Source organism: Ailuropoda melanoleuca, chromosome 18, assembly GCF_002007445.2.
Source record: "Ailuropoda melanoleuca isolate Jingjing chromosome 18, ASM200744v2, whole genome shotgun sequence".
Lineage (NCBI taxonomy): Eukaryota > Metazoa > Chordata > Mammalia > Carnivora > Ursidae > Ailuropoda > Ailuropoda melanoleuca.
The window spans coordinates 23,715,145-23,859,323 of NC_048235.1; the positions used below are offsets into that span (position 1 = coordinate 23,715,145).

General features: G+C 43.9%; 1 protein-coding gene and 1 long non-coding RNA gene across 6 annotated transcripts; one reads left to right on the plus strand and one right to left on the minus strand.

Annotated features, from left to right (window-relative positions):
- Positions 1–57,580: 57,580 nt before the first annotated feature.
- On the plus strand, positions 57,581–77,795 carry LOC117797069. Of its 4 annotated transcripts, none has more exons than XR_004621891.1 (4): positions 57,581–58,089; positions 67,172–67,601; positions 72,747–72,883; positions 75,085–77,795. It is a non-coding gene; the product is annotated as an uncharacterized LOC117797069 (long non-coding RNA). The 4 variants fall into 4 exon arrangements; XR_004621892.1 differs by having other exon boundaries at positions 67,172–67,578; XR_004621893.1 differs by lacking the exon at positions 72,747–72,883 and having other exon boundaries at positions 57,587–58,089.
- A 1,980-nt stretch (positions 77,796–79,775) lies between these two features.
- On the minus strand, positions 79,776–90,920 carry PPP1R3B (protein phosphatase 1 regulatory subunit 3B). Of its 2 annotated transcripts, none has more exons than XM_019809836.2 (2): positions 90,680–90,920; positions 79,776–84,593 (listed from the first exon to the last, which is right to left on the minus strand). In XM_019809836.2, the coding sequence occupies exons 1-2, from the start codon at positions 90,814–90,816 to the stop codon at positions 83,711–83,713; spliced, it is 1,020 nt and encodes a 339-aa protein (XP_019665395.1). In that variant the 5' UTR covers positions 90,817–90,920; the 3' UTR covers positions 79,776–83,710. The 2 variants fall into 2 exon arrangements, with proteins under 2 accessions (XP_019665395.1, XP_011235458.1); XM_011237156.3 differs by lacking the exon at positions 90,680–90,920 and adding an exon at positions 89,876–90,031.
- Positions 90,921–144,179: the final 53,259 nt, after the last annotated feature.

Here is a 144,179-nt window from a genome sequence, read left to right on the forward strand (position 1 = left end):
CTAACACTTCTCCGTGGCCTTCAATATGTTCTACTTCATCAAGAATGTTGGCAATTCCTCTCCAACAGCTTGTCTTGCTGTGTGAATGATTCTCCGAACTTCTCCATCAATCCCTGGGAAGCCTTTAAAATTATCCTCGGCTTCACTTGATAAGTTTAGACGGCATATACAGTCTCTGGTTTTAATTCATCCATTGCAGCTTTGATGAAAGTTACTGCGTCAGCAATAATGAACGATTTCCAGCCCTGCATTATGTCCAGATTAGGGTCTGCACCAATTGATGGTCGAATGCAATCAAATACGAGGCAGGTGTATGTGGCTTTCACAAAGCAACTGATGTCGTGGCCACAGTATATGGAGGTTAAAATGCAACTTCAACATTTTCATTTTCATAGCAAGCAGATTCAGGATGGCCAGGTACTGGCACTGTTATTAATAGGACTTTAAATTCCAACCCTTCCTCTTCCAAGTCTTTTTTTCTCTTTCAGGATGAAGCACTGGTGGAACCATTCCAGAAAAAAGATGGCTCTCACCCATGCTTTCTGATTATGTTGCCAGAACATGGGCAGATAATTTTTGTTTTCGTTTTTGAGAGTGCATGGGTTCTTTGCTCTGTACCCTCTGCCTGGGTGTATCATATGCCTTGCGTAAGTGTTGTTACATAGTACAGAGTTGACTTCTTCTGTTTTATGCCCTGGTACCCCTCTTGCACTTTTACGAAGGTATGTTCTATTGGGCGCCTTCTTCCAGAAGAGCCTGATTTCATTGCAGTTGAAGACTTGCTTTGGGCCGTGTTCTTTCTCTTTTTTGGGGGGGAGGGGCAGACGGAGAAGGAGAGAGAGAATCTTAAGCAGGTTCCACACCCAGTGTGGAGCCTGATGTGGATCAGTCTCATGATCCTGAGATCATGACCTAAGCCAAAATCAAGAGTTGGACGCTTAACTGACTGAGCCATCCATGCGCCCCAAGTATCCTTTCTCTTTAATCAACTTCTTCAACTGTGCCAAAAATGTAGCAGCGGCGTCTTCATTGGTAGTCACAGCCTCTCCAGTAATTTTTATATTTTTTAGTCCAAACCTGTTCTTGAATCTGTAATAACCATCTGTTACTTGCAGTAAATGGCTCGACGTCACTTGTTTTAAGAGAACTCGCATCATTGGAGGGGCCGAGCTCCTGCCGTTCTCTCTGCAGAGGTCCTTGCGGGTGGCGGTGGTGGTGAGGGCTGTAGGGATCCTCACAGGCAAAGGCTGCTGGGGTCCTTCAGGTTTCCTTTTTTGCCCGTGGGAGAAGTTTCTAGCTGAGGGGCTGTGGGCACCGGTGTCTGACGTGCAGATACGGGCTGATCTGTGAAACCAGGGTTTGAGTCTGTGGGGCTCCTCTCAGTGACTCAGGTGGGGTGATGGGGAGGGAGCTACAGCAGCACAGGCCCTGGGATGACAGGGTGCAGGGGCGGCTTGGGCCCAAGGGGTGGCGTGCGGTCGCAGCCCAGCCTGGGGATGGTGGGTCAGACTCTTAACTCTGGTCCCAGGGAGCAGTCTCAGAATAGCAGCAGCAGCAGCGGTAGCACATTCCTGATGGAGGCCCACCAAGGCCACATGTCAGGACCTGGGGGAAGGTTGCAGAAGAGTGGGAGCTCGGCGACTACAACGATGTCAGAGCCCTGAGCTGGGACCTGTGGGGGCAGGTCTCAGAGTAGTGGCAGCATGGCCCCAGGGATGGCAGTGAAAGTGTGACGTGGGACTTTGAGGGCAGGGCTCAGAGCAGCAACAGAGATCCCAGTAATGGTGGGAGAAAGTTGCGACCCTGGGGGTGGGGGACGGGAACAGAGCAGTAGCAGCTCTGGTCCTGTATATGGCAGGGTGCTGTGGCATCCCAATCTCTGAGAGTGGGCCGTAGCCTCCTCTGGGGCCTCTGGGGGCAGGTTTGCCTGCAGCCACAGCCAGCCCCGAGGAGGAGATGCAGCAGCTGGGATCCGCCTTGGTCAAGACTGTGGGGTCCTCGTTAGCAAAGGCTGCAGACATCCACAGCGGCGAGGCTTGCTGGGGTTCCCCTCTCCTTCCGCGGGCGGTGAAATCTCTGCAGGAACTCTCCCAGCACCCAGCTGTTCTGGACGGGGAGACGAGGTGCCACAGCTACAATGCGTCCTGTGCTTTTCCAGGCGGCTTCCTTTGGGTTTGGTTTTTTTTTTTTTTCCTTCTTTTTTTGCTCTGCAGGGTTTTTGCTGCTGCATTGTCGTCCAGAGATTTCCCTGTCTCAGGGAAACATAGCTTTCCCTATTTTTGTCGTTTTGTAGTTGTTTTCTATCATTTTTGTTGTTTTTGTGGAGGAGCTGAGCCTTGGGCTCCTCCTAGCCCTTCGTCTTGCTGACACCATCCTCGTCCTAACCATTTGTAATTGCTCTGATCAGTCTCCACCCTCCTCTCCAATTTGATACTCCGTCGATCAAATGGACTTTGTATTTGGATTTTGCTGAGACTTATCATGCCTGTTCTGATGAGATGATCTTAAACATCAGGAGTACTGCTTTCTACTGTTTGACTTTTGTTGTGTTCGGTTGTATTTGAAGTTTTCACTTTTGCTACTTCTTGCAAGGAAAGTGCTTAAGAGGCGAATGCCATTTAGTATTCCAGAAAATCAGCAGTATTAGTAATATCTTATTCTTGTCATTTTTATTATTAATAACATTGTTTTAATATATACTATATGCTATAATGATATTAACGTTTATTAATTATTATTTGCAAACAACCCTTTGTTTCTTCCTTAATCATTAGCTATGTTAATTTCTTTGCTTTCTGATTTTCACTTGTTATGACATTCTGGTTTCTGCTGTATTATTTCAAATCCACAGTCTTTAGAACCAAGATCTATGCCAGAGCAACTGTATTTTGTCTGTGTTTTATTTGTTTCATGTTCTTTTGGATAAAACACTTCAAAGCATATGCTGTGAAAAAAATGTTTTTCTGAAGTTCTTTTTTGCCTAACAATAGCCCTGTTTAATCTGCCTCCTGGGGACAAATTTCTACCTGGATTGAAGTGAACAACCATAGGAGCCAGCAATGCATTACCTATTGAAAGGGAGATATGGATCTTTGAAGACTAGGTTAAATGGTCATATTTTATAAAGATAGGACCAGTTGACTTGCTCTTTTTAGTACGTCACCATGACTGTTACCCCCCAAAATGGTCATGCAGAACAATAATTTGGGGGGAGGGAAAGAGTGGGTGTTGAAATTATTGAGAGGAAGCAGTAAAGATAATTGCTGTTTGCAGGCTCACCAATGAAGCTGCTTGCTGTGAACGCTGATAGGATATGTTGTATTCTGAAGGCAGACTTCGGGTTCCTAAGCTACTGTGGAGAAGTGTAAACTCCTCGAGCAGGTACTGGGACCTCTACATCTTTGGTTCCCACAGTGTGGGATCCCAGAAATGTTCTGCACATGGTTGAACCCAGTAGTAGTCAATGAATGGCAGCATTAAATAGTATTTTTTTTCTATTATACTTAGAAGTTCCCTTTCTTCTGCACTGCAAACCCATATTTCAAAGCTCTCCGCCCCCACAAAGCTTCCAAAGCCCATAAACTTCTGAGTCTAGAGCAGGGGTTGGCAAACTGCCACCCATGGGCCAAATCCAGCCTGCTGCCTGTTTCTGTATGGCCTATGAACTAAGTGTGGTTTTTACATTTTTAAATAGTTAAAAAAAATCAGAAGAATAATATTACTTTGTAGTGTGAAAATAACGTGAAATTAAATTTGTTTCTGTAAAGCCTTACTGGAACACAGCTACCATACTCATCTGTTTCCATGTTCTCTCGAGCTGTCTTCGTGCTGCTGTAGCAGAGTCGAGTACTTGGAATAGAGGCCATCTGGCCAGCAGTCTACTCCTGCCTCCTCGGGCTATAGAAGTGTGTGAGTTCCATCAATAAGTAGGAAATGAGCTGTGGTAACGTGATAACCTAGAGCTGGATGGTCAGGCCCAGTGAGAATTGCACCTACCATTGAACACTGTGAAAGCACTTCAGTCCGTTGTTTATAAGAATCCTGTAGGGCGGGCATCATCATCTTCATTTTACAGATGGAAATACTGAGGTACAGAGAGCTTACCTTGGCCAAGATTAAGTAGCGGGAATGTCACACTTAGGCAGTCCAGCTTGAGTTTCTGCACTTTACCCCTCTGTTATGCCACCTCCCCTCAGAGACCTCAGGTCATTTGATATTCTAAGAACTGAGAGGCTGTCCTAGATAGTATGAATGTCCTCTTGCTGCAGTTTAAACTAGATGTTTTCAGTATTTCCTGGTAAATATTGCATGTCAGGAAATAATTCGGTGTTCTGTTTGAATGGAACGTATGAGATACTGTTAACTTCAAAGGTGATAGCTTCCAAGGCTTGTTGGGGATGGGGGTAAGTGGGGGAAAGAACAGGTTTTATTTTAAAATGTTTTTCACTGTGTTCTCAAGGTGAGGACTGTAATGAGGCTGATGAGGGGCTGAGAGGTGGAGGTAATTGTTTTTATGGCTCCTATATTAATCCTTGAGTGAAAGGCTGATGATTTTGAGACTTTAAGCTAAATCTGCTTCTGAACTTCTAAGTGAGTGTTGTCTGGGTTTCTTTAGGGTGAATACTGAAAAATCATTGTAGAGTCACATAGTATGATCAACAAATTTAGAATATGAATCCTTTTTTCTTCTGTTGAACAAGAGAACAAAATAGGAGAAATTGTATGCTTTTGTCTATAGCCAGTGATGGCAGAGGATTCAGAGATTGGACCTTCCCCTTCATGTGTGCATTCCTGCTTGCTGACTCTGTCCCTCGATCATTAACCTACTTTGCTTTGGGATTTGTTGTCAATGGGTCCAGTCCGTGATTTGCCCAGTCACATAGGCTTGAAGCCTTGGAATTACTTGTGGTTTCCCCTCCCCACTTAGCATTATGTCCTTTGAATATTTTCCAGTCACTGTATCCTTACCCCAGTCTGCTTTCATCCTGGCTCCGCAGACTGTTGCTCAAATTTAACTGACTCTTCTCTCTTGCTGTCTCTTCCTATGTACTACTGTCATTAAAAAATCTTACTAAAATGTTGCACATTGATTGCAGAAACCTTCCCATTTCTCCTAGGGCAAAACGCAGGTCTCCACTGGCATTTAGCCCCCTCCACAGTGTGGTTTCCAGCTACCTTCCAGTTTTTATAGCAGCCATCTGCTCTGGGCTAATCACTATTCTACTCACCATCATACCTGCATCACACCTACACCAGCCTGTGTCAGTCCCCAGCAAATTAGCCTATCAATCTTGTGCTCTTGCTTCTGTTTTTTTTTTAAGAACTACTTTGATTTCAGCGTTTTCCTTCCCTGACTGCTCAGACTTTTGGCAATAATTTCCTCTGTTTACTCATTGCACAGATTCATATTTATCTCCTTGTCTTTTTCTGTTCCTCCGAGAGTGTAAATTCTTCAAGCACAGGTTCTTAACATATTGTATCCCCAGAACCTAACACTTAAGGGATGCTCAGTTAAAAATAATTAGTGGTGGTAAAATGCATTCCATAAGATCAGTACCTTTTTCTGAAATTGCAAAGGGTGGAGAGCATGGTAGTGTTGACTACTCTCTGAGAAAGGAGTTGCCGTGTGGGCAGAGATAGATACAGGCTGGGCTGCTCCCTTCCCTGTTACTATGCACTGTAAATACATTTTTAGACACTGACTCAGTAGCAGTAATGGTTAATCCCTGTCTATACTTGGCTTTCCCTCTAGGTGTCAGGAAAAGCAAACAAATGTTAAGCTCTCCTTCCTAGTTCAGACTGCGCTGCTGATTTAAAAAATGTGCTCCAACTATCTTTGGCTTTGAAAAGGTCATTGCTTGCTTTTCCTTTGTCTGGAGCAGTGATTTTTCAAACTTTTACGCACCGTACTCCCTAATACTTTTTTAAAAACTAGTTTTAAGAGGAAACTATTAACACTGTGTATTTAAAGCTGCCCCTACGTTTAAACATTGGCAAAGGGATATAATTTCCAGCATAGTATAAATATTGACATTTTAAAATAGAATGTTCCTTACTCTTTCAGATATACCCAGTGGAGTCGGGATAGCATAGAAATTCAATACCATCAACCACTATAGAAAATATACAAAGAAAAATACACAAATATTAAAAATTTTAAATCTTTTTTCTTGAACTTGTACTTTCATTGCAATTTCTTCACAAGATTTTATCCTAATGTAACACAGCAAAACCCTACCATAATACCTAGATGGGACCCAAAAAAATTGAATTGTGAAAATGTGAGATCACATTATTGCAATAATAATGAGAGGGGAAAGTGTATGTTTTAGTCTGTACCGTCACACAGGACGAAAGTAAACGTAATGAAACTTGTGCAGACTGGTCACTAAGCTAAGCCCCAACTGATCACTTTCTAACCACCTAACAAGGTGATCACTTTCTTTTTTTTTTTTTTTAAAGATTTTATTTATTTATTTGACAGAGATAGAGACAGCCAGCGAGAAAGGGAACACAAGCAGGGGGAGTGGGAGAGGAAGAAGCAGGCCCACAGCAGAGAAGCCTGACGTGGGGCTCGATCCTGTAACGCCGGGATCACGCCCTGAGCCGAAGGCCGGGATCACGCCCTGAGCCGAAGGCCGGGATCACGCCCTGAGCCGAAGGCAGACGCTTAACCGCTGTGCCACCCAGGCGCCCCAAGGCGATCACTTTCTAACCACCACCAGCAACACGTGCCTTCCCCAGAGAAGCTTAGAATGTTTGGGAATAGGAGGCTGGCTTGAGGGACAGGGGTCAATTCCATTTGATCAGATTTTCATATTCCTGCAGTTGGTTGCCTTAGAATTTTACTATATAGTTTTAGGCTTGAAAATCATATCGGTCACACTGTCAGACTGTTTGGAACAAAAATAAGTATATACATTTAAAACTTTATTTTTTATGATCTTAAAGCTGTGCTAAATTTCTTCTGTATTGAGTTTAAATTAGTTTATGTAATTGATCAAAATAGAAATATATTTTAAAAAATTGATACTTATTAAATGTAAAGTTTTTGAAAGTCCTCTTTTAATGAGATTATTTTTCTGATTTGTTTATATATCCTTGGATAAATGGCATTGCTAGAATGAAGGAGGGTTCACCATTAATTTTATTTCTGTCTTTCATTTCTATGTCAGTGCTGAAAACAGACCCTAAATAAAGAGATGGGAATGGAAGTAGCTTTATTAAAACAATGTCACTCAGTTTTTAAAATTCCATGCCAAAATCACATTGTGGTTTTAATCATCCTTCAGCTGACAGCATGATTAGTTTATTGTTAATTTTTTGTTGAAAACAGAAAATTGGTAGCTGCCTAACATTTAGAAGAGTTTGTTACTTAGAATTACTCATTCTCAAATTTGGGGATATAAACCCCGAGGGCTTTACCAAGACTATCAAATGATTTTTAATTGTAACTGTTACTTTTTAATTAAGAAAAGCTTTATTTAATTCAATATATATAACTCAGTTGGGAAATCCAGTCTGTTACTTTCAAAACACCTTCCAGATACATTCTTTTGATAGAATTAGTGCTTTAAATATATTTTGATCCTAATAAATGCTTCATTAAATATATACTTCATGAAAACCTTGGCGCTGCAGATTTAATCAGTTTATGGTAAATGTCCACCATATATGAAACCAAGTCAAAGATCTACCATCTCATCATTAAATCAAATGACCAAATCAGACTTCTTGTCTGTCAGGAAAAGTCTGACTTGAAAACTCAAATGTGTTAATGAATTTTGAAGAATATTACAAAAATCATCAAGAACATCACCAAACATTTCTTGTAAGAGATTACTAAAAGTAGTCAAGGCTTAAAATCACATAGAGTTAACAATTTTTTACGAAGCAAGATAAATATACTATTTCTCATTATTTAACTTGTAACAATCACAGCTATCTGTAAGCTAAAATTAAAAGTTATTGATAATAACTTATAACAAGTGGGGTGATAATGCAAAATACTCTTTCAATAAAGCTTTGTGTGTATATGGAACGAAGGTAAGTGTTTGGCTTTTGGTAGAACTAGGAATCAAAATATAACATTAAATTTATTAGATAGGATCAGACTTTTCCTATAAAATGTTATAGGCTGCTAAAAACTAACTGGTGTGGCAGCCAGATTTTAATATATTTTCTGTTAATGGAGGCACGAAGTAGTAATCATCTCATGAGATTAAATTGAGATTTGATGTATTTGGAGTAAATATTTCATGATATGATCATAAAAAGTTTTCTTTGCAGTTTTTATTGAATGTGCATCATGAAAATTCTAGTCATCCTGAAAAATATTTCAAGTTACAATTAAAAACGATCAGCATTGCCAAACTATTCTTATTTTGACTGCTTACTTTCCAATCAGTGATTGTTCTAAAGAAGATTTTAAATAGCAGGAAAAGTTACTTATGTGAAAATCTATTGCATTCAGCATTTCTTACAGGTACTTCCTGCTTTGCTGGTAGGGTTTCATCTAGAAGGGTCTATTTCTTCCTTGGCAGGAATCTAAAGATAGAAAGTGGCCAATTTGTTACATAAAAATCCCCCTTACTCCCACTGTACCCTGCTTTTTACCACATTATCCAAATTTTGAACACATTCTAATAATTCCCCAAATGCCCTGTCTCTAAATCTCCCTCAATAGAAATATAGAATAGGGAAAGTCAGGAAGCCCCAAGGACTAACACTGTGTACGCCTTAGACCTTAATGCCTCAGCGAGGTACAGCCTGGTGTAGGTTGGGAAGGTGAACGGTGTGCCTTTGAATGGAAGAAATATTGTGAATACAGTGTTTTGTTTTTCAGACTGCTCAGTTTGATGGAAGGGTAATGTATAAGAGGAGGTAATATGGAAGAAGATTCCTTTAAATTACCCTTACTCAAGGACCCCTTGAAAAGTTTTAGGGTACCCCTCATAGGGTTAAACATACCCCATATGAAGACCTCTGGTCCAGAGTGTTGAAAAGTTCTACCCTTATTTCTGTGTGTTTGTAAAATGTTTCTATCAATGATACTGTGGGGGTTTTTTTGAGTCCACATTTGATAAAAGTCCTTATTTAGGACTTCCTTAGGGAGCACTGAGAAAACTGGGTTAATCTTTCGTAGGGGGGGTTGTAAAACAAACTACGCTGCTCCTGCCTCATTACTGTCACAAAGCTTATCCATCAACCAGCCAACACCAAGCCTTTTGAGTTCCCTTTATCAGATAATGTCAAGAACACCTGGGTTAGCATTCTTCCCACCTCACTCTAGTGCTTATTCAGTCCTGAGCTGTGTTGAAACTGCATACACACTAGGTAGAATGTTATGAAACAGTTTTCAGTGTAGACAGCTGAAACCCAATCACTTTCTCTGTTGAGTGTTTGAGCGATTACACTGTACTTCTGCAAGCTTGCTTTAAATGTATAAGGGGCCCCTCAGGGAACAATGACCATGACTTTCGTTCATTCTGTGTATATAGTGAGAGAAATGTGGGAACTACAAACAGTCACTTAATGATGATTCAGGAAATTCAGGAAAGACAGGTAAAATAATAAATGAAACCTTAAGTCCTAACATTTGTGTTAAATCCTGTATTCCTTATACAGGCAGGCAACTTCCTTGTGTTCTGTCAGTGTTCGGGGAGAAGGAATAGGAGGGGAGCTTTTAAAAATTAGATGTAGTAAAGTTCCAACTTACAAGTTAAAACATTCTTACAAGTGATTTTTTGCTCAAAATATACAGATCAATGCAATAGGAATCTTACGCTGTCTCAGATACCATAGTTCTTTATTCTTGAAAAAGGTTATTAATCCATTCTAACACTGCACTCTACTACAACGTTTTTTATGGCCTTGCTGAGTAAAGTCATTTATTCCAAGGCTCTGTTTGACTGTCAGGTTTGGGGAGAAAGTGTATGACTACTGCTCAAGGTAGAAGGGAAGAGAATAAGAGAAGCATTAGGAATTTCTCAGGGCTAAGAGGAATCTCTATACGAGAAGAGGAGAAACTTGGGGACTGTGTAACCAGAATGCCTCAGCCAGTGTACATTTCCCTAAGCTTGTGTCCTTGGTCCTCACCTTGCTTTACCGTCTCCCTGAGACGCACAAGATTTTATCACCTCCCTGCAAAGAGTTCCTAAAATCTATTGCCCTGACGCCTCCTTTGAGTTCCAGAAGTTCTTTACCAGCTTGCTGGGTATTTCATGAGTGTCACCAGCATCTTAACTTTAATACATTAAGAAATAAAATGTGGTTATCCCCCCATCTCTACCCTCCAGCCTATACTTCTGTCACCTGCTCATCCCTCAAGTTCAAAGTCGTGGCAAAGCTGCCAGTTCCCTGTTCTTTATGCTTATGGGGCTGCTTCATTTGTCACACTGCAGCGTGCTTTGGCTTTCTGCCCTTGGAGGAAGCCTAGACATGATGACCCTTTGCATTTAGAAAGAAAAGTTTGCTAATGAAGCTGGAGGAGAATGTTTCACTTTAAGGAGGTGACACCTGAGCCTGCTTGAGTCAGCCCTTCCCTCTCTTGCTTCCAAGTATAGGATCATATGTCTGCCTGGTGCACCTGTCGTCTCTACAAGGTTCTGGACTAGTTTGCTGTCATCTCTGGAGGGAAAAGTCTTGGCTATTGACTCCTCACCATCTACGTTTCATCTCATTTGTTGGAATAGATGGGCTTTACCGCTACTTTTTTTTTTTTTTTTTTTAAGTTTGTGTTTAAATTTTTTGGGGGGGGGGGGGAGTTGTGGGATCAAGCCCTGCCTCAGGCTCTGTGCTCAGCAGGGAGTCTGCTTGAGATTCTCTCTCTGCCTCTCCCTTTCCCTCCGCCCCTCCCCCAGCTTGTGCACTGTCTCTCTAAAATAAATAAAATCTTTAAAAAAAATTTTTTTTTGGTTAACATACAGTGTAATATTTGCTTCAGGTGTGCTTTATGTCAAAGTGCATCTCTTTAGGTTTCTAGCCTTTGAACCATATTTTAGCATGGAGGGGTACATAATTCTGATAAAATTCTCTTTCTACGTCCTCACTTATAATTAATGCAAACTATTTCTGATATCCCCTAGAACTCTTGTATCTTCTTAAAAATCCCTCCTTTAAGGCAAATGATGAATGCGTTCTTGTGTGGGCTGTCAGATATGTCGGTGTTGTGTTTGGGGGACCTGTGTATGCAGTGCTCTCCCCTCCTGCCCAATTTCAGGCTTGGCTTGTGTGACCCTGATGACTCAGCCATGAATACCCTGAGAGCTGTGGCTGGCCCCATCACCCTGTCCTCATACAGCACGCGCACATCCTCAGACCCTACCATGTAGGGGCCACCCCTAAAGCAAATAGCTCCGTGGAGGTAGGGCTTCCTTGGCGTTCAGTTGTTCCATGGACAACCGTGGAGAAATCTTTTCCTCAGCCATGTTCAGTAGAAGAGGTGCAAATAAGCATAGTCGCACATTGATTGGAAGCTTTTAGATAATACTAATAAAAAATTATTCTGTACTTGATAGGACGTTAGCCACTTTTCTTTTTAGTTCAGATCAGTGATGTATCATCCATCATTGTATATATTCAACCAACAAATACTTATTAAATATTCTAATTCAGAAAATAAGGCATAAACCTGGAAAGGTAGCTAACTACGTAAGGTAACTAACTAGCTAACCAACTAACTATGTGAAATAAGTTTGAGAGAAGCCTAAAGTGCAGCCTGGTGTTTAAGAGCATAAGGGTTTGGGGTCAGATCTGGGTTTTGATCTTGGTTCTGACATTGGTGGTGTAGCCAAGGCAGATTACGTCATCTTTCTACTCCCAGGTTTCCCTATAAAGCTTTCTTTGTAGGCTTGTTGTAGGAGTTAAATGAGCTAATATCTGAATCCTTCTTAATGAATTATGGCTGATTTAGCTAGAGTATCATTGGGTGAAACTCAAATAAAACATCTTCAGAATTTATCACGGTGCTAAAGTGTGTCTTAAGCGTGGTCTACTGGATGCAAGGCCACAGGTTTAGGGCTTCTTAATTTTCTGACTCAGGGATGAGTGATCTCAGATCCTGGAATGGCTTCGAGATTGGTGGCTCTGACTGTTAAAATAAGGGGGATGCGAGGGACAGAAGGGAAGCCAGGGGCCATATCAGTTCAGTAGAAGTCCAGTTCACACCAACCCCCATATAGGTAGATTTAGTTACCAAAGGGCCAAGTACCCATCATCAAGTGGGGGTGATGGAGAAGAAACACGGTTATGATCCACGATATGATCATGGTACATAGAGGATATTAAAGGAGCAGAATCAAAGATGAATAGACTAGGAGTCAGAGAAGACTTTCTGTAAGTGGAAAACACGAGTTAAGTCTTAAAGAACAAAGCAATAGACATTTAAAAAGAGAAGAGGTAATAGTTTATTTTTTAAAATATTTTTTTATTATATTATGATAGTCACCATACAGTACATCCCTAGTTTTTGATGTAAAGTTCCATCCTTCATTACTTGCGTATAACACCCAGTGCACCATGCAATACGTGCTCTCCTTAATACCCATCACCAGCCTATCCTATTCCCCCACCCCCCTACCCTCTGAAGCCCTCGGTTTGTTTCCCAGAGTCCATAGTCTCTCATGGTTCATTCCCCCTTCTGTTTACCCCCTCTTTCTTTATCCCTTTCTTCTCCTACCGATCTTCCCAGTTCTTATGTTCCATAAATGAGTGAAACCATATGATAATTGCTTTTCTCTGCTTGACTTATTTCGCTTAGCATTATCTCCTCCTCCAGTCNAGCATTATCTCCTCCAGTCCCGTCCATGTTGCAGCAAATGTTGAGAAATCGTTCCTCTCGATGGCTGAGTAACATTCCATTGTATATATGGACCACAGCTTCTTAATCCAGTCATCTGTTGAAGAGCATCTCGGCTCCTTCCACTATTTAGCTATTGTGGACAATGCTGCTATGAACATTGGAGTGCATACGGCCTTTCTCTTCACTATGTCTGTATCTTTGGGGTAAATACCCAGTAGCGCAATTGCTGGATCATAGGGTCGTTCAATTTTTAACTTTTTAAGGGACCTCCACACTGTTTTCCACAGTGGCTGTACCAACTCGCATTCCCACCAACAATGTAGGAGGGATCCCCTTTCTCCACATCCTCTCCAACAATTGTTGTTTCTTGCCTTGTCCATTTTTGCCGTTCTACCTGGTGTAAGGTGGTATCTCAGTGTGGTTTTGATTTGAATTTCCCTGATGGCTAATGATTTTGAACATTTTTTCATGTGTCTGTTAGCCATTTGTATGTCTTCATTGGAAAAGTGTCTGTTCATATCTTCTGCCCATTTTATGATTTATTTGTTTCTTGTGTATTGCGTCGGTTTGAGAAGTTCTTTGTAGATCTTGGATACCAGTCCTTTATCTGTGGTGTCCNCTTTGTAGATCTTGGATACCACTCTTTTATCTGTAGTGTCATTTGCAAATATCTTCTCCCATTCCGTGGGTTGCCTCTTAGTTTTTTTGACTGTTTCCTTGGCTGTGCAGAAGCTTTATTAAGTGGCAGAAACAGCATGTTGTAAGAAACAAAAACATGGGAACCAAAAACTAGCTTGAGTCTCTAAGATGGTTTTTGTTCCCGATGGAGCTCTATTTTTTCCTTGGCATGATGCCCTAGATTTTTAACCTGTTCTGGACTCTCACACTGACCACAGTAGCTGCATCATTTGCTTGGCTAACACTGAACCAGATTACACCTGGTAAGAAATGTTCTTCAAATTTTGTCTAAAAGTCCTGACCATGAAGCCTTTAAGAACAGTGATCCTAGATGCAACTCTGAGCTGTCTTCTCAGATTTCCACTAGACTGGTTCTACAGCCAGTTCTCTGTACGTAGGGAGTTCCCCATCCCACTCACGTGTATTTGCACTGGAACGAATTGCTCACTCTAGCCTGATAGTAATAGCCTGCAACAAACAGCAGAGAGCTTAACAGGCAGTCTTCAGTGAGACCTTTGTAGAAAGATTAATGGATACCAGAGAGTTTTGTCTCAGTGGCTCTCAATCTAATTTATCATCAGAATTGCTTGAGGGATTTTTAATGCAGAGTCCCAGGCCCTACTCCTACAGATTCTAAAGTGGAACCTGGGTCCGTATTAAAAAATATAAAAAATCTCCCACAAGGCACCCTAGTCATCATCCAGATCTGGGAACCTTGGTTGAGAAGTCAGTCTCTGGGCTATCTGTCCACTGACCATTGCTGATAGAATCTGACCAATCACGTTCTCTTCCCTAAGAATCAATACTGAAAGCCAGGAGTCACTTTGAGCACATTTTGCATGGAAGTGATGAGTGCCATGCTCGGATGACAGCAGCATTCCTCCTTGTACACAGAGGTGGTAAAAACCAGGCCGCAGAGAGACAAAAGCAGCATACATGCAGAGCTTCAGAGATGAGACACGGCAGAAGTGTTCTGGCAGCTTTCTGTTTCCCGTTGCTTCCTGAGGCCTGGCCACCCTCCTGTCTTTGCTTCTGTGAGCTATTCCTTTATGCTGTAATAAATTCCCCTCTCTGGCTAACGCCAGCACAAGTTGGTTTCTGTTGCAATGGAAGAGCCCAACTACTACCGGTCTAATGAAAATAGCTTCTAGAACAATCAAAGCATACACTTTAAACGCACCATGGCATGAAATCTCAGCTCTCTTCCCAAACGAGTCTGGAAATGCGCTCAGGGGAGGAAAAAACAAAACACTCTTACTATCTATCGAATATATGCAGGGATTACCTTGGTACAAGGAGTACTCCTTTCTGAAAAAAAGAAAAAGACACTATATTGACTGGAAGAAATGAAAGGCAGTGATGGAAGGCACACGACCAAGCAGGGCCCCGATGGGCCTCCCGAAGGGAAGAGGAAATATGGCCAATTTTGTGCCAGGGATGATTGTTGAGGCAGAGCCAGCGACAGTCGCGCTGATCGCAGTCTCTACCTTCAGCCTCACCCTCTCCGAATCAGCCCAAGGCGGGCAGAGGTCTCCGAACTGGGCCAGGATTTTTGATCGGTTAGGTAGAAACACTCACCACTGCCTAAGAGACAAATAGAGCACAGCTGTTCTCAAACGGGAACACAGGCACGCTACTCTTTCCCAGAGGGAGCCGTCCTTGCCAAGCCAGGATGCCGTAGGGGTCCTTCCTGCACGGGGCGCTTGGATGCTCCTCTACTCTTGAACAGGAAGCACGTTCAACCCTCCTGGCTACCACCACACACCTGAAAACCAAACGAGACGTGCATCCAGCCGGGGGCCTGGGAATTTAAAGCAGCATCTTTTGGGCGGGTCAGTGCGGCCACTTAGTGCCTGCTTACCCCACGAGTCCACCTGGGGCCCCGGATGCCACTTGGGCCCAGCAGCCCTGCTCTGTGAGGTCCTGTGGCCAGAGAGCAGCCCCAGAACCCAGCCAGCGGATGCCTGCCCCTGAAAATGAGATGAGAAATGGGCCAGAGCCGTTCTGAGGCAGAAAAAGCCACCCCAGACAGGAAAATTGGGTTCCAAATGTCGTTACATGCCATGCTGGTGGTCCTCAAATTATTTCCCAGAATTCCCAGGGGTTCACAACACACTGGAAAAAGAGAGTGGGTCCGAGTCTCCTCCCAGCCCTGGTTCCCAACAGAGAAGTTCTGCCCTTATCTGTTTATTCGCTGGGCTTCTTTTCATGCTGCCTGCAGGATGGCTGCGTAAGTAATAGCACCAATAACTCATACAGAGCATGTGGGGCGCGAGGGCATGTAGGCACACGCACACCAGACACTGTGCCGGGTGTTTCGGATGCCTCAGCTTGATGCCTTCCAACAAGTCCGAGTGGTAGATTCTGGTATTACCTCCATAGCATAGTTGAGAAAACAAAAGTCTCTCGTCCAGGGTCACAAAGCTAGTACGTGGGAAAGCCAGGAATTGAATCCAGCTCCAAGACCCTGGAGCCTTGACTGATACTGTGCCTGCGATGGACCTCAGGAAAAACCATCCCAGGGAGGAAAATAAAAAGTGAGCCTTTCGCTAGAGCAGTCGTTTTCAACCTTGCCCGCACATTGGAATCACGCAGGAAGCTTTAAAGATCGCGAATGCCAGGCTCTTGCCTCTGGAGATACTGATTTAATGAATCTGAGGAGCGGCTTGGACATAGAGATTTGTCTTTAAAGACTGAGAGCCACTGCCATAGAGAAACAGTGATAGAAATTCAATAATTAAAATTACATGTCAACACTGATTTGAGGGTGTCAAAGATAGGAATTTCCCTCATGGCAAATGACTCAGCTGATGATTTAAGTGTCCTTTAAGGAGGAGAAAGAAACACAGCCAAACATAACTCTGGAGCAATGCAGAGAAGACTGTTTCCTCCTTCTGCACAGCTCAGCTGTGAACTGGAGTGCACACAGCGGTCACTCACTTGGTGGGGCTGACACGGAGGGTAGCGACCATGCGGAGAAAACGGTAACCTGGAGATCACGGCCCACTGCCTGTGATTCCGGCTTCTATGTCCTCAGTCCAGGATCAGGACAAGCTAAGGTGGGTGAGGCCTTGAGCACAAAATTTAAGGGGACTCAGAACAAAACCAAAAAACTCATCTGTCAGCAAGATAAGGAATGTTTTAGTGCCATGTTTTACAAAATGAAAATCAATGCAAAAAGATGTCCACGGTGAACAAAATGTCAGGAATTTCAATACAGACAGGACTCTGATGGGGTGGAGGGTGGGTGGAGTGAGTGGTTCAAGTAAGTGTAGGGTTGGATCTCCCATCTTTATTTAAAGTGGATTTTTGGGGCATTGATCTTGGTTTTTAAAAGTTTTTGCATGAAAGCATTATTTTTCTTACATTTTTTGCCCCATCATGAGTCCTAGTAAACATTCCTGCAAGGGGAGTAAACCTCTTTTTGGCTTATTCAGATCCTTCTGAATTGAGGGAGGGGAATGTCACAAAAGCTTCAGAAGAACACTAGCCTCCCAGAGGCCTGATGGGGTTTCCTGCACCAGGAAGACCTCAAAAGAGAAAGAGCCTCATTGTTCAGAGCCAGCAGGTAAGGAGGGAGGGAGAGTGGAGAACTGAGCCCGGGGACGCTCAGGTCAGCCCCTGTGCTGAGGGCAGGCCTGGTGTTCCTGTCTCTGTTGACTCACTTGGCTGGGAGAACACAGTGCCCCGTCATACAGGATTCTAACCGTTCCCTTGGTCAGTTGACCTGTTTAACCTTCAGATCCCTTATCTTTAAAATAGAGCTAATAATATATCCCTCACAGGGATATTTTTGGGATAGATGAGGTAATATCTATAAAGCACTTCGCTCACTGCCTGGTACATTCTAAGTGCTAAAACAGGGCATTTGTTATAAGATGATGATTCCATTTTCTAAGTCTGTTCTCGAAGCTCTAATTCTTATCTCAGTCCACTTTCGGAACATTTCACTGCTCACTGATAACTCACGAGAGGGTAGGCCAATCAGTCAGGTTTGTGGCTTGTTAATCAATCTGGGCAGTTGTCACTAACATGGGTCAGGATTAGAGAAGGCCTGAAAAGGCCTGGATTCTAGTGTTGCATGTAGGACTTGTGAGCTGTGTGGGCTTAGGCCTGTCCCTTCACATCTCAGGGCCTCTTTCTTTCTTCTTTACTAAATGAGGATTATGATAGTATCTTTCTTATTGTTCTCCTGTGGGATCAAAGAAATAACTGTGCAAAAGTGACTCACGGTTGCACACTCTGTGGAAATAAGCTTTAAGGTGTCATTCTCGAAGGGGGCTTGTTTCTTTGGCCTGGTTCACCTGGTTCTGATAGAACCTCAGTAAGCCCCGAGGTCGGTTCTTTATTCAGACTTTTTAAATGACAGCAGAAAGGATTGAGAGGAACAAAATTCAGACTGTGGAGTGAACTACATATTATCTGCTAAATTTTTACTTCAAGTAGAGAGACGAGACATTAGGTCTGGTACTAACTTTATTACTTTCCAATGGGGAACTGGGGGTAATTTAAGAAGTGTGACTTGGGGAAATGTCTCCCTCCTGATCCTGCCTAGAACTTCTTCTCCTGTTGTCCCAGGTTTGTGTATTTTGATCTTCTTAAATGTCCCATGTGTTTACACATTCCCCATGGGTACATGTTTGAATGATCACTTCTTTTTCTCAAAGATCCTGTACTAATTCATGAGAATTTTTTGTCTTTTTGACTGTAATTATTTACAATTCAGACTGCAAATGCTTTCATTTTCCAGTCCTGGTTACAGAGTGAGTGTAGAGTAATGATTGCGAGCCTGGGCTCTGATACCATGCTATGTATGCCGCTAAATAAGTGGCCTTCCTCTCTTAAATGGGGGCACCATGGCCCTCATCTCCTAGGATCGTAGTGAGAAAGAAAGGAATTAATGTTTATGAAGTGCTTAAAATAGTGCCTAGCACATAGTAAACACTTACAAAATGTTCGCCATTATTGTTTTGACCTCAGTTTGTGTAAGCTGTTACACTGAGCTGTGCCATTCTGAAACTTAAAGCATCTTCTACAGGGTAATGTCTGTGATTCCAGATACTGTTCCCTATTACACTCCCTTCAAGGTTCCCTTCAAAGCAATTTCTTTGCTTTCTTCCTCTCTTCACAGTGGCAATGGGAAGGATTATATGGACAGGCTGTTGCGGGAAGTCTTTCCCTCTTGGTGCTGAATACCCAACATCTCTTCTCTTCCCTCCCAGTCCGCCCACTGGTTGCAGCCTCTGGCGAATCTATCATTTGACGGTCCTACATCCATGATGAGTCATGAAGAGTACAGGGAAATACAAATCAAAACCACAATGAGATACCACCTTCCACCAGTTTGAATGGCTAAAATGAACGAGAGAGGAAACAACAAATGTTAGTGAGGATGTGGAGAAAGGGGAACCCTCTTACACTGTTGGTGGAAATGCAAGCTGGTGCAGCCAGTCTGGAAAACAGTATGGAGGTTCCTCAAGAAGTTAAAAATAGAGCTACCCTGTGACCCAGCCATTGCACTACTGGGTATATACCCCAAAGATACAGAGGTAGTGAAAAGAAGGGGAACATGTACCCCAGTGTTCATAGCAGCAATGTCCATGATAGCCAAACTGTGGAAGGAGCTGAGATGCCCTTCAACAGATGAATGGATAAAGAAGATGTGGTTCATATATACAATGGAATATTACTCAGGCATCAGAAAGGATAAATATCCACCATTTGCATCAACATGGATGGAACTGGAGGGGATTATGCTAAGTGAAACAAGTCAAGCAGAGAAAGACAATTATCATACGGTTTCACTCATATGTGGAATATAAGAAAAAGCATAGAGGATAATAAGAGAAGGGAGGGAAAACCGAATGGGAAGAAATCAGAGAAGGAGACAAACCATGAGCGACTCTTGACTCTGGGAAGCAAACTGAGGGTTGCAGAAGGGGAGGTGGGTAGGAACATGGGGTAACTGGGTGATGGGCCTTAAGAAGGGCACGTGATGTGATAAGCACTGGGTGTTATACACAACTAATGAATCAATGAACACTACATCAAAAACTAATGATGTACTATATGTTGGCTAACTGAATTTAAATAAATTATGAAGAATAAAGTTCTAATAAAATAGTTGATCTTTGGTATCATTATTATTTAGATATTTATGCAATTTTTGAAGCTAAATCACTTTTATAAAAGCTAAGTGATTCGTACTCCTATCTAAAAACAATTCTACACTATATTTGAGCAGTAGAGAAACAGAGGTTGCTGTAAAGTTCTGGTAAATCAGAACGTGGACATTTTGGGCTAGCTGGTAACAGGATGATCAAGTTAGAAGGGTGACATAATCAATGAGGAAAAGAGAAGTATCCGACAAGTATTCATTGAGCACCTGCTATGTGCTGGCTTGTTTGGAGAAGCAAAAAAGAATGGGTCATAGACCTTGCCCCTGGATTTTGCATCTGAACAACCAGACATGTTGTACGGAATGATGTGGCTGATTTTTTTTTTAAAGATTTTATTTATTTATTTGGCATAGAGAGAGACAGCCAGCAAGAGAGGGAACAGAAGCAGGGGGAGTGGGAGAGGAAGAAGCAGGCTCCCAGCAGAGAAGCCTGATGTGGGGCTCGATCCCGGAACGCTGGGATCATGCCCTGAGCCGAAGGCAGACGCTTAACGACTGCACCACCCAGGCGCCCCTGATGTGGCTGATTTTTAAGTACAGTATTGCAGCAGTGTATTTCATGCTGTCTCAGGCTTTCCTTAGATTTATAAAATGAGCAAATAGAGTGTAGGATCCTTATTATCTTACTTTCTGCTGTTTCTTGTATAGGAGTGAAAAAGACTCTACCATGATTTGTGCCAATACATATTTGAAGATTGGAATTATTAATTGAATCAGAATTTTAAAATAAAAATCTAACAAAAAAAGAATATGTGATACAAAATCAGACTTGATAAACACTCCTGTGCTAATATTTTTAAATGACATTTTTATTTTAAGAGGAATGTGTGTTAATGTACAAACTTGAAAAATATAGAAAAATAATAAGAAAATTTAAAAAATCACTTATTACCCCATTGCCCAAAGATGGTTAACATCCAGTTTCTGTTCTGAGTTGGAAATAACTGTTTGCAAGTGTGCACCATTTAAGAAACGACAAAGCATTTTTATCAGATGATCTCCTGTGATCTTGACCGCAGTTCTGAAGTGGGGTCAGGGAGGCATTGGGGAATGAAGAGAGAGGGACACAAGGCATTTGTGGAGGAGTGGAAATGTTCTGTAACTTAATTTGGTTGTCAGTTCCACAGATGTATGCATTTGTCAAAACTCATTGAATTATACTTTTAAGATCTGTACCTATCACTGCATGCATATTATACTTCAATTTTAAAAATCATTTTTCTATTTTAAGTGATAGGATATTAAATACAGAAAGTGGGCAATACTGTAATGCCTCCATAATGTAAAAACATCATTGCAGTATTTCATTTGTTTTCATATAAACTATTTTAATTATCGAAGTGGTCATCTTCCCTTTCCTGGCGTATTCGTCTCCTGTGGCCACTGTAACAAATCACCACACACTTAGGGGCTTGAGACAACCTAAATTTATTACCTCACAGTCCTAGAATCAGAAGGCAAAAATGGGTCTCGCTGGGCTAAACTCAAGGTGTTGGCAAGGCTGTGTCCCTTCTGGAAGTGCCACGTGAGAATCCATCTCCTTGGTTCAAAAAGATGGCTCAAAAAAAAAAAGATTTCCAGATGACTCATAAACACACAAAACAGGTACTCAGCCACAGTAACAATCAAGGGAAATTAAAAGAAAAAAACCGTAATGCCGAGCAATAGGAAAATAGATAAATAAATTGTGATCTAGTCAGTCTATACAGATATAAAAATGGGTCACCTACAAATATAAACAATGACACGGATTGTAGATATACTCAGATGTAATATTGAATGAAATTAGCCAGTTGCAGAAGACCACATAGTGCAGGATTTCATTCAGGTAAGGTTAAAATAAAAAGTGCAGCCCTAAACCATAGTATTGAGGGGTCTACCGTGGCTAGATAATAGGAATATAAAGAGAAGTGAAGCAGTCAGAACAAGGAAGAAGAAGAAGGAGAATGAGGGGTGTGTGGTGTTTGGGAGGAAGATGAAAGTGCTTTTGGGGTGCTGGCAATTCCTGTTTATTGACCTGGGTGGTGCTTCTATGGGTATTTATCTTGAGATAATCGTCATGCTGTATGTTTTTGTTTTGTACACTACTTTGTATGTATGCTCTATCTCACCATAAAAAAGTTAAAAAGGGGGCGCCTGGGTGACTTAGTCAGTGAAGCGTCTGCCTTTGGCTCAGGTCATGATCCCAGGGTCCTGGGATCGAGCCCCGCATTGGGCTCCCTGCTCAGCGGGGAGTCTGCTTCTCCGTCTCCTACTCTCCCTGCCTGTGTTCCCTCTCTTGCTGCCTCTCTCTCTCTGTCAAATAAATAAATAAAATCTCAAAAAAATAAAAAAGTTAAAAAAAAAAACCACCACCACCGCGATGGTTCAAGACAAAAAGGGAAAGCAGAATTCATTAGGAGGCATCCAAGAACCCGGGATGATACAGGAAGCATAAAATTTAACTTCAGGTTCCCAGGGGCCAGTGGAAAATGGGAAACATGTTGTACTCTGTAACTCCTACTGTGTGATAAAAATGAGCACATGTTTGCCTGGAGAGACAAATACTTCTCTGACTCTAAATTGTGGGCAGAATGTTATGCTCATTACATAAGGTAAGAACAGTGTATTCAGTTGCAGGTTTTCTGAAGACCACGAGATGTTCCTTAGAAGGACATTACTTAACTGAGTTCTTGATAAAAGCTGAGAGCATGACATTAAATCATAGCTCGGTGAAGACATTTTTGAGGGAATCTAAGTTGACACAGTCCTGTGACTTTCCTAGGGCAAGGACATACCAGTGCTGTAGGAACTCTAGAATTCCAGCGGTTTCTTGAAAGCAGCCTTCTGTACTCTCTCGTATATACCCTCGCAGGGAAGGGTCAATGTCCCAGGCTGACTCACTCTTTGTGCAAGTTTTCCTAAGACCCTTATTCTAGGCCTGGCTTTCTTCCATGGCTCTGTTGGCTTTCTCTTCCTTGACCTTGACCTCTGCTTGGCCTTGCCCACAGCTTTCTCCTGCTGAGCATGCCTGGCTCACCAGGTCAGAGTGGGGCTGGTAAGGCTTTCTAAGTGGGACTGGCTCTTCACACGGTACTGAATCCAATGGATATAATGTCTTCTCAGGCCTCTCCCTCTTCTCCACGGCACCTCACCCCTCATCCCCTAACTCTGCAACGCAGCAGAGTGCTGCAAAGCCTGGGCTTTGCTCAGACTCTACCGGTTTGAATCCTGACCCTATGACTTAATGGACATATCCTGTGTCTCGTTTCTCCCTTTGTAAAATGGTGGTAATGATACTATTTACCTCATGTGTAGGTTACACCCCGTGAATTGGGGAGACTGTATCTCGGTCTGGTTGGAAGCATAAACTTGGGAGCCAGACTGCTTGGCTTCACATTCCAGCTCTACCATTTACTAGCCATGTGGTCTGGGACAAGTTTCTTATCTCTTATAAGAAGGGGGGGGGCGTTATGTAGCATCCCAGTAGGACTCTTCCACATTGTTAAAGTATTAAAGAGTCATTACAAATGGAATCGAGTTGATGAGCCATATATAGTTAATTAATCATTTTCTTATTGTGGGTCATTTAGGTTGCCTCCAAATTTTGCTTTTGTAAATACAACTGTAATAAAATGGCAGGTGGCTCACCTATAAAATGGGAATAACATAGCATCTGCCTAAGGGTTGTTGTGAGGATTAAGTGGTTAATATCTATAATGTACCCAAAACAGGGCACGTACCAAATGCTTTATAAATGTTTGCTAAATAAAGTGTTAGATGCCTGGCATATAGTAAATTTCAATAAATGTTACACATTTTAGTTATTTTCTGCTTGTGTGAGCCCTCTCCCTCCATCTCCCTGACTATAATGATTGATCAGAGTAAGAACCTGAGGGCCAGCCTTGGGTCTTCCTTCCTTCCTTCCTTCCTTCCATTCCTTTTTTTTTTTTTTAAGATTGATTTATTTATTTTAGAGAGAGAGAGTGCGTGAGCAGGGGGGAGGGTCAGAGGCAGAGGGAGGGAGAATCTCAAGCAGACTCTGCTCTGAGCTCAGAGCCTGGAGCCCCACACCAGACTCGATTCCACGACCCTGAGGTCATGACCTGAGCCGAAACCAAGAGTCGGATGCTTAACCAACTGAGCCACCCAGGCACCCCTGCCTTGGCTATTTTTAACTGAAGTCCTAAGATGGGGTGGTGGGCAGACTCTTTTCCCCTCCAGTGGCAAAGCTGTTGCTAGTGTCAGAGAAGAAGAAAATCAGCAACAGGAGAGAAGAAAGCTTGCATAGAAAGGTAAACAATGTTTGAGGTGAGCAGAGAGAGAGACAGAGACAGTGAGAGACAAAGACAGAGACCTAATGGCGCTGGAGTCATGGTTCTCATGCCTGGAATCTCCTAAGTTTCTTGGTTTTTGTCTTTTCTGATCACGGTTGAACAAAGAGTTCTTTTTATTCTGTGAGTTACCCCTCCCCCCCTTTTAAAATAAATCTTCTCTAAGCAAATATGAGTCAGGTTTCTGTCTCTTGCTACCAAAGGAATCACTAGTTTGGGAAAAGCCACCTTCTGTTCTTAAATACATGCGTGATCAATGAGTAAACATCAAATGACATACAAAGTTCTCGAAGGCCCAGCAGGCTATCTGTGTAACAATGAGCCCCCATTTTCATGTTCACAAATGAAGTTGATCCAATCTGTGATATATTCTGCCAAAACTTTTCAGAGTGGATCCAATCATCTTACTGTGTAAAAACAATGCCGTGGGATTAGATGTATCAGAGGTAATAGAAATTGATGTGGTAAGGCCATGCTGTAGTGTATTTACAATGGCCTGTGACTGAGCTATCTGGATGGTTCTTTCCATTATAAAGCGGTTCTGAGGGCCAAAGGATGCCCATCCAGATAGACCATTATTATATGCCCAATTAGTCCTCATTCTGATTTACTTTTTTATACGCTTCCCCTTTACTTTTCTACAAATACATCCGTTGTCTATTTGACTCTTCTAGTCTTACGTTTTTGTTTGTATTTATTTTTTATGTAATTTGGAGTGAGGTCACTCTGGGGCCTAATTCATAAGGCCCCTTGGCAGCAATGGTGCCTTGGGGCTTTGGGTGCCTACGTGCTTGGGGTGCCTGGGGCTGCAAGGAAAGATTGTGAATAAGAATTTGGTAACACTAGGGTTTCTAGACATTGGAACTACAATTCTCACATGCAGGAGAGCAGAAAACCCCATCAGTCTTTGAGGGTGTGGGATTCGATGGATGGGTCAGACAGCCTGGGACCCAGCGCAGCTCTGTCCATATCTCACCTGCCTCCTTCCCATCTTTTTTCCCTAATTGGCTGGGGGTGGGGGGGTTATATAGCATCGCACTAGGACTCTTCCACATTGTTAAAGTATTAATGAGTCATTACAAATGGAATTGAGTTGATGAGCCATATATAGTTTACTTAATCATTTTCTTATTGTGGGTCATTTAAGTTGCCTCCAAATTTTGTTTTTGTAAATACAACTGTAATAAAATCTTTGCTCATAAAGTTATTTCCACATTTAGGGTAAATTATGCAAATTAATTCCTGAATATTGTAAGGTTTTTGACACATTCACCAAATAATTTTCCAGAAGGGCTCTATTTTCTAAAGGGCAGTGTCTAAAAGTACATTTTTCTCTGTTCCTTTGCCAGCATAGAGTATTATAATTATAAAAACCTTTGCTAATATGATAGTTGAAAAATGATCTTATTGCTTTCATATATATTTCTTTGATTATTCTTGAAGTTAAACACTCTTGCCTCATGTGCTTGTTAACCACTTATTTCTTCTTTTCGTATACTTTTCTCAGCTCTGGACTGTTCTCCTCATAACTTCTAATCACAGAATGAGGTCAATAAATGCAGTATTCGTTGGGATTGGCAGACACTTCAGCAGCCACAAGAAAGAGCCAGCAACTGACTCCTGATTTTGGCTCAGGTCATGATCTCAGGGTTGTGGGATCGAACCCCACATAGGGCTCCCGGCTCAGGGCAGAGTCTTCTTGAGGATTCTCTCCTTCTCCCTCTGCCCTTCCCCCTGCTCTCGTTCTCTCTCTGTCTCTCTCTCTCAATAAATAAATAAATAAATAAATAAATAAATAAATAAATAAATAAATCTTAAAAAAAAAAAAAAGAAATCACACTTGCCAACTAGTTTGTGGTTTACAAAACAAAGATCAGGCATCTATATTCGTTCACTTATTCACCAAATAATTCTTCCGGGCCTTCTCTGTGCTGAGCACTGTTTTAGACACAGTGAAAAATAAGACAAAAATCCCTGTCTTTATAGAATATACATTCTTATTTAAACACAGGAAGTCTGTTCTTTTGTATGTGGGAAGTTGTAAGTGCTAGGGGGAAAGAAGAGCTGAGTAAGGGGCGTTGAGAGCACTGGGGTGAGTGGGGATATAGGCAGCAATTTTTTTTGAAGTTTTTATTTAAATTCCCATACAGTGTAGTGTTAGCTTCAGGGGTACGGTATAGTGATTCAACACTTCCATACAATACCCAGTGCTCACGATGAGGGAGGCATGCAGCTTACTGCCACTGTAGTGGCACTCGGGCCATCATTTCCAGTCTTCACGTATCCCTGCTTAACTTTAGTTAATTGGATTAAAATGAATATTTACTATCTTGGCAACCAATTGTGGTTCTTTCTAAATAATTTGTTATTTTTTATTTAGTTAAAAGATTCACTTGGCAGAGAGAGAGATAGTGAGAGGGAGAGCACAAGCAGGAGGAGGGGCAGAGGCAGAGGGAGAGGGAGAAGCAGACTCCCCGCTGAGCAGGGAGCCCGATGCGGGGCTCGATCCCAGGACCCCAGGATCACTCCCTGAGCCGAAGACAGACGCTTAACCACTGAGCCACCCAGGTGCCCCCAATTGTGTTTCTCGTACAGGATTTGTGCCTGATGTGTTCTAAACACACCAGCACTTACGATGATTCGATTTCGTGTTCACGTTGCGTTTGGACTGTGAGGCCGATTGAAAGTGGGTGACACGGTAGGTAAGAATCTGGGATATAGAATGTGAGTCATCATTTTTAAATGAAGGGGTTTAACATATATTGTGTATTTTATGTCCTTAAAATTTAGAAGAAAAGAAAAAAGGGGTCTTGCAGAGACTAAACGGTGGTGGTTCTGAGGGTGACGGTGAAGCAGGGGTTGAATATCCCTGTGAGAACGTTTAGTTTCTGCAGGTTTGGAAATCTCATTGCCTCCCCATGCCGGTGTTCTCAGTGATTGAGCCGAGCTACGGAATGAGAACAGAAATGTGAAGTGAGGGGTGAGGGAAGCCCTGCAGGTTACAGTCACTCCAGTGATCTGCCAGTGTGGCCGGTGGGAATGCATGCTGGTGTACTGGGAGAAGGTCCGAGGCCAGCCCATTGCTACCTAGACGAGGGCAAGTCATTTGACACTTTCAAGTGTTAGTCAGTAAGCCTCTGCCTTCAGCTCAGGTCATGATCCAGGGGGTCCTGGGATCGAACTCTGCATCGGGCTCCTTGCTCAGAGGGGAGCCTGCTTCTCCCTCTCCCTCTCCCTCCGCCACTCCCCCTGCTCATGCTTTCTCTCTCTCTCATGCTGTCTCTTCCTTTAAAACAAGGAAATAATTCATATAATTCATATTGCCATAGCTATTTCTTAAAGTATCTGTGAGGCTCAAAAGTGAAAGTGATATGGAGCCCCTGGGTGGCTCAGTCGGGTAAGTGTCGACTCTTGGTTTTGGCCCAGGTCATGAGATAGAGTCCTGCACTGGGCTCCACACGCAGCGCAGAGACTGCTTGGGATTCTTGCCCTCTCCCTCTGCCCCAACCCCCTGCTTGCACACACACTTGCTCTCTCTCTCTCAGATAAATAAAATCTTTTTTTAAAAAGTGAAAGTGATATGACATAAAATTGCTTTGTAAACACTAACGCATTGTACAAATATAGGTCTCTATTATTGATTTAGCTGCAAGGTACATTGTTCATTCAGTGGTCCCGCCTTATCTGTGCTTTTGCTTTCTGCCATTTTAGTTCCCTTCGGGCACCCGCAGGTGCCAAGCAGATGATCCCCCTCTGACAGGTCGGATCATCAGAGGGTCAATAGTAGCCTAATGCCGTGTCATGCCCCGTGTAATTCACCTGACTTCATCTCATTGTGTGGGCATTTTATCGTCTTACAACGCAAAGAGAAAAAGAGCAAGTACAGTACAATAAGATATTTTGAGAAAGACATTCATGTAACTTTTATTATAATATATTGTTATAATCGTTCTATTTTATTATTCATTACTGTTGTTAAGTCTCCTAATTTGTAAATTAAACTTGATCATAGGTACATATGTATATGAAGGGAAAAGCATAGTATATATAGGGTTCAATACTATCTGCGGTTTCAGTATCCTCTGGGTGTCTTGGAATGTATCGCTCCACAGATGAAGGGGAACGACTGTACGTATAGAATGTGTATGTTATACCCAAAGAGCATAGATGCATTGTTTCATCAACCTAAAAGTGGTATTAAGTTTTCTGGATATAAATAGTTCACTATTTTATGATCATAATTTTTCCTTTCTATGGACCCTCATTTCATAAAGGTCATATGGGATTTAGCCTTTAACCTTTGTGTGTGTGTGTGTGTGTGTGTGTGTGTGTGTGTGTGTATGTGTGTGTGGGTGTGTTTGATGTTAATAGGAGGAGGAGGGAAAAAGGAAGAAATATGGATAAGGCCTTACAGAAGTTTAATGAGGACTTACAGATGACTAGTCCAATTTCTTCATTTTAAATTGAGGCTAGAATCCATGATGTTATGTGGTTGCTACCCAAGAATGCAGGGTTTGTTAGAGCAGAATCAGTACTGGAAGCCAGGTTTAGCTCATTTTGCTTCTATCAAGTACATACAATTTTCCTGTACATTTTAACACAGAGTGTTATACCACCTATATGTTATATAAGATCCCTCCACCAACACTCTCCTTCCCCAAGCAAAAAGTGTCCACAATCTCACTGAAAGCTTTATGGCTAAAAGTAAAGTAAACAGAGGACATATATTTTCAGAGCCAAACCTAAGCCAGAATTGCTTTTCTCCTTACCATTAGTTTACCCCTTTTGAAATTCAATTTTTCCCCAGATATCTTTGAAATTTTATAATAAGTGATTCACCTGATACTGTCTCACTTTTGAAGAAATATTTCTGGAAATCTACCTAATAACCTTCTTTTTTTTTTTTCAATGTGTAACATTTAAAAGAATATTTTTAATTTTTATTTATTTTTTGATGTAAAGTTCAATGATTCACTAGTTGTGTATAACACCCAGTGCACAGTGCAATAGGTGCCCTCCTTACTACCCATCACCAGCCTATCCCATTCCCCCGCCCCCATCCCCTCTGAAGTCCTCAGTAACTTTCATTACATCTCACATGCTATCCTGCTCTTCCAGAAAGCCAGGAAAGCTGGGTTTGGTTTTGTGCTTTATTTATTTATTTTTTAGGTAGGGCTCTTTTATTAAGGGTGAATGGGAGGCTGGATATTGTAAGGGCCTTATTCTCTCTGCTACAGGGGTCTTTCTTGACACCAGAAACAATCTTCCTCCCCTGTCCGATCTGTGGTGTAATTCCTTTCTTAGAATTTACCACGTCTGAGTTTATCTTCTGTATTCACCTATGTGCTTATTCATTGTTTTTCTCTCCATGAGAATAGAAGCTTCCTGAGAGCAGGGAGCTGGTCTGTGCTGTTCATCAATGTACCTTGAGTATTTAGCATTTGGTAGGCACTCAACTATTATTAAAAGAATGAAAGAATTGTGGGGTCAGTGAATTGAACATTTACAAGGTTTTAGATCCATATTATCAAATCATCTCCCGAAATGTCAAAATTTATAATCTCATTAACAATGCCTATGAGGATCCTTTCCCTTATATCCTCTATTAACCTAGTATTATAACTTAATAAAAAGTCCTTGTTAATATAGTAGGCAAAAACTTTGAAAATAATTCCTATCATTCTTATTTTAATGTACATTTCTTTGTTGAAGTGCATTGTTGAAAAATTTTATTCAGACTAGATAAGATTTTTTTCTTTTGATTGTGATAACATAAAGGGATAAACTTTAGGGGTCAAGGAATTCAGTTAATCTTCGCAAAGAATGCTGGGCAAATCAAGGTTACTGTACCAGCCTGTCTTGGTTATGAAGATCAAACATGTATGACAGCGCTTTAAGAAGAATAAGCAAGTCATGCAATCATAATGATTTGTTATACTCAAGATGGGACTGCAGAGAACAATATGGTTTTACTCAAATAGCACATTTAATAAAACACAGTAAAGATACTTTGTTATATTTAGTGGGACATTGGTAGTGTTCAGAACTACCAGAACTCCCAATATGGACAGAAATGAAGAACTTGATTGGTTCTTATCCCAACCATTTATTCACCCAAAGAGCATTCATGATGAATCCCCACAAGAACTCATTGCTCATAAGGACCAATTAACCCACGTAACCAATGCATTTCGTCTTTACAAATGCACACAGAAAAAGAACCCTTGGCATCTGAAGGGCTCTGGCTCCAGTCTCATGTGTGTAGGTCAAAGTTAACTTTTTAAACTGAGGTTCCATGAGCTATGTTTCCATCTGGAGGCTGACTTCATTTTAAGTCTCTCTCTTCCTTGCCATCGTGGCAGACCCCTATGAAGGGCCTCGCAGGGATGCTGTGGTGGCAGCACTCTGCAACTCTCCAGAGACTGCAGGCTGACCCCACTCAATCCTCTCTCTCTACCCAGTTCTTCTGCATGTTTTGATCTGTGGATTTTCCAGTGTCCGTAACCCAAAGCAACACATCTTTTCTTGGCATGTTTGGAAAGGGAGCTGTTGCTAAGATTATTGGACTCACAAGGGAAAGTTCTGGTGTTTACACAATATAATACAGGGCATTATTCTAAGCTGAAGATCACATGGTTATGGACATCTGCAAGGTCAGTTTTTCCTAATCATTTTAATAAAACTAATGAGAACCAGTAAACTTGACACAGTCATTTCTCAAAGGAGCTTTGTTGTTTGAGAAATACTTTTCTTTTTCTAGGGTTTACATTCTAGCTATTACATTTGGAAGCAGCATGTACACTCATCATAAAATACCTAAGCTTCCTCTTTGGAATTCAATATAATTAAAAGCAGAAAGCATTTGTTAAGTTTCTAATAATACCGGCCCTATGTGAGGGAGTTTTGGGGGACACCCAAGGAGTATAAGTCCTGTAAATGGTGTCCTAATTATGTAGAGGAATAAAAACCCATTTCCAATTTTCAGTTCCCAGTTCATTCACGTGAGAAATGCTTCGTCCAGGTAGGACAGGATAATTGGCTCCTTTAATTGGTCTCCATTCTATGGGAAAACATGGAAAATGTTCCCATGTGATTCATTCTGTGGTTAATACCTTCCTTTCAGGCGTACAGACTATAACACATTTATCACACCCGTAGGTTGTGAGCTCCAACAGGGCAAGGTAATTCAACTTTGGAAAAGGTGGTATCTAGAGAATGAGAGAGCCACACAGTTCCCCGTATGAGACGTGAAATATGGAATATAATGATTTTGAGTCTCCCTGTGGTTCTTTCCCCGGCATTTGATTAATACCTTTCCTTATCAGGGTCATTGATACCCAGTCCTTACCTCCTAGCCCTGTGAGATTGCTGTGTTAAGGCTTATTTTCACATCACGTTGACCCTTCTCTCTGATCTCTTGGGGGCTTAAAACACACATACACACCCCGCCCATCTGTACTCTATGTGATTCACAGACCATGCCATTCAGTCGTTTACAGCGTGCGTTCATCGATGTGTGCGGCCATCAGCGCGGCCGGTTTTAGAACACTTTCCTCACCTCAAGAAGAAGCCCAGTATCCTTTAGCTGCTGCCTCTCTGTCCTCCGATCCCCTCCAGCCCTAAACCACTCATCGATTTTCGTCTTCTTGTTTAATCTCTGAAGCCCTCACGAATCAGCCCTTGATAGAAACCTTGACTCTCTTCCATCCGTTCTTCCCCAGACCTTGGTGTGCGCTCTCGCCTTCAGCTGGAGCCAGTGCACTGAGGGACCAGAACGATCTGCCAACAAACGCACCCCAGAGACAAGCTGAGGGTTGGGGTTAGCACAGAGTGTTCTCAGGTGAACGGAAAATCTTGACCCAGTCATTTGGAGAACGTCTTCAGCCTTAAGTCCTTTCGTGGAGGTCAGACTTCAGCGGGTTCATCTTTTTGCCTCTTGGGAAGTACAAAGCCGTTCGTTCTGTTGTCTAGCTGTTCACTATATCTTCACTCTGTGGTTCCCTTTCATTTTCTTTCACCTTCGACTCTGCTCGCCTTCGGGATTTTTCTTCTGTATCCACCGCCTCCATCCGGGAACACACGAACAATTCTTCTTCTGGCTTTTGCTGTCAGTCATTTGGGATATTGGTTGTCTTCTCGGCCATAAACTTTATCTCAGCCTTGTCCTTGGTTTGGGAAGAACAGTGAATCGACATTACTTATTTTTGCTGAAGGCTGTATCTTAACCACCTCTAAGTAGCATTAATCTGTCAAATCATTCCAAAGATGCAAGACACTATATATTGTCTAAACTGAGAGTTCTTTTCTATTGAAGGGCATTGTCCACGCTCTTATTGAAATATCTGCATTTATGGTCCTGAATATCCCCAAGGAGGGTAAGCATGAGAGAAGGTATACGCGGGGATATTTAGGCAGGAGGAAGAGGGCCCCCCACTGGCACTGGTGGGCATGACAGAAAACAGAGGATGGCAGAAATCAGTCAGACTAGCCATTTCTAAAATAACAAGTAGAAGAATTTTGATAATTTTCTTTTGGTTTTCCAGTTCAACTTTCATTTTAAAAATTACCAGCTTTTAATCGTTCCACATTCAATTTTTGTTTTGAAAGCACAGATATCAGGCTTTTAAAAATGTCACTGGATGATTCTGTTCTTCTAGTGGGAAAAATTTGTGGTGTTAGAAAACCTCTCATTTCTTAAATAGGCTTAAAATACTTCAGCTGTTTCCCTCTGATGCAATCAGGACTGGACCAACTGGAACGAAACCATATCAAGGGCAGCAAAACTATTGTTTTAGGGTCTTTCACTTGTTAATAATTCACTTCATGAAAGATGCAAGTCTTATAAGATCTGATACAATTTCACGATTCAGCAAACACTGTACTGTATTTTTATAGTGCCCTCATAGACATGAACACTTCCTGTAATATTCCCCCCCACCACCTTTTTTTTTTTAATTCTTGCAGCTTTAATTAATCGAGGGTGTAGTCCTCTTGGCTTGTTTTAGTCCTTCTAAGGGAAAAATCAGCATTTCCTTGTGTTCCGAATTTTCAGAGCCATAAGAGCAAAATTGTCTCCTCCGTGTGTTACAGGAGATAACACAAAATAGTGGCAGGGGGGCCGTACATTTACCTACATTCCTGTGGTCCTGGCTGAGTGCGTAGGTTTCCCATGAAAGTCCATTTTTCCTTTCCTGAGTCATATCAGAGCCAAAGGCCCTATAAGGGAAGGATTCCCTGCCCGGTGATGAAATGCCAGCACATGACATTCTTTCTAATGAGTCACAGTCAATAAAAATTGTTTTCCAAATGAATCTGAGTAGGCCTCCATACGTGAAAGAGAAATCGTGATCAAATCAAAGCATCATGTGTCATCAGCTAAGCTCAGATAGACCTTTCACTTTGGTAAGCAAAGTGAAATGTGTTTCCACACAAAGTGAAAACCCAATCTGTCCTTATTTTTCCTTAGATACACATGTTATGTCATATGAGGAAAAGAGGGAGACACATATTGGAAAATGTTTTCAGGGTTTGGGGACCAAGGAGAAGCTACTGAGGAGTTTTGTGGGTGATCATGATGAAATGTCTAAAGGTATTTTGAACTCCTGAGAGCTTTCATATAAACATTAGATGATGGGACTTGTTTATACAGCATAGTTGAACACGGTCTTAACTTGGAATAGGACTGACCCTATTATTAGGAGAAGTGGGAATTTATTAGTAGTGCATTTCTGTTGTGTTGTTGCTAAAGAGGCTTAGAGTAGGCTAAGTGAACCCATAGATCATCTCCAAGGTGTGCACACCTCCCCCATGGATATGTTAACCCTTCGGGCTCTGGAAGATGGAAGTGAGGAAACAACTATGTAATGATCACCCAAGGGTTAACTATCATTACATGAAAAGTAAAGAAGAAAATTTTAAGGAAGCGGTGCGAGCAAGTCCTGTGACACACATTTCAGGGTATAGCAGAGGGGTATAAATTTCAAGGCTGGCATCCATAAGATTCCCTAAAGGGGAAAATATACAACATGTAAGTTTCAGCTACAAATCAGAGCAAACCCATGTCAGAATGAGATGAAGGATTTAAATATGGCCAAGGCTCCAAGGTGTAAGTGACACCACAGACAAGTGAGAACCCATTCAGACCTTGAACTTGACCTTTTCTTAAGCACCCCTATGACCTTACCCAGTAAGGAAAAGAGGCAGGGGCAGGGAATTGAATTCTTATCCATCAATCAAGAGTTTGTTTGTTTAAATTATCCAAGTGTCTCTGGTAAGGCCTTGTGCTTCTCTTTCTGAATATGGGAGAAGCAAAATTATATCCAGAGAAGGGTAGAATGGCAGAAAAGCCTGTTAAATGAGAAATGGTTGAAAAACCCAGACATGTTTTGCAACCAGAAAAGAAACCTGGCTGAGGACGATAGGGCTGCCAGGAACATGAGGAGGAAGAGAGAAAGTGTGTTCTCTAATGCTCCAGGAGGCAGGGCTAAGACCAACGCAGAGTTGCTCAGCATTTTGAAGGGGGCTCTCTGGGGATAATGATGGTAGGGAAGATTGGAATTTATTATAAGACCACACCAGTGGGGTATGGGGAAGTGCATATGGAACCAGGGCGGGAAGAGTAGGGAAAGCTGTTAAGGAAAGTACTCTTTAACAGGTCTCCCTGCCTCCCCTGTCTCCCGCTCCTGATCCCTTCTGTAAGCAGACCAGTGGTCATTATCCTTAAAGCATGTTGAGCTGTTGATCAGAATATTTAATTGGCTAACCCATTACCTACTGAATCATGCTCAAACTCCTTTTCCTGCTATTCAAAGCTTTCTGTAACGTGGCTTTAAACTCTTTTACCACCTGTATCATTAATCATCTTTCTTGCCTATGTGCCATTCACCTCTGAATATCTTCCCCACTCAATTCCCTGCCTGTTGAAAACTCGGCCTTTTTCTAGAAGCCTACCCCATCCAACCTTTCCTCATGCCGACTGAATGCTCCACTTCTTCCTCTGTGTTCCTATAATACTCTGGCAGCCTTTCTGACTCTGACCACAGGCTGTCTCGTTTTCTAACATTCTATATTTGTATAGCATTTTGCAGCTTGCAAGTATTTTCACAAACACATTTATTATCTACCTGGGAGGTTTTTATTCCTATTTTGTAGACAACTCAGGCTCTGAGAACTGTAACTTGTCCAAAGTCACAGAGCTAATATTTGGTAAGCTGGAATGCAAATGCAGGTTTTCTGACCCTAAACCCAGAAGCTATTTCCCTCCTAGGATTGTGGTGAGGTTTAGTTAAAGAAAAATTAAATACGAGAATAATTTTAAAATTCTCAAGTGCTGCGCCCAGGAAAGAAGAGATTTTTCCATCAGATTGCAATATTCTAGAAGCTAGAGACTAGGTCATTTTCATCTTGGCATGTAAATGCACATTCTCAGGCTCACCCCAGACCTGCTGAATCTGACTCCCACAGTCTTTGTTCTGACAAGCCCTCCAAATACTCCGATGTGTACTCAAGTCTCAGAACTAGGGCTGTAAGGAGATTATTCTTTTTTTTTTTTTTTTTTTTTTTTTTTGTGGGGCCCTCGTTCTCCACAGGCTACAGGCTTATTATCGGATCATTAACAAGTACAAAAACCTCAATTCTCAGAGGAGAGGATGGCTTACAGTGCTGAGTGAGCAAAAATTTTATGGAGGCTAAAAAAATTTAAAGACGAAACTGGCAAGATTATGAGCTCTAAAGGGTGTTGTCTTACCTGGAAGGCAGGTGTCAAGGGGGGCTTTAAGTGAAGGAGGTAAGAAGACAGGACTTTGAAAGGGAAGTTCTTTGTGAGTATCAGAGAAACCCACAGGGAGAGGAAATAAGATTTATTATGGAATTTTAATTTGGGAAGGAAATGACATTTAAAAAAATTCTTTTTAAAACCTGCTGACAACTGACTTTTGGTAAGAGGGTGGAACAATCCAGGAGGATCACCAAGTTTCGAGAGGAGGTAGTGAGGTATTGAAGGGCAAGGTTAACCCCTTAGTCTGGAGAATGGACTTGGACGTTAGAGTTCCTGTGACAATTTTGTTTTGGAAACACTCATGTGAGTTCAGCTATCAATTATTTTTATTTTTCCTAAGCAGTGCATTGCTCTAAGGAGAAAAAAAAAACTGTAAAATGTTTTGGTTTCTTTCAGCTATTTGCATAATGCAGAATGTTGATTGTGACTCTCATTGTAATGCATACAGAATTAGCTTGCCAAAAAGAGGAACTTGCCAAAGTTCAAATGACCGCATAACCCAGTAACCTGCTGCCTGAACAGACGGGCCCTACAAGTCTCCAGGAGCCTTCTGGTGTGAACTTTCTTTTAATGTCCTGACAGAATGGCTTGGGTCACCACCCATACACATGTATTGTGGGAAGTCCATCACTCCTGCCCTGATCTCTCTGTAGATGTCCATGGGTTCATATTCTCCTAGTCAGCCCAATGCAGTAACTTTTGGAAAGCTCCCGAGGATGGTGAGCTGGGGGCCAGGGGAACCAACCATGTGATTAGAGGGCTGGAACTTTCTTTCTTTCTTTTTTTCTTTCTTTCTCTTTCTTTCTTTTAAAGATTTATTTATTTATTTATTTATTTATTTATTTATTTATTTATTTGACAGAGACGGCCGCTAGAGAGGGAACACAAGCAGGGGTAGTGGGAGAGGAAGAAGCAGGCTCCTAGCGGAGGAGCCTGATGTGGGGCTCGATCCCCGGAACGCCAGGATTACGCCCTGAGCCGAAGGCAGATGCCTAATGACTGCGCCACCCAGGCGCCCCAAGGGCTGGAACTTTCTGTACCACCCCCTGACCTCTGGGGTGGGGAAAGGGACTAGAAATTGAGTTCAGTCACTGATGGCCAATGACTTAATCAATCATGCCAACATCCTGAAGCCTCCATGAAACTCCAAAGGGCAGGGTTTAGACAGCTTCCAGGTTGGTGAACTTCTGGAGGTCTGCAGAGGGCATGGAAACTCTGAGCCCTTTCTCACAGATCTGGCCCTATGCATCTTCCATCTGGCCGTTCATGAGTCTTTTATAATAGCCTTTTATAATAAACCAGCAGTCTAGTAAGTAGACTGTTTTCCTGAGTTCTCTGAGTCGCTCTAGCAAATTAATTGAACCTAAGACGTGGTGGGGTTGGGGGTGGGGTGGTGGTGGTGGTGGTAGTGTGGGAGCCTCTGAGATGCAGCCAGTCTGTCAGATGTGCAGGTGACAACCCAGACTTGTGATTGGCATCTGCACTGCCTAGTGGGGGGATGGAGTTTTGTGGGGCAGAGCCCTTAGTCTGTAGGATCTGATGCTATCCCCAGGTGGATGGAGTCAGAATTGGGTTAAATTGTAGGACACCCAGCTGCTGTCACAGAATTGCTTTGTGTGGGAAAACAACCACACATCTGGTGCCCAAAGTACAGCCGTGCTGCAGTGGAGTGTTGAGAATAAAGGAGACACACAGGAGTGTGTCTTGCCTTTATACAGGCTCTTAGGAAGAGTGCTGACTAAAGTAGAGAGACCACAGCACAGCCCAGAATAGACTGCTGCTTCAGATTGACTGCTATACTAAAGCGCTTGCCAGTGAAACATAATGTCTGGAATTTCCTTCAAAATAACTTACAGGGGAGGGAATGAGTGGGTGGGGGTGTTCTAGAGGAAATGATTGGCTGTGAGTTCATTGTTGAAGTGGGTATGGTACATGGAAATTCATTAAAGTTGTCCATTTACTTCTGTATATGCTTGAAATGATCCTTAGTAAATAGGTTTTTGAAAGTGGATGCTAGATATCATTGTCCTAGAATCCCTCAGCCATCCCTGGCATGGGCATTTTCTCTCTAGCCATCCTCCTCTGCCTACTGATGTGTTTGCTTGGATCTCCCTACCCCTCTGTTACCCATTTCTTCACCTCCTTCTGTCTTTCTATCATCCGCTAAGACCCCGTCTTCCCGACCTCCGCAAAACGCTAAATCATCACCATGATCATCCTGTTCTATAAAAACAAGCCATTTAATTCTTCTTTGTTGAGGTTTCTCATAAACCAAAACTGGAAGTACTTACTCTTTTGTAACCAAACATACCCATTCATACTGTTTTTTATGGACAAAAGCAGTTCTAACCTCATGAAGAATTCTGCCTTCCTCCTAGTCCATCTGCAGCTAACTATAAAAATCAGTGAATTTCCCCCATTAGAACTCTAAAATTCATTTAACCTCAAAGAAGAAGGCATGAATGGTAGATATTTCCTATGATTCCAGGGATGGGTATTTAGTCCCTGTCTATAGAAACTTCCATTAGGAGAGGTCCAAGCTAATAGACTTGACCCTTGATTTGTCACGAGTTTAGAGGCAGGAAGATAGAAATCCCTACAATCTTGGGAAATTGTTGTTTTCTACAAGAAAATTTCTGTAAGAATACAAATTTCTGTATTTCTCTTCCTTTAAACCCTCTTACCCCTGTTACCAGAACTTCTGGCAAGTAAGTGTCGACTCATGATATTTTATCACTTCCTTCCTCTAGCTCACTTCCAGCGGAGATGCTAATGAGTTGTCAAATGACCAAGACAGTATAAGACAAAGGTGCCTTCCCTGTTGCAAAAACTTGATTATCTGGGTGTTAACAATCTGGAACTGGCAATGACAGACTGAGACAGAGTGGGGTTGGATGACGAGATAGCTCCTGCCTTCCAGCTTGAAATCACTCTTTCTTTGTTTCCCTTGGAGTCTAGATTCTGTGGAGCCCATCTAGGTGTTCAAAGGGTGCCACAGCAGGACTGGCCTGCACATCTCAGGGTTCTTAATCTCAGCTGTGTTGAAAGGCTATTGCAAGGAACTTGTTGGGTAGCTAAGTCTGGCTTCCTCATCTTAGAGAGGAGGCATTTGCTTGGGAACATTTAGGCACATGGCTTCTCTCCTTACCCACTTCTCTTCAAGGGTCAAGCTGACAGGCCAGCTTGAACCTACCTAGGGTTGGGAGGGGTGCCTTGTAGGAACATGAAGAAAGTTAATGGCGAAATACCCAGAGAAGTCCAGTCTGGTTAGTTTAGGGTGAGGTAAGGTGTGCGGCATGGGTTGGAGAAGACTGGGGAAGATGGAATCTCCTAAATTTTGAAAGTCATAGAAGTAAGAGTTGCCAGATAGAATGTGGGATACCCACTTAAATTTGAAATTTCAGATAAACAACATATACAGCTTTAGTATGAACATGTTTAGAACAAGCATATTCAAATATTACACAGGACACACATATGTTAAAAAATTTATTTGCTGTTTATCTGAAATTCAGATTTAACTGGGTCCTGCGTTTTCATTTGCCGGTGACCCTATATAGTAGCTCAGTCATTCTGAGCTTTTTTGGTTCCATTGAACGTAACAAGTGGCCATGCTGTATTTGTCCGGGTGAAGCAAACACAACGACTGGGGTCATAATGCTTTACCTTGACCTACTTTCGGTGAAGAAAGCACTTATTGTTTTCCTTGGGGAATGTTGTTAAAACAATGATTGTGCCATGAAAATAACTCCCATCTAAAGGTTTTATTACAAAGTGTGTGCTTCTGGGAGAGAGCATAGCATTGAGACTTTAGACATTGCTCCTTACATCCGTTCTTTTTCTGCCTTTCTGGCCTTTTAAAATTTTACTTTTCTATTACAAAAAATTTCAAACGTACACTACAATACAAAGAATAGAACAATGAACCTCCATGTACCCATCCCCCCTGGCCAATAATCATCAACCCATGATCAACACTGCCTCATCTATACCACCCTTTCTGTCCATCGTAAGTAACCCCATTATTTTAAAACAAATCCCAGAAATCTGGACTTTATTGCCTTATAACTTTCCATTCCTCATGGTACTTTTTCTTTCTAAGTAATGGGATTGTAGGAGTTGTGGCTACCCCCCAAATCTTCTGAACGTTGCTCCATGTTTTTATAGTTCTCTTGTTGCTAGCCTTCTTGGTATGAAATCCCCAAATCTGTGTTTCCCAGCCTCCCTTGCCCTCAGGGCCTAAACAGGGGACTTGAGTTTTGAAAATCAGACCCACCTGGCACAAGACTTGGACTGGGACTCGAGTTATGAAAGGAATCGGGAGGGGTGGTGGGTACATGCTCTCCCTGCAATGTTCTTCTGGGAGCTGTTCCTGGAAGCTGATCTGAGAACACATTGTTCCACCTCTTCCAATGAGTCCATGAACCCTGTAACATACATGAATACATCCTTCCTTCATGCACTAACTAGAGAGGATTCCATTGACTTTAACTGGGTAGCCTGACTGCTACAAAGACTAACCATGCTTATCTTCCAAAGAGGTAAGAGAGGAGAGGTACATATAAGCATTGAATCACTCAGAAGAAAATTGTGATGATTAGTGTGAGTTTAATAATTTATTGAGCACTTCAGGCCTAAGGGACTGTCCTAGAGCAAAAGTTCTCAAAGCATGGCCTCCAACGAGCAGCATCGATATCACTTAGAGACTTGTAAATTCAAATTCTTGGGCCAGTTCCCAAGACCTAGTGGGTCAGAAACCTTGATGGTGGGGGCAGGGCAGGGAGTGCAGCAATCTAGGCTAGATGATTTAAATCTGGGGTCAGCAATGACAACTCGAGGACCAAATCCTGTGCACTGCCTTTTTTTTTTTTTTGATCAAGTTTTATTGGAACACATCCATAATCATTTATGTATTATCTCTGCTTTTGTGCTCCAATGGCAAGGTTGAGTGGTGGGGACAGAGACCATGTGGCCCATGAAGCCTAAAATATTTACTACCTGCCCCTTTACAGAAAAAAAATAGCTGACCTCTGATTTAGATTCACACTTAATGATAAGTCAATAAAAGTTAGAGGATGAGTCAGTAAGAGTTGGATAGGAATGCCTGACACTAATTCATAACAAAGCGTAGCTGTTGGGAATGGTTTGCATAAAAGAGCAGTCTTCTGGGGCTCCTGGGTGGCTCAGTAGGTTAAGCATCTGCTTTTGGTTCAGGTCATGATCTCAGCGTCCTGGGATGGAGTCCTGCATTGGGCTCTGTGCTCACTGGGAATCTTCTCCCTCTCCCCTTGCCCCTCCCCCCACCCCACTTGTGCTCGCTCTCTCAAATAAATTAATATTAATCTTTTTTTTTTTAAAGAACAGTCTTCTACCATTTAGTGGAGGTCTGTGGAATACAGAATAGCTGGTGACTTCTAACTTCTATCAATGGCAATCTTTGCCTTTGAGGACTTAAATTCAACAGAATCTCATTTAATCAAAATTCTTTTTTTAAAACAGATTTTATTTATTTATTTGAGAGAGAGAGAAATAAAAAGAGCACAAGCAAGGTGGAGGGGCAGAGGGAGAGGGAGGGGGAGAAGCAGACGCCTTGCTGAGCAGGGAGCCCGATGTGGGGCTCCTTCCCAGGAGGGCAGATGATTAACCAACTAAGCAACACAGGCACCCTCTAATCAAAATTCTTAAAGAAAAAAAAAAGCGTGTGTGTGTGCAGAAGATGAATTATCTCACACACAACCAGGAGAAATCACAGGAAAAGCAGATCAAAGCCTAACTCTATATTCCTTGTATCAGGGAAATAACTCCAGTCCTCTTCCAAATCCAGATTTGTTTATCTGTGGTGTTGGGGCATTTTTCACAAGCACTGAAAAAATAGGGATACCTTGCAAATAAGTTCAGAGGGTGCATCGGGTGCGAAGGGTGGCTGGGGTAAGTTATTTGAGTCATATAGGGCCATAGAACTCTTCCAAGGGAGTAGAGATGACTGTTACTTGGTCATGCTTCTTTCTACTCTACTCTGATCCTTCCACCTGAAGAAGAGGAAGCCACAGGGTGAGGGCTCCGCCCACCAGTCCGTCACTCAGTTAGCCCCAGGGTAATGCTCAGAGTCCTGTTCACTGGGTTCCATTGATCCTGGGCAAGCTTTTTTCCTCCCTGGTTGTCAGTTTCATTGCCTAGAAAATGATGGGGTGGGACTGGATGATCTCTAGGATTCTTTCCAGTTCGAAAAATGCAGTAATTGTTTTGTAAATGGTCTTATGCTTCTTCTTGCACTGATTATAGTCTCTAAGATACTTCAAACCTAGGCTCTTCAAAGAAGAAGGAAATAGTCATGCTTGTTCACTGCTAGCGTGATAACTTCCCCGGAAGATATGTTTATTATATACATCAGAAGACTTAAAAACAATGCAATCTCTTTGACCCAGCAATTCCACTTTTAAGAATTTATTCTAAGAAAATAAGATCAGATGTGTTCAATGACGTAATAACAAGCATATGGATTTCAGCATTGTTTATAACAATGAAAAATCGAATGCAGCCTCAATGTCCTACCTAACCCATTTATTGAGTAATCTGTGTTATGCAGATATTATGGAATATTATGTGGCCATTTAAAATGATGTTGTAAAAGTATACTCATTAACATGGATAAATACCCATATTGTTGAGTGAACAAGAGCTTCAGAGTGTCATTTTTTTGTTATTATGTTTTTCAGGAATGGGCTTCCTATTATTTATACATACCTATATACCTACGTTATAATCTACGAGGGTACACATAAACATTCTCAAAATGGTTACTGCTGGGTGGTAGATTTATGAATACTTTTGATCCCCTTCTTGTCTTATCTTTTTTTTAAATTTTTCTACAGCCATGATGTATTACTTCTGCATCTGGGCTAATGCACCCAGGTGCACACACTCATACATACACACATCTCGGTTCAGAGAAGTAACACAGAATTTAAATGGATACATTTAGACACCTGCGCTCTGTCCTGATCGACATAAATGACCACCCCATGTAGCTAGATGGGCGGCAGGCCCACAAGGGTGACAGGTTTCTCTACTCTGGGAGACAGGGAAAGAGGCAGAGGCTGGCAGGAGAGATACCTGGGGACCCTTTGTTCCTCCCTCATTTCCTGGCTAGGATGACAAACCATCCCAGTTTGCCCAGGACTGAGGAATCACCCAGGATATGAGATTTTCAGTGCCACATCGGGAAAGTCCCAGGCAAACTGGGGCAGGTTGGTCTCCCTATTCCTGGCAGGCTTGAGAAGAATGGTTAGGACTGACCCAGGTATGGAGAGGGACGTTTCTGACTCACTCCGTGGTATGTGATATCTTGAGAGATTACTTATGAAACTTGCTGACCCCTGGCTCTCCTGGCCAGGAAAGGCTGTGAGCTCAGCAGGGTGGGCTCAGTTCTCAGAAGAGACTTTCTGACCTTGAAGAAAGCTGAGCTCACTTCAGGTGACACCTTTCCGTCTCTGCATTTATCCCAGTGCAAACCTCTGTTCTTTGCCTTGAGCCTCTGTAAGTAAAATGACACGTAGTGCGATCTGAAAACAAGGCCAAAGTGCCATTCAATGACTTAATTTCTCACTTCGATTATTATTAAACATTGAACTAATTAATGTTGCTGAAGTTCATTTATTGTAACTCACTGACCCAATTGTGCCCCTCCCGCTAAAGCTCCTGGCATCCTTTTCATAAAAGCAAAAGAGGAGAGGGATCAGGACGGGAGACCAGCAAACCACAGCTGGTGTGGAAAGGAAATTCAACATGTGACGGAAGTGGAAATCTGTGCAAACCAGTGGACGCTTAGCATCAAATATTTCTGTGTTACCCATGCACACATTTGTGGGTGGTGGGGGAGAAGTGGCCAATCCCCTTTCCCTGAAAGGAAGTCCTGGTCTCATCTTGCTGCCTGTCATCCTCTGTTTGAAAGTAGCACACCTTGCTTTCTCATCGCTGAGTCAAGAGATGTTCTCGCGGGTAGCTTCAGGGAAACTGCCTCGTTGCTCCTGTTCACCTCATTCCCTTCAGATCTCCGTGTGCGCGAGCACTCCATCGGGGATATGTGGGGGTGAGCATTTCCAGAAGCAGCCCGAGCACCTGCTCCAGCCAGGTCAGGCTGCGCCCCCAGGCCTTCCCTCTGTCTCCCACGCTGAAGTGGCAGCCCACGGGGTCAGCCACATGGTGGGGTGGAACAGCCCACACTGCAGAAGGAGCCAGCCGTATGACTGAACTGCCACTCAGCCGCTTTCTAACTGTGTGACATTAGGCAGGTTATTGGACCTTACGGAGCTGCGGTTTCCTCAAATGTACAATGGGAGTAAATATCATCCCTCCACCCGTCTCTGCTGAGGTTCTCTGACTGGTGCTTCTTTACTGCCTGCAAAACACACAGAGAGACAGTGAAGCTGACCCGGGGGCTTTCCAGAGTATTCTCATCTTCTGGTCCACAGTGTCCCCGAGCCTGGAGCCTAGATCCATGGGGAAACCATAGGTTTGTCTTGCTTTTCTGACAAAAGATCGAGGCAGGGGTTTGTAACGTCTGTTCCATGCACCACTGGGCTTCTTGGGACCCCCAGGTATTAGAGAATTCAGGGCGAGAAAGTGCTCACGTGGCCCTGTGGGGAGGACTCTGGTGAGGGCTCTGGATTCTTCATGGAGCTCTGGGAAGTTGCTTTTTTTTTTTTTTCTGCTCCTAGTCACCTCCTCCATCTTCCCAGGAGCCCACATCCAACTCTTGCTCTCAACACCTCGTCTTTGCTAGCGGCCCCAAATGACAAGGTTTGGGTAACCAGCAATCCCTTGGGTTTGGGTTGTTTGTTTTACACGGTTGGGAAGAATAGGAGGATTAGGTAGGAGAGTCCATTTGGCTTTTTGCTGGAGCATTAAGAGGCATGGTGAGATAGGTTCAGGTGTGTTTCGCTGGTGGGAATGCGAGTGCAATCCAGAGGAGGGTGACGTGACCCTGAGCCATGAGAAAGGTTCCTTGAAATTACCCATGAGAACATCTCCTGACATGACTGACAGGAAAGAGGGAGTGCTGCTTTCAAACGGAGGGTGACTGGCAGCAGGATGAGATCAGAGCTTGCGGGTGGTTGACCTGGCGTCCGTCCCACCGTACAGCACATTCCCGTGTGTGTGTGTGTGTGTGTGTGTGTGTGCCAAAGACACCCGCATGCACTGAAGAGTGAGTCATGACAACCCCGCCTGAGTCAGCAAACCTAATCCAAGGGCCCGATCGCTCACTTGACCCAATTGACTACAAACCCAACTGCTTTATTCTCCATCTCCAGTGTTGGAGACCAGGTGGGTGTTGGAGTGGTGGGAGGAGAGGTGAGGTGAGCTCTGGGGTGTTTTGCTTGTGGGAGGGCCCATTGGTGCCGTATTTTAGAAAATAATTTGCATGGGTATATAAAAGCCTTTAGAAATTCTCATTCATTGGTCCAGTAATTCTCGTCCTAAAAACCCAGCCAAAAGAGATCATCAGTGATGACGATGAGCATGTGTGCTAAGAGGACTCACCCAAGCATTATATACGATAGTGAAATATTGGGGAAAACTGACATGGCCCAGGATGGGAAGTATCTAAAAGTATTTAAGTACATCTGTATGATTGAATTACACAGCCAATGAAGATTGATGTTTTATTTATTTATTTATTCATTTATTTATTTATTTTTAAAGATTTTATTTATTTATTTGAGAGAGAGCGTGAGCAGGAGGAAGGACAGAGGGGGAGGCAGGGGCAGAGAGAGAGAACCTCAAGCAGACTCTGTGCTGAATGCAGGGCCCCACACGAAGCTCAGTCCTACAACCCTGAGATCCTGACCTGAGCCGAGACCAAGAGATCGACGCTTAACCAACTGAGCCACCCAGGTGCCCCGAAAATGTTTGAGAGGTATTCATCTTCTAAATTGAAAAGTAATCCATGCATATGTTTAAAAGCTTCAATAGTCCAAAGAAGAAGAAATGAGAGGAAATCCTCTCTCCCCTTTAGACCCCAGTCCTTCCTTGTAGATGGGACTACTCCCATCAATTACAATAGATCGTGTTTTAGAAAAGAAAGGAGTGAAATAAGGAAAGGACTCCAAAGTAATAGTACATGGAGGAAAGACCCAGATAAGACAACTAACTTTGCAGTATAATTGAAATTTGAGGGAGTGGGATGAAACTACTACAGAAAAGAAATATTCCAAACTCTTTCTGAGTGGTGCAATTAAGGGTACTTTTTCTATTTTTTAAAATAAAAGAATGTGTAATATCGCTTTCTAACACTCAGCATCTAGGGACCTAAAGACTGCATTCAAGTTCAGAATTCAGCAAAGAACACAAGTGATCTTTAAGTAATAAATGTTTATATTTACGGACATATGTCCCCCTATTCTCCTCATATGCAAGCTTACCATACCACAGCAGGCTGGTATGCTTTTGTTCTAGAACACCCAGAACATGAGTTTTATCGTTTCCACTGACCCTTCTCCGTCATCCGTAAATCAACACATACAAGAAAGAGTTCTTGCCGTTATGTGGTGATCTTCTGCTTAAATAAAAAAAAGTTCCTCTAATTTTATGTTTGAGTGCCAAACACTCAAGTTTGAACTTTGCCTTTCTATAAATGAATCCATCAGGGAAAACAAATATGACACTGGTTCTTAGGTCAAGGTCCAATGTTATGAGATTTCTTCCAAAGAATCCCAAGGGAAAAATAAGTGTCTGGTTTGTATATGACAGCACTTAGGAACAAACTCTCCAGTTCCCAAAAAATGTTAAATGTACGTTGGAGAGTCAAATACAGAGCACCGGATCTACGATGGTGTTTCAGTATCCATACACAGTTTTAAAGAGACAGACTTTTTTTTTTTTTTTTTTGAGAGAGAGAGAGGGAAGGTGCAGAGGGAAAGGGAGAGAATCTTAAGCAGACTCCACACTGCGTGTGGAGCCTGACACAGGACTCAGTCCCACAACCCCAAGATCATGACCTGAGCCCAAATCAAGAGTCCGACTGAGCCACCCAGGCTCCTCAAAGCTCCCAAGGAGGGAGGGGACCTGAGACAGTTGCCACAAGAGTTTCTACGTCTAGGGGTTTTTATGGGCTTGTTGGCGGGCTGTTTTAATCTGATTAACCCTCCCTGCTCCTGTCATCCAATCTGGTTTTTGTTACCTATCTACCACATGGGAAAGGGTGGAGGGCTCGTTCCAGGGCGTGTAAAATCCTTTTAAGAGTAGTTTCCTCCTAGGGCGGGGACCCTTGTCGCTGCCTGCCTGCCTTCCAACTGTCGTTCATCATTCCCCCTTCTGAAGAGGTAACCCTAATTGCTGTTAGGGAAAAAGGGCGACAACAGATCCTAGCTACTTCCTGCTGTTCAGGGGCTTTGGATGGAGTGGCAGTCAGGGCTCTTCTCGTCCTTGTCTCTCAAGGGGTCCCCTGTAGATTGAGACATTCTTAAAGACCCCTAAAAGGACCCAGTAGCAAAAGTACCAGTTTCTGATGTTGGAAAGAGCTTTTTGCACTTATATGAAGTGCATGTCTGTGTAGACTATGAGATTCCTGCGATGCTATGAAAACCCTTATGGGAGCAGCGCTGGAAGGATTTTAGCTCCCATTCTGTTCAGAATGTTCCTTGTCGACGCTAGTTGTACTTAGGACCAGTGGTCAGGTTCACTGAGTCTGGGCTGGAACAAGAAAATATTTATACCCAGGAACTGGTTAATTGGTCAAGTAGGTGATGCTATCAGTATTTACTTGAACTAAGATTTGCTTTTGCCATAGATAAACAGATCTGGGACTTAAGTGAAGATTGCTTGGCATGAAATGAGCAATTCTTCTTTCGGTCTCCCCTATTTATCAACTTATGAGGATAACTACAGCAGCTGTGAGCCAGGGCTGTGGGTGGTGGTCTGCCACTAGATTCGAATTTTTACTTCCTCGTTCGTATTTTGAATTCTTGAGACTTGGTCATTTCTATAGTTTTAGGTGTGTTTTGTATTCGTTCGCTAGGTCTACTGGAACAAGATAACACAAACTGGGTGGCTGAAGCAGCAGAGATTTATTTTCTCACAGTTCTGGAGGCCAGAAGTCCAAATTCAAGATGTCAGCTAGGTTGGTTCCTTCTGAGGGATGTGATGGGGGAACCGGTTCCATGCCTGCTTCCTAGCTCCTGGGGCTTTGCTGGTAGTCTTTTTTGGCTTTAGATGCCTCCCCCAATGTCTTCCTTCATGTCCATGTGGTGCTTTCTCTGTGACTGTGCCTGTCTCCAAATTCCTCCTTTTTATGAGAACACCAGTCATCTCAGGTTAGGTCTCACCCTATTCCAGTATGACCTCATCTTAAGTAATTACACCTGCAATATCCCTGTTTCCAAATAGGGTCACAAATGAGGTACTGGGGGTTAGGGTTTCAACATATGCATTTGTAGGGGATACAGTTCAACCTACACCAAATATATAAACAGATAACAGGCATGCCTGTGTGTATGTACGATATTTTTTGAAGGGAGTTAAGCACAGCGAAGGCCAGTTTGGTTTGCTCTGGATGCTGATTACATGGTGCAGTCTTACTGGAATCCTCTAGCATTATTATGACAGATGAGTGTCTGTTGCCGATTACAGCAGTTATGCAGTTACATACATTAGTGGCATCGCCTCTGAATTTGATGGTACAGTGATGTTTCACGTATCAGTTATTTTTTGGCAAGATTAGTAGCTGCACATGCAGGCAACTAGCATGTGGGCCAGTTGGGAAGCATGAGATGCGGTTTAAGATTTCACAAAATTGCTTCCATTTCTCAAGGTCATTAGCATAATTTACTTCTTCATTTTGGTTTAGAAACTTATTTATTCCGCACTAGTTTCAATATGGGCAGGTGTGCAATCGTCAAAGCAGACAGTGGTGACCTGGGTCAGAGGCACGGTAGGATAGGATCACCTAGAACTTGGAAAGTTCTACAGCCCTGTGGTGACTAAATGAACGCCATTTTGTGGTACTCCAGGCTTGCCTTGTCTCAGCAATGAGTATGGGGCGCCACGCTGCACATGTGTTAACAACGGAGGCTCCGTGACGTTCCCCTCCCCCGCCCAGTTCTGAAGACCCGGAATCTCGTCTGTTCTTTAAAGTCATTCACGGAGAAACCAAGGGGGTACTGAGTGGCTATGATAGCTTTCCTAGTACCGGTCCTTCAGAGAGCAGATCTGGGGTAATCTGGATTAATCACCAGGGGTCAGGAAAATACCACACCTGTCCAAGAGAGCAAAGCACACATTTAAGGAAACAGAGCATAAATTCCTGAATGTTCTAGAGAGCTTTATCTACCAGAAGACATTTGCTGAGTGTAGGGTATGGATATGAAGACACTGAAGGACTGCAAAGTGAAAAGGCACAGCATCTATGTAAATAATGTTTGTAAAACAACCAAAGACTTTAAAAATAATTATTTTTTCAAAGAGGGAGAGGGGTAGTTCTGAGTTTTAAGGGAGGACGCCAATGTGTTTTAAATATTTTTTGTCATCCAAATGCGGAAAAATACCCTTTTTTTTTATTATGGTGCCCCACATGTCCAGCTTCAACATCAGCTAGCTTCAACAATTATTAATAATTATTCTAAATTAATTGTTTAATAATGACAATGACAATAGTAATTATCAGCAACTGAAGAGCTTTGCTGGAAAATATTACAAATGGCAGACAGAGCATTGAGGAAAGTAGAAAAATTAGCTGTGTTATTTCTTGACAACCTCTAATTCTTAAAATAATATCCTATTACATTATGGACATTAAGATTCATTGTGGACTCTCCCAATAAATCCCGATAGCCAGCAAATCATCTCACGCCTATTCTCAGTACTGACTTGAGCAATACCCCAGAGGCCTCCCTCCAAGAGTTAAGGATTGATGTTTTCCCTGCCATTCCCTCTTTCTGCAGTCCCTTTAAGCACTGAATCGCAAATTTTTCAATCTGTGAACCTCTTTGATGAGGTAAAAACCCTCCAACCATCTGCCCTACCTGTTTGCTCTTGCTCTGAACACAAGGGAGAGTTTGCCTTTGCTCATTCTTTCTGTCCAGTGTTTTTGATGGATGGTGAGTTTCCAGCCACCCAACCGCTCAGAACAAAGACCACATCTCCTTTTCTCTTTTCTCTCTGTGCTGGTTGGGGAACAGAAATGTGTTTCTCATTATTTGCTCTGTTTTACAATGTGAGTTTCTGCGGGGGTGCATTGCTTTGGGGATTACTAGCTGTTTCATCCCTCACAAGACTGGCCCTTCCCTAATGTTTAACAACACGGCTGTCTTTATGAAGAAGACAGGAGACCCTGAAGTGCTTGCTAGATGTAAAGACTCCATCAAATACTAAGATTCAGGAGATTTTCCCTATTCTAAAAAAACCTTGTCATCGCCTTGTGGCTGGTGTGTGTATGTGTTATGAGAGTGGCTGTGTGTGTGTGTGTGTGTGTGTGTGTGTGTGTGTGTGTTAGCGGTGGGGGCGGGCACCTGGAGGAGGGTGGTGGGTAGTAGGAAGACCCAAAGCTAATTCCTGGGTTAAAAGCCATCATAGCACAGTGGAGAAAAGAAGAGGCCTTGGAGCCAGAGGTCTGACTTGCATCCTTTTTACTGACTGTTTACAGCTAGTGGCTTTGAGAAAGTTAATTCACCTTGCTGACCCTTAGTTTATCATCTGCAGACAGGAGGATAATAGAACCTGCTCTTTGGATCATAAAGCTTAAATGAGAGGCTGAAGGAAAGCACCTAGCAGATTATGATTGCTCCATAATTGGGACCCCTTATTATCTTCCCGTGTAATGGCAAGGAGTCAGCATTGTAAGTATGGAGCCTGCGACCAAGGGATACCCCAACCCATGGTATAAATGTTTACAGTTGTTACAGTTTGATCTGTGTTTAAGGATCATCTATGGGGGCAGGGAGAAAACATTGATTAACCCAGCTCTGTGACCCTGGGCAAGTCACTTAGCCTTAGTGACCTCGTTAAAGAAACATCCATTGGGCCCCTGCCTCCTAGCTCCAGGGCACTGGGTCATGTGTGATATGGAAATCGTAATAATCCCCACTTTCATCATGGGGTTGACCTGGGGATCAAATGAGATAATGTGTGTGAAAGTGTTCGGTAAACTTCGAGCACTGTGTAAATGGAGTGCGGTGGGTTGAGGCAGATAGGACGTTGACTGTCCCATTCCCGAGGCTCGAAAGCAACCCTCCATTCCTCAGCATTCAGCAGAGAGCAAACACTTTCTGTTTGGCTTTAGCATGGAGTGAAAAGTAAACAGTAGCTTTTCAGTTGCTTTGCTTCCTCCCTTCTCTGTTCCAAAACAAAGCCAGGCCCTTTAAGTGCTTCCTGCTGTTTAGAAAGAGGGTTGGATTGCATAGCAGCCCCAGTTCCGAGGCCCTTAGAAGGTGGGGAAAAAGCAGGCATCAGAACAAGGATGTCTAAAGATACCTACACTTGGTTCTTTTTTTTTTTTTTTTTTTTTTTTTTTAGAGATTTTATTTATTTAATTGACAGAGAGACAGCCAAGGAGAGAGGGAACACAAGCAGGGGGAGTGGAAGAGGAAGAAGCAGGCTCCCAGCGGAGGAGCCTGACGCGGGCTCGATCCCAGAACCCTGGGATCACGCCCTGAGCTGAAGGCAGATGATTAAGGAATGCGCCATCCAGGCGTCCCTACACTTGGTTCTTAACTAAGCAATCATCGGCCTTTTCACCAGCCCCAAACCGGAGCCAAGGGCCTCAAGGCAATTGCCTTTTTCTTGCCTGGGGTAGCCCCCGGAGAAAGGCTGGGACAGCGTCCCTGCTGGATTGTGTAATGGGTCCCTGCGGGGATGAGGATGAGAGGGGAGGGGCAGCGGCGTGGGGCTGGCCAGGGTGCTTGCTCTGGCAACCTGACTTCGGTGGTACGGGTGCCATTGCCGGTGCCTTCAGAGTCTTGTGACCCTGGCCTTGGAAATGCGCATCACTTCCCTCCTGCTGCCCTTCTCCATCCAGCTTTCTTGCTAGCGCTCTTGCCTTTGGTCTCAGCGGTCCATCCCGCCGGTCCCAAATACTGACTTTGCTACAGGAATTAAGGCTGTGAAGACAAGCCTACTTTCCCCACCTCGGTCCCTAAAAAACTCCAGGACCCATCACCTCTTTGCCTGTGCTGTCACTGTCGCTCCCTTCGGAGGCCCTCTTTTTCGTTCTCCTATTTACGCCAGCCTTCAGGACACTTTTGTGGCTTACCTCCCCATGAAGCCTTTTGTAACAATTCAATTTCTGCTCTTTTCCCCCTCCTCTGGTGCAGTCTAGTGTACTTTGTATCGTATTTTCCACACTGCTCTTCCACCTGTAATGGTTTCCTGTTCCTTATTCATTCATTGACAATTTGCCTTTGTAGCAGGCACTGTATTAGGTAGGAAGCCAATGGTGAACCAAACAAACGTGCCCTCTCCCCAGAAGAGATTTACCGTATAGTATGTAAGAAATGAGCTTTCAAATAAAAAAAAAAAAAAAAAAAAAAAGAAAGAAGAAATAAGCAATTCATAATACATATTAGAGAGTGTGGATTTTTTTTGGAATGAAGGCCGTGATAGAGGGTTTTAAAACATTTTAAATACAGCTTTATTGAGGTATAATTGACATACAATAAACTACACCCATTTAAAATATGCAGCTTGATGAGTTTTGAGATATGTATATATGCCCATAAAACCATCATCACAATATAGTGCGCCTATTCATCACCCCCCAAAGTTTGTCGTGCTCCCCCCTTCCCCTACCTCTTGCCCAAGGCAGCAACTGCACAACACTACTGATTAGTTTGAATTTTTCAGGATTTTATATCTATAATCTATACAATGTGTGGCTTCTTTCACTCAGCATATTAATTTTGAGATTAATCCGTGTTGCAACATGTATTAGTAGTTCATGCTGAGTAGTATTCCATGGTATTCTGTGGTGTTCCATGGTCCGATATACCAGTTTGTTTATCCTGCTGACGGGACCTCTGTGTCGCTTTCACTTTTTAACTACTATAAATCACGCTGCTACGAACCTCTGCGTGCAGCTGTTTATGGGGACGTATGTGCTCATTTCTTTCGGGTAGACAACAGGAGTGGGATTTCTCAGTCACGTGGTAAACTTATGTTTAATTTTCTAAGGAACTGCCAGGTCTTTCGGCCGCGGGGTCCTCATTCTGCTCTTGTCAGCTCACTGGAGAATAATGTGGACACAGACAAAGATGGTGGAGAAGCAAAATAATGGCTAACGTTTCCCACATGCCAGGCACTGCACTAAGCATTTTAAATGCATTATTCCTTAATCTCTCCAACACACCCTCTCAGGCAGGCACTATGATTTTCCTTATTTATAGATGAGGCAATTGAGACTTTGAAATTAAATAATTTGCCCACGTTCTCTTACCTACTCGCAAAGAAGCCAGAACGTTTCAAACCTTGGCTTTTCTGACCTTTGAGTATGTATTAACAGCCACAGTCTAAGACTGAGCTGGTAGACACCAAAGTCAGGACACCTGTCTTTTGCTTTGCTTTTTCCTCAGGTTGTGGGAGCGGCACAATATTCTGGGCCTAGGGGGAGCTTCTGTTTAGATGACATGTTGGTTTCACTCTTTTAAAAGTTTATTTATTTTTTTAGTAATGTCTACACCCAAAGTGGGGCTTGAACTCATGACCCCAAAATCAAGAGTCGCATGTTCTTCTGACTGGGCCAGGCAGGTGCCCCTCTGTTGGTGTCATTTTAACTGTTAAGTCCAAAAATCTAAGTGAAAGGGGCGCCTGGGTGGCTCAGTTGTTAAGCGTTTGCCTTTGGCTCAGGGTGTGATCCTGGGGTCCTGGGATCAAGGCCCATATCAGGCTCCTCTGCTGAGAGCCTGCTTCTTCCTCTCCCACTCCCCCTGCTTGTGTTCCCTCTCTCGCTGGCTGTCTATCTCTGTCAAATAAATAAATAAAATCTTTAAAAAAAAATCTAAGTGAAATATGATATGCAAGTTACATTTAAAAATCATTTATATATATTTCTCTAGAACTACAGAAATCATTTATAAAGTTGTCTAATCCCAATATATGACTGTATTTAAACTAATTCTTTTTTTTTTTTTTTAAAGATTTTATTTATTTATTTGACAGAGACAGAGACAGCCAGCGAGAGAGGGAACACAAGCAGGGGGAGTGGGAGAGGAAGAAGCAGGCTCACAGCAGAGGAGCCTGATGTGGGGCTCGATCCCGTAATGCCGGGATCACGCCCTGAGCCGAAGGCAGACGCTTAACCGCTGTGCCACTCAGGCGCCCCTAAACTAATTCTTTTCACTAGGTTTAGATCACGGTTCTTTAGAGGGCCTCCTCCAGCAAAACACAAAAAATGGAATTGACTGTATAATATTTGGAGGTGGAATGATATAGCAGAAAGAATAGGAGCTTGGGAGTGAAAGAGACTTGAATACTTGTTCTGATGTTTCACAGGGGAAAAGCTATTTAAACTTTATTTTCCTCATCTATGGAATGGAGATAGTCGTGTCTATTTAAAGGGTTTTAAGGATTAAAAAGATTATAAGTCAAAGCCTTAGGTTCTTGGTGTCAGTTCCTAGTTCCTTTTCTTCTCCTCCCCCTCCCCCTTCTTCTTCTTCTTTTTCTTTTTTTAAAGACTCATACCTTTTCATCCTGGCTTAAAATCTAAAGCTTTTCCTGCTCAAGGTTGATGATCCCTCCCAAACCGCATGCAAAATTTTGTATATCTGTACATATGCATTTTGGTGGGAAAATGTCCCTGGGTTTTGTCAGATTTCAAAGAAATCCACTCTTCAAAACCAACTCAGAACCACCGCAAGATTGGTTTTCATCCGTTTACTCATTAATTTATTCAACAATATTTAGTGAATATCCACTATGGATGTCAAGCATTTTGCACGGGGCAACTCTGTCCCTCTGAAGGGGTTAACAGTTTCCAGTCGGGAATGAACAACTGCAGTATTTTGTGAATTTGTGTGTTACCACGTTAATTACATACATCAGAGAGAAAGCTGGTCCATGAATCAAAAAGCAGAAGGGTCCGGGGGGGGGGGGGAGATGAAAATGATGCCGTGTAAGCAGGGCAAAGGCTGGGGCATCAAAGACATCGAGCACCCTGACTTTCACATGTTACTTGCAGCCAGCTGCTCTGTTGCTTGGGAGACCGTGCAGGTAGGTTCTGCTGGGACAAGCGTGCCAGCCGGGGAGGAGGGGCTGGGCTGGGAGGCGAGGCCTTCAGAACTCTGCCTATCTGGAGGAGGCTCCTTCCCTAACTTGCTCAGAGGTGCCCTGTGGGCTGCCAGCCTAGCGTGCTGCTGCTGCACTGTGTACAGCTTTCCTTTCGTCGTTTAGCTCCTAAACTTTAAAATAGATCCTCTCTACTGCTGGGGGTGGGGGGGGATGCTTTTTGCTCAGTGGATCTCTTAGAGGACACGGTAAAGATAACAGATCACTATGTCAACAGTGTTCTGAAAACAAAGGTGTCTTTCAGCCTGGTCTTCCAGGCAGTTAGCAAGGCGAGCTGGAAAAAACCCTAAAGCCGGAGGGGAGTTTGGGTATTATGTGGCTCAATTCCCTGGTTTTTATAGATAAAAAAACTAAACCACGGGGAAATTATGAGACTTCTCCAAGGTTCATGGCCTTTTCTTGAGCACAGGCTGCTGTCAGTAAGTATAGCAGCTGGAGAGCGGATGGTTAATGAAGGCGTGTTCTGGATGGTTCTTTCTAATCACTGTGGGCACTAACAATGGGCAAAGCCCATCCGCAGTCCGCCCCCCTTCGGACGACCTGCCCACAGTGACTAGCTCCATCTGCTCTATCACAGAGCCTGAACGTATTTATTCGCTTGAGTCTTGCACTTTGCTCTTTTATTTTTACTGGCGCTGCCCTTGTGTTTGTTCTTGCGCTGTCTTCGTGCATATTGCAGGAGTTCCCATGTTTACCTTGAGCTCAGGCCTAAATATAACCGCCACTATCACCAGAGGCATCCAGACATGCCAGCCCATTTCCAGTGCCAGCGTAAACCCCACTCCAGGCTGCAAGCTCAGGGTAGCCCCAACAACGCTCCTTTCACGGGCGCTCACTTTTAAATGGAAACTATCACCAAAAATTTGGGTGGCTGGGTTCAGGAAGAAATCTCTGTCTCTCGTGTGCAAAGAGCCCTGGGCTCCACATCATAGGTGGGAAGGCTCGGAAGAAGCATACTCAGGGCCCTTCTCTTCCATGTAACAGCAGGGCAGGTACCCCTCCCCCTGACTCCATCCCCATTCAGTAGGTCCCTTAAAGGGAGAGAGAAAGTGTCCACAGCATTGGTCACATCCTCCCCTCCTTTAGAACCTTCGAAGGTATCCCTGGAAGAGCCCAGCTAGTGGTTTTGTGTAATGCCACAGACCCGAGACCCCAGATTCTCAGGAAATTGCAACCATAGTCCACAGAGCACAAGGACAGACTTGCAGTCCCAGCCCCTCCAGGAAGTTCTTTCTACCTCTCCTGTCAACAGTGCCCTCTCCCAGCTCAAGTAATTGTTGTGCTAATTAAATGTTATCGGTATGGCTCATAAATTATTCGGTGGTTTTAATCTTGTCCAAATGAGCGCAAAAGCTCGTTCGGAATCCAAGTCTGTGTCTTCTGCTTGCTTTTTCCCATCCAGTCTCCTCAGTCTTGACAAAATAGTAGGTAGCTGGCCATTTTGCCACTATCGGGAGAACATGGAAGAAGTTCGAGCTAGGCCTTGCCCCACCCTGCTCTGACTGTGGTAGGATCTGCTATGACCTCGGTTACAGGGCTGTGAATTACAGACAAGAAAGGGCAGCTGGGGAACAGCAGGCCCTCTTATACAAACCTACTTCGAGAGGAAAGAGGATACTCGTTCGGCCAGCTGAATCCACCCAGGAGCCGAGAGAACAGAACTTGAAACCACTGTTGGCCTACTGCAAAGTGAGTCTGAAATCAGGATTCTTTCAAATTTCTTCAAGGTCCCTAGGCTCAGAGAGTTACTCTTTGGCAAGAATACAGTACGTGTTGACATCATTTCCCAAACTGGTCCCTCTTTCTCTCCCTTCCTTCTAGCAAATATTGAGATTTGTGTTGATGTATGAAGCTTTGGATTATCAAGAGAGACCAACAGGCAGCCCTTGTACTCATGTGGCTTATTGTCTAGGAGGGAGGCCTTACCCTCAGCTTTGGGAGAGCGATTCCAACATCTAGGAGAAGTCATTTTGACAAGGGTTCAGGGAGAGGGAAAAAGCAGAGAAAGAAGATGGTAAAGAGAAGATGCAAGGAAGGTTTAGTTTGTTTGGTTCCAAGCCTGTTTCAAGCCCAGCAAGGACGTGAGTGGAGAAGGTAGGGTTGCGGGTACTGCAGAACGCGTGCGAAGAGCCTTCTGGCTCCATCAGAAAAGTCGAGAACATGGGTGGTGGGGCAGCCTGCGGCGGGGGCCCCGCACTGTGTGCGCTCCTCAGTCAGGATGATTTCTCATTGTCTTCTCATGCCGTAGACGTACAACCAAGGAATTTTCTGCATGGCTCGTCAGCTACTAAGCCTGTTCTCATAAATGCCTTTGTGTTGGCTTCAGGCAAGGAAGGGGAATGGTTTTTGCTCTTTGCCCTCAACTCTGTGTTTACAGGGTCACCCTCATGTTATCAGGACTTGAATGAGAACAGGGTGTCTGACACTATTCATTAGAAGAAAGTTCTGGTCAGTGTGTCTCTAGAACTGGCTGCAGGGGGTGGGTGGGGGCGGGGTGGGTGCTGATGGTCGGAACTGGAGCGTCTCTTGGTCCTGACATCTCCACGGCAGCTAGTGGACCTGAGGGGGCCGAAGGAGGGAGTCTTTACTGTGCAGCTGAGAACACAGACGAGGAGGGAGCTTGTTGACACGAAGTGGGGCCGGCCGTGACCTCAAGATGGGACCTTCTGATTTTCAGTGATTCATTGTTAGAACCGGAGTTTCAGGGTTTCTGTGGCCTGGGGTCTACATAGGTAGGTGTGAGAGAACTGGAATTACTAGGTCAGTAAGTGGTATTGAGTGTCTGTATGTCCTGCGTGTGGAAGCCTTACCCAAGCACGCAGAGCGCCATCTCTCTTCTGCCTCAGTTGATTATGACATCACATTGGACATATGACCACAGCCCACATCTCCCTTGGAAACAGGCAGTAATGTCTATAAACAATAAACTGAGATGAAAACATGCTCAGCTTGTGTTTTAAGCCAGATTGAAAGACCAATTCATTTCGCTCCCTAGCATATGGGTTTCGTTACTGCACAGCCTACATGAAAGGAGAGTCGCGTGCGGCCCAGGACCTGGTGGACGTTCATGAATGTAAGTGACTTCTCTACCTTAGGCCACCTGTTGCCGAGAGAAGGAAGTCAAAACTCCACACATTTTGAGGCCTTTCTGCACCACCTGGCTCCCTTTCTTGTGCTCATTAAATACATGAGCACCAATTATGTGCCTAGCTGGGGAATACAATGGATAGAGTTCCTGCCCTCATGCCATTTGGATGCTAGTAGGAGAGAAAGTCAAGAAACAAAGAAAAGAAAGTGTGTATAATGTCAGGTGGTGGAAAGTACTGTTAAAAAAAAATAGAGCAGGGTAAGGGGAGAGAGTAGTTGCTTTTATGTCTTTATTGGACGAATTTCAACAATTTCTTCCACTGGAAATGCCTTCTGAAGCCCCTTCTCTCATCTGGCCCACTTGCTGTTTTGCTGTCATTGATTCAGATCTGGGGGCTGTTTGCACCTTACCTCTTCCATTTGGGTTTCTTTTCCTTCTTAAAGTCCACCCTTTCCATGGAGGGTCTGTGAACAGTAGGTTCTCTTTGCCTGAATGTAGCTTATTTCATCTTGACTTGCATTTGATAGTTTAGACTTGCATAGATTCCAGATTAAAATTATTTTCCCCTCCGCTGGCTGTCTCTATCTCTGTCGAATAAATAAAAAATCTTTAAAAAAAAAAATTATTTTCCCCTCAACATTTGGAAATATTATTCCATTATCTTCTAGTGCCTCTTGCAGCTGTTGAGAAGTCTTTCATTGTACTACTTGTTGTCCTTTGCATAATATGTCTTTTTCTCTCATTGGTGTTTCTCTCTCCCCTCCCCTCCCTTTCCTTTTTCCTCTCCCACTCCTCCCTCCTCCTTCTCTTCCTCCTCCTTCTCTCTCTCTCTCTCTGTTTTCCCTCTCTTTCTTACCTTTTCCTGTGGCTGCTTTTACGTTGTTTGATTTCTTTCTTTCTTTCTTTCTTTCTTTCTTTCTTTCTTTCTTTCTCTTTCTTTCTTTCTTTCTTCTTTCTTTAAGTGTGCTCTGTAGCTTTGCCATGTTGTCTTGGTGTAGGTTTCTTTTTCTCTCTTCTGTCTGGGACTAATGCCTCCATATCTTCAAATATGAATTCTCACTCATTTTCTCAAAACTTAAACCCAACTAAATGTTGGTCCTTCTTGTCCATCTGCTATTATTCTTGGTGCTTCTTACTATTTCTGATCTCTTTTTCTCTCTGGCTTCATAATGGGTAACCTGTGCATAGCTATTTTGCAATTACAAATTACAAGGATCTATTTTACAATTCACATATTCTCTCTTCAGTTCAGCTAGTCTGCAGTTAAACTGTATATTGCATTTTATTTTTAAAAATTTTTAAGCATTTTATTTATTTGAGAGAGAGCACATGCACACGCACAGGGTGCAGGGCAGAGAGGGAGGGAGAGGGACAGTCAGACTCCACGCTGAGTCCGAAGCCCCACTCAGGGCTCGGGCTCCATCTCATGGCCCTGAGATCATGACCCAAGCTGAAATCAAAAGTCCGATGCTTAACCAACTGAGTCACCCAGGTGCCTCGTATATGCATTTTAATCTTATAATGACATTTGTTCATTTTTAGCAAAAAATTTTCATGTCTTTTTTCCCCCATAATGCCTTGTCTTTACTTGGGGTTTTTGCCTTTGGGCCTATGTATTTAATCATTTTTAATATTCCTCTGCTCATGTTTTGTAGTTATTTATTCGTGCTTCAGTAGAGATTGCATGTGTGTGAACAGCTCTTGTGGCAAGGTCTGAGGCAACTTCCAATGGTTGCCTCTTTTCTGCCAGGGATTCCGGGCATCACTGGCTCAGGACCAGGCTTTTACATTAGTTCCTGAGCTTAGCGTTTTCTGAACCACATGGGTGAGTTGGAATCCTTCTTCCGTGCTAGATACAGGCTAGCGTCCCCATTTTTTCAGGGGAGACTCTATTTCCCTACCCAGAGTCCAGCCAGACTTCCTCGTGACATCTTCGGTCAAGTGGGTAGATTTTTCTAGGCTATCATTTACCCGAGGAGGCAGCTCTATTAGGGTTCTAACTTCGTGCAGAGATTTCGGTTCCCAGCTTCGTGCGTCTCAAGCCTTGTCGAGGTCGAACAGGAGCTAGCTACTTCAAAACCCAGCGCTGCCGAGATCCTACGTGCGGTCCCAGAACTGGCAACAGCAGCAGCATCTCGAAGGTTTTTGGAAACGCAGAATGTCAGTCCCTCTCAGACCTATAAAATCAGAACTTTGATCGTAACGAGATCCCAGGTGATTCACGAGCACGTTAGAGGTCGAGAAGCACTGTTCTGATCACCATGTTGTATAATGCTCATTCTTCCAACCTCTCCCTTGGAGAAGGCACAGTATCAGCTGGTGTGGATTCCGGGTTTTGTTCTTGTTTTTGTTTTTAACACTTTTTAAAACCTCTGCATGTTTTGGGAATGAGTATTTCACTTTCTTTCTTGGGAGCTCATTTATGCATTTAAAAACAACTTGTGCTCGAATCTTCTCAGTGGGCCATATCACCAAGGTCTGCTTTAAGCAGTTAACTTCCTATGCTAGCCTGTGGTTTGGTGCTTTGTGTATACAGACACTCAGTAACTATTTGTAGCTTGTGTGTTTCAGTGATGGATTAGAAATGTGCTTTTGAAAGTTGCATAATCAACAACACAGGAAACAACAGGTGTTGGGGAGAATGTGGAGAAAAAGGAACCCTCGTGCACTGTTTGTGGGAATGCAAACGGGTGCAACCACACTGGAAAACAGTATGGACTTCCTCAAAAAGTTAAAAATATTATTACCTTATGCTCCAGCAATTGCATTACTCAAGTCCAGCTGGATCCAGATTGTTTCCATGGCATTAACCCTGCAGCCATTCATGGCATTGCAGTGTCCTGGACCTTAGGGGTACCTGAAAGTGTGGAGGAAAGCAGCTCCTGACTTAGGGGGAACTTATTGTCAAGTGGTAATGAGACACCCATATGCAAGAGAGTGAGAAGGAAAATCCAAGATGTTAGACAAGCAAGTGCCTCTGAGAGGTGGAGGCTGTACAAAAAAGAGGAAGGAACTTCATAGAATGGGGCAGGGTAACATCATTCCTTCATTTCTTTAGATCATCACTCAGTCCTTATCCCCTGCCTGCTTCTGTTTCGGGGCAAATCATTCTCTTGTTTCAAAGGGAAGGAAAGAGCCCCTCTGCCATTCCCTGCCTGGGAAATCTATCACACCAACCATGGAGACCTTGGCTTTTAACACCATTTGGGGGGCTCTGCTTGGCATAAAAAACATATCTTCTCTGCATGAAGTGAAGAGGGTTTTCTGCTTTCTTCCCACTTCCTGTAGGGTACATCTGGCCTAGAGTCCCTGATCATTGTTTGCATAGCTTTAATCCAAACGTGTACATTGTTTTTTAAATGGTGAAAGACTGAGCCAACAAAAACCATGGGTCTCCATCCACTGCATTCATCTGAAGGGCAGGATTGTTCTATGAAGCTCCTTTCCAGCCAGTCGGCCATGCTCTTTGTTTCCTGGGAAGCCAATCATTGCCTTTGAAACTTTGCTCACAGCACACCCACCCCTGGGATCCCTTACCAAATCTTACCCATTTTAAATGCCCACCCACCAGAGTGACTTTGTATCTGCACTGATTATTTGAAACTTCAGTTCATTTTGTATTGTGAAGGATTGTTTTTGTCTTTCTGACTCATTGCCCCAAATGTATTTTAAGCTCTTTGAAGGCAGAGAGCTGATAGCATGCAGCACAATGGCAGGCATAGAGCAAGTTCTCTAAGATTTCAAGAAAGTCTGTTGCTGTCAAACGGATTTTACTATTAGTTATCAATATATACAATTATTCACATGCTCCAGTGAAGCATTTCCAAATAATGCCCAGGTTGTGGTGGAAATTATACCAAAGAGTGGCGAAGAACATATTGCTGTCTTGTTCATAAAGTTATAGAAAATGAGCCGGGTTTTGTCCTGTGTGGGGAGGTGGAAAGCCCCACTAGTGCTTGCCTGAATACAGTGCCTCCCTCCTGCCTCCACCTGCATCCAGTACCTTCTACCACCACCACCTTCTCCTGTAGGGTAATCAAATGTCACATGCAATGTCCTCATTTTATATATTTGGAATATATATATATATATATATATATTCATGTATAGTATATACTTTCGGTTATATACACAGATACAATTGTTACATCTTCCTAGTAAATTGATACTTTAATCATGCTACTCAGTCTTCTTATGCTTACTGTTTGCATGGTGTGTCTGTTCCCATTCTTTTATTTTACTTTTACTTTCTCTCTTTTTCTGCTAACATCTCCTCTTTGTTCATTTATTATGAGTATATATTTTTATGCCTTTGAGCATAGTTATACTAGATGCTCTCAAACCTATTTCTCCTCATTCTAACATCTCTGTCCTCTCAGGGTTGTTCTTCATTGATGACTTTTTTCTAGAAAAGTGTCACTTTTTTTCTGATTCTTTATATATCATGTAATTTCAGGTTATATGGCAGCCATTATGATAACGCATTCTCATATATTCTTCCAAAGAGATAGATTTGTTGTTGTTGTTGTTGTTGTTGTTGTTAACAAGCAAGTAACTTGGCTGGCCTCAAACTCCAAAACCTGTAAACCTTGTGCTGAGCAGAGGCTGAAATCCGGGCTCAGTTCTTTTAGCCGTGGGTTCCTTGGAGTTTACCCCGCCTTTGCATAGTTCAGGGGTCAGTCAGAGATTTGGGGAAAATTTCAATGCAGAATTTGGGTCTCCTCTTTCTAGATGCCTTCTTTCGGGAACTATCTTTCCCCTCTTCATTTTCCAGTTACAGAGGGTGCATCATGCTATTAAAACGGTCGCCTTCTGTCTGAGTTGTAGGTATCCTGTGGGTCAGGAGCAGGAGCTTGAGAAAAAGGTCTTGGAATAGGCAGGGACTCACCAAGTGCCTTTTCCTTCTTCCAAGTATTGGCTCTTCTACTTTGTTCCTGCTCCTGGCCATTCTCCGGGGCTTTCTGGTAGTTGTCTATGATGTTTTATACAGAGTTGATGGCTGTTATCTGCAGGAGGACTGGTCTGAGAGGAGCTATTCTATTGCCAAGAGCATAACCAACTGCTTCATTTTGGAGAGAAGGAAGTTGACATAGAGAGAGGTCTAAGGCTTAGCTGGAGCGATGTGCATGCCTGTGTGAATGAGAGAAATATGCCCAGGCTGGGATCCCCGTCCCAGCTCTGCTAAGGTGTTCATAAGGTCCCCCATCTCGGGACACTGGCCTCCAGGGCACAGAAGAGAGCCCTCTTGGAGATGGGCAGCCTTCGAGGTGACTTTGAGTGGAGCTCATGGGCCATGGCCAACTAACATGAAGAAGCCAAAGTAATGATGATAGCTTATGTATTCATTGCAAGGCACTATGCTAAGTGTTCCATAGATCTCATTTAGCCTTCCCCAGAACCTTTAAATTAGGTATAATTATTATCCTCATTATGTAAATAATTAGTGAGACCTAAAGAGATCAAGTGACTTTTCTCTCAGTCACATAGCTGAGTGCATGTGGGGGAAGGACTAAAATCTGGATCTGCCTGACTTTAAGGCCTCTTTTCTTATAAGCAGAGTTGTAGGTTTTACCTGTCCTTCCTTGCAGACAAAACATGGTAATAAATTCATTATCATATAAATACATAAATATTTACCTTTCTGATTCCCTTGTCTCCTCCCTCAGTAGGGAGAATATCTAGGTCCAGTGGCCCCTGCAGTGCCAGGAACCCCAAAGGGGCTCTACACCCCCCTTGTAGAAGACATGCTTTCATCTGAGAGGCAAGGGTTCTGACTGTAGACCTCGTTGTTGCCAATGTCCTGGCGTGATGGGCAAGTCACTGTGCCGTTCTTTATTTACTCATCAGAAAGCTGGGAGAAACTCTGAGATCTTTTCTAAAGTTGTTAACAGCCTAATTCTAAGGTTTATTTTTGGTGGCCAGGAGCTAGAAAGAAGCCTCTTGCCCAAATCTTGCTTGTGAACCATGAATTTAACAGTATCCAGAGTACGTGTCGTTGGTATCTTTGCTCCCCAGATATCTGTCAAAAACTAAACGGAAATAAGAAAACCAGGCTGTTAACATGGTGCTCTTCAATCTCTGACTCCAGCTACAGCCTTCCTGCCCGATCAGTGCTGCTGGCCCGTCCGTCATTCCGTAGGGCTACCTTGATCTGGTTAGGCCACTTTTTGCTTCTAGAGCTCTAATTCCGACAGAGGGACCAAGCTCAAGGGTACAATAGTCATTTATCTTGGTGGCCTGTGCTCTAGGCTTGGTGGTTAAACTTTCCCACCCACAGAAAGAATCTACCTGCTTAACCTGTTTAGGGTGGGAGGAAAGGATTCTTTACATTTCTAATTCCCTTGTGGGACTCAGTTTCCATGCCTGCCTTTCAGTCACTGTGTTCAACCCTAGACTCACAGCATGGTAGTGTACCGGTTTTCTGAGGAATTCATCGGTCTACAAGTTTTTATGATCAGGTAAATTAAAGAATTAAAGTCCTGACTAAAATGCCTTCTTGGCCCCAGAATCTTAACAGTTTCTGGAATCTCCAAGGTCTGCTTCTCCCCTCTCTCAACCCTACCTGGCTCTTTTTTCCTTATTTTTAATAATCATGCTGGAAAAAGCATCCTGTGTGTGTGTGGGGGGGGGAATAGTGGAGTAGAAAGAGGTATATGGTGCAGACTCATAGTGTTGGAGCTGTTTTTTTGAGAGTGACAGCTTGGGACACAGGCAGGAGAGGCCTTCACATTCTTCATCTCCCCAGAAATGGCTGTAGTAGGAAGTGAAGAGCATAAACTGCACCGTCCTTTTGACTCACTGTGCAACTTTGGGAAACGCACTGAGCCTTTCTGTGGTCCTTAATGGATGCCAAGGTGTTGCCTCTCATAACTTTGTGTCAGCGAAGACCCTTGAAATATTAGGAGAGGCTTGGAAAAATAAAGTGACCTTACAAAGGTGACGTTTCTGGTCACTGCTAAAACTATAACAGTGTTTAAATGGCGCTTTCTGACTTGTCATAAACTTAGGTCCTCAGTGTACTTGGAGACAGAACTCTCCAGGTCATTCTGGGGATATCTACATCAGATGTTGACATTTTACTGTCTATGTGCCAAAGAAGGCGAGGGGCAGATTTTCCCTCACGGGGGGCCAGATGTCACCACTTTTGCTTACACCTTCTTTTTGCCTTCTCCCTCTTCACACTTGTGTTGCTTCCAAGAGCTCCTCTCCACCTGCTAACTTAGACCTGGTCAGGGGTAGAGTCATCAAAGAATAAGAGAAGGCCCTCATCTTGGCAAAACTTTTGAAATTTTCCACTTCCCTATCTAAAAGGTGACAATATTCATGCCTCACATTCAAGTTTCCCAGGATTGCTGCCGTTATCACCGATGGACAGTTCAATGCTCTTAAATCCTCACAGCAGGAGTTTCCCCCGAATGGCAACAGGTAGCTGGATGTCATTTAACTGCTCTGGGTCCTTGCTTTCGCATCTGTAAGGTGAGGCAGTAGGAGTCACAGGAGGTCCAATGTTCTGTCTCGTCTTCACAGGCCGCATCTGTCTTTTTACTATTATTGTGTCCAGTGATCATTACCAAAGCTGGCATTGCCTAAAATTATTCATTTTACTACCTGTTTTCCTAAACAAAATCATCTCCAAGCTCCTTTCCTACTTCCTCTCACACTTTACCAAGTACTAAGATTAATAAAAGCCGTGACCTTTGTCTCGTCCTAGCTCAGTAAAAGACAGGAGGATTTCACTGTCTTAGGGAAATATTTCAGGTCTCATCATTGACTTGAGTTTTCTTTGACACAGTATTTTGGGGGAGTTTTAATTCATAGTTAACACTATTTTCTCTATGCTAAAGACCCACTCAAATATTCTAGCCCTAACTTCTCAGCAAAGTTCTATTCTTACCTTTGTAGCTACCCTGGGGAAGTTTTCACTTGGGAAGAACATCTCACCTCAAGTCAATCAACAGGCGTTTTTTGAGCAACTGATATATATCCAACATTCTGAGTGATCTACAAGAAGCATTAGACGTCACCCTTGCTCTCAAGGACCATACGTTGAAACTGGGGAGAAAAAACCCACAGTACATTTAGTCAGGAATCACTTGTTGAGGGCCTATTTGTATGAGATGCCATAAAGCCTGGGGGGTAGTGTGGCCATATAGCCCCATTGTCCAGAAACTATCCTTTAATCAAGTTGTATTGGAGTAATTATTAATATCAATCTTTCTGACCTTCAAGAGTGTCCTACTTTCGATGATAATTTATAAGGTTGCCTCAAGGATTGGGAATGGCCAGGCCTTGGTATGCTCAACCATGGGAATCAAGTCAATAGAGAAAATTACCATAGCAACTAAGAACCATGATGATTAGTGCTTTGTTAACACGGGAATAGACATCGTCACACTCTTGGTATTTTTTAGTTCGGATGGGGCAATTACTTCTGTTAGCTGAGATATTTGTATGGGCTATGTTGTGCTGTTGGTCAAATCTAATGCAAAGGGTTATTTTCCTCCCGGTTAAAATTCTGGCCAGCGTCTATGTCTCTGAGATAGGATTCATCTATTGCTGAGACATGTCAGGTCTCTCATTTATGACACACAGATCAAGAAGGAGCCTTAAAGAATGGGCAACAAGTAAACTCTAGCAGCTTGTGTGGTTCACATCCAGAAAAGGGGCTTGAGACATTGGCTCAGCTCAACAACCAGGCCTGAGTGTGTCTACAAGCCAAGGACTGGGCCTTTAGTCAACAGGGCAGAAGGAATTTTATGAGCAATGCCCAGAGGTAGGAAAGAGTGTGGGTTATGTGGGGACCGCTGAGCAACTTGGCATCGGTGCACGGTGAGTCAGCCGGTGACAGTGGATCTGCCTAATGGAGGCTAAGGAGGTAGGCAGCAGCCAGAGGACAGAGAACCTACAGCGAGCAGTGTAGTGTTTTTTGTTTCGAAATGAGATGGGACTTCAGATACAACTCCATCCATAGGGCCCCGACGTCCCTGGCTGCCACCACATGTCCAGCAACAGGATCTCTTCTTCAGGGTTCCTGCTGATCTCTGAAAACGCTCTCTTCCCTCTCCAGGACTCTGTTCACAGGCATGCTGCAGGCACATGCTGTAGCCCTTGGCGGGGCTGATGAAACACTTTCTGCAGATCCAGGACAAACAAGGCTATCTAGCTAGGTGGGAACACCCAGCCCTGGGCAGACGTCCCCATGTTTGGTGTCATCTGCAGATGCTACAGATGAACTCCCGCAACAAGGACAATTGATTCAGTGGTCAAGGTAGCGGTAGTGTTGATGCTCTTCCCGAGAGAGCAGCAGCTGCTGACAGTGCCGGCTGGCACGGAAGATCCCGCTGGTTTCTCTGATCATTCCTCCCACCGGTGGACTTGGATGGCCCCAAAGGCCATGTGACCAGCTTGGTGTGCCACCCCCAAGCTTCTGGATCCTGAAGTTCCTGCCCCTCTGAACTGCAGTGGACAAATCAGGTGATCCTATTTACTCTGGCAATGTAAGTTCTTGGCAACAGAAGCAGAACAGTATGGGTTGGTGTATAAATACAGATAAGTTTAAAAAAAAAAAAAGGCTTGTACCATTTTGGAATGAGCAAGTAGAATCCATCAAAAAGGCAAAACGTAAAACTAGCATGAAGAACCATGAGAGGGACACGCCGACAAGGATTTTATTCAAATAAGAAAATTATTAAGAAGTAGATGACCAAAGGAGTGCCTGCGTGGTTCAGTTGGTTAAGCGTCTGGCTCTTGATTTCGGCTCAGATCATGATCTTGGGGTCGTGAGATAGAGCCCCGTGTTGCGCCCCAGGTCCACACTCAGTAGGGAGTCTGCTTGAGATTCTCCCTCTCCCTCTGCCCTTCCCCCTGCTTATGCACCTGCTCACGTGCTCTCTCTCTCTCAAATACATAAATCTTTTTTATTTTTTTATTTTTTTTTAAGATTTTATTTATTTATTTGACAGAGATAGAGACAGCCAGCAAGAGAGAGGGAACACAAGCAGGGGGAGTGGGAGAGGAAGAAGCAGGCTCATAGCGGAGGAGCCTGATGTGGGGCTCGATCCCATAACGCCGGGATCACGCCCTGAGCCAAAGGCAGACGCTTAACCGCTGTGCCACCCAGGCGCCCCATTAAATACATAAATCTTTTTTTAAAAAGGAAATAGATGGCCAAGAACTTTGATTTTTTATCTTTTTAAAAAGGTTTATTTATTTTAGATAGTGCGAGCATGAGCAGAGGGAGGGGAAGGAGGGTGAGGGAGAAGCGGGCTCCTCTCTGAGCAGGGAGCCCCATGTGGGACTTGATCCTAGGACCCCGGGATCATGACCTGAGCTGAAGGCAGATGCTTAACTGACTGAGCTACCCAGGCACCCTTCAGCAAGAACTTTTATAATTTTTTTTTTTTAAGATTTTTTTATTTTACTTATGTGACAGAGAGACAGCCAGCGAGAGAGGGAACACAGCAGAGGAGAGGGAGAGGAAGAAGCAGGCTCCCAGCCGAGGAGCCTGACGTGGGACTCGATCCCGGAACGCCGGGATCACGCCCTGAGCCGAAGGCAGTCGCTTTAACGACTGCGCTACCCAGGCGCCCCCAGCCAAGAACTTTTAAAACCAAGGGCAGATTACTTGCTTTTCAGTTTGCTAGACATAAACTCTAAGCATGGTATCTTCAAGTAACATCTCTTTAAGTACAAGGTGGGATTTCTTCAAGTTGGGTGAAAAAATTTCCCTTCACTAATTCACTTAAACACGCTTCTTCGATTGGTGTTTTTTCTTCTCCCTGACAAGTGTCTAACCAGGGCTCATTTGGTGAAGAATCAATGATGAGCTAAGGGAGCATGGGGAGGCATTCCCCTCCTTTTAGGATTTTGGGGATGCCAAGAGATGGACACCAGGATAAGTCTATGAGGTTCCTGGGCCAATACTTGTGGCCCATGCTGGTTCAGGCTGGTGCCGATCACTTCAGCCAAAATGCCTTAAGGAGTACGCTCTGAACTGGGCACCTAAGATCACACGATTATGCTTATTTTTACCTCTGACTCTCACAGGAAGGAACTCCCATTTCACCACCACCTTTTTTTTTTTTTAAAGATTTTATTTATTTATTTGACAGAGAGAGAGAGACAGCCAGCGAGAGAGGGAACACAAGCAGGGGGAGTGGGAGAGGAAGAAGCAGGCTTCCCAGTGGAGCAGGGAGCCTGATGTGGGGCTTGATACCAGGACCCTGGGATCACGCCCTGAGCCGAAGGCAGATGCTTAACGACTGAGCCACCCAGGCGCCCCCATTTCACTGCCTCCTTGATGAAGTTTCAAGTGTTTCCCTGTCATGTATACCAGTGCTGCTCGAAATGTCCGTCCCTGGTGACAGGTGGGGCTGGAGGGAGAATGTAAATCCACGTAGTACTTTTGCACAAACCCACCCACCGAAGCGATGAGTGCTTGGGGAGATGGCTGACATACAATACGGCTTAAGCTCCTCCTCCTGATGGAGAAGGGGGGCTTTGCAGACCCGCATCTTGTCTGCAGACCGACACACATTACTGTCACTCATGTCATCTTTACAGTTTATAGTCATTAAGCTGAACTCACTTAAAAACAATGGCTTTGGAACCAATTTCAAACTTGCAGAAAAATTGCAAGAATGGAACAAAGAACTCTATACCCTTCACCCAAGCCCCTTTTCAACCATGATGTGCTTGCTAGCGGAGTCCAAGTCTGGATCACATGATCTAGTCTCTCTAGTCCTGGAATGAGTTTCAGGTCCTTGACCTTTATGACCCTTAATGTGGGTTTGCCCCATGCTTCCTTAGGACTAGCCCACGTTATGCGGTTTGAGCAGTAATGTCACAAAAGTGATATTGTGTTCTTATTGCTCCCTATCAGGTGAGCCCTGCTGTCGTTTTGTCCCATTAACTTTGTGTCCCAGTGGTCACTTTGATCACTTGATTAAGATAGTGTCTGCCCCATTTCTCCACTGTCGAGTTACTTTTTTCTTTTATAATTAATAAGTACCATGTAAATATCCATTACTCATTCGACTTTCACCTACTTGCATTAGCACCCATGGCGGTTCCTTGCCTGAATTTATTATTGCTATGATGTTTGCCAACTAGGACAATTTCTAATTGTATCATTCCTCACACATTTATTGGTTGGCATTCTATTGCAAGGAGGAACTTTCTCAGCTCCCATTCTTAAGTTCATTCATTTGCTTATAAACAAATGAGTTATTCTTCAATGGGTTATAGCGCCTTATTATCATTAATTATTTTGATGTTCAAACTGACCTAGATTTTGACACCAGAAGCCCCGTGAACCTGGCTTCTGTGTCCTTTTGACTCGTGCCCATCATTCTCGAACACTTTCTCCACAACAAGCTGGCTTACTTTGTAATTTCCCTGCCCCAGCTCTGGATCGGTTTCTCTAGGAGACCTTGATTTCTTTTCGTGGAGAGCAACATCGAGAAGCTGAGATCTGGGTGCTAAGTGTTCCCTTTGCTCCCGGAGTGTTGCTTCTCACAGGCCCTCTCAGTGGACAGAGCTCAGAAATGCACGTACTTTTATACATACACACATAACTTCCCAAGTATGTATGTCTGCACGTGAACCTTTCCATCAGTTTTTCTTTCTGCTTCTCTGCTCCCGCTGTCCTTAGTATGCATACTTGCTCAACGCCTTGTATGTATCCATTCCCTCAACTGTTTAAGGCTGGCTCTCTGCCATGCTCTGACACTGTCCTTGCAAAGGTTGTCATCACTAGCTATCGCCAGCTGCCCTTGCCGCCTCATTCCAATACTGTCCTGGCCCAGGCCCTGTTATCCCCCACTGGCACATGCCCAACGACTGCCGGAAGTAAACGAGAAAGAAGAGGAAGTCAGATTTGTGTTTCTTAATTAGAAGAAAAAGGATCAAAGGCTAAATTGCAATTATCTGCAACAGTTACTTCTCGGTTTGCTGAGGCACCACGAGACAAGCCATCTACCAGTATGGTATGACTACTGACATCAAGGGTCTTCTGTGCCTCTAAGTCAACTGCAGGACTGTAATTATCGCCAGGAGAGTGGGAGGACGTGGTGCTCGCGCATTCTGCAGTGCATTTTGGCCTTCGCTACAGCGGAAGGAGTAGGGCTGTCAGCACTGATTTTCACGTTGCTAAATCAGCAGAATGCTTTCCAACTGGTCTAGACGTGTATCATGCCTAATGAAAGAAGAACAAAAACAAACAATTGAATTTTCAGCGGTTCTCACCAAGAGGTTATACTATTCATCCTCAAGGCGGTATTGGCTTCTGTCGAAACGAGCACCGGAAAAATAAATGTGTTCCTATAGTCAGGATGATGGTTACCTAATGATGAACCCACATTTCCCGTCACTTGGGCAATAAGTACTTGCCAGCCCTTCCAAGTTGATTGTAAGCTCCTTGAGGGCAAGGGGCAGGGTGGTACACTTAAGCAATCGCCCACAGTGACTTGCAGTTAGTGGCCCATTAGGAGTTGATGGCTCAAGGTTTGTTTTGGTTTGTTTTTTTTTCCTCCAGCTAGACCATTCACCATAACACTGAGTTAGGACTCATGTCTATTTTTGTATAGTCTACTGGTCACCTCCATCATTTACATTTTAGGTAGGACTTAAATGTGTAAACTACTGAACTGGTTAAGGGAGTCAAAGGCAGAAATAAAGCCCTTTTCTATTTCACCTCCCCTCCCTCCCTGCCTCTGATACACAGGCTGATAGAACTGATGCAAGAATGACCCTGATCTACGGTAAGGGAAGAAAGGGATAAAGAAAGGGGGGGGGTAATCAGAAGGGGTAGTGAAACATGAGAGACTATGGACTATGAGAAACAAACTGGGGGCCTCAGAGGGGAGGGGGGTTGGGGAATGGGATAGACCGGTGATGGGTAGTAAGGAGGGCACGTATTGCATGGTGCACTGGGTGTTACACGCCACTAATGAATCATTGAACTTTACATCGGAATCCGGGGATGTACTGTATGGTGACTAACATAATATAATAAAAAAATCATTAAAAAAAAAAAAAAAAAGAATGACCCCGATCTAGGTGAGCAAATGGCCCTGCTGTGAATTGCGTGACTTCAAGTCCAGAGCCGAGCAGCAGGACATCCCGGCTCAGGACTGCTGGAGGCTGGCTTCTGCCAGAAACTCTGATCAACTTCCAGCAACTCTCCTAATCTCTCCAGCCTCGTGGTTGTGTGTGCCTGTCAAATTGGAGGCTGGATGTCACGATCTCTAACAGTCTGTGGTTCTCGAGTTTTTTTACTCGGTCCTTATGAAATACTACGATTCATGGCCACATCCTGAACCACAGCACAAAGATGGCAAAGCGACAAGGAAAACAGAGAGTGAAAGTATTGTCTATGCTAACACGAGAAAGACCTTTCTCTGGATACTAAGCTCCAAACCTCGCTTTCTCAGTGTGTGTGTGTGTGTGTGTGTGTGTGTGTGTTTGCACGTGTGTGTGCAATTACAGGAAGAACAACAGAAAGCCACTTACAGCTGCTGCTGTAGATTATTCTAAAATTCGTATGAAAAGACAATCCTTAGGATCGCTAAAACAGTTGTGAAAAAGAAGAATAAAATGGAAAGAATCACTCTCCTGATATTAGGTCTTACTACAAATTGCAGTAGTCAAGGCTATGTGGTCATGGCAGAGGGACAGACACGTACCGCGCCGGAAAAGAGAACCCACACAAATAGGCCCCGCTGCTTTTTGACAAAGGTACGAAAGCGAGTCCACGGAAGGAGGACACCCTTTTCAACAGGTGGGTTTCTACAGGCAAAAGGAAAGGGCCTGCACCTAAGCCTGTCACCTTATACAAAAATGAACTCAAAATGAGTCATACATTTACATTTAAAGTGCGAAACTATAAAACATTTAGAAGAGAACATAGGGGAAACTCTTTGGGATCCGGGGCTAGGCAAAGAATTCTTAGACTTGACATAAGAGCATCCCATCAAGAGAAAATATGGCAAATTGATAAAAAGTAAAATTTTTTGCTCTGAGAAGGTCCGTGCGAAGAGCATGCAAAGGGAAGCTATCGACTAAGAGATGTTCGAACTCCACATCTGACAAAGGGCTGGAATCTAGAATATGTAAAGAGTTCTCAAAATGGAGCGGTTGAAAAACAAAAAAAATCTCCACAAAGAATCCAATTAGCACTATACACCTCTCAAAATGTCTAAAATAAAAAATTGTGATACCCCCAAAAGCTGGTGAGGATGTGAAGAAATTGCATCCATGACTGGTGACATTGTAAAATGGTGCAGCCACTCTGGAGAACAGTCTGGCAGTTTCTTACAAGACTAAACATGGCTCTACCGTATGAGCCTACCATATCACTCTTGGGTATTTACTGCAGATAAATGAAAACTTGTGTTCACATGAAAACCTGTAAGTGAACGTTCAGAACACTTTTATTTGTAATCGGCCTAAACTAGAAGCAACTCAAGTGCTTTTCAAGATCGTAATTGCTTAGCAAACTGGAACGTCTATACCACGGAATATACTCAGCAACAAGAAGTCACAAATTGATACATGAAACGACTCGGATGGATCTTCTGGGAAGTACGCTGAGTGGAAAAAGCCAATTCCCAAAGGTTACATACCATATGAGTCCATTTATATAACATTCTCAAAAGTACAAAATTATACATGACAGACACCAGATTCGTGGTTGCCAGGGGTCAATTCTCAGGGTGGGATGGAGGACGGGGCAGGGAGGAGGAGCAGAGGGAGAGAGGAGGTGAGCCTATAAAAGGACAACATGGGAGGCCTTTGTGATGTCTTGACCACGTCAATGTCAGCATCCTGGTTGTGACGTTGTATTATATTTTCACCAGATGTTACCACTGGGGGAATCTTGGTAAACAGTAACCCGGTTCTCATTTCTTTTTTTTTTTTTTTCTTTTTTATTTTTTTAGGTTTTTTTTNTTTTTTTTGACAGAGATAGAGACAGCCAGCTAGAGAGGGAACACAAGCGGGGGAGTGGGAGAGGAAGAAGCAGGCTCATAGCAGAGGAGCCTGATGTGGGGCTCGATCCCGTAACGCCGGGATCACGCCCTGAGCCGAAGGCAGACGCTTAACCGCTGTGCCACCCAGGGGCCCCCCGGTTCTCATTTCTTAAAATTGCATGAGAATCTACAATTATTTCAAAATAACAAGTTTAATTTTTTTTAAGATTTTAAAAAATGTATTTATTTGACAGAGAGCGAGCACATGAGTGAGCACAAGCAGGGGAGCAGCCAGCAGAGAGAGAGAGGGAGAAGCAGGCTCCCCGCCGAGCAGAGAGCCTGATGCGGGGCTTGATCCCAGGACCCCGGGATCATGACCTGAGCCGAAGGCAGACGCTTAACTGAATGAGCCACCCAGGTGCCCCACAAGTTTAATTTTTTATAAAAGGAAACCTGAGTGCTGTCTGTTGGGGCTTAGTTTCTTTTTACTTTTTATTTTTTAATAAAAAATACTTTTACTTTTACTTTTTATTTTTTAACCACTGGGCTCCCCAGGTACCTCTGGGCTTAGTTTGATGCAAGTAAATGGAGTGAAAGGATGTGCAGTTCAGGAGAAGAACAGGCTAACATGACCACCAGAGAGATTGTATAGAGCTTGGTGACAATGATCTTTTTCTTTCTATATTCCCGGAGCACTTGGCCCCAACTACAGCCCTGCCCATAGAAGCACTTGGTAGTTTTGTTTTGTGCATTATTCTTAGTATGGAGGACAAGTTGCCTTGTCAGGAAGTTCAGTTTGGATGTGGAACTGTGAGACACTTAGGAACGATAATAGGCAACTCCAATGTGGTTCTTGTGAACAAGCCAATGATTTTTTTGTGAAAGAGGATAATAATTAGCTTCGAGAAAATAACCAAAACACAATCAAGTCCTTTCTCATAATATGGGGTTAAGTCGTGTTTCAATCCCATAGACGTTTTGTTTGTCAGCTTGCTTTTGTTTTATTTTACAGGATATCCTTGAACTACATTCACTAGCATAGGAAGCAGGAGCCTTGGAACGCCTGCGCTCTAAGGAAAAGGTTCTCACCCTTATTTCTGGGTCCCGGGGCTCTTAGGAAGTGCCTCAGGAGTCTGGGGAGGGGGAAAGGGGCGTGCTCCCCTCCTTCCTGCAATTTCCACCTTGGGTAGCACCTTTTCTATTTATTTTACTAATTGGGTTCACCTCAGATTTCCTTTAGGAATAGACTGCAGCCCTTCCTAAAACATTTGGAAACCGCCGGCTGCTCCTGTCGCACGCTGTCCCTCGGAGCTGAGGTTGCGCTCAGGGACCCTTGTCTCCGCACTCCTCATCTGGGGAGACAGCCGGGACGCCTGGCAGAGAAGGAGTGAGAAATGCTGGAAAGGAGGAGGACAACAAAGGCCCTGAGCGGCTGCTCTTCCTTTCCTGCCCTCGCTACTGCGGCCTGCGGCCTGCGGTGCTCATGCAGGGCTGGCCCCAGTCCTGGCGAGAGCAGACAACGCCCGGCCTGAGGCTCTGGGCCAGAAACTTCCCTTTTCAGAGCAGAAAAATGAGCCGGTGTGGAAGGGATTTTTGGAAAGAAAATAATTATTCTTTGATTTCTCTTTTCAGTGTGTGTGTATGTGAGAATAATGAATGAGTAATATAAGGTGTGAGGATTCAAGGGTGAGGTGATTGATCAGCTGATGGAAAAGATCCTGGAGACTGGAGAATTCAGATGAACAGATGCTTGATTAGACAAGCAAATGTGCCAGTGTGCAAAAGGGATTTATGAAAATATTTGGGGGGAATGTGTCAGTGTTTATTTCAATAGATAATTGATTACTAGCAAATGGTTAATAATAAAATAATTTTTTTGGTATAACGGTATGTAATGAGATCAGTGAAATGTCACCTAGCTAGTTCCACATTCAAATGGCACCAAGGAGTCCACTGAAGGACTATTAACTAGATGACCCTGGGGGTGGGCCCAGCGGAAGTAGTGAGTGATTTCTCTTTCTCAGCAACTGTAACAGCGCACGTTGCAATGTGTGCTGTTTCTACTTTCTCTGAAAGAGGTGTGAGCTCTGGAAAGCGTCACCTCCCCGTTGGTGGTGGAGTTCCCTTTGGATAGACTGGGGCTTCATAAAAACTGTTCCAAGTCCCCATTAGGGTTTTCTCGGCATGGTAGACCCCTCCTTCAGTTCTAGCTGACGGTCAAGGCCAGGGGGAGGAGGTGACAGATTTAAAGGGAAGAGCACGTGTGTCTGCACCATAGAGCTGGCCAGCAGGAAGGGAGGCCTGGAGTGCTTTGGAGAGGAATTCCCACCTCCTTGATCTCCTGTGCCTTTTAAGGCCTCTTGAACTTGCTGGGCCAAAGAGGAGCTGAGACCGTGTAGTTGGCCAAGTTCCCAGGAGCACTGCAGGGTTACTTCCTGGGGCCTGAGGCCTGCCATATGGCTAGGTTCAGCCTCTGTCCCAGTAAACAGTTTCTCAGGGAGGTCTGCAGTGCCCTACTGGGTAGGGACGGGGTGGAGGGGAAAGAGGCGGTAGGACTTACATCCAAACCATTAATAACCCCTTTCCTCTTCGAATTGACTGGAGTTTCCAGAGGGCGTTTGGCCATCCGCGCTACAATTAGGAAACAGAAAACCTAACCAACATAAACACATCTAAACCACAGACGAAATCACCACTCTGTTATAACCCATCCAAAAAAAAAAGAAAGAAAGAAAAAAGCACTATCCAGCCAGAATCTAGCCCATGACCAGCCTGGGCTGTCTGGGCCCCCCAAAGGTCTGAGAGGATCCTAGAGGCCCAGGATAGGGGAGCACGGGCAGGGCTCACTCAGCAGGGTTTGCTTGCACTGCTCTTAGCTCAGGTGGAGTGCTCCGCGGTAATTCATAGCCCTCCCGCTCCTTCTTGAAAGCATTCTCATTTGGACCATCAACTATAGGGTCTCTGAATGAATGAACCGATAAGTTGACTCCTGGCCTCCGCCAAGGGTCTGCAAGTCCGCTCTGAAGTCTCACTCTTTCCAGACAACTCTTCAACCTGGGTCAGCACACGTGGGCAGCAGTTCAAGTCTAGCCCTTGGCCTGATTTTGTAGTTTTGTACAGCCCACGGCTAAGAACAGTTTTTCCATTTTTAAAGTTTTTTTTTTTTTTTAAAGAATAATGTGACAGAGGCTACAGGTGGCCCATGAAGCCTAAAATAGTTAACTATCTGGCCCTTTACAGAAAAAGGTTGCCAATCCCTGATCTAATCAACCCCTGATCTTGCATTTTGAGGGGGAGGGCCGGGATCCCGGATCATTATTAATGTTTTTGACCCCAGAGAAAAATGAGCATTATGCAGCCTCATCTTACCTTTGCCAAATTCAAGTCCAGCTGAGGGCTCAAGGTTAGGGAGGGACGTCTGTGTTTGTGAGATGAATGATGCCAACTAAACATGTCACCTACTGGAGAATCCCACACGGACACAGACCTCTGTTGAGATTCCCTATCTCCTCCCGGAGGGCTCTTCACCGTGCAAGGAGAGGAAGGAGGGTTAGAGCTGTCCTGTGCCATGACAAAGGGCTTCCCTTCTGGTGGAAGACGATGCTGAGGCCACGGGTCCTGCCTATGGGCTAGAATGCCTCTGTAGCCACAGGCCCCTTTGGTGGTTTCCTGCCACTGATCAAATCCAGCTGGGCCCTTGGATACTCCAATCATGCACTGTTTCCATTTACGCTTCCATGTGGCCTGTGGGCCTCACAAGTGCTGAGGAAGCCTTTGGGAGGGATGTACCATTTGCATCTAAAGACGTGTGTGTTGGGGACACCTGGGTGGCTCAGTCGGTGAAGTGTCTGCCTTCGGCTCAGGTCATGATCCCAGGGTCCTGGGATTGAGCCCCGCATTGGGCTCCCTGCTCGGCGGGGAGCCTGCTTCTCCCTCTCCCTCTGCCAGCTGCTCCCCCTGCTTGTGCTCTCGCTCTCTGACAAATAAATACATAAAATCTTGAAAAAAAATTAAAAAATAAAGACGAGAGTGTTCACTCCTCCCCCAGGGACTGCATATCTCCAGAGGGAGGGACTTCCTTTTCAGAATGGACCATTTCAGTGTCAGTTCTGTGGGAGGGACTCCAGGGTCAGGGGGCAGAGTTCTTGGAAAAAGAATAAAGGACCCACGTGGTCCTCCTGGCTTTGTCAGGGACTGGCTCTGTGACTTTAGGACACACACAGAAGGCCTTCGTATCTTTACCCCTGAACACGAGCTGCTGTGTCTTCAGCATGAACATGGATTTCATGTAGTCCGAGCTGCTGTCTGGAATGCTATTCATTCCTGTGATTCTTGTGAAGAATGGAAGTGGTGTACATGGTATTTCTTACTAGTTTATATTTAGAAGCATTTTTAAAATGAACATGTTGGCTGACTCTTCAGTGCTCAGGGTACCACTAAATCCCCTGGTTGCTTTATCCCAGCTAAAAACACCCAGAGCCCCTTTGGTGGAGCCCTTGACGGGACGGCAGAGTCAAGGCCAGGACCCAGGCTTCCTGACTCCTTGTACCGAGTCAGCAGGACGCACTGCTTTTCCTGGCTATCCAAGGGTTCATCTAAAACACAAACAGCTCTTAGAGCAGTTGGGGAGAGAAAGCACCTAGCCCCGCCGTGCACACAGTAGATAGGCCATAAACGTTCAACTGAATAATTCAGGGATTGGTATTTGCTAATCTGGGGACATTGCCCTAGGAAAGTGAAAGTGTTTGTACTGTTGTTTTTTTTTTTCCCCTCCAGACATCTCTGAGATGTCCGTCTCACAAGTTAGAATTATGTAATGATTATGAAAACCATACTGCATCTCCAATAGACATTCATAAAAGCTACTGTTGACTCTCCCCCTTCCCATTTCTGCGAAGGCACACCGTGGGCAGTTTGACTGTATTGGGAAAGGCACGCAGGCGGGTACGTGCACCGCTCCCTTTTCGCATGTATTCACGAGGTGCTGAGGTTTGATAGGCTCTGCCTTCCCACCGGCCTTCTCAGCGTGGCTCACACCGAGTGACAGGAAGCATCTGGCAGCCATTTGCCCCTCCGTCCATCCCATCTAGCTCTGACATAAAACATCTCTGGAAATCTTACTTAGGATGAGTGTCTGACACCCCAAGAAGAGGTCTCACCAGGAGCTGGTTGGATTGCTGGTTACGGTCTGTCTGCAGAAGCAGGTAAAAGCTAGCAGGGCTGTTTATAGTTTTCCCACCTTTAAAAACAGTCAACCCAAAATAGTCTCCATGAGCAAGTGAGAGGGTAGGAGACATGCCCTCAGATCAGTGAAAACCGATTCCTAACAGCACTGGCCTGTGCTTCTCTAGCACTTAGCTGTGACCGGCCTTCACCGTTGTGACCACGGAACAGCAACTGCCACCCTTTGTGTGTGTCTTGGCTTTCTAACTCAGCCCCTGGTTGAGACCTAGCCCTCTGAAGACCTACATTCTATGTGTGGGAACACACTGATTGAAAATAATTCTCCCCAGGGACCCCCGGCTGCCTCAGTCGGTGGAGCGTGCAACTCTTGATCTTGGGGTCGTGAGTTCGAGCCCCATGTTGGGCCTAGAGATTACTTAAACGAGGAAAAAAAAAAAAAGAAAATTAAAAAAAAATATTCTCACCAGCCTCCGACTGACTCCCAGAATACAGCCAGTTTTAAAAATAGAAGAGTTTCAGTTTTTTGTTTTCTACCTTTATTACATTTTTTGAGTTTGAGATACACACAAACCACTCTCTTGTACCACACAAAAGACACCCATTCTTGTGATTTTAAAGTGCATTTCCCCTTAACTTTGTGTACAAAAATATTTATTTATTTTTTTAAAACACGCGGGCATTTCTTGACAAGGCACTTTCAGGCATCAGGTGACGATGGGCCTCCGGTTCTACATTCACACTGAAGTAAAAGTGAAACGGTGTCCTCACAGCTGCCTTCTTGGGAGTCCTCGCAGGTCCTGCAGGCTCTAGAAACTGATCACCGAAACTGCCAAAACCTTCATGGCTTTACAACTGGGGCTGCCTCGCTTTCCAACCACACCGAGGAAAAGCCGCCCGAAACCACAGACACCCTTCCCAGTCCCACGTGTCCACAGGAAGGGCAGAGAAGCCGCCAGAATGTCTTCGATGACCTTGGAGGATGCCATTAGGCTTATGACTCTTCATCCCCAGTTTCAGGGACCGGAACCCCCCAGAGCAGAGGGCCATGAGGCCTGCTCTGGCAAACCGCGCCCAGCGGAGGACTTTTCAACGAGGAAACAAATGAAAGACAATCAAGGTTTTCATTCACTGTCCACTGAGAGGGAAGACCCAGAAAAACAGCCACTTCCCACAACGGAGCCGACTTTTTTTGGTTTAGAAACACACATATAACCCATTGAATGTCCAAGTGACTACAAGTAATGCTTGTTTTTTAAAAAGCAAATTATATGCAAAGATCAAAACCACAAAACATTCATTTAGCTGTTCGAGATTTACATCTTTAAAAAACACTGAAAGAGTCATGTTTTGCCACCATTAAAATGAAACCTTAGAGAAAAAAAATAAATTCTACCTTGACTCTGAAATTGTTTTAATTTCTGGAGAACTACAGAACTCCCATTATTTCTCACCGCTTCCTCTATCATCAGAATACTTAAAAAAATAAAAATTAAAAAGAAACCCATTCAAATGCTTCCTGGCTTCCAAGAAACACTGACAGCTTATTAATTATGTATCTTTCTATAGTCCAGCTTATTTATTGCACCTAATTTGCGAATGCCCCCCAGGGCATTTGGGGGAAATAAATATGAAAAGAAATGGGGTTGCTTCCCCATTTCTGGACAAGGACACCAGTGGTGGGAGGCCTGTCCTTCGGGGGCAACTTGGAAAGGGTACTAGGACTGGGACATTCGTCACCATCACCAACAGCTGTGTGAGGGGCAAACCCCCAAGTCAGGCTGCAGTGACGTCTCCAACTAGGAAACCTGTCACTGTCTGAAGCGTGTAGACCAATTTCCTGACGGTGTGCTCCGAAATCAAGAGGGGTTCTGCAGATCCTGGGACCATCTGTTGATATCCTGGGACAGAACTGGGCCCAAGGGAGACTGACTGGTGAATAAAAGACAGTATTCTTCAGATGCCCCTGCCTCCCCGAATGACAATGCTGACAGGGAAGTCTCACAACCACGTTCTCCAGTCACAGAAGGGTCTTTGAGGCAGGTGGGGACTCGCCTGGTAGGGCGAGCATCCCAGGTGCACTGCTGGGGGATTTGCAACCAGTGCCCCCAGCAAAAAAAGCTGGGTGAGCTGGGAGTAAGAACAGGGGGAGGGGAGGGCTTTTAGCTGTTTTAAGAGATACTTATTGCTGAATTACCACATTTCAAATTTTGACACGGGAATGTCTTAAGATCACCATTACTGAAAACCAAACAGGAGTTTCTTGAGGCATTTTTCTTTTGAATACAGAATGATCTTGTTACTTTTAGTCTGGTAACATGTAAATGACAGTGCACCTTGTACCTTTCTTGGAGGAGGAGGGACTGGACTTCTTAAAATAAATTCACGACCTATATAAAATGGTTTGCTTCCATTCGGTTTTGATTTGCACTATCAATAGTTCTCATCACCAGATCTCTAGCACTGGAAGTACCGTTTGTGTACCTGATGAAGGTACATCTAGATACAACTCAATTCTGCCCAATTTCAGCAGAAGATGAAAAAGCGATTTTTCCTGTAAATTGTATTATATGATCCCCAAGTCCTACCCATCTGGGAGAGGCATAAAAAAATAAAGCATGAGATCGCAGACGAGTAACAGCCAGTTTTAGGAACCAGAATTACATCAAACATCACTTAAGAACATTTAAAAAGTCAAAACATTTTAAAGTTCAAAAAAGAAGGGGGGGGGGAACCAACCAACCACAAAACTCTAGGAGCCAAAACACTCCCTACCTGCCTGACACTAACTGACAAAGCCACAGAAGCCAGGAGGCCTTTTCTAATTGATCTGGAATATGCAAGCAAAGGCAGGCAGAAGTAGTCTCTTTGCTTGCAGAGTCCAGTGGCCGTGCCTCCAAATGCAGGCAGCTGTGCTCCCTCTTCCTGCCTCCCTTAGGAAAACCTCACCTTACTAAGATGAGGCACATGGAAAATGAGACAATCATTTAATTAAGCTCCCAAAACAAAACAAAAAAACTAAAACAAAACCCCAACCTTCTCCAAATACATATGTAAAAATATTTTTTCAACACCCCCCAAGTATAAACCAATCTCGTCCCCGAAAAATTACAGGGTTTGGGGGTCCATCTGTCAGTGAACATCCCAGGGGGTCTCAGGACAGTATGAACCAACAGACTTTTAATGCATTGTCCAATATGGGTAAGAACGACTCATCTCTGAGATTTCAGAGCTGCTGCACATTGACAATAAACTATGAGAACCTGGTGTTTTTCTCCTCTATCCCTTTATATGTACCCACACCCCATAAATAAAAACACCCAAATCAAAGTCCCTGGGTGCCAGTACAGAGTCCTGGACAGCGCAGATCACAAAGTCAAAGTCAAACCAAACACTCACCGAAGGCTTTGAGGCTATATCGGATCTGCCAATCAAAACGTCCTCAACACAGCCTGGAGGAGGGCTCTCTAGGAAAAGAGTCTAAAATCCCTCTGCAAGGAAGGAGACACCTGCAAGACAGCCGAGCAAGTTCCAACACATCTTGTAATTGGGCTGTCTGGTGACTCAGGGTAGGAGTGAGTACTTCGAAAGCTCCCCCGAAAGCCAAGAGGAAAAGCTACAGGTGTCCCCCTCGGACCGTCCTGCCTGTCAGAAGCCGGCAGTCTGGACCCCGGCACAGGACCTCGTTACTTCTGGTAACTGCTGTGCCGTTCTCTGCTGGGACACGTGTGTGGGGTCAGAAAGAGGAAGCGCATGTTTCCGTCACAGGCGAATTTGCCTCATCTTTTCCTGAATATCAGATGAACCGTGAAGAAAACAAAATGCAAAATGCAAAAAAAAAAAAAAGTGCAGCGATAGAGTGTGCAGTAAAGTACGCGTAGACAGGGAACAGCCACGACAGGCAGGAAGGACCCTGCTGGGTGGAGCGCACCCAGAGCTGAACGGCAAGGGTCCAAGGCGAGGTGGCTGGGGATGGAGTGACTTTCAGGTGACTGTCCAAATCCCAGGGGGGCAGGAGCGGCTCCTTCAGGCAGCCGGGGCGCACTCCTGGTGACTTCGTTCCCAAGCCATGTGAAGCCACCGTCCCCCAGTGTCGCCGGCAGTGCCTGCGGGCCTGGTTCCCGCCCAGGCCCCTGCCGGCACTGCGATCCTGCTCCGGACCCTCGTGGCCGCCCTGAGTGCCCAGCAGACCAGCACCCCACATCTACTCCCCTCGTGGCCGCCCTGGGTGCCCAGCCGACCAGCACCCCACATCTACTCCCAGTGTGAAACCAGTCCTGTGATCTAAACCTGGCTGGTTTTGCTGGCTTTAGGAAAAATGTGCATAGGATCCTTTCTTTTCAAAAACCCGGCCTAATGGCAGTTCAGCGTTTCTCCTGGCTTCCGTCTCCACCTGCCCGCGACCGCAGGGAAGGCTTCCGCGCACCTGCTCAGCCATGCTCCGGCACACGCAGTCCCTAATAGTAGGGCCCTAGCTTTTCGTACCCTAAATAACTCGGCCACTCTGGAAACAGACCGTAGGAACACCGAGGGCTCCCAAACTGGTCAAAGGATATTCCGAAATCGGGCCCGTTCTGTGGCACGGCTGTGCCCTGCGTGGACTTCAGCTCGGCTCGGACGATCCTATAATTTTTGCCTTTGTTGCTGTCCCAGTACGTCTGTCCGCTGCACTCAAAGCACACAGCAAACTCCATCCTCTCGTAAGACTGAATTTTCTCAGGCAAGCTGATGTCAAAGGAGAATGTGTCCCTGTCCGAGCCGGCGTAGGTGTCCTTCACATACCGACAGGGGAAGTCTGTGAAGCTTTTCCAGGTGTCGAATGTCATTCTTATTTTCACCATCTTCTCAAACGCCAGGTTCTGCACCTTCACTGTGCCTGTGATGGCTTTGTCCTTCAGGACACAGTTTTCAAGGCATACGTGGTCGGTCTGAAGCCGGTTTCGAAAGTCTAAGTAATCAGCGGAAGGCTGTGTGAAATCCAAGACAAAGCTCTCGCTCTCCGCTGTCGTCAAGCTCACAATGTTGTCTAGGAGCTCGGTGATGTTAAACGGAATATCTAACGGGTCATCGAATTCCGAGAACACTTTGACCATTGTCAGGGCCAGCCCTTGGTTGTCTGCGAAGGACACCCGCTTTTTCACCTTTTTCTCCTGGACGGTGGGGGCCACCATCCCGCTGGCTTCATTCTTGCTGCTCAGCTGAATGCAGGGCCTCAGTGGTTCGCTTGGCTTCGGTGAGGTCCTGAGGGCAAACCTCTCTCGGCGCAGGGAAGGGGCCATGCAGCTGTATCTGCACTCGATGTCCACAGCCATCATCGGGTTAGAGGAATAGGCTAGAACTCTGGCCAAAGAGAAGAGAAAGACACGGCAACGAGATCAGACAGACATTCAAGGCATCATTCCAACGGGGGCTGGCAAGCAACATCTGCCTTCGTCCCTGCCCACATGGCTGCAGTTGGGCATGAACTCAAGTGCCGGCCAGCGTGACCTTGGCTTCAGGAGAGATTAAGAGTGTTAAGTTGGCGGGGAGGAGGGGGTGGGGGGGACGAAGGTTAAAAAAAAAAAAAGTTAGGGAGCAGCTGCTGGTTTTAAAACTAAACGCACAGGTATTTCCGTCAGGATTTCTTGGGGCCCTCAGTACGCTAAAGGGCCTTGGGGAATAGCAAAAACAATGTGCTTTTGAAGGAGTTCCCAAACTGATCTGACTAAGGAACCCTTTTCTGTGGAGCATCTTGCAGAACACAGGTTCTGAGAAACATGCTTTGGTAGATACTGCTTTAATATGACAAAAAGAAATGAATTCTTTTTTTTAATTAAGATTTTATTTATTTGAAAGAGAGAGAGCACAAGTGGGGAGAGGGACAGAAAGAAGCAGACTCCCCAGTGAGCAGGGACCCCAGGACCCTGAGATCATGACCTGAGCTGAAGGCAGATGCTTAACTGACTGAGCCACCCAGGCGCCCCAAAAGAAATGAATTCATACCACAAATATTGACTGGTATTTACTATATGCCAGGGATTATGCTAGACACTAGAATTCAATTGTGAAGACAGACAAAATCCTGTACACTAGATTTTTATATACCAGTGTATCTTTCTCTTAAAAAATGCCAACAGTTCAGTTTTTCTAAACCTTACATATGGGTGGATATTTGTTTTTTTTCTATAGTGAAGATAACCTCTATAAGAATAAAAGGCAAAGAGAATCATGCTGAAGAGTAGATTAAATCTGACTTCATAAAAATGATATTTTTCTATAACTGAAAAAAAAATAAAACCAAAAGATTAAAGACAAACTGGGAAAACATTTCACAAAAGTATGGCAGCAAAGAGTTAATACCTTCATATATAAAGAGTTCTTATGAAACAGTAACAAAGTCAAATAGTCCATACAAAAAATGAGCAAAGAGCATGAATAGAAAATTCATGAAAAAAACTTAAACATGTCCCAGAAATGTGCAAAATGTCCAACCTTATAATTAAAGAATTTAGATTAGGAAACAATGCCTGTTTTCACAAACTGAGTTAGTAAAGCCTCCTTAAAAATAATACAAATACATGGATTAGTCTAAATCAGCATAACCTTTCTAAATATTCTTACCATTTTTGGTTCTAATATCACATACAGGTATTAATCTTAAGCAGTTACTTAACGCACAGCGGTTAATGTACTAAAATGTTCCATGCAACATTTTAGGGAGGAAAAGGTGAGAAAACCTAAAAGACCAATAACAGGTATCTGGTTTAATAAGGTATACGACATTCAGCGATAAAATTTTGTATCATTATTAAAACCATTATTTGGAAAAAAGGTTTAAGTGGCATGGAAAAAATTATATTGTTAATGTAAAAAATAGAGAAGATAAAACTGAGACTAGACTTTGGAAAAAAAAGAATATTGCATATACTTGTGGTATATGTACAGAAAAAAGTAACTAAAGATATACTTAAAACTGTTAGAACATCCAGGTGATGTGATTTCAGGAAATTTGTTTTCCTGTGCTGTTTCTTATATTTTTTAAAATAATAGCACTTCTATAATCAGGGAGAAAAAAATGAATCTAATAAAATGCTTCAAATATTTAAGATTGGCCAAAAACCTATCCCATCCAACACTATTGCCTCACTAAAGCCAAGCAATTTTTATGATTTAATTATCATAGCGAATTTATATCCTGATTTGATAGTTACAATGGGCTACCTCAAGAAGTCAGTGATGAATCCATCCAGGATTAAAATCTATAGTCTGCGAACCGCAGAACACAGAATCTGGATAAGGTCCCAAACCTCCCCCCTTCACTATGGTAAAAGTGTAGGTATGTGGTGGTTTTTTGGGGTGCTTGTTTTCAGGCCTCCCCTAGTTCCTGCCTACTGGTGGGGGGGCTTCAGGGTGATGGTGATAATTAAGGAGAAGCAATAGGCATAATGTTGCTCATCTTCTGATGGGAGCTGAGACCAGTGGTTCAGCCCAATAAATATCTCATTTTCAACTTCTGCTTTTGATTAATCAAATATATAAAGAAAACGAAGAGCGAAGACACATTGGGTTTGATCCCATTTTCCAAAAGAAATACAGTCATTCCCTAGGATGCAGGAACCACTTGGTGATGACTGACTGGAAAAACACACACATTCAGAGGTACAAAACAATAATTTATAGCCACAGTGTACTTATCTAAACATACATTTTAAAGGATATTTGTCTGACTGTTTCCCCTCTAACAAAACCAACAAGTGAAAATTTTAGGAGCAAATGTGCTTTCTATGATCTGTTCTTGTACCCATGCAATTGTCTGGAAAGGAAAAGTTCTCACTGAAATGGGCAGGACAGCTTTACAGAGGGTCACCAGGCTGGCTAATTGGTTCAATGTGAAAACACAAACAACCCTACACTTACAAAGCACTTGAATTTTACTTCCCCCTGTCCACTGAAAAACTTCGTTAGAATGCACTGGAATTATACTTTCAGCTCTAATGTTAACACAGGTAGTTTGTTTTTTTTTTTTAAATTACATGTGGATTAAAAATACCCCCAAAGTGGGCAAAGCCTTGCATCCCAGCCCCTCCCACTCTGCCCGCCCTTGACAACCTGGGCGTGAACTGTGAGAGGCTGGGTTCCTCCTCTGACCCTACAGCCCTTCCCCCCTTGCCTGAGTCAGCACAAGGTCAACTTAAGTTCTCCATCCTCTTCTCTATCCCTTCAAGCCTGCAAACCCACCTCATACGTGCTTCCCCACACAATGTTAAAACAGCTCATTAGAAAAAGCATGGGAAACTCTCAAGATACTGCAGAAACAGAATCCTAAAACAAGTGGGTGAGTGAAAGGCTCCACATACTTCAGTTGACTAAAGTCACTCTCAATTTTAATCTTACAGATGAAAAAGACTTAGTTGAAGACCTCGGTAAAGTTTCACTGTTTGGACCCAGTGGGTGTACATTTGCCCCTGAGATCCCTTTTATCACTTAACTCTAAGAACTAGTGCAACTGGGGGGTCGGAAGGCGAGGTGCTGGTCGGAGCCAGCTCTAGGGCCTAACTGGTTTTGAAACACCCTTCCACGAAAAGCAAAAATAAAGTTCACTATCTGGTGGCCCAAGAGTTACTAACAGGGCTACTGCATCAGGGGCACTCAGCAACCACTGCCCAGCATCCCTTTACTATTTAAGTGACACCATCACTGGAGGGAAGGACATTAACCCCTGTGGCCTTAAACAGGGGGACGATCTGACTGTTGGCCACTTGCCTATCCTCACAGGTAGCTTTGAGCTTTTATGAACTGGATCATTCTACGAGAACCAGTGTGCCAGATGCTGATTTGACGTAGGCCTTCCTCACCCTCTGCTCAAGAACTCCCCAGTGGGCTGTGATCATCACCCAGAAGTACTCTGAGCAATGGGGATGGACAAGGTCAGTTGCCTAAGTCTCTGAAAGGAAGGCACCTGGACAGGTGTTTTATCCTCAAATAAAACTGATCAGTGCCAACACAGCAAAGGCTGTACTTCGGGCCCCCTCTCCTGACACGCTCTCCTGGCTGCTCAGCCCTTTCCCAGGCCTGGCAGTATGAGTCACCAAGGTTGGCCAGGGAAAAAGTCAGGAGGAGAAGACACAGACACATATTTGAAACAGCAGAGTATGACTTAGGATTCGATATCAGTTCCCTGCAGGACAAGACGATGAGAGTATGAGTGGCTGTTACTCAGATTCTCAAAAACTTGACTTCCAAATACATGCCTAAGAGATCAATTTTGCCCCATGAGGGAATGGGCCATGCCCACGGGCAGATTTCAGGGTTCTTGGTCAAAAGAGGGCAAACCCTAACACTCCATGACAATGGAAGTGAACAAGGATCGTTTTTGCATAAATACCTTCCCTGTTCCACTAGTGACGACACACCTTCTCAAGACAGCTCATCAGGTTATGGTGGTGTTTCCTAAGGAAACTACAGACTTGTATAGACAATAACCACATGACCTTCACAGTTCCAGGCAGCGGAGCTACCGACTTTTTGGCTGTGCCTTTTCTGCGAAGTAAATCTTTTTTCAGTATTGAGGCCAAGATATTTCCCCTACATTCTCATACTCTGATAGGAAAAGACAAAAATCAGATGCACCAAGAACCCACCACGAACACTGGAAAGACACTAGGTAAGCATTTACGACCAGGTTACGAGATTATACTTTTTAAAAGACATGTCCATCTACTCTCTGGCATTACTTTACCCCCTCCCAAAAGGTTTGGCTGACACAGTATGAATAAAGCTGACATATTTTCCTTTGTACTGCGACCATGGGGCCCTTATCACAGCCTTAAAGGCCACTTGTGCTCTTCATCTTGTCACCTTCTAAAGCATCTTTGAGATCCACACACGCGCACACACACAGACTGCACATTACAGGACAGAGGTGAAGTTAAAATGCCACAGAACCTGCCATCTAAAACTGCCCAGTGTGAAACACAGAGCACTAGCTTAGGAAGGCCTCCCCCTAGCTGTGCCACTTTAGTGGAGCAAGTCCCTGAATCTTTCCGGGCTTGGGCTTCCGCCTCCGAGGTCCCTTCCAGCTCGGACTCCTCCTTGCTAATAATACCCACTAACTTCTCCTCTTTTCCCCTCTCTCACCTTTCCCTAAATACCTGTACTTTACTTTTGTGGTGAGTCCACTGGCTGTCTTCACTTTAGTCTTGGCTGCTGGACAATCCTACCAGATTTCCTCTTCTCCCCACCCCTGCTTAAAGCCCTAACTTCTCTTCTCCCGCACCCTGGGTCTCCCAGCGTGGCCTGGCCGCACAGACCACAGGCTCCAACATCTTTCAGCAACTCTCCTAGTCTTCAAGTCAAGTCTGTCCTTAGTTTTCTCCACTTCTGCAGTAAACAATACCCAGAGGGGCCCCAACTTTTCTGGGATGTCGTTCCGTTCCGAGCCCTATACCCTCTCTTCTGCTAGCAAGTCCCCTCCACACCCCTTTCTCTGGTTCAAAAGGGTGGCATGAACAGGGCACGGGGCAGGAGGCAGGCCAGTTTCCAGACTTGGAAGATCCCACAGGTCAACACGACCCTGCACCCCCCTGGGTCATACTGGCCTGCACCCCGCCCCCATGCACTCCTTCGCCTTGTCTCGCACCCACCTTTTGGGGCGTGGGGAAGCCCCCTCTCCAGCTGGCTCGCTGCTGCATCGGAGAGCCTGGAGGGAGGTGGCAGGGGAGGCGACCGCCACCGGACTACGTGAGCGTCGTGTGTCCGGGAGGCAGGGCTGACGCTCCGTTCCCGGAGATATGACCGGCAGGGGGAGGAGGACGACGAGGAGGAGGAGCCCAAGTTATCACACCAGGGCGGGGCGGCGGGGCAACCCCCGGTCGGAGCCGCGCCGCGCGAGCGTCCCCGCGCGGCCGCTTCGCCCCCGCCGGCCCGGGACAGCCAGCCTCTGCCTGGGGACCGGAGACCGTGAACCGGAGCTGGCTCTGTGTCCCATCGCCCTCGGCGGCCCAAGAGACTCCCAAGTGTGTTTCCTTGCGTATTACGGGGAAGCCAAAACCCAGGGAAAGACGAGGCGACTTTTCCTTGTCCTCCAATCCCCACCGCGCAACTTTGGGGACACCCTCCGGAAGTGTCGGGTCCCAAGCTGGAAGCGCCTTGTCTCCGGTTCGAACTCGGCACAGTAGTCCCAGCCCCAGCCACCCCCAACTACCCCTGGCGGCCAGACCGGCACTTCGGCGGAACACGTGGATCCGGCCATACTCCATCCCCTCGCTCGTCCCTGGACTGCTCTTTCCACCTGGAAGCAACAGCGTCCTCGACCCCGTCTAGAGTGTAACTGCAAGTTGGACGGTAAAAGTGCAGGTGGCAGGAATCAAAGAAGGTCTCTACTGCGCGCCCCTCGCCGCCGTTTCTCGGCCCTGCACTGGGACTCGAGGGCTTGGGGACCGACGTACCTGGTACAGCTCATAAGCCCCGATGTACAGATGCGCCAGACCGCGGCGGCATCCGCGCGGGGATGGCAGGGGCAGCGGCGACGACGGCAGGAGCGGGGGCCGGGACTCAGGTACGCGCCCTTGGTGGGCAGACGCATACGTCCGTACTCGAGAGCAGCCCGCTCGCCTCCTCCCCGTGGCCGGCCACCGAGACTCAGGCTCCCTGCCGCCGCGCTGCTCCCTTTAACTTTCCAGCACCTCTCCCCACTTGGGAAGCCATCCCGGAACCCCTTTCACGTGAACGCCCCCCACGGCCAATGGGCGCGCCCGGGACGCGAGCCGTCGACCAATGGCCGTAGAGCCGAGGTCCCGGATAGCACCGCTTCGCCACGTGATCGGCTGCGCGCCCGGAGTGATAAGGCTGCAGTCCAGGGGCTGGGAAGGGGGCAGTGGGGTCAGTGTTTCATCAGAAGCCTGGGGAAGGGCGCCAGGGGGCAGAGGCACTTTCCTACAGAAGAGCGTCCCATTACAGCAAGGAGGCTGGCACGCAGGCGGCTTGCCAAATTGCCTCTTCCTAGGCAAAGAACTGGCCCGGCAAAGCCTTCTTACAGCCGCAGTAGTAGTTGCGGTTGCATCCACGCGGTCCAGCCCCCGCCTTCATCGTACGGTTTAGCCAGGGGTTTCACCGATGACCGTTAACTTCCCCATCACTTGCCAATCCCAGAGAAGCCCCAAGAGAGTCCCAAGTGCCTCCGTGTTAGGTGGAGGCTCTCCGGGATCAGTATCTCCAGCTGTAAGGATAGTGTGGAAAACAAGTAATTACTGACGCTGGCTTTGTGCTTGTCAGCGGTCCAGTTGTTACTGTGAAAGCGATACCGTAACATCGTCTCATAAACTTGGTACTGGGGCCATTCCACGGAATGCCGCATATATAGGTCTATAGGTGAGTATATTTGAGACGCAATTACCTGACTTGAATCTGCTATGACTCCCTGTACCTGCAGGGCCCCCGTGATCTCTATGATACACCTTGAGGTCTGTAGAGAATGATGAACCCAGAAAAGACCAGCCCCTCCCTCTCATATGAGATCAGTTTAAATACATATTCACATAATCATATATCAATCTCCTTGGTGCCCAGCTCTGAGCGAGCCACTTTAGGAATGAGGATCCTAGTTTTCTAGTTTTAATGAATTTTGGAAACCGACAGAGGGTTGCCAGCTTTTTCAAGTGCCAAGACATTAAAATCAACAAACCTTACCATCTTCTGTTACCGGCCTTTTATTTTTTTTAAAAAATATTCTTTAACAACAATAAAAACAAAATAACAAAAGTAATATCAGAGTAAAGGCCGTTCCTTCACACTGGATATATTTAGCTTTAGGACAATGCATTATGTTAAACATGGCATTTGGGAATTTCTGCTTTTAAGGGATATGAGAGCAAATTCTAATTTTACTTGAAATGTAAAACTGAAACACTGGTAGGTTGCCTTAATCCAGTACAGGCCTTCAGCTCAAGACACAGTCTCCTTGTCTGAAGGGCAATTATTAGTCTTCTCCCTTCTCTTTTAATGGGCATATCTGCTAAAGGACCACCTCTGAAATCAGCTATTGGTGGGCGGTTGGCAAATAAAGTTTCTGTTCAATATTCCCTTTGCCAACTCTAAACCCCTTTTATTAGCTGATGAGTAGGTTGATTTTTGAAGCCAAGCGTTGGCTATGTTTCTTAAGCGTCGTGAGCATGCTAGAGGAGTGGGCAAAGACAAAGAGCCAACTGGTATTGCAAAATGAATGCAGGCAAGGGGTGATCTGAACCAAACCGGGAAGGAGTTGGGACAAGTAAATACAGCCTTACGGCATTAAGGTTTGGAAGCGTCTTCCTACGTGGGTCTAGGAAACCATGGGTAATGGTCTCCCCTGTGGTTTAGATGACTATTTCGGAGCAGGAGAGTGGGGCTAAACTTAGTTGTGGCTCACCACAGTCTTGGTAGGTAGGAGTGTGGCGTCTGTGAGTTTGAAGAGAGCACAGTCTCCCTAGCCATCAGAATAGAGTTGGGATGCAGGCTCTGGAGGACTGTTGCAGCCAAACTCGGCAGGTCCAGGGCCCGAGAACCTGAGCGCTGGACTGGCCCTAAGTTCTGTATGATCTTGCCTCTCCCTCATTTTATAGCAGAAAAAAAAGGAAAAACGGAGAGTGTCAACCTCTCAGTCAACGCATACCAAGTTCCTTTTATAATATCGGGCATTGGGGGCACCTGGGTGGCTCAGTCGTTAAAGGGCGTGATCCCGGAGTTCTGGGATCGAGCCCCACATCAGGCTCCTCCAGCTGGGGGCCTGCTTCTTCCTCTCCCACTCCCCCTGCTTGTGTTCCCTCTCTCGCTGGCTGTCTGTCTCTCTGTCAAATAAATAAATAAAATCTTTAAAAATAATAATAATATCGGGCATTGAATTTTAGCCTTAATGTCACTGAGTAAGCCAACCCTCCCCACAAAAATAAACGAAAAGCTTAGCAGCAGCTAAGCAGAGCCGATTATCGTTTTCCCATAAATTTTCTTTTTGGTGGCGGTTAGTGGCTATTTGGTGGCTATCTCCCTAGCACTTGGGCTCATCTGTGACTTCTTCAATCCTCTCTTATACATTCGTTTATTCATTTAACAACATATTATCGAGTAGCTACTGTAAACCGGAGTCTTGGAAGTGGAAAACCAGTGAAATAAAATCTTACTCTCAAGAAGGTCTTAGAGTGATAAATAACGATGTAGGATAAATGTGTACAAGGTGATTCTCTGTATTTTGGGAGCCAAGAGGAGGACTGTGCATGTGTGACTGTGGAGGTGGGGTGGGAAATGAAGAAGGTCAGCCGAGGCTTCTAGGGAAGTGAGCATTGACCAGGATCCTGAAGGGGGAGTCGGAGTTTAGGGGTAATGGGAGAAAGCATGGCAGGAATTAGCAGAGGAACAGAGTCTATATGTTCTTCCAAAGAATTTCCACCCTACTGATTAAAAATTAAGTCTTCTTTCTGGCTTAAAAATTAGACAATGTTTCTTTATGCATGTGTTAACATCAGCTTTTTATTCATCCAGAAAGTTTAAAAAAATATTATTAATATCTTATCTCCTTCTCAACTGAGCACATTTCAAAAATAGCCCAAACTTAGGTCTTAACTTCATCCCAGATTTTGGAAGAATTTTTTTTTTTCTTCTTAGCGTTCTAACTTTCCTTCTCTTTGAATAAAAACTGTTGCACAGTGCATGTAAATATAAATAACCAGCATCGAGAGTCAGAACTGAAGAAGAGAACATTCTTTTGCCTGATCAGAATAGAAAGCGGGAAAGACTGTTTCCAAACAGCCTAAGTGAATTTATATTTAGACAAGTGGAGTTGTTTGCACCTGTCAGAGCTTCAGACGTGTTCTGGGCGCATTAGGTTACCTGGGGCCCTCTGCCCCCTCTTTCAGATTTGACTGAAGTGACTTGCTAGGTCATGTTTTATGGGATAGGCAGATGAATCCTAATAGAGGGATTCCATGAGCCTCTTGTCTATGGAGAATGTGTCCTTAGCTTGGGAGAAGACTGTGAGTAGTTTACACATCAAAGCTCCTAGAGCCCATTTGGGCATTTTCCCCACTTTTGAAGGCTTTTGAGTTCCCGAGTGAGGTTGATGTACCACTTTTTAATGTAGTTTAATTTAATTTAATTATTTAATTATTTTGTTTTTCTTCCAAATTTTAATTTAAATTCTAGCGAGTTAACATATAGCGTAATACTGGTTTCAGGAGTAGAATGGAGCGATTCATCACTCACATAGAACACCCAGTACTCCTCACTACAAGCGCCCTCCTTAATCCCCATCACCCATTTAGCCCATCCCCCACCTGCCTCCCCTCCAGCAACCCTCAGTTTGGTCTCTATTGTTAAGAGTCTCTTAAGAGGTACCGCTATTTAAAAATCTACCTACGCAGAGCCGCTTAAACAGCTTCATACCTCCTCCGCGCTTTATATGACCCCCATACAATACCTTGGAATTGTATTGTTTGTTATTTTTTATGATTATAAAACTATTACAAGAGCACTGTAGACATTGTGGAAAATACAGAGAAATATAAAGAGGAAAACAGAATCAGCACCACCCAGCAATAAAGAGCAATATAATTCACTACCTTTCTTTCAGTATTGATTCTATGCATAAACATCATATTATCAGGATCATAGTATAAGAAAGTATAATGTCTTGATTTTTTTAGTCATGACTGCTTCTCATTTTGAGTCTATTAATCTTGTTCTATTTTTTCTGGCATGCTTTTTAATTGCTGCCTAATATTCTTTCATACAAAGATTATACTTTAACTATATTCTTATTGAGGGTCCTTGAGATTGTTTCTCCCCTCAATTTTCTGTATTTTTAATAGACTTTGATAAGCATCGTTATACTTAAATCTTTGTCCACATCCCTGGTTATTTCCTATAGCCTTGTTTCCCTGAGTGCAGACCATGCGTACAGACATTCTTTAGACTCTTGATTTATTTGCCAAAGTGTATTTAGGAAGAGCAGTGTTGACTTTTCATTCCCACTATTGGGGAAAAGTAAGAATTAAATAATCTTAATAAGGTCTTGGTTTGTGGATCTGGGGCAAATTACACCTCATCTTACAAAAAAAAAAAAAGANTCTTACAAAAGAAAAAAAGAGCCATACGAGCATTTTTCTAATGAATCATACGCTCCGTGCCTGGGTGAAAATAGCTGCATACCTCATCTTTTGCTTTATCTTTGAATCTCAAAGTACACAAACACTTTGTGTTCTGAATGGGGACTTCATGACCCAGATTATTGACTTAAATGGTATTAAGTGGTGGCTGGTCAGAGAGAAGTTTCAGAGGCTGAGGATGAGGGAATAACTTTGCCACAGGCTTAAAAGGAATTAGGCAGAACTCTCTATATATTTATATCCTCTGCTTATTCATCCCCTGTTCAGGACTGGTGGGGTCATAAATTATATTTATACATGTAACTATATACATATGATCCAATGTACAACATCCAGAATTTCATGACAAGTGGCATGCATTTTTTGGAGGAGAACAGTATGTCACGCTCTTTGTAGGATTGCGGCAGCCTACTTGGCCATGGAGGGCCTCGTACCTTGGGTCTGGGCTGTTTCTGCCGCCTGCCCCTGGAGTCACAAGCCTTGGACAGTGCAGACACTTAGGGTTTTCTGTAAGCAACTGTATGTTGGCCAGTTTCATCCTGCTATTTACAAAACTGCCTGGATAGCACTCTTAGAAACAGGCAACGATACGATTTGTAATAAGAAAACAATGACTCACTTGAGGGGTGAGGAAAAATACGAAATAGTTATGTACGGTGATTTCTGAATGTACACCACCACGTTCTCGAGCAATCCTTAATTTCCCATCACTCCTCTTTTTCTTTGACATTTAGAGTCAGAAGCTAAACTGCCTTCATGGTTTTCCTTACGATCATTCGATATCCTCTAGAGAATTGGGACTTAAAGACTGCATTTTTCTTTGGAGAAACTCGTAGTAACAGTTTCTCCACACGGAGCCATGGGCTGTTTGGGAGCTAGAAATTGAGCATTTAAAGCTAGGGAGTCACCCGCACGTGGGGAATGTTCCTTCTCTGCCCCTTGCCTTGCCTGTGCTCTTAAGGAGCGCAGATTTTGGAGGGTGGAGGGGGACCCATCATCCAATGTGGTTATTTCACCTCCTGCAGAAAACAATGTAGGAGACAATAGCGCGTTTGTTATAAAGCCTACTCAGGTTTGTTATAAAATTACACTTCACTAAAAACAACAACCTGATAACTATTAGTGTGAGTCTTACTTGGTGAATAGCCAGGACTATAAAATATACAAAGCCCAGCTTCCATCTAAGCCTTGGAAACTGATACAGCTATGTGTTAAACCTTAGCAAAGACATTGGGCATCGTTCCTATTTTTTTCTATTAATTCTTCAGTCATCTTCAAATGTAAAGTCCCCCTAAATGTAGGGGCTGTTGCCTCCTAACGTTCTCAAGGCTCGTTGCTCCAAACAGTGCAGGAACTTCTCCTTTCTTCCCTGATTTTGACTTTGCTTCTTTTCCCTTCTTCTTTCTTTTCTTTTTTTGGCGTTGCTCTTTAATTTGTAAAATGTAGAAATTTCTTTTTCCTAGGATTAGTAAGTAAGCATTTCTCTTTCTTACAAATCAGCAGTTTCCATCCACTTTCAGGGACAATCCAAGGTCCAAATGTTATAAGAAGAAGAATATGACAAACTATACAAGGAAGTGTCTAGTTTAACTTCCTGCTAGAATTCCTAGGAAGACACATAAAAAGATGAAGACTCCCATCACCCTCAAAGCCTGGAGTAATGACATACAGTGGTTAAGAGCTTGGCCATCTGGTGGTCCTGGATTTGATATCGATTCTGCACAATGGGCTGTGGACCTTGGGAAAATTATTCCCGACTTTGTACCTCTGTTTCCGTCACTGTAACGTGGGAATACTGCCTGGCAGGATTCCTCGGAAGATTTCCGGGAATGCTTTATGTGTAATCAGGATAACTTCTTCCACAGAACCCAAGTGCAAGGAAAGTCACATTTCTTGATAATTCTTAATGCAATAAAATCTGGGTCTGAACATTCCACTTACGAAAGCCGGCGAGAAACTTAGTATCAGTTGGCTTATGTAGACCCCCAAACTGGGAACAAGCCCTTTGTTCTTAAACTCTGTGCTCACTGCTCTTGCTGCTGCCCCTTCTGCGGCCCGTCCTCTGTCGAGGCCCCGTCTTCACCGCCCACCAGAGCTACTGCTCACTTAGCAGGCCCGCTGTGAAGTTCATGTACCCCCAGATCGAAGCCTCTTTCACGTAAGCAGGGAGTCAGCTTCTATCACCTGCAGAAACTTCAGATCCCACAGCTCACAGGGAACTCACCCCCTCTCTGGGCTGGAACTTTCTGCAAACCCATTCAAACACCAGGCTCTAAATCTCTCCCACTCTTGAGTACTTCTGGACTCTTTCTGCATGGATCCAGAATTCCCAAACAATGCCGTGTACAGGGGCAATTTCTTCAGGGGTTCCAGAAATGTGAAGGAGCTATTGGCACCTCCTTAGTGCTAATAGAGCCAGGACTTTAGGGAAAAAAAAAAGAACAACCTATCTTTTTCTGTACTGTAAGGTTTTGGGGTGTATGAGAATGAAGCCCAAATTTATATGCTGACATATTTATAAACTATCAGGCATATGGTAAATATTCCAAAAGCATCAGTAGTTTGCCAAATATCCCCCTTATTTGAAGGTTGGGGAACAGGAACAACAACTAAGATATAGCTTGTGAAAAAGAAGAAGGGATATTTCTAAAGACTGAAAAGGAGCTGACCTCCAAAATGGTCCTACCATAGGAAACAAAAGAGAAATTTAAGAGATCTTTGATCACGAGAAGACATGGTCTTTATGAGTTACAGAAAACCACACACAGAGAAAAGATTCAGATGAAAAGTTAGTGAGATGCTTCCTTCTCTTTTTTAATTAAGAAAAATTTATTTAGAAATATGTGAATATGTCCTATATAGTTCATTGCTTTCTTCGGCAGTTCTGCCATATAATAATTTTTGTAGTAAACATTTAGTATAGTATAGCACACATTTTGAAAAGTGAACAACTTCTTATGGGGCGCCTGGGTAGCGCAGTTGTTAAGCATCTACCTTCGGCTCAGGGCGTGACCCAGGGTCCTGGGATCGAGCCCCACATCAGGCTCCTCTGCTGGGAGCCTGCTTCTTCCTCTCCCACTCCCCCTGCTTGTGTTCCCTCTCTCGCTGGCTGTCTCTCTCTCTGTCAAATAAATAAATAAAATCTTAAAAAAAAAAAAAAGGGAACGCCTTCTAAGCGCATAGATGAATAAATTGCCATAATGTTCATCCACTAGCTTTACAGAAGCCCCTTTTATTCCCAACTGCCTACCAGAGATAAGGAATTACCCCGATTTCTAACACAATAGCAAGATGGTTTCTTGCAAATAAACATACTCTTACCATATGCTTCTTTGTCTCTACCCAAAGGAGTTAAAAACTTAGGTCCACGCAAAAATCTGCACGTGGATTTTAACAACAGCTTTATTCACAATTGCCAAAACTTGGAAGCAACCAGCATGTCCTTCTGTAGGTGAATGGCTAAATAAACTGGGGTACATACAGAAAACAGAATATTATTCAGCACTAAAAAGAAATAAGCTATCAAGCATGAAAAGGCATGGAGGAAACTTAAATGCATATTACTCTGTTAAAGAAGCCAATCTGGGAGGGCTGTACACTGTAGGACAGTCTGGAAAAGGCACAGTTATGGAGGCAGTAAAAGGGTCAATGGTTGCCAGAAGGAGGTCCGGGGGGTGGGGGGGGAAGCCTAGGCAGGGCACAAAGGATTTTTGGGTAGTGAAAATACTCTGTATGGTATTCTAATGATGGATATATGTCACTATACATGTGTTCTAAACCCATAGAATGTACAACACTAAGAATGAACCCTAAGGAAAACACTCTACTGACCCCGGGGAATTATGATGTGTCAGTGTTGTTTTGTCCTCGGTAAAAAAACGTACCATTCCGGTGAGCGGTGTGGATCATGAGGGAGGCTGTGCGGGTGTGGAGGCAAGGGGTATTTAGGAAATCTCTGCACCTTTTTCTCAATTTTATTGTAAACCTGAAACTCCTCTAAAAAAAAAAATCAGATCTTAAAAAAAGTCAGCAAGATGAGCTAGGAAGAGACATGAGACGGATAAGAATGTACTGCCAAAAATGCAGTTGAAGAATTAAATGCCATCATCGTGGATGTGGAAATCAGCAAAACTGACAGCATAGAGAATGGAATCAAGGATTTGGAGGTTAATCCTGTGAGACCTGCTGGAATGTATGGGAAAAGAACATTGAATTAGAAATGACACAAGCAAAGAATCTTTTTTTCTTTTTTTAAGATTTTATTTATTTACTTGACAGAGATAGAGACAGCCAGCGAGATAGGGAACACAGGCAGGGGGAGTGGGAGAGGAAGAAGCAGGCTCCCAGCAGAGGAGCCCTATGTGGGGCTCGATCCCAGAACACAGGGATCACGCCCTGAGCCGAAGGAGACGCTTAATGACTGAGCCACCCAGGCGCCCCAAGCAAAGAATTTCCGAAAAAAGAGCTACTGAGAAAGAGAATAGGAATCCAATTTAAGACTTATAGCATTACTTAGGAAAACGCCAGAATAGAAATAGAAGTGATAATAACTTTGCTGAAGAAAACATTTCCAGGCTGGAAAGAGACCAGAGTAAATAGACCGAATAGGCTCACATATTTCAGAGAAAATCAGTCCTAACAGACCCACACCTAGACACATACTAATGACATTTTTTAAAATTACAAGGACAAAACCCAGAAGTGCTGCAAGGATCTAGGTAGGAAATGATTAACCCCCCCAAACAACTTATTGATGGGAGAACAAATACCAGCGTGACTTCTGACCTTTTCTAGCGCTGTCAGAACACTTGGGAGAAGCATCTAAAAGAACTCCGTACTCAGCCAAGTTGACTTTCATGTGTACATGACCTCTTTTCCTAACACTTCTCAATTTTCTTACCAGTTTTCCCCCACACCACAAAATATAGCAATGAGACTGAATAGTACTAAAAAAAAAAAAAAGTAATTATATCTAATCCACCATGGTAATTTAGTTCCCTTATGAGGTGCTAATGTTACATGTGAAAGTCTATTTTATGCTCCTGTTTCTCTTTGGTTTCAGTGACCCTGACATCTGGCAGCGGTTGTCTTATTTGCTGCTGAAAAAGCTCCCCTGCCCGAGGCCCATGACGTTTTAACATCACCTCTCTCACTCCAAGGGTGGTCCTATTGTTTCCGTGCTGGTGGGAATTTACACTTTGTGGGTGTAGTGTTTGCTCAGGTGGAAGAACTCAACATACCAAGTTTCTGCTCCTTGATTTCACTCCAAATGCCAAGACCTTAGTTTACAAATCATATTGAAAAATAATAGGCTCATAGAATTAGAAGGACTTTGTCTCCTTTAATCCAGCACCCTCTGTTTGTAGGTGAAGAAACAGAGATCCGGAAGGTTGCCAGCACTGTTTAAAGCCATAGATTCAGATAGTGTTTGAGTGGGACTAACTAGGCTCCTGATTTTTCTGTACCCACCACCAGGCAGGCTCTGATGGGCAAGATCTATGGACAGGCCCATGCAAGCCAGGGTTCACAGTGAGGGAGAGGCTTATGTAGGCCAGTGCCCACAGCCCATGGAATGGCAAAATGCAAAGCTAATACCCACAAATCAAAAGACTAGTGAATTTCCAATGTGTGGAGACGCGCTTTCAACATGGCGTCTCAAAGCAGCTGACAGCCCAAGGTTTTCAGCGTAGAAGAGATTGAGGACACAGGTGATATGCCAGTTCTTCTTCAGAATGCTTCAAAGATTGAACTTTTAAGGGCTCTAGTAAGAAGAACATTTTCCTTCTAAACAAGCGGACTTAGCTCATGATATCTGGCATCCTGTCATCAAACAGGGGTCAAGTTCACAGCCTGCATTTGGAGATTCCATAGCTCTTCTGCTTGTACTTGGGTAAGTTCGCAACTCATTAAGCTGCAAAAGAGCTTAATCAAACAAATAAAAAGAAAAAAAAATAAGCTGGTTCCTACAACCAAATACCAGAAAGCAGGGGTGGGGTTGGTCCTAGGATTAACTTTTCCACACTGTGGGGAACATTGCTACCTGCACTGTGGTCCAATACCCACCCCACTCAGAGTGCAGAGAGGGAAGAAGGCATCTCTCCTCTAACGTTGGTAAACAAAATTCCATGGGGAACACCGATGGACTGTTCACTGTGGCCAGAGAGAGGGCCAGACTGGTTCTGCGCTCACTTCTCTGCTGAGGAGCATTTTCTGTCACAGGAAATGGGCACAGGACAGGTGTCCATGATAGCCAGTGTTTTGATTATTATCTGTAGCAGGCTTCATAGAGTGTATGGAAGACAGCATGCTCTCTTGTATTTCCAAAACAGGAGGAAAGAAGTTAGTAGTTCCTCTCCTTTGCCTTCTCCTTCACCACCATCACCAACCCCACTTCTGGAAGGTATCAGATGCTGTCTGTTGGCCGGGGAGGACTGCCCAGAGCCACTGCAGGGGGGCTTGGTGATGCTGTCTGTCCTCGCTTACATAAGACAGTCACCAGCAGGGAGGCCAGAGGAATAGGCTCCCTTGGTGCAGGCAAGAAACAAATCCATTATGGGGTCATCTCAGATGAGGAGGAGACACCCGAGCTGGAGTCTCCAAGATGATGCCTTCGTGCCTAAGCAGGCGGGCAGTGCCGGCGACCCCGCTTGGCCCTTGGCTCCATCATTGTGCAGCTTTCGGTTTTGTTTTTTTTTTTTAAGACTTTATTTGTCAGAGAGAGAGAGAGAGAGCGCATAAGCAGGGGGAGCAGCAGGCAGAGAGAGAAGCAGGCTCCCTGCTGAGCAAGGAGCCCGATGCGGGACTCGATCCCTGCACCCTGGGATCATGACCTGAGCCAAAGGCAGATGCAGTTGAGCCCCCCAGGCGTCCCTGGGGCTTTCAGTTCTTGAGCTCAGTACCAGGCACTCTGCATACTTTATACCAGGAGCCTGGAAGGTAGCTGTTTCTATTAACTCCGCTTCATAGGTAAGAAAACCAAGGCCCAGTGAAGTTAAGTAACTCTCCTGAGATCACACAGTAGCAGAATGCAGAGTCGTGATTCAAAGTCCAATCTGTCCCCAAAGCCCAGGCTACTTCCCCCCCCACACCAGGCTGCAGCTCCTGACAACCGGATAAGAAAGGCAGATAGTCCCACCCCAGGGACTTCTGGTCTTGCTTCCTCGGTTAGCTAAATTAAACTCCAGGGCCTTACCTGGGGCCCCAGCAGAATACATGTTGGAGTTTGCAAGCATAGCCCTCAATTTGCTTTGACCGCCAGGCCAACCGCCTCTTTCACGGGCGGGCGGTAACAAAGGGTCATTAGGTTCATGGTGGCTGTGGCTCAGGCTGGAGGGAGAGAGGTCTGTAGCCTCCCTGGACGGTTGCAGCAGAGTGGGCCGGAAGGAAATCTGGGGAGGTGGAGAAGGAAACCACAGGGCTGGAGAAAAGGGAGGAAGATAGGGGACACATGGGGAGGAAGGTTTCTGAGGCTTGTGCCGGGTAAAAGGGAAAGGCCACACAATGGGTGAACAGATGCCAAACATCTCTGCTTTCAGGAGGAAGGCAGGCATGGAAAGAAGTCCTCTGACCCCAAACAATTCTCAAGTACACCGTACATTCTGACTCAGCCTAAAAAATAAATAGACGAAACCACCTGCTATAAACACAGTGAAGGTAGGAAATGTCATAGTAAACCCAGAGGAATTCATTTACTCAAAACTGCTTTAGGGTGGGTGAATGGCTCAGGGACAGGGCAGCTAGCGAGCTGCTGGCTTCTCTGGCTTTGTCTGGGGGTGCAGAGCTGCCATGGGCCATAGGGGTGTCACACTCCGGTCTGTCCTGGTGACTGACCTGGTCCTCTCAATCTCTGGGCACCCCCTCCACAGCCCCCAGCCAGGGCTGGCACTTGTCATATGGTGTGTGAAGCAGTGACTCTTGCAAGGCATCAGAACAGAACGGTGACAGGCGGTGGGGGGAAGGGGGAGCACAGTTTGCCAGTGGGTCATCTTGGACATGAATTTTATCTTCCATGGACCTTTGTGCCTTGAAGACTCCTGGAACCTCCAGACAGATGATTTTCTCAAGGGGGTCACACCAACCTCAAAGACATCCTACCCAAACAAAAATTAACTTTATTTCTAATTCACTCCAATTTAAAGCATGAATATGTGCCATCTGGCATTTTTATAAATGAGAGGAAATGTTGCGGAAGCAAGTACTGAGCATTCCAAGGCTCCCAAGAGCTCTGGGAAGGCACACGTGTACGGTTACACGGATTCTGGAAAATTTTTTACTGGGCTATGTGTTGCTAGTGTTTTTCTGATCACTGCTGGCTACGGAACAATGACGCAGAAAGAAGCACCTCCCAGACTGTGGCTCATGCCGCCAGCTGCCAGCGAAGTTCTCCTCTGCTCCCAGGGCAGGCGGAACGTGGGCTGTGACTGCCCTCCTGGGGTGCTCGGGGGCGGAGATCTGTAGCCTCTCTCGATTTTCCAAACACTGAAATGTATTTTATTTCATTTTAATTTCAAATGTATTTAGTATCCATTTGTTTAAATCAGACCTTTTGATTAAGAGACAACCAAAACTGGATAAAGGAAAATCATTTTTAAATCTAAAGAAACGTTGGAGAAAAGAGGTGACAGAGAAACAAGGAAAACCAATGAAGAAGCTTGTATGTTATGGCTCTCTAAAGTGCCTTGGCCAAAATGCTAGCCGGAGAGAAGGTTTCTGGGATCAAATACATCTGGAGACTCTGACAAACATTGGCGAGTCCCAGTGCTCGCGAGTGTCCTGAAGGCTCTGACAAATCCTACAGTGAGGAAAGCTGGCAATGTTTGTTTAACCTGGCATTTCCCAGACTGACCTGAGAACCAGTGTTTCCTGCAAAACTGCATTTTACTGTATGGCAAGGAGTAAAGGTGAAAAAAAAAAAAAGAACATAAGTGAGCATGACTGAAATTTTAGAAAAGAAAGTCTAGCAGCATTGGGACATATATTATGCATGGTTTAATTCTGCGTAATGTTTGGCCTCCATAGAGAGCAAGGACAGAAACGTTTTTCTAGGACGGGAAAATCAGAAGGGTGTTTTCTTCCATGCAAGGCCAGAAGCAAGCCACAGTGGAAGAAGTGGAACCAAATGGAAGAGGTGAAATGGAGCAGTTGAAGGCTTACGGGTAAGGAATGACAGTATACCAGAATAGCTGTTCGTGTACAGCGTTCAAGTGCTTCACATGGTCCCAGCTCTGGTGCTAGACACAAACCCACCCACTTTAACGTTTTGTGCAGGTTTCAAGGGGAAAACTCCATTTAATTTATTTTCTATGTTTAATTTTAAATTTTTAAAAAAGATTTTATTTATTTAAGAGAGAGAGAGAGGGAGAGAGCACGAGCAGGGGGAGAGGCAGAGAGAGAAGCAAGCTCCCCACTGAGCAGGGAGGCTGATGCAGGGCTTGATCCCAGGACCCTGGGATCATGACCTGAGCCGAAGGCAGATGCTTAACCAACTGAGCCACCCAGGCGCCCCTGAAAGGGGAAAACTCTTACTTCTTTTGAAAATAGAGGCGTTTTGACAAAAACACAGAGGAGAGGGCCTTATAGGGATGGAGGCCAGGCTGGGAGTGATGCAGCCACAAGTTAAGGGACACCTAGAGCCACCAGAGGCTGGAAGAGGCAAGGAAGGCTCCTCCCCTAGAGCCTTCGGACAGAATCTGCCCCTGTGGAAACCTTGATTTTGGATTTCTGGCCTCCAGAACTGTGAGAGAATAAATTTCTATTGTTTTAAGCCAAAAAAAATTATAATTGAAGATATAATTGAAGAGTTTTTGTCTTTGTAGAATCAAAATTCATTCATTCCCTCACTCATTCATTCATTCAATACAATTGATTAAATGTCGATATGTGTGGGTCGGAGCTGAGGCTGCCGGGTGAGCAAGCCAGGGTCCCTGTTGGGTCAGCTCTCATATTGGACAGAGGAGCGATGGAAGCATAAATCACAGGCCGCCACGCTGGGATCTTTCATAATGGGATGACTGGGGCCACTGGACTGACCCCAGAATGGAATTGCCCATGTAGCTTATCTGCTTTGATCTCAACAGCGACTAAACGGTGCTTTCTCAGTCCCTGAAGCAAACCGGCAGACGGTTGTATGAGTGTTTATAAAACCAAACATTAACTACTGGGCTTGGCAATCTATCTTTTCTCCTGAAGGCTCTGGAAACAGATATCAGACAACACTCTGGAAGATGCTGAAACATTAAAAGATGAAGTGTGGAAACTCAGAATCCGGCCCTGGCACTGTCCCCGGCTACAACTTCTGTCACGGCTCAATATGGAGACCGCTCAAGGGTTTCATGGGAGCGTTGGACAGAATGACGAAGGGCTTTCCATTGCTCCTTCTATAAACGGTAAAATAGAAAGCTATTCACAAAACCTCTTTCTGGAGATGAAAGGGTTCTATCAAGTTGCATGTTGGCCAAAGATGTGTTTGCGGAATTTGGCCCCCTTCACCAAGAGCGTGTGTAGTCTCCTTGTTCCTGGCCATGTTTTCTTGTTGCCTGCATTTTAGTCTATGAAGCTTCTGTCTCTGATACAAAAGCTATCCGTTTTAATAAAGGGGTAATTGCAGTCATGGGCAGGGCGCTTACGTCTTTAGTAATCACAACCACACCACTTGGCCTAATCCTCTAAAATAAGCTATTCCTGGGGCACCTGGGTGGCTCAGTTGGTTAAGCGTCTGCCTTTGGCTTAGGTCATGATCCCAGGGTCCTGGGATTGAGTCCCGCATCAGGCTCCCTGCTTTGCAGGGAGCCTGCTTCTCCCACTCCCTCTGCCCTTCCCTCCTGCTCGTGATCTCTCTCTCATGCTCTCTCTCAAATAAATAAACAATATCTTTTAAAAAAATAAAATAAGCTATTCCTAAACCATTAAATTCTCAAACAGTGCGTATTGCCCTAGAGACACTCGCAAACAACGAGAAGCAGCCCAAGGGTCGCCAAAACACCTCACCGTCCAGCTGTCACCATCATCCCCTAAGATCCCGGTTTCGAAGGTTGCCTCTCGGTGGTGCTGCCATGGATTGTTGTGTGAGCTGTTTCTGAAGGAGCCAGGCTGAAGTTTCCGCTCCTGGTCTAGTAAGTAGGTACCGACAAATATGGTCAACAGAGCCTTGGCAGGCTTCCCTGCCCTATGAGTGTGGAACGAACAGCTCCCACCGCACTTGCCTTCCCTGGGCGGCCTCTTCCTCATCCTCCTGGCTTCAGCTGAAGTATCACATGCCCAGAGAGGTCCCGTCATACCCCCGCAGCCCTGCTAGTCTAGATCCTTCCTGTGTGATTTCTTCAGAACAGTTGCGCCAGCTGTAATCATTTCCATGACCATCTCTTGTCTTGTTTGTAGTCTGTCTCCGGGTCTGCTTGTGGACAAAGACAGGAATCATAGGATCTTCCCTTGGGTTGAGGAAATCCAATCTGGGAGCAGTGTGTGAAATAGATCACAGGGCTGAGAGCCTGCCTGAACAGACCAGAGAAAGGATGACATCAGCTGTCTGATAAGGGGGACCAGGGTAAGAGGATGCTTGAAGGAGATAAAAGGGAAGGAAGTGAGAAGGTCATCAGTGAAAATAAGGTATGTAAAAAAAAAAAAAAGAAAAGAAAAGAGAAAAAGAAAAAGAAAAAAAAAGGAATGGCATGCAGATGAGAGAAGCTAATTTGGTTTTAGAAAATTTGCACTTGAATTGCTGGTGTGCCATCCAGGTGGAGCTGTCCACCAGGCAGGTGGACATTCAGGTCAAGAGGTAATAGATTGAAGAGCGGAGTATATGGCAGTAGTCATTGAAACAAGGGAAGAGAGTGTTAAGGGAGAGAGTATTGAAATGCAGAAATTAACAATCTTTGAGTGTGTACATTGTCCACCGTAATGTACCAGACACTATGCTAGCCTGAGGACCTAGAAAGTACCAACATTTATAAGATTAAACGAGGAGGCAGATAGTTGAAAACAACATTCAGCAATGGCAGATAGCACGTCTACCAATTACCACCACTCTTCCTTGCTTTATCCACTGCAGACATCACTAGTGGATCGTGACAATTTTCTCAGAGTCCTTCTCAACATCATGCTCCAGGAAGCAACACTAATAAATCAGATCTGGCTCTTGCGGGAAAAACTCTGCTATCTTTGGTGCCATGGAAGCCAAGAAAAGAAAGGCCTGTACAGAAGAGAAGGTAGGCAGGAGCCATTTTTTATATAAGAGACACAGAAGAGAACAAAGTTTGAAAAAAGCCAGCTGGACTAAGTGAAGCAGATGCTTGCATTCCTGTCTGCTGCCTGCTCAAGGGAGCACTGTGCCTGGAGCCAGCAAGTCTTAGACTGTAACTGGCAAGTTCCTAGTAACCCATGGTGATGCTTTACCTCAAGAAATAAAAATAATTAGATTTTGAGAAGCAGTTAACAATTACATTTCCTCTCTGTGGACAAAATTTCACTTAATTTTCCAAACCCAACTTAAGAGTCCAATAAGCACTTATCTCCAAGTTGTATTAGATTGACCTTAAGCAGTGTGCATTTTGTTTTCGTATTCCATGCTTGCATTTGGGGGACATTGGAAAAGCTTTAAAGAAAATCCCCAAACGCAAGTGGCTGCCGATGTTGGAAAAGCATATGTCCACAATATCTCTGCTTTCCATATCTATGACATTTGGCATAAAGCACATAAGACAAAATCAGGAATGGCCTGGAAATAGACACTGTGAGGGATTTGATTGCAGGAATCATCTTGGCTCTGGCTCTAGCTTGGGTTTGACCTTGGGCGAGTTGGTTAACTTCTGTAGTCCTTTGTTTCTTCATCTGGAAAATGACAGTCCTGGCCATGGGCACTCTAGTTGAGAGAAAGTCTATGATTCATCTGTGGCCAACCCACCTTTACCCTCCAGGCAAGTCCTCATTAATAATTTATATACACTGGCTGGTCAGCTCTGTGTAGAATCAAGTTTCCCTGACTTGTTCTGCTTCCAGTGGAATTGAAACTCCCTGTCCCCTGCCATCTAATGATACACCCAAAGTCTGTAGGGTTCAGAGGTGATGACATCCAAGTTGCTTTCAAAGTCCAACATTTCTAGGAAGGGACCCATCAATATTAATTAAGTGCTGGCAGATCTCAGCATTCCTTAGTTATTCTAAAAAATGTGCAAGCTCACTCATCGTGTATGCCTGTGAGGAATTTGGGTATACCAGCAGATCTGGTTACTGTGTCAACTGGGCCATACCCAAAGGCCGCAACACTCTGCTTCCTGAATTTCAAGCGTGTTCTTACTGCACATTCTGATGAATACCTAAAGAATTAAGTGAGCTCCGGGGCACCTGGGTGGCACAGCGGTTAAGCATCTGCCTTCGGCTCAGGGCGTGATCCCGGCGTTATGGGATCGAGCCCCCACATCAGGCTCTTCAGCTATGAGCCTGCTTCTTCCTCTCCCACTCCCCCTGCTTGTGTTCCCTCTCTCTCTGGCTGTCTCTATCTCTGTCGAATAAATAAATAAAATCTTAAAAAAAAAAAAAAGAATTAAGTGAGCTCCTAGCCAAAACCGTTACAGTCATTGGGTAAATTGGAAAAAAAAGTAACACAGCATTGCATTGTCATTATTAACCCTAAGTGATAAATCAGCCATTGGGGCTTCATGCTGGCCCACGCATTTCTTTGAATGTTGTAGGATGAAGAGCTGTGCAAGGGCTCAGAGAAGGGAAAAGGGAAACATCTGGATTCCACCCAGAGACAAGCACTCCTCAGAGCCGATATTTGTGCAGCAGGGATGGGTGAGCTCTCAGCTTTTTGGTGCCTGGGCTTGTCTTCTGCTTTTCCGCTTTCTTTCCATTCTCGTCTCCAGGGTCTGCTTCCTTTGTCCATCCACGAAAGGCTGATATTCCTCAGGATTCTGTCCTTGCTCTTCCTTTATACCTAGAATATTTACTCTTCCAAGGCTCTGGAACTTAAAAACGCCTCTGTTGGGGTGCCTGGGTGGCTCAGTCGGTTGCACGTCTGCCTTCGGCTCAGGTCATGATCCTGGGGTCCTGGGATCGAGTTCTGAGTCGGGGTCCCTGCTCAGTGGGGCGTCTACTTCTCCCTCTCTCTCTCTCTGTCAAATAAATAAGTAAAAATCTTCCTATCCCATAGGCTGGTGATGGGTAGTACGGAGGGCACATATTGCATGGTGCACTGGGTGTTATATGCAACTAATGAATTGTCAAACTTTACATCAAAAACCAGGGATGTACTGTATGGTGAATAACACAATATAATAAAAAATATTATTATAAAAAAATTAGTAAAAATCTTTTTAAAAAATGCTTCTGTTGCTGATGAGACCTGCACATCCTCTTGGTTCCTGAGCATCCCCCCCACCCCCGGGAGCACAGAGATGGGGGTGGGGAAGGCATGAGTCCACGTGCCCTCCAGCCACTTGCAATCTAAAGCTCAATAAGGGCATGGTCAGCCAATGAGTTCTCTGAGCTAGAAACCCAGAGGCACTTCAGACTTCTTCCCTCTTATCCCTAATAGGCGATCAAATCTTTTCTGACTTCCCTTTTCCTTGCTGTCACCTTCTCTCCATCTCAACTGCCACTGCCTTCTCTTGGAGCTTTGCTTGTCTCTCCCCTGTACTATTTGCATAGCGTTCAGTGATGTGGCCACCCCCACCTTGCCCTCTGCACTGCAGCCAGAATGATCTGTCTCAAATGAGAATCAGATTATGGTTTCTTTTTGCCAGGTGCTTCCTCGGCTCTCTAAGCTGAGTCCTTTATTTCTACCCCCGGATCTTCTTGCGCCTTCCTCTGTCAGTTTCACGGCTCTCCACCTGCTTTACCTGGAGAGCTTCTTCCTTCATCTCTCTGATGGGCTGTTATTCATGCTTCAAGACCCAAGTCCAGTTGTATCCTCTCTGTGAAGACATCCTTGACCCCAGCCTACCACCCTCTTCTCCACAGGCCATACTGGGCCTTGCTCTTGCCTCCAGCACTTACTGGCCTTCAGTTGGGTGCCATTGCAGGGAGACAGTGGCTGAGACTGCAATTATCTGAAGACTCACTCGCGTGTCTGGCGCCTGGGCTGGGAAGACTGTACCAGCTGGGGCTGCCCACAGGGCATCTCGATCTTTTCTTTTGCCTCTCAAGGTCAGAATAGCCTGACTTCTTGCATGGTGGCTCAGAGATCCAAAGCTGCATGGAGGGAGGGATGGAGAGAGGAAGGGAGGTAGCCAGAAGCCACTTTGCCTTTTGTGACCCACCCTCAGAAGCCTTGCGACACTGTATTGGTCCAGGCCATCACAAAGGCCGGCCCGGGTACAGAGGAGAGAACATAGACTCTACCTCTTGATGGGAGAGTGGCAAGGTTCTGTACGTGCACGAGGGGCTGGAAATCTCGTTGCGAGCATTTTTGGAAAATACCATCTGCCACATTTTCTTGCTTAACAAAGTTTCATCTCACTGTGAGTTCTTGGCTGTCGTCATTACACTCACCAAGCGTCCTAGTAAATAATACCTCCACCTATCTGTGACGGATGGACTTTGATGATGGAAAAGGCCATCCAGAGTTGCCGTGAGACACCCAAGCACCTGCTGAGCCACCAGAGTCCCTGGGATTTTTCAGAGTCACCCATGGGTGATATTCAGTCACTCTCCACTAGGAACTGAAGGAACTGGGGAGGCATTTAGGCTCCCAGTCTGTTCAGCCACAAATTAGCTTTGTGGCCTTGGGCAACCTGTGGGTCACTGGATCTTCATGTAAAAACCAGGGCCTGACCTAAATTCTGCCTGGAGCTGTTCTGTGTTTGGACTGGTATACACCTGATTCGGCCAAGTACCAACAGTTACCATAGAGATGTTTTCCACTATGTGGCTCTTAACCTTGATTGTTTGTGGCCATCTCCTCTTGGTGGGAACTAAAGGAACCACACATCTACCAACCCAGACACCTGGTCTCAGCAAAAGAGGTGAGAAATCATCCCAAGGCCGAGGAGCCACTGGAGGGAGAAAAGTATGGAGAGAGACGAAACAGAGAACAAACAGAGAAAAGGCAGCCTGATTAAAAGGTTGTCGAAGTTAGCATTGACTCAGCGTGACCAGGGCCGGTGACCTCAGCTGGTCTCCCTGGTAAAAATAAGGAAACTTTAATAAGCCTTGCTTTAGCTTGCGTCTCTCTCTCTCTCTCTCTGCCCCCTGCCCTGCCAAAACAGCTGTTTCCCAATTCTAGGTTACAGTATTTAAAATAAATACACAGGGTTTGCTAGGCCAATTTATCCCATGCAGGGGACCTTCAAGTGGTGAATTAAATCAGAATTTTTGTTACTGACTTGGCTTGAGTTGATACTTGCCCATCTGGCTGAAAGGAGAGGTATATTTTTTTGTTGTGCAAATGAATACTGATAATAAAGCTGAAGAATTAAACATCAACTTTGCATAAGAACTTAGGTGGCTGGGGCATCTGGGTGGTTCAGTTAGTTAAGTGTCTGCCTTCAGCTCAGGTCATGATCCCAGGGTCCTGGGATGGAGTCCAGCATCGGGCTCCCTGCTCAGTGAGGAGCCTGCTTCTCTCTCTCCCTCTACTCCCCCCTCCCCCCTCCCCCCCAGTGCTCTCTCTCTCTCTCTCTTATGCTCCCTCTATCTCAAATTAAAAAAAAAAAAAAAAGAACTTAGGTGTTTCAGAATCTTAGGGAAAAGAAGTAATTTGTTTATTGTCATTTAAAGCAGCATGTTCTTTGGGTCTTCACCTTTTTGCTGGACCCATACAAATGGCCAGGAAAATAATTGTAAAGAGAAAGAGTCTAATGAAAATAGTTTGAGAAGAGTGACAGCCATCTCTACCAAGACAGCCTTGCGGCTTCTGCGCGTTCTGCTCAGTACTGTTGACAAGCCTGGCATCCCCATCTCTCCCTAAGGATTACTCATTTCAAACAGCGTATATTGTGGGCTTTCCAGTAGGTCCTGTAATGGGGACACAGCCACTAAAAAAATGTTCTCCCCCACCAAATTTATTGTGTCCCTTGAAATAGTACATTATTAAAGAAAATTTGGGGAAAAATCGAATATAACTGCTGGTAGCATTCTGATGTATTTTCTTCCTGGGTACATAAAATAAGGATGTGGTTGTAATAATGCTGAATATAAAACATTTTATTCTGCTTTTTCGGAATGAGGCCATTTTATGAACACTAGCGGCTACGATGCAACAAGGCAGAGGGAAGAGTTTCTGGGAACATTCCAAAGTCCAGAGCAGATTGATAAATCAGCGCAAAGGAGGGTCTTGAGTGTTCTGGGAAATCACCTTAAGGGTTTTGTTTGTTATTCTAAGATGCTCACCACGCCCCCACCCCATTCCCCACCACACACACCCGCGGCAGTTTTGCTCAGGGGGCAATGAGCTCAGGGTATGCTAACAATTCAGAGTCGGACACCGCCCGCTTGGACACAGTTTCCAAGGAGTCAGCTTCTAGGCCAGCTCCCCACCTCCTCCCGAGGACACAGGTGCTCTCGCTGGGTTACAGGCAAAGAGCCCCCCACCATTGGAAGTGCTACCTTTCTCTCTCTCTCTTTTTTCTTTTTACAGCCTTTAGTGCTGCCCAGGGAGTGGTGATCATTTGAGGCTCCAGTCCTGCTCCATTGTACCGTTCAGGATTGCCTGAAGGAGTGTTGCGTCAGATGCTAGCGAAGCCCTTTTCACTCTGTTCAGACATCAGTTGTCAGTACGTAAAATAATAAAAGCCTACAAATAACTCCCTGCTGGCGGGCGGTGGGGGACCCAGTCCAAACCCTTAAAGCAAGGCAAGCTTGCGGCCGAGGTCAGAGCCTGTGACGAGTCGGCCCCCCACGCCGGGACTCGGTGTCCCTCTGTACTTCTCATCTGATTTAGGGGACCGGGTGGGCGGGGCTCGGAGCGTGCGCAGCCTCGAGCCCTCCCCACCGGAAGCAAATGAATACTACAGAGCTGGGTCCAAGATTTGGGAAGGGTCCCAGGTAAGTGAGAGGCCCCTTCTCTTGACTTTCTTGAATTCCCATGAACCCACCCCTGGCTGTCACCTGTATAGTCCTGTCCTGTGGGAGGTGGCCTCCCTGTCTCCAAGTGTCCCCAAGTCAGAGGGGTCAGGATGGAGCAGGAGAACACCTTCCCCTCTGATCAGCTGGTATTTTCAAAATGAACATAAGCAAAATGCCAGGAGGAGTTAGAGAAAATAAAAATGATGTGAAAATTGTCCGGATTGCACGCTGAAGTGTCTGCGTCCGCAGAGCGGGGTAGGAGCACCGAAGGGATTTCCAGACTAGTCCTGACACCCCTTAGAGGGCACGAGCTACGTTACGGCCCCAGAGAGCTCATCCAACTTTCTGTAAGTCTCCTCTCCTGGGCTTCCTGCTCCCACATGAGGAGTATCCCCTGCGTCGCCCCCGTCTGAGGAGGGGCTGGTGCGGTCTTGCCCTCCCCTGATATCGCTACAAATTCCTGTCCTGTCGGAGCTCAGAACATTTAAGGAGTCAAACCTCACAGGGGTTCTGTCCCCTGCAGAGGGGGACAGAAGTCTTCATGTAGTAAATGGGCGGGGGGAGGGACATAAGTAAGGTGTTTATAAAGGTGCCCAGCACCTCGTAAGTGCTGCGTGTTTGTCATTATTATTACTAATAGTCCAAGGGCGGCTGACCTCGGTGATTAATAAAAAGAGTTTTCAAAGAAAGTCCAGATTCATTCATCAGCCCCGAGTTCCCTTTCCCACACAGCGAGAATTGTGCTTTTAAATGGCCATCCACAGAGGGCGCAGAGCCCAGGGGCTGGCGCCTTATATTCACACGCGGAACAAGTCATCAAAAGTCCGGTCAGGAGTGGCGGTGGTGATCTTTTGCAGAGGCTCTGTGCTTGTTAACACGATCTAGGGTCCGATCTAACCAGGCCATTTCTACAGGGCTTACCTCACCATGTAACATTGGAGATTTCCTCTCCGAGACTGTCAGGCATCTTCTAAATCTAATACGACACATTGTGGCATTTATTGGGCTCCTACTGTGTGCAAGGCTGTGGGCTAGGGACAGGTAAGGTATATGAGATCACTGTAACAGGACCTAAATTATTGTATAGGTATGAAGTCCCAGGCCCCTCGTGATGTGCTTTAGGTCCACGAGCTCATCTGATGTTCAGGGTAGTCTTTAAGGTAGAAATGATTAACCTTATCATAAAAGGAGAAACACAATCAAAAAGGTTAAATCATTTTTCCAAGGTCGTATTCTAATGGCTATTGGAGATAGAATTCAGACCCTCATCCCCTGCTTTAAACTGTACTTTTCTTCTTTTTAAAACCGCTCTAGAGTCCTTTCCTGTCCATAAGGGGATCATAGTCTCGGAGAAACAATGAATTGCTGTCTTGTTCAGCCTCTCCATGTGTCCTTAATTGGATAGATTTTGAATCAAATTGAGTAACTAAATGGTATTATTTCCTGGATTGAAACGCAGATGGGATTATAGATATTTCTTCTTATTTGAAATTCATTGTTTATTATACAAGGAGTTCATGGTTATTGAAGAAAATCTTTGGAATGAAGAAATTTCTTAACATAAAAATAACTAGTTAGCCATGATTGTAGCGATAGTAACCGTGAACATTTTGGTATACGCCTCCTTGCTTTATTTACATCTGATAATTTGTTCATAATATCAGAATTCCATTACATTTTTGGCTTTATAATCTACTTCTCTAACTTGACATTATATCATGAATATTTTCTTGATCTAGTTAAAGCATAGTTTGAATAAATATTCTGTAAAGCACAATTTTGATGACTTCCTAATATTCCATCATACAGAGAGACCATAATTTATTGATTTGTTCCTTAATTTCCTTCCGTCTAGAGACAGGACCTTCATAAAAGAAGTGTGTATTTTGTCTGTTGCAAAGGGGCTTCTGTCAGTTTGGGGCAAGGTTGAAATCTGGCTGGTACCCTCCTTCCTGGGACCTGCACATGCACAGGCTACAGGGTGGGAGTGGGGGAAGGGCGCAGGCCAAAGAACATTTTTTCTAATTAGCACAAAGGCTCTAGAGGCCAGCGGCAGCCTTGATGATAGATAATACTTTGCTAACTGAACACAGAAAAGTCTTAAATGTTATCTGTTATTGGCAATTTCTACCAGTAGAACCCACTATCACCTGCATTAAATTCTGTGCCTCTTTTTTCAAATAAAAAAAATTCATTATTTTTATTCATTATGAAATGATCCCCCCCCATGAGTGGAGTTACCATCTGTCACCATACAAAGTTATTGCAATTTTATTGATTATATTCCCTATGCTGTACATTATGTTCTCATGATTGACTTGCTTTAAAACTGAAAGTTTGTATCTTTTAATTTTGTCTGTCCCCCCCAAAGTCACTCCCCCCAAAAGCCACTCCCCTGTGGCAACTATCAGTTTGTCCTCTGTATCTATGAGTCTGCTCCTGTTTTCATTCTCTTTGCTTTTTTTTAATTGCACATATAAATGAAAAAATAAGGTATTTATCTTTGTCTAACTTATTTCACTTAGCATATATACCTCTAGGTCCATCGATGTTGCAAATGGCGAGATCTCATTCTATTTTATATATTATAATAATATTCCACTATATTTATGTATATATAATATCTTCTTTATCCATTCATCTATTGATGTACATTTAGGTTGCTTTCCTTCCATATCTTGGTTATTGTAAATATTGCTGCAATGAACATAGAGGTGCATATATTTCTTCAAATTGAGGTTTTCATTGTCTTTGGATAAATACCCAGAAATGCAATTGCTGCATTATATGTTAGTTCTATTTATAGTCTTTTGAGGACCCTCCACACTGTTTTCCACAGTGGCTGCACCAGTTTGCATTCACACCAACAGTTTACGAAGGTTCCCTTTTCTCAGCATCTTTGCCAATGCTTGTTATTTTCTGTCTTTTTGATAATTCCTATCTGACAGGTGTGAGGTGACATCTCATTGTGGTTTTGTTTTGCATGTCCCTGATGATCGGTGATGATGACCATCTTTTCATGCCTCTTTTTCATCTGGATGTCTTCTTTGGAAGAATGTCTGTTCAAGTCCTCTGCCCATTTTTCAATCAGTTTTTTTTTTCTTTTTTGTATTAACTTGTGTCAGTTCTTTATACTTTTGGATATTAACCTCTTATTGGATTTGCAAATATCTTTTTCCATTCAGTAGGTTGCCTATTTGTTTTGTTGATTGTTTCCTTCACTTGCAGAAGCTTTTTAGTTTGACGTAATTCCCTTTGTTTATTTTAGCTTTTGTTGCCCTGGCCTGAAGAAACTGGTCCATAAAAATATTGCTAAGAGCTTACTTGCCTATGTTTTCTTCTAGGAGTTTTGTGGTTTCAGGTCTTATATTCAAGTCTTTGATCCATTTTGAAATTAATTTTGTATATGATGTAAGATAGTGGTCGAGTTTCATTCATTCTTTTTTTTTTTAGGGATATTATTTATTTATTTGAGAGAGAGTGAGCAAGAGAGAGACAGCACAGGTGCGTGTAGGGGCAGAGGCGGAGGGAGAAGCAGACTCTTTGCTGAGCAGGGAGTCCGACTCAGGGCTCGATCCCAGGACCCCGAGATCAAACCCGAGCTGAAGGCAGACATCCAACAGACTGAGCCATCCAGGTGCCCCTCATTCTTTTTTTTTTTTTTTTAATTTTTTTTAAATAGAGTGTGAGAAGAGGGGCAGAGGGAGAAAAAGAGAAACTTAAGCAGGCTCTATGCCCAGCAGAGCCCAACGTGGAGCTCAATCTCATGTCCCTGAGATCATGACCTGAGCAGAAATCAAGAATTGGATGCTTAACCGACTGAGCTATCCAGGTGCCCCAGGTCTACTTTCATTTTTTTGCTTGTGGCTGTCTAGTATTCCCAACACCATTTATTGAAGAGTCTGTCTTTTCCCCCATTGTGTATTTTTTCCTCCTTTGTCATAGATTGACAATATACACATGGGTTTATTTCTGGGCCCTCTATTTTGTTCTGTCAATCTATGTGTCTGCTTTTATGACAGTACCATACTGTTTTGATTGGCATAGCTTTATAGTATAGTTTGAAATCGGACAGCATGATACCTCCAGCTTTGTTCTTTTTTCTCAACATGGCTTTGGCTATTTTGGGTCACTTATGGCTCCATGCAAATTTTAGGATTCTTTATTCTAATTCTTTGAAAAATGTCATTGGTATTTTGATGAGGATTGCATTGAATCTGTTGTTTTGGATAGTGTGGACATTTTAACAGTATTAATTTTTCCAATCCATAAGCATGGTGCATTTTTCCACTTATTTATGTCATCTTCAATTTCTTTCATCAGCATCTTTTTAGTTTTCAGAATATAGTTCTTTCATGTCTTTGGTTAAGTTTATTTCTAGGTATTTTATTCTTTTTGATGTAATTGTAAATGGGATTATTAGTTTCTCTTTCTGATAGTTCATTATTAGTGTATAGAAACACAACAAATCTCTGTATGTTAATTTTGTATCCTGCAAATTTACTCAATTAATTTATTAGTTCTGATAACTGTGTGTGTGTGTGTGTAGTCTTTCATATATATAGTATTCTGTCATCTGCAATAGTGACAGTTTTACTTCTTCCATTTAACTTAGGTGCCTTTTATTCCTTTTTCTTACCTTATTATGGTAGCTAGGACTGCCAATATTATGTTGAATAAAAGTGGTGAGAGTGGGCACCCTTGTCTTATTCCTGATCTTAGAGGAAAAGCTTTCAACTTTTCACCATTGAATGTGAGACTAGCTGTAAGTGTGTCATATATGGGCTTTATTATGTTGAGATAAGTTTCTCGTATACCTACTCTTTTGAGAGTTTTTATCGTAAATTGATGCTAAATTTTACCAAGTGCTTTTTTTTAATCCATCGAGATAAAAATATGGTTTTTCTGATTTGGGTCATTTATTTATTTATTTTTTTACTACTAATTGCATCATTTTGTAAAAGAGTTATAATTACTCAGAATCATAGTTCTGCCAGTAATGAGAGTTTTTTCCATTTCCCTTTTATTTCCACAGTGCAATGTCATGAGTATTTTGAATGTGGTAAATACATGCAACCATTAAAGATCATTTTTAGCAATGGCAGTTATTACTGATTGAAAGTATACTAACATAGTCTACAGAATAATGCCACATTTTTAGGTTTATGTAGTTCTAGGGAATTCAAAGGACTTCTGTGCATTTGAGAGATGCGATTGTCATGCTGAGCAGTGGTGGACTTCTCCCAAAGTGGTGTCAGTGGGGGCAGAAGGTTGTCACAGTTTTATAATGTCCTGCTTCATTAGAGGTGATAATGAAGAATTATAAAGGGGAAAACTAGTGGGGGCTATGATGATTCTTTTTAGATTAAGAATTAAAATGACATTTGTTTTGGAAATGTTTCTCTGCTTCTGCTACAGGAAACTTGTTGGACTATAAATGACCTAATACATTCTGCATGCCTCTGAGTTTTGGCTAATGTACCAGTCTGTTCATGAGAACATCCATTTACATGATATAAATCTGCTCTGAGCACAGCTCCGAGACCAGACACCCTGGTTTGGAATTACTGCTGTTGTCCAAAACAACATCTGGGAGCAGGTCTCAAAGGGGCTGCATCTGACTGTTTTAATCCTCTGCTTTGGACAGAGAGGCTGAAATGTGAAGACCAGTGCTTGGTGCTTGCCTAGGGTCAGATTTTAATTTCTTTCTTTCTTTTTCTTTCTTTCTTTCTTTCTTTCTTTCTTTCTTTCTTTCTTTCTTCTTTCTTTCTCTTTCTCTCTCTTTTTCTTTCTCTTTCTTCCTTCCTTCCTTCCTTCCTTTCTTCTTTCTTTCTTTCTTTCTTTCTTTCTTTCTTTCTTTCTTTCTTCTTTCTTTCTCTTTAATTCCAGTATAGTGAATGTATACTGTTATATTAGTTTCAGGTGTACAATATATCAGGTTTTCATTTTCAAGCAAGAAATGCTAGGGAAGTACAGATGAACCATGACTTAATAGAAAGGTATGGATACTTGCCAGTAGTCTGCAGTAACAATAGCAATTCCGTCTTATTTTTCCACTAAGGAGTGTGAGTTTTAGACATTCCTAAAAGTTAAAGAAACACATGGCAGCAATGGTAGTCCATGAATCAGGGTGGAATCATGTAGTTCTTTGAAGGATCTCACTTTAATTTCAGTTCAGTTTGCACTGTAATAATAAATGTTGGCCTTCATGTAGAAAACTGTATATAAGACAGACATTGCAAGTACTGTTCAATTGTTTTAACAGATAAGAGTGTGTGTGTGTGTGTGTGTGTGTGACAGGTCAGCCTCACTATAGTTTGTCAGGAGAAGGTATATGGAGCTTTGTGTTTGTTTTCTTTTTCTTTTCCTTTACAAGAATTGCATGTCTGTGTAATGAGTGGACCTGTTTGAAATATTGGACATAGCAGAAAGGGAAACAGGGAAGTAAAATTTAGAGTCTCTTATGAGCTAGGTAATTTGGTAAGTTGTCTCAGCTCTCAGAGCCTCGGTTTCTGATCTATAGAATAGGGATGTGGGGGCGCCTGGATGGCTCAGTCGGTTGGGCGTCTGACTCTCAATTTCCAGCTCAGGTCATGATCTCAGGATTGTGAGATCGAGCCCTGTGTTGGGCCCTAAGCTTAGCAGAGTCTGCTTCTCTCCCTCTCCTTCTGCCCTTCCTGCACACTGTCTCTCTCTGAAATAAATGAGTGAATCTTAAAAAAAAAAAAAAAAAAAAAGAATAGGGATGCAGGTTATCCGGAGGATCAAAATGCCAAACTCCTACAGCAGTGTTTATCACCATTAACACAGGGACAGGGACACATGACCATCACCACCACAGGACAAGGCTGGGAAGAGGTTCTTGCCCCCACCCTGCGGCTCTCATTGTTGCCTTGTATTACCCAAACGGAGAGAGAGCCAGGCAAGCTGGGCTTTCTTACTTAGTTACCACCAGTTAAGACTGTGAGAAGGTCATGGAAACCCCCAAACCTACTTGAGGCTCAGCTTTCTCCATACTAAAATGAGGGGAAGGGACTGGAGACGGTTCGTGGTCCTTTTGGAGACAAATTTGTTTGAGTCTAGAAATAAATGCCAGAAGATAACAAATGGGATCGTGCTTGCTCACCTTTGGGAATGAGAAGAGATAATGACTTAGCACTTAGAACTTTGGCCAATGCGGCTGGCTTTTCCCCAGCGGGTTTTCTTCCCCTCTCTGGTTTTGACCTTTTGATATTGAGCTGTCAAGGAGTTGATCAATGATACACTCTGGATGGCTCGTTTTGTCAATATAAGGTGCTAAAGAGCCACTTTTCCTTTTCCTGTAAACAAACGCTTGCTTATGAGCCCAAAGGGGACTGCAGAAAGCAATATGTTCTCTGTCACACACACACACACACACACACACAGACACAGTGATGATACACTTGGAGGCCCAAGAAAGAAGATGAGTTGCAGAGTGACCACATGAGGCGCTGTAACTTACACCTCTTCCCTGATTAACATTCAAATTCTATTTCTAACTTTTTGTCTTTAGTGACACCCCAGGGGCTTATGCAACACTTCAATAGGGTGACTTTTACAGTACTTTGTCCTGAGTGCCTACAGTGGCTGAGTTGCCCCTGCCTGCCCTTTCTAGGGATGGAAGGCAAGCATTCGAAGTATAATCCAATTGTTCTAACAGTTAAGAGTGTATGTGTGTGTGTTTCCAGTAACAGTAAGTGGAGAGTAAATAACTTACCTTCATTTTATCCTAGGGTGAAAGTGATTTACTCGTGATTTCAGGAAGCAGAAAATCCTTTGTCTATTTTTCTCCTCTGTCCATGGACAATGTTGCCATCTGATAGGACATTTCAGTTGCCATGGTGTCTAAATAGCTTTTGCTCTAACTCTGTCCCATCCCCTTAGGGATGCAGGAAAGCAAACTCATATCTCTTGAGAGCCACCAGGCCCAGTGCCTTTCAACCATGTGAGTCTGATGACAGTCTCCCTGCACTGCCTCTAGGAGCTGAGATGCCACAGTCTTTTCTCATCGCCTGCTGCAATGCCGAGTGAGAACTTGTGTGTCTGAAGTGGAGGTTTGGAAGGGAATGTATTTTTCCTGACACTAAAAACTGCATCTAAGTATTCCTCAGCACTTAGAGGTAAATGTGTGGATGAGTATTAATGTAAACACTGTGTCTCTGATCAAGTAAACAAATAAGGGCAAGGGAAGAAAAGTCATGGGAGCTTCCCACGCAATCACCATTTTAAAAACCCAAAAGCTGTTTGGAAAAAAAAAAATGTAAAAGGCTAGACTCAACTGCCTTACTTCAAATCCTGCATTTGAGCTGGAAAAGTCAATGGAAAATTTTTCCAGTAATCTTAAATCAACCTCCTTAATAAAACTCTTTAATCCAAAATGCCCTCCCCACCTGCCCCTGACTGCAGAATTTACAATAAAGACCTTTTATTACAATTATGAACATAGGACACTGGAAAGTGTCTTATATTTGACAAGCAAAACAGTAATACTGTCCTCAAGAATTCTCTTACTAAAATGCACGCACATACTCATACTTGGAATTTATTGTTCTTTTGTCTTGTTGCATTAAGTTCTTAAGCTGATTCTTGATATTACTCCTGTGGCATTTTAAAGCTTTTGTGCTTAAACTGCACACTCTTCTCCAAGCACAGATATTTCAAGATGAAATAGACAGCATTTTATAGAATTTCAAAGAGATATCTGGCTAAGTGATGAATGAATATATTTACTGTGTAATTGAGCAATAAAATGGGCCAAGATTTTTCTCCTGCAACCAGATTTTTTTTACACTTCAATAATATATTTTAATATTTTCTTTTCTTTGGGACAGTGTATATGGAGCAGGCTGTGTTTCCCTCTTATTTCTCTTGCCTGAGGGTCAGAATGACACCTGGACACAGGCAGGGTGGCGGGCCCTGGCTACTTTGCTCTCTGTGCCCTTGCCTGTCTGCTGGCTCCTGTGTTCCAGTACTTTCGAGGACAGCTCAGCGGCTTCCTTGAAGCTCTTCCTCTCCTTTATGTTCTATTTCCTTCCTTTAGCCTTCCATTCAGTAGTGATTTTGAAATCTTGGCATTGATTGTTCTCATCCCTTGACCAGTTGACCGGCCTGCAGTGTTTTGGAGGTAATCTGCTGATTTTGATGTGAATATCTCCCAGGGAGATGGTTGAGGCCCCTCATTAAATCAATACATACAGTAGAGGAGGAGACCGATGTCAGAAAACCCTTGGCCACTAGGACTAGAATTGCTGGGTATGAAGTATTAGCATTTTTAGAACTGCAGCAAGAATGCGGAATGGGAATCCACTTTACGCTCTCCGGCAGTCTTGGCGTGGGGAGCTCTCAGTTGATTGTTTTGCCGTTACGAGCCTCAGAAGAAGGAAGGATAGTCTGTGCTTTGCCTGGTGCAGCCAAATCAAATCAATATTGGCTTGAACCCCTACTCCAGACTACAAGTGAAGTGGACAGGCGGCCAGGGGTGCTGAAGAGCCTTCACTATGGGTGGGAGAGCTTTAAAAAGTAAATGGAAACCACAATGAAATTTCTTGCAAAAGGTGGCCTGTGATCAATTAATGATGAATGCTTTAGATCTTGATAGACCCTCTGCGTCAGGATGAGCAAGGACGGGACAGGAGCTGGGGCTCTAAGGACGGGAGGATTTAGATGGTGGGGGGCACCATGGAGACACTCTTGGTAAGAAAGTGGCAGCAGCCAGCCTCTAGTTGGCTCAGTTGGTTGAGTGTCTGCCTTCGGCTCAGGTCAGGATCCCCGGGTCCTGGGATCATGTCCCGCATCAGGCTCCCTGCTCGGTGAGGAGTCTGCTTCTCCCTCTCCCTATATGCCTCTCCCCTGTGGGTGCTCTCTGTCTCTCTCTCTCTCTCCGTCTCTCTAACCCCAGGGGTCAGGAGACCTGGGTCTTCTCTGTGTGTGCTCCGGCTCCCATATCTCTATACATGTGCTCCAGCTTCCTGTGTGGCACAGGGCAGGCTCCATCACCTTCCTGAATTTCCATTGCCTCAACAGTAAATGGAGCAGTTAGAGGACTCATCCATTCCAGAAATATGCATGGAGCACCTGCTGTGTACCAGACACTGTGTTTAGCACCATGGTCCAACCGTGGGAGCATGGATAAGATTTATGCCTTCCATGAGCGTAGTCTTCTGGGGGAGGGCGGAATCCTAAGTTATCAGGAATTCACAGTATTAAGAGTTAAGTTTTGTAACAGGGAAGTGGAAGGGGCCGTGAGAATATCAAGGAGCAGAAGCTTCCAGAAGAGGTTGCATTTGAGCTGAAACTGAGAGGTAAGTGGAAGTGAACTAGCAAAGGTAGATGGGGCAAGGCTTTTCTGAGCAAGGGGGCAGCATTCCTGCTTGACTGCAACATGAAGTTTGAAATGGTAGAACTCTGATGCTCTGTAACATCAGAGAAAGTTCTACCAGGAACGTTATGTGCTACTAACCAGTTGTGTGACCTTGAGCAACTTTCTTTACCTCACAAAACCTTGTTTCTTAATCTGTTAAATGGGGATACTAACGGCATGGATTATGTGAGATATAATGTGGATTATATGAGATGATAAATGTCAAGCCCTTAGCACAGTTCCTGGAAGATAGTCAATGCCTGATAAACATTAATCACTGAATTATCATTATTATTACATCTTCCCTCCCCCAGGGACCCTGTGAGTCACCACCAGGACCAGTGCACACCTGTCCCAGTTACTGTGGCCTCTCTGTGAGGAACTGCAGGTCTCCATGGTGCCAGCTTTCTAAGAAATTGCCATGGGATTAATTTGTGAGCCGTTGTTTGCGCTGGCTTAGCTTTTCTGCCCATTTCTAGGGTTACTGCTTTAGGTCCATTTCTCCCTAGTACTTTCCCACCTGTTACTATACCTAGGCATTTGCGGCATGGAATACAGATAAAATATTGCTATATGTAGTCCTATCCCTATGAATCATGTGGCTTCCTAGCTCTATGATTCTGACACAATGACCAGTGGATGATCAGGACTGCCGGGAAGCCTGGGAAAATAATGGACTTCCTGCTGCTTAAAATTATTTTGGTCATTGCATTTCTTCCTGGCGCAAAAGGTGGAGTTATATCCTTTTCCTCTATTTGCTGGGTACAAATCTCACTTTCAGCTTCGAAAGGTTAATGTAGCCTTTCAATGTGTCCCTCTAATTCTTCAGTTACAGCGGAAGTAATTTCTAAGATGGTCCTATGAGAGAGATGAAGCCCTTGAAAAACTTACTTTCTTCTGGAGAATATATATTTGTCAAAAATTTGGCAGAGTTTTTAACTGACCATCTCTCTTTTAGGAATTGCAAACGTGTGCCAAGTTTGGGCAGTTTTGAGAATCGAATCTTATTAAAAACGTACAGACCCTCATAGACATGTTCCATTTTTCCCGTCTTTCCAGTCCTCTCTTCCTGCCTCATCCTCCATCCCCTGACCTAGAGTGGTAAGTTCTTCCATTACTGTCGAACCACAATCTCGCAGCAGCAGATCTGTGAAACGTTGCAATAGCAAAAGGGATTTGCAATTGTTCGTGCTTTTCATCAGTGACTTGAATGGCATTCATTTAGAATAATGGGCTGTGCTTCAGTAATGGGGATCTGAAGGAAGTGGGGATTGAAACAGACTGATGTACCTGAGGCCATGTGCGTTAGTCTAGAATTTAGAAGTATATGGAATTTCTTTAAACACCAACTGCATGGTTTTGACACAGTCCCCACGTTCTCCTCCACCCACACCACTGCCTTCTAAATGACTTTGGTTAGACATGATCTATTAATCCTTCAACAATGAGAAAGGAAAGCAATGGAAAATCTGGCGGAGTGAATTGTATGTGAATCTATGCTTAAAGTACTGGAGTGGAAGGCACGTACCAATACAAGAAAACCTCATTTTTCAACAAATGGAGAGCGTTGATTGAGCTTTGCAAAGAAATCCTTCTTATTTTTCTTCTTTGATGTAAATTTGAAATAAAGGGACTTAAGATATTGGGTTGAACTATGGAAATAAAGAGAGGTATTGAAATAAAGAGAATACATAAATAACATTGAGCAAGGAATCACTGCCACGGACGGTGGCGTTAATGCTCGTACTTGTAACTGAGCACGCAATGGTCAGGTTAGAAGCCAACGAGGGGGGGTTCTCCTAGAACCTGTCCTAGTGGGCTCTGGGCAGGAGGCACGGGGCTGGAGGCTTCATCGGGCACAAGACAACTGGGGCCCCCCAACTCAGAACCAGAGCTAACTTTCTCTTATGAACCTGTTTCCCATCTCAGTCCCCATCGGGACCCCCAGGATCTCCCCTTTTCATCAGCTTGGGTGCTTGCAGGAGACCCTGCACCTGGGACTAGCAGCTCCAGGTGGTATAGACAGGTCTCCAGGAGGTAGTACAGAGCTTTTCTTTGCTTCCAGTTTCCCCTGTGATGGGAAATGGGTGGTGTTTTCAATGTCAAGGAACAAACAGAGCCCTGTTATAAACTAGCTCCACATTCTACGATGTTCTGAAAAGTTATACTTTTTTTTTTTTTTTTGGAGGTTGGAAGGAGCACTGTGACATGGGTATACAGAAGCCCTTCTCCCTCCCCCATGTCGTATTTATGACCTGTGCCCTTAGTTCTGTTCTACCCAAGTCCTACAGGCGCCATGTCTCTGATTTCATTCCAAGTGCCCCTAACAGCGTCCCCTAAACAATTAGCCTCATTTGCAACTAATTGAGTGGCTGTGCTTGGAATAAACAATTGAGCTCACCTTTCAGAGTCTAACAGATTGGAACTACTATACTCGATTACTTGTTTATATTGTAATCAGTGTTACCAGGCAGCTTTGGAGAAAGTTGGACCCGTACTTGGATACAGATCTCTTACTCTCTGGAAGATTGTTGTTTGAAAACTTTATATCTGGAATCCAACTTGAAGATTCTGATTCAGTGGGTCTGGGATGGGGCCCAGGAATTTGTAGTTTTAACAAGTATCTCGGATGATTCTTATCATCAGAGAAGCCTGGAAAACACTGCTTTATTGTACACTTGACTTTCCTCTTCTCTTTTGCACCCCAGTCACATAGACCTGTGAAATATTTGCCCCACAATCCGTGCTGTCTTTGTAATGAAGGTGTGCTCTTCCATGGGTGGTTTGAATATAATATGGCAATTTTAAGTCCTTGTAATTTTTTTTTTAATGGAGTTCTACCAGATCAAGCTTTTTACACACTTCTAACTCATGCGTTCCTTCAGGAACTGCTAATTGTTGAACAACTGTGATGTCTTGTTTTTTTTTAATCTGGAATTTAGTTCATTAAATAAACTTGATTCTAAGTAGCTGTTCAGTGTAATGCTTGAAGTTCTTACTTTTTTTTTTTTTATAAATTTTTTTTTAAAGATTTTATTTATTTATTCAACAGAGATAGAGACAGCCAGCGAGAGAGGGAACACAAGCAGGGGGAGTGGGAGAGGAAGAAGCAGGCTCATCAGAGGAGCCTGATGTGGGGCTCGATCCCATGATGCCGGGATCACGCCCTGAGCTGAAGGCAGACGCTCAACCGCTGTGCCACCCAGGCGCCCCGAAGTTCTTACTTTTTGATTTGTTCTTTTCAATTAAAAAGTTTTGGGGCCCGGGGAAATGGGGACTTACTTCATGGGCATAGAGGTCCGGTTTTGCAAGATGAAAAGGGTTCTGGAGATCGGTTGCACAACAGTGTGAATATACTTAACACCACTGAACCCTACACTTAAAAATGGTTGAGATGGTAAATTTTAGGTTGTGTATATCTTCCCACAATTAAAACAAAAGTTTTGGGCATGTGTTCACAGGTTTATTGTCCAGATAAAGGACAGAAAATGAATGTGCCTTCCTACCATGTGGCTAGGCACAATGCCAAGGCCTAGTTTACTTTTTCAGTTTATTAGATTTTTAGTCCTTCAATGACCCTGTTCCTATTACACAGATAAGGGAAGAGAAGGTCCTGAAATGTTAGGGCCAGGATGGTCACTTAGTGGTAGATATTAGGGTTCTAACCCAGCTCTGCCTAGGCCTGCACTCCTGCTCTTTCTGGATGTAAACTTCTGCCCTGCCAGGTTTCCCTGACTCTTTCTAGAGTCCCAGAGAAGCAGGAGTCATGTGCAGTTCTCCAGGCTGGATCGCCCTTCCTCAGACGCTTCTCTGTATAGTGGGCTTCCCCACTGGGATGTCCAGCCTGGGTCCCCCAATCTTGTGAGTTGGTAAGATTTAATGTTGGCAAACTTGGGAAATTTAATTCTTACCTTTAACAAAATTTTTTAGACATGAGGGACCCTCTGAACGGATTCATTGAGAATGACAGAAGCCCTGGTACGGAATGGCGTCTACACAGTTTACCAGAGCCCTTAGCCAATACCGTGTGCATTACCAATGCCTGCCAAAAAGCACACTGGGGTCACTGCTGGGCAGGTGACAGATCCAGGCGCTGTGCATCACTGTGAAACCCTCGGACCACAGTGGCTGAAGATAATGTCCCTGTCATGTCCATCTGGACCTTCCTCTTTGTTGTCATGGTTTTCTGTCACTGCTATACCTCCTCCCTGTCTCCTGCAGCCTGGGTCAGAATGCTCTCATTGACATGATCAGAGCTTTCCCACCCGCAAAAACATCCCTGCATCTGAGGGCAGTGGAATCAAGTTTAGAATGGAACGTCCCGGTTTCATTAACTATATTTCAAATGCTCTAGGGATGGCTTTCTGTAATTTACTCCCACTCAGATCTGTGCAGATGCCAAAACGTCTCTTCTGTGCTTGCTTCAGTGTAATTCTCTTTTTGTCTCCTTTCTGTTTGTGTGGCAGTGGTAAAGGGGGTAGTTTGTTCCAGAGAGAGAACCACTCTTAGGCTGAGGGCTTCCTGGACAATCTCCACTGGACAGAGGATTTGACAAGTCTGTTTCACAATCAAACATGACCTTCTGTTTCTATCCTCTTAAGATCTCTATCTTGCCTGCCAACTATTTTTCTACCATGATTTCATCTTATATAAGTCGCTTTACCTCTCTGGGTCCCAGTTACTCCTTTATTAAATGAAAGTCCCTTCTAGCCTGAGCAGTCCGGCACTGCACTCATTTTCCTCTCTATTCCCAAGTGGGAAAGCTTCTCTTGACTTTGGAGCTCTGTCACCTCCCAGCTTTTCAGGACTGAGATGACTGGAGCCTTCTTGTCACAGGTGGCCGCTGGAGCTCCATTTTAGGAAGTGGCTTGGAGTGACCAAATAGAGCTCCAGAGAGTCCGGGACTTGCCTCAGAGTGACTGGTGTCACAGGAGTCCCCACGACACAAGCTGCCCCAATGTCCTTACTCAAATCCCTTGTCAAGATACTACTTGTAAAATAAGGTTACGATAATACCATGAAAACCTAAACTTGCTGTCATATAACTTCTGTCTTCTGCTGACAACCAATGCTTTCCTCAGACAACTTTCTCTTCGATTCCAGCTGGCTTCTGAGCAGTAATTTTTTCCCCACAGGGTTTTAAGAAATGCTTCCTCAGCTAATTGAGAATAAGAAGGTATATGAAATGTTCTTTCTTGCTATCTCAGTGACTCAGTCCAAAATGTTAGTTTAGAAGCCTATGCCATTCAGATGGAAACTTCAGAAAAATGACAACATATAAAGCCTCTGGGATCATTCCAGAGTAGACCAAACTGAAAACAGGTCGAAGCCACAGTCCTTAAAGACATGTGCTGGTGATGGGTGTACCAATGTCATAGGTACCGTGATCCAGGGGAGACACCCAAGATGATGTCACTTAGTTACGGAACTTTAGAGACCACTCAGTCTTTATATGGTAGGAGTGCCTGCAATAAAAGAGCATTACATTTTAAAAACTGAATTTTGGGGCACCTGGGTGGTTCAGTCGGTTAAATGTCTGCCTTTGTTCCGCTTAGGTCATGGACCCTGCGTCCTGGGATTGAGTCCTCCATCGGGTTCCCTGTTCAGCGGGGAGTCTGCTTCTCCTTCTCCCTCTGCCTCTCCCCGCCCCCCCCACCCGACCGTGCTTGTGCGCTCTCTCTCTCAAATAAATAAATGAAAACTTAAAAAAATATTAAAAGAATAAAAATCAAATCTTATTTTCCATTGATGTACTTACTTTTTGATTCCTTGTTGATTCTGTATTGAATTATTAATTATGAATTTCCTTCATTCACATCTTTATTTATTCATTAAAAAAATCGTCTCTGAGTGCCTGTCTGCCATGTGTCAGGCTCTGGGTGAAGCTCTGGCTTTAGAACCCTGAACAAGGCTTGTATCTCAGAGGAGGGTAATAAGCTGACAAATAAATGAATTGAATGGTTACAGATTGTGATAAATGCCATGAAGCAAACAAATACTATGGCATAATATTGACAGTCAAGCTAGAAATCATTGAAATAAAATTTGCCTACCCGTTTGGTTTTCCAATGCTTTGGAATGCTTTGGTTTTCCCATGCTCTTTCCCATTGTACCTCAAGACCAATAGTTCCCCAACTCAAGTTCCAATAACTCATTGTAAGAAAACAACCAAGAAAATGTCTGAGAGAGCTCCTTTTGTATTTGCAGATAAACGGGCCTCCTCGTGAGCCTATCCTAGTTGTATCTTCCGTACATTTTGAGATTCTTCAAAGTAGGTCACAATTTTTTTTTAAATCACAGGAACCTTATTTTTTATTTATATTTTTGATATATGTATAAATTAAAGTTCAAGGGATTTAAAAAGATGTTTACATTTGACATTGTTCCATTCAAGTTCACCATGTTAATTCTCTAAAATAACATTGCTAGGAGAGATGAGAAATAGAATCAACCCACGTGCAAACTATGGGCTATCACAGAACTTTCTGATTTCACCAGGGCAAAGAATATCTTGTTCCACTGCCCCCTACCTTTCTGTTCTTTGTTCTGGTCTGGTTTTCCAGAACTCCCAGTTCTGAATCGGGTTTTCCTACTGATTGGTGGATACTGAGCAAGGTATTGACCTTTCTACTGATTGGTGGACACCCAGCAAAGCTTTTACCTCTGGTGTCTTCTTATCTCTCATCTGCCTCATTTGCATGAATGTTGCCTGGTTTAGATGAGTCAAGCCTTTAAAAATGCTATTTATATGGCTTTCTGTTATTTTCCTGTGTCTTAGAATATAAGTTAGAATCGCTTGTGTATTTCAATGCCGTCTTCAATTTTTGTTTTTGCTGCAAGATAATTAAAAAGTAATGACTTTTATATGAATAAAATTCAACAGTAAGCCTCCCCCCAAAAGCCCATGCCAAGACAATAAAATTATAACTAGTGTTTAAAACAACCCGTCTGGTATTGAGGAAACCGAGTGGCTCCTTTCAAGTGGGAAGAAAGACGGGAGATGTTTTCTATGTTGACAAGCAGCTCTGCTTTAGTTCCATTGGGAGGGATGCCCATGGCATATGAGGCCACATTATATTGGGTTGCAACATCTGTCACTGGCTTACAAAGCTGTTAATCTTTCATTTCAAATTCAGACTTATCAGTATTCATTAAAAACTCTCCATTTGTGCATGTCCTTTTGGGAAAAAGTACCCTATCTCGGTGTCTTAGAATTTTTTTTTCCTTAAAAAAAAAAAAAGGTTCAATTTTAAACACATTTTTCACTCCGTAGCAAGCAGCATCTGGTGGCAGGAGCTGGGAGCTTGTCATGCATGCAGATGACCATGCAGCTTGTCTCCAGAGGAAGTTTAGTGCTGGTAGAAGAAGGGTTCAAATTAAAATTTAAATTTACCGATTGCTATTTTGATTCCTCACCTGCAAGAAAATTTAGAAGTTGGTACAAATGGCATTCCGTTAGCACTGCTCACGAGTCTTGCATATTTTTCTTGCGAGGTCGTACAAAGCCTCTAGCGGAGTGCCTGGGTCATTAGGGCGGCTTCTGGTCTACTTGGGAGTCCAGGCACACACGCAACGTCTGAAGGTCTGAACAGAAAGATAGGATGTCCTGCTCCAGCAAAAATCTAATGATTTTCCATATCTGTAGCAGAAAACTAATACAGCAGGGATTTCTTCCACCAGACCTGCTGTGCAGCTCTGGTTATATTAAAAATGCAAGAAATGTGCAAGGGGACCCGTTGCTGCTTATTTCACAGTGATAAAACATAAATATTGCTAATGTTACCTATACAGTAGCTACCATATAGCCTCATATCTATTGTCTGTCACTGATTCAGACAGGAATTAGCGTACACTGAATTTTTCCACCTAGGCAAGGATATTAGAATAAATCTATCAGGTTTAGTGTGGATTGAACCCACAGCCAAAGAAACTTCAAATATTGGGTCTAAATGAAAGCTATATTCATTTAAATGGAATGGGATGACCAGGACTTCAAGGAATGAGAATACAAAGATGAAACTTCTGGAACCTCTAAATTGCAGCAGAGATGCAGTCTTGTAGAAGTGGACACACTAGCAAGGTCCCGGGGGAGGAAGAAGGTCCACTCTTGGCGCTTGGGCTCCTTCTGGCCACACTCCTGGTCTTTGGAGGCTCCGTGTAAATGAGCAGCTGGCTGGCAACCAGAGTTTCGTGCTCGACTGAAGGCCAGATTCTTGGGCTCCTTTCAGAGAGCCCTTGAGAGTTTGCCTGGCTACGGATTTGGGCCAGCAGATTTTCTCCAAGTTGGGGGTGAGAGCCTAGAAGCCGTAGCCTATCCCTTCCCCAGCCCCCTACACAACCATTCTCAGAAGCTTCCACTAGAGGCCTGATCTAATACCATAAACATGTCTTTTGTCAGCCTTTATTTTGAAGAGATTGGACCTCATCTAGGTTTAGTTCAATGTGGCCAGAAAGCAAAAAGAATATACACTAAGGAAAAAAGACAAGAATTTTGCTTGTTCCTTTGTAAATACTTCTAACTTTCCTTTTCATGGCATCACCAATATAGAAACTTCTGAGTGCCTTGAATTGCCCCATGACTATGACTATGACTGTGTCCGTGGGATGTATCACCCCGTCTGGACTCTCAACCTCTGGGAGCCTGAATTACTGTTATATGTGTTATAAGGTATGGATCTGTCACAGCCCAGAGAATTCCCAAGCTCAAACCCACAAGGAAAGGGTGAAGCAGCAAGGACATAGTTGTCCATCCACAGAAAAATGTTGCTTGGAGCATTTTTTTCTTTTTTTAACTCTCATTTTGAAATAATTTCAGGGTTAAAAACTATAAAAAAAAGTACCATATACCCCTCCCCGGAGTCCCCAAATTTAACATCTTGCACAGCCACAGCGATCAAGGTCAGGCAATTAACATTGATACAATGTCATTACCTAATGTTCAGATATTCAAATTTTGCCAGTTGTCCCATTAATGTTCCTTTCCTGGTCCAGGGTCCAGTCAAGGATCTCACCTGCCATTTCGTTTTCCTGTCTCCTTAATTTCCTTTAATCTGCAGTGATTCCTGGGGTGTCTGGGTGGCTCAGTTAAGTGTCGGCCTTCGGCTTAGGTCATGATCTCAGGGTCCTGGATTGAGCCCTGCATTGGGCTCCCTGCTCAGCTGGGAGCCTGCTTCTCCCTCTCCTGCTTGCTGCTCCCCCTGCTTGTGCTCTCTCCCTATCTCTCTGTCAAATAAAATCTTTTAAAAAAAAAATCTGCAGTCGTTCCTCAGCCTTTTTTTTTTCCCTTTGGTCTTTCATGACATTGACACTTTTGAAAAGTGCAGTCTAATTACATTGTAGACTATCCCTCAATTTGGGTTAGTCTGGTGGTCCCCCATGATTAGATTCAGGGTGGTGCATTTTTTGTGTGTATATCAAGATACTGATATGTCCCATTACTGTAAGGTTCGCTTTGATTACGTGGCTAAGATGATGTCTGCCAGGCTCCTTCACTATGGTTATTTTTTCCCTGTTCTTTTATCTGATGAGGAGATAGCTTGATACCCACTACTTTTAGCTTCCTTATCATGCTTACCTGAAGCAATTACTACAGGGATGCTTTTAATTTTATCATTCTTTCTATGTTTATTACTTGAAATTACACAGTAAGGAAGGGCTTCCTCTTCTCCCTTATTTATTTATTATAAAGTTGTTTATTTATATCAGAATGGCCTTATGATTCTTATTTTCTTCTATGACTTATATAATCCATAATTATTGTGATTTATTTTCTTGTTTGAATTATCCCAGGTTTGGCTACTGGCAGCCCCTTGAAAGAGGTTTCTGTGTTCTTATGACGTGTTCCTACCATTCTTTGGGCACTGTCTTACTCATATGAAAATGTTCCAGGCTCCTCTTGTCCTTTCCTTGCCCCAGCCCTGGAATTAGCCAGTTCTTCAAGGAAGCCTGTTCCTTTTCTTGGAGAATGGTATTTAGAATCCAAGATCTTGGAACTGGTTGTTCTCATTGCTTTTGGGGTGTCATTCCTTCTGGGCTCTCCCGGTGGGCAGAGATAAGAAATATATGCATTATATACACACATCTGTTTCTGTTTCTGTCCACCTGTGCACATATTGACAACTGTAAGTGCATACTACACCCGATTCCAGTCCAAACCCATGCAGCTCATTCTTCCCTTCCTCCTTTCTCACTTGTAATTCTTTCCTCTGACCGTGAGAATCCTAGTCCTCATATATTTACACACCTGCTTAATCTTAGAATATACATAAAGTCATGTAACATCTCACCTTCTTAAGTGCCTGGATGTAGTTATAAAAGCGAGAAATTTTATGTGAACTTAAACATGTCATTTTAAAACTCCTCACCTTTCCTTCTTACATTATCACCCTTAATAACTCTTCATGGTAAAGCAAACTTTACCTTTTATTCTTCCAGAGACATTGTAAGGCTGTCTTATTTCTTACTTAGGATTCCACATTTATTAGAGGCTTCTTTCAAGTAACCTTTACAGGGGGAGATTTGGGAGTGGGATCACAATATATCATTTTTTCTTTCTCTGATTTTATTTAGAAAACCCCAGGCCGACCAAAAGAGGACTGCTGTCCCTCATCACCCGCCAATATCATCCTTTCTCTGCTCTGCCCAAAGAGGCCTCCTTGCTGTCCTTTGAACATGGTAAGCATGCTCCCACCTCAGGGCCTTGCTCTTTCCTCTAATTGGAATGTTCTTCTCTTAGATAAGTGCATGTCTTATCCTTTGTCTTCTGGGACTCCGCTCAACTATCCCCTTATTAGTGAGATTCTTCTAGACCATCCTGTAAATTGCAGTAATCTCATTTCCACTCTCTACCCCTATTGTTCCTTATCCTCCTCACCCTACTGAATGTTTCTTCTGCTTTATTTATCACCATCTATCATGTTGGATAGTTATCTTTTATTGTTTATGGTCTGTTTTCTCCCACAAGAATGTAAGCTTCGTGAGAGTGGGGACTTTGTTTTGCTCATGATTATAACTCCAGCCCAGAACAGTGTCTAGAATGTAAGGAGAGCTGTATAAATATTGACTGAAAGAATGAGGAGTGGTTGAAGTGAAGAGACATGAAGAAATCATGACATTCCCTGGGGAATGGCATAAAATATTTATGGTTAATCCCATCATAGTAAGTAGGAACAACTTAGCAGTGGAAAGTATGGCCGTACGATGTTTGTAACATCAAATTATAACCACATATGTCCACAAGCAACACCATCAACAAAAACATAACCCGGCAAACTGTTGAACTAAGAAAGAAGGACTGTTTCAAGCTATTTATGTTCATATTTGCTTGCAACTTATTAATTGATTTGTCCCAGTCTTATTCTCGCAAGTACTAAAGGTCTTATAAAAGAAATGTTGGAGGAAAATGTATCATTTTGGACATTCTCTCCATTCGCTTGACTGACGGCAGCTTTTGCTAGATTTCATCACAGAATACCCTGGAATGTTCTGTCGACTTGGTGCTTAAGAACTGGTGTAATAAATCACAACCAGTTCAATGTAAATAGCCATTTAGGATCTTCTCCTTCATGACACAGACAAAGAAATTGGGATCCAGAGTGGTTGTGACTTGCCTGAGACGTGCCTCCAGTAAGGCTATGCCAATATGCCCTTTCACAGTAGAATCTGAGAATGCCCACATCACCACACTTTCGCTTATGTTGAGATTTGTATAAAATATTAGTCAATTTAATAAAGGCAAATTGCTATCTCCTTTGAATAATTTTGTTATAATTTTAATTAATTTGCTTATGAAGGAGAGTGAATTTTTGACCCATGCATGTTTGCTATTTGTGCTCTTTCTTTTGTGAATTTCTATTAGTTTTTTGTGTCAATTGAGCCATCGTGTTAGTCTTTTTTTTTTTTTAAGATTTTATTTATTTATTTGACACAGAGAGAGAGACAGCCAAGTGAGAGAGGGAACACAAGCAGGGGGAGTGGGAGAGGAAGAAGCAGGCCCCTAGCAGAGAAGCCTGATGTGGGGCTCGATCCCAGAACGCTGGGATCACGCCCTGAGCCGAAGGCAGCCCAGGCGCCCCTAGTCTTTTTATTCTTGAGTTATCCTTTCTCTATGTAAAAGCTCTTATTATGTTGTTGGTGGTACATTTGCTTTGTACTTTTGTCTCTGATCACTTTTTGATACATAGAAGATGAGTACATAATTTCCTGTAATTTTTTGCCTTTGATTTTATATTTATAAACCTTTCTGTACCNCTCTGATCACTTTTTGATACATAGAAGATGAGTACATAATTTCCTGTAATTTTTTGCCTTTGATTTTATATTTATAAACCTTTCCGTACCTGTGTGTGTGTGTGTGTGTGTGTGTGTGTGTGTGTGTGGTAGGGGAAGTTTTATATGTGTATATGTGTATCTTTGTTGTGCTTCTCAGTAAGTGAGGCAAAAGTCATATGGGTAATGGTTTATTACACGCAAACCACCCTGTGTCAGTCAGTCAGTCAGTCAGTCAGGGAGTAAACCACACTGGCTTTCTTTGTGTGTGTCAGATTGGTGTGAAAGGAGTGCTGAGGACCAGTGTATGTCCCACCATTGTATCCTTAGTCTTCTGTGCTGGGAGATAGCCAATCCCAGAAACAGGAATAATGGGGCTCATCCTTGCATGCTTTCTTACCTTTCTTGTCCTTTCCCCTTATTGTTCCACTATCATATGCCACCTTCCTCTCCTTTTAAAAATTTTGAACAAGTTTGTAGGAATTGGGATTGATTTGTCTTGAAAAAAAGCAGCTACACACTACACTCTTAAGTTTCCCAAAGGTGGGACTGTATTTTATTTATTTTTGAAGCTTCAAAACCTAAAATGATACATAAATTCTGCTTTGTTGAATAAGGTGACATATCTTTGAAATTGAAGCAAATAAGGAATATCTTTGAGAGTACCGAGAAGTATAGACATAATTTCATGTGTATACTTGAACAAATTTCAATCAAAGTTGAGAGGTTTGAGTCAGACATAAAACAAAAGTAGAAAATAAACAGTAGAATCAGGTACAGAGGGATGTTTTAGAATTTTCCCTAAATGAATCAAAGAAAAAGGCTCTTTTGGAATGCTTCTGCTTTCCTTACTGGTCTTTATTTTTATTTATTTATTTATTTATTTATTTATTTAAAAAATTTTATTAACCAACCGCCCTCCTTACTGGTCTTTAGATGGGACATAAGACCAGCTCATCTTGCAGGATTTTTTCAGATTTCTGATGCGATCAAATTTTGTAGGAAAAGACTAAACGAGGCAAGATGCATTACAAATGGTTGTTTAGTCTTTGCAGTGTTCTTTCTCTGTCTGAACACGAGGCTTCCATTTGTGGGCCTGGCCCTGCTGTTTCTCTTCCCCTGGCAATGACGTTGACTATAGACAGCAGAGACAGAAGGTTTCCGATACTTTACATCAAATCCATTTTTGCTGGTGACTCTGCTTTCCTTTGTGCCCAAGTCTGATGACTGGTATTTGCCCTGTTTTCTCTTTCTCTGTATCACTATTTTGTAGAGCCTGGGGTTCTGTAGTCTTTTTAGAAGCTGGACCCTGTATTGCTCTTCACAGGGGTCCTGAACTTCACCCTCAACTCCACACAAGGGTTGGGCCTATGCTTCCTGCTGCATTGCTTATCTAATGAACGCTTCCTGGGGATCAGGAATCCCCCATGACTGAGGAAACGACAGCCATGCGCCATGTCAATCACAGCCAGCCCCAACCCCAAACATGCTTTCTCCCATCGGGCCTCCACCTGGTTTCTCACATCTTCTCTACCACATCAGGTTCCCCACACCTGCAGCCCTCGCCACCTCCTTCTCCAGGGCGTAGGTCTAGGCAGGTTGTGGCCCCTTCTAAAGTGGCTGTGGCTAACTGGACTTGACTTAGATGTCCCAAGATGCAGCTGTGGTGATGAACTAAAGAGACATGACATCAGCAAACTCAAAAAAATTCCTGATAGAGAGGATCCTCAGTCCTACAGTGAGCAAGATGGGTTGCTTTGGCTTTCACATTGAGCCCTTCCCATTTGCCACCATCTTTAACACCACTTTCATCTCCTCCACTTCTTGCTCAAAACCCAGTCTTCTGTCATCGCAGTTCTTCTAAAGAACAGCTTAGCAGAGTGAAAGGATAAGTGGTTTAGAATGCGTAGGGGAGATGGGTCATGCAGGCTGGCCTCCGCAGCTGAGAAATCTCAAAGTAAGATTTATCTCTTCCTAAACTGGATGAAGCTGGCTCTGTTTAACTCGTGTGTCTGTAATTGTTCATGCCCCTTCACTACTTGCGAAGAACAAACTCTAATTATTATAAGCAGTAAAGGAACTTACTGGTAGAATATGGGGTACCTAACAGAGTTCATAGGGAGGAAGAAGAATCTGACAAGTGCAAAGGGAAGTGGATGGTTGGCACAGGCTAGACCACCACACATCGGTACAGGCTGGAGAGGGTGCTGCGGTCACCACTACTGCTCATGAACACCACTGGACACTGAATGCTGCCAGCGGCGTGGGCCAGCAGGATGAGTTCTAAATTGTCCCTGCTCCTAGGAGTCACTGCTCCAGACTCAAAATCTTAGACAAGAGTGAACCACGGCTGTATGTGGGTTATAACCCCATATCCTAGCTGCTTTCCATGAAGACTCACATGAAGGTAGAACTTGAGATAAGGGTTTGGACGTGGGGCAGCCAAAATATGGCAAGTGTTTATTTCTGTTCTAGTAACTTGTTTGAGAATATACGTAATTAATTCATTTTCATGAAGGCGGAAGGCTTTCAAGAAGTGGGAGAAGGCTTCCTTTTCCAAGGCAGGGAGCCACCCTGACAGTCAAATGAGACAGATTCCTTCACTCCTGCTTGGGGGGAGCTAGGAAATAGAAAAATCTATGAGCAAGAGGTAGAGGCCATGTAGGTTCTGATCCCAATTCTGCCATTTCATGGCTTAGAAAAGTTTGTTAACTTCTCTGGACCTCAATATTCTCACCTGTAAAATGGGGAGAATTAAGTGAGGCAATACATTTAAAGTCCCTAGTATGGAGTCTGGTGCCTACGGTGCTCAATCAATGGCCAANATGGCTTAGAAAAGTTTGTTAACTTCTCTGGACCTCAATATTCTCACCTGTAAAATGGGGAGAATTAAGTGACGCAATACATTTAAAGTCCCTAGTATGGAGTCTGGTGCCTACTAGGTGCTCAATCAATGGCCAACATCATTACTGTTTTTATGTTAATGTTTATTACTTCAGTCCATTTCTCTGAACCTCACAGTCATATCGGCCTCTTCCCTCCCCCACAGGGGCTGTGTGCCCTGCAGCCTCCAAGTAGCATGTCATGCTCATGTCAGCTGCCTGCTGTGGCTTAAGGTGTTGGTTCTTTTGCGGAGAAGAAGGATAAGGTAAAGGGCCAGAATGTCACTGAGTGAATAAGATGAAATATAATTTCCCTACTAGAACTTTGGGTTAATTTGTGGATTGTGATAAAAAAAAATGGCCACTTATCGGATAAAGGAGTAAACACATTTTTCTCTTTCCCCTTCCCCTGAATTGCACCCAAAACATGGAAAAATAGACACAAAAACTTCATCTTCAATTAAAAAAAAAAAAGAAAAAGAAATTGACACAATCCTAAACCCACGTAGACAAAGTTGAAATCATATGCAGTCCTCTTAGTAATATTACTAAATACGAATAATATTATTAGTATTATAAAATATTAATATGCATAAAAAGACAGCTCAGTTAGATCATTTGACTTAATGTAGGTAGCAAGCGGCAAAAAAAGGAACTCAAACCTAGGTCATCCAGTTCCACTGCCCAAGCTCTCAACCCATACTGTGATGCCTCCCTGATAGGCCTCTCTTTGAACTTGGGCATTCCCAAAATGCCTAAGTCAGAATGTTGAAAGGTATATCCAATGGCCATTTAATTAGATGGTCAAGCCGTGGAAAAGACAGGGCACATCACTGCAGAGAACAGTTGTTGATATGAACAAGAAGGAGGTGGAGGGGAAGAAACAATCATGCTGATGACCTATTTCCTTTGTCCCAGGCCTAGCCTCATGGCCAAGGGAAAGTGCCAGTGTGGGCCAAAGTGGTGGGGCCACCTTACCTGGTTCACAGTGCAGGGGGCCTTTGGCCAGGGGCCCTTTATGGTGAATCAGACTGTTTTTGTGACCCTAGTACCCTGAAGAGAAATGTGGCCCCTGGAGAAAAGGAGGCAACACACAGGCTGAGGGCATTTGAGATCTCTAACCAGAGCTGTAGCTGTGAACTGACCATTCCAGCTCATTTCATCTTAAAAAAAAATTTTTTTTTAAGAAATTAGCCAGATGTGAGACAAAATCATGGGCTTTAACATGTTTATAGGCATTTAACAGTTGTCGAACGCCAGGTTCTACATAAATCAACATAAATCAACTACATAAATCAACTGGTCACAGGAGCTTTTAGTTGCATCAGGAGAAATTCTCATTTGGTGCAGGAAAGATGCAAAGTGGGAGAATGTTCATGAAATGCTTTGGGATCATCCTTCGCCAGGTGCATCTTCTCATTTCAGGTTCCCAAGAGCTTATTCAGTTCTACAGGTGGCTCAATCCACACAAGGAAGCTGCTTCTCTATTTATAAGGATGAGAAAGGCAATGAATAGAGCTGGATGGAGTACTTCAAGGGAGACTCATGTGCAGATGTGCTTGGCATGGAATGAGCTTGGGTGTGAGGATTGGTACCTCACATCAAGACAGATTTTCTAAAAGTTGTGAAGATACGATCCCCAGTCCTCTGGCCACCTTGACCAGTTCCGGGGTGGTGGCTGGGGGCCATTAGGGCACCAGAGTCTGATGGCTTTCTTCTGCTCTTGGAAATACCACATCAGCTGTCCAATTAACTTGAAACGATAAATACATTAACTTCATTGTTCTGAGAGGCTTCCCATGGGATGCACTCCTTGGTCAAAGCCACGTCACAAAGGGAAAGCTGTTGACTTTCTTCTTAGAGGAGAGGATGAGGTGGGGCGTGCACACCATCAAGGGCTTCCAGGTAATTAGTAAAGGCTCTGAAGACGGTTACTAATGTTTGTTTAAATAGAAACTAGCCCTCAGATGGTGGAGAGACAGGAAGTTGAAATGGAAAGAGCTGGAATCTGCCTCACATTCACACTGACAGACTCAGCATCTGCCCTCTCCCAGATGGTTGACCGTACGAGGTCAGGGATCATGACTGTGTCAGTGGCATCATACCACAGTGCCTCTGAGAGAGTATTATAGTTATAACTGTGTTTCCTTCAGATTTATATGTTGAAGTTCTAACCCCTGTGAACGTTACCTTGTTTGGAAACTGGGTCATTGCAGATGTGATTACTTACAATGAGGTCATACTGAGATAGGGTGGGCCCCTAATCCAGTGTGACTGGCATACTTATAAAAAGGGGAAATTTGGACACAGATCCAGATACAGGGAGAACGGCATGTGAAGACTGGAATTACGAGCCAAGGAATTACCAGTAGCTAGGAGAGGGGCCTGGAACAGATCCTTCCCCAGTGCCTTCAGAGGGAGCAAGGCTCTGCTTTGATTCTGGACTTGCAGACTTCAGAAATAAGAGACAATACATTTCTTTTGTTTAAGCCACACAGTCTGTGGTACTTTGTCATGGAAGCCCTAGCAAACGAGTACAAAGGGCCTGGCACAGAGGATGACGAACATTTGTTCCAATGAAAGCTCAGGGTATTGTTTTGTCCCTTACCAGCTGGGAGATCTTGGTGCCTGAATTTTATTCTACAATATGAGGTGGGAGAAATGTCTTACTTATTGTATTTCTTTAAATCCAATGTATTCTGCTCCCCATCCCACGAGCGTGTTAGTAATTTTGATGGTATGATGGTTCCCCTCTGCCCTGTATCTCAGAGTGTTGTGTAGGTCCTTGGGGGTCTTATACCATCCAAAACCGTAGGAGAAGCCTTTTATTCTTTGGTCACGTGGAGAACCGAGTCTGAACTAAGCTGGACTTCTCACTGAGGCTCATATGCTTGGCCTCCCCAGGAACACCTCAGAGCAGAGCGTGGGTCTTGCCCCCCCCCAGCCCCCATGAAGGAGCAAAATTCAAGTGATTCTCACAACCATTGAGACCAGGTATTTACCTCTTCCTCTCCAATACCATTGATGCACCCTCTCAACACTGCCTCACAGGGCCCCGCCCCCCACCCCTGCTGGCAAATCCTCTTCCTTTTCCAAGCCTGAAGAATGTAATCTCTCTCCTTGGCTTATAACCTCTCACCTTCCTTTGTCTCCAAGACACTCGCCTTTCCCCTCACCTCCTTCCCCTGACCTTGAGACATCTCAACTAGCTTAGGCTTTCTAAAATCAAAACCGGCAAGCTGTGCTTTACCTTGGCAACACAAACCCTTCTGAGGCAAGTAAATGCAACAGTTGGGCTACCATCTTCACTGGGAATGGCAAAATTCAGTATGAATGAAACACAAATTAATATGTCATAGATCGTGTTATTGTTCCCAGTTATTCTTTCCCTCTTTCTACAAAACGGTTAGATCCCCACCCATTGCTGTGACTTGCCATGCTCCCTTGTAAAAAATATATTTTTCTGTCCCACTGATGTCAGACTTAGCTGAGACCTGCTTTGATCAATAGAATGTGGGCAGACAAGACATGATAACCCTTCTGAGCACTATGTTTCCATTAGCTCCCCTTACCNTGGCCAAGGGAAAGTGCCAGTGTGGGCCAAAGTGGTGGGGCCACCTTACCTGGTTCACAGTGCAGGGGGCCTTTGGCCAGGGGCCCTTTATGGTGAATCAGACTGTTTTTGTGACCCTAGTACCCTGAAGAGAAATGTGGCCCCTGGAGAAAAGGAGGCAACACACAGGCTGAGGGCATTTGAGATCTCTAACCAGAGCTGTAGCTGTGAACTGACCATTCCAGCTCATTTCATCTTAAAAAAAAATTTTTTTTTAAGAAATTAGCCAGATGTGAGACAAAATCATGGGCTTTAACATGTTTATAGGCATTTAACAGTTGTCGAACGCCAGGTTCTACATAAATCAACATAAATCAACTACATAAATCAACTGGTCACAGGAGCTTTTAGTTGCATCAGGAGAAATTCTCATTTGGTGCAGGAAAGATGCAAAGTGGGAGAATGTTCATGAAATGCTTTGGGATCATCCTTCGCCAGGTGCATCTTCTCATTTCAGGTTCCCAAGAGCTTATTCAGTTCTACAGGTGGCTCAATCCACACAAGGAAGCTGCTTCTCTATTTATAAGGATGAGAAAGGCAATGAATAGAGCTGGATGGAGTACTTCAAGGGAGACTCATGTGCAGATGTGCTTGGCATGGAATGAGCTTGGGTGTGAGAATTGGTACCTCACATCAAGACAGATTTTCTAAAAGCTGTGAAGATACGATCCCCAGTCCTCTGGCCACCTTGACCAGTTCCGGGGTGGTGGCTGGGGGCCATTAGGGCACCAGAGTCTGATGGCTTTCTTCTGCTCTTGGAAATACCACATCAGCTGTCCAATTAACTTGAAACGATAAATACATTAACTTCATTGTTCTGAGAGGCTTCCCATGGGATGCACTCCTTGGTCAAAGCCACGTCACAAAGGGAAAGCTGTTGACTTTCTTCTTAGAGGAGAGGATGAGGTGGGGCGTGCACACCATCAAGGGCTTCCAGGTAATTAGTAAAGGCTCTGAAGACGGTTACTAATGTTTGTTTAAATAGAAACTAGCCCTCAGATGGTGGAGAGACAGGAAGTTGAAATGGAAAGAGCTGGAATCTGCCTCACATTCACACTGACAGACTCAGCATCTGCCCTCTCCCAGATGGTTGACCGTACGAGGTCAGGGATCATGACTGTGTCAGTGGCATCATACCACAGTGCCTCTGAGAGAGTATTATAGTTATAACTGTGTTTCCTTCAGATTTATATGTTGAAGTTCTAACCCCTGTGAACGTTACCTTGTTTGGAAACTGGGTCATTGCAGATGTGATTACTTACAATGAGGTCATACTGAGATAGGGTGGGCCCCTAATCCAGTGTGACTGGCATACTTATAAAAAGGGGAAATTTGGACACAGATCCAGATACAGGGAGAACGGCATGTGAAGACTGGAATTACGAGCCAAGGAATTACCAGTAGCTAGGAGAGGGGCCTGGAACAGATCCTTCCCCAGTGCCTTCAGAGGGAGCAAGGCTCTGCTTTGATTCTGGACTTGCAGACTTCAGAAATAAGAGACAATACATTTCTTTTGTTTAAGCCACACAGTCTGTGGTACTTTGTCATGGAAGCCCTAGCAAACGAGTACAAAGGGCCTGGCACAGAGGATGACGAACATTTGTTCCAATGAAAGCTCAGGGTATTGTTTTGTCCCTTACCAGCTGGGAGATCTTGGTGCCTGAATTTTAT

Bases quoted from the DNA above. Each gene is read 5' to 3' on its own strand.
- PPP1R3B (XM_019809836.2), bottom strand. From the start codon at position 90,816: ATGCGTCTGCCCACCAAGGGCGCGTACCTGAGTCCCGGCCCCCGCTCC. The intron at 84,594-90,679 runs GTACGTCGGTCC...CTCTTTGGCCAG, and splicing joins GGGCTTATGAGCTGTACCAG to AGTTCTAGCCTATTCCTCTA.